General features: G+C 33.0%; 1 protein-coding gene across 1 annotated transcript; it reads left to right on the forward strand.

The window, feature by feature from the left end:
- Nucleotides 1-9,740: 9,740 nt before the first annotated feature.
- LOC140444900 (uncharacterized) lies at nt 9,741-104,932 on the forward strand. The gene is made up of 2 exons (XM_072536583.1): nt 9,741-10,451; nt 91,414-104,932. Exons 1-2 carry the CDS (start codon nt 10,332-10,334, stop codon nt 92,272-92,274), a joined length of 981 nt encoding a protein of 326 aa, XP_072392684.1. The 5' UTR covers nt 9,741-10,331; the 3' UTR covers nt 92,275-104,932.
- The last annotated feature ends 39,247 nt before the right edge of the window (nt 104,933-144,179 follow it).

The following is a 144,179-nucleotide window of genomic DNA, read 5'->3' on the forward strand; positions in this document are numbered from 1 at the left end:
GGAGGTAAAAGCAGCCTGGGTAAAAGTAAAGAATAACAGTGCCAAGCAGTGGCGGCTCGTGACTACTAAAGGAGGCGGTGCACAAATAAATAAATTTACCGGGTACTGGATGAAAAAGAATTTTATTTTCGTTTTTTTGGGTACACTTTCTTTAAAATTAATATTTATGTAAAATAAATGACCGCATGGATAAAGAATTATAAAAATAACGATATTATGTCATAACAAACCGACGACAGGAAGAAGACTAACAAAATAATAAAAATTTTAAGTGTACTGTGCGCACTTTTAAATCATAAACAATAATAAAAACTTACCAGAATTCACATCAAGCAGTAATTTATTGTGCCTCAAAAGTTTTTTTAAAATGAAAATTTACACTGTTTAAAGATATTTGAAATCTTGTCTTCGTTCTGTTTTACTAGCAAAACGGTTACTAACACGTTTATTAAAATCTTCAATGTTATTGTGAAACAATTTATCAGCTGATAACATTCCCAATGCACTTAGTCTTTCTTCTTTCATCGAGTTGCGTAAAAAAGTTTAATGTCTTCTTTAACATAGGAAAGCATCTTTCTTCGGATGTTGACATAGGCGTAGTCACTAAAACTACCAGCAGCTTAACAGTTACTTGGAAAATAGATATCATTTGAAAGTAATGATAAAAGAGAAACGGCTTCAGAAATGGTTTGCAGTTCTTCTCTTTCATATAGTACTTGTAGTTCTGTTTTCAAACGTTTTTTTTTAGAAATATATATACGTAAACAGTACCAAAGAGCCATTTGTCTATTTTCTATTTTTTTACTCACTGAAACAAATATATCGGAATGAGGACAACTTCGCCTTTTCTGAGGAATAGTTCCATCTGTTTCTACTAGCTCCGAATCTAATTGGTCAATAACTATATACATTGCATCGGTAATTTTTTGCATTCAAATGTTTATAGAGTCCACGAGCTATCGTAGAAGCAAAAGATCCAGGGGTGAAGCAATTCCTGATCGTAAGCATGAGCATCCGGGTCGAAGGACCATGTATAAAATTGTGAAAAATCATGCTTAGAAATAGGAATAGCTTCACCTTTCTAAATTAATATATCTTAATAATGAAATAATCAATCAAATATTAAATAAATACCAAATGTATACAGATTTTAGCTGTAACTGTGTACAGATACATTACAGATCCTTATGGCACAGGTGCGGCTTTTATTGTTCCACTGCAAATACAACGCACATTTAAATTGAGTAAGAAAACGTCCGTTTTTACAGCAGAAGCTTTTGCCATTATGAAAGCTATAGATTTTATAATAGAGAATAATACTAAATACTCCATAATTCTTACTGATTCCCTTCCATCCTTACATAGCAAAAATAAAAACGATGCTCTCGCAAATTGAAGAAACAAAAACTGATTTTTTTGTTTGGGTAAAAGACCCAGGCATCACATACAATGAACAAGTTGACAAAGCACCTAAAGAAAGCATACAGTTTGGAGAAGTAGTTTATACTCTTATTAACATTGGACGAGAATAAATATAGCCAAGGATAATTTATATCAAAAATGATCTAAACAATACAGGTATTTCTACAAAGCACGCTGGATATTTCCACTTCATGGTTTGTTCCAGTTTCACTTTTAACAGGTATTTCTGTTTGACAAAATGCACAAGATACACATCGCTAGAACACGAGGAAAAACTACTGGTTTGCAAATTGCAACTATCCGAGAAGTTCCATAACAACCATATCCCGGATGAAGTTCGGACATGCTTTCTATCCGGCCCATTTACACAAAATAAAAATAATTGACAACAATATTTTTGTTAACCACATATTTTTTAATTGTTGCAAGTATACACATCAGTCCGGCGGGCGAACTTTCGACACCAAATTGTCTTTGTACCTGGGGTAATCGAAGGGTCAAATTTTATTATAGGAAATTTCGACACCGCGGCGTAAAGCAGGTAGGTAGGTAATTAGCGGCGATGGACATTTGCACCCAAGCAGGACAAGCGGGTTTTCCCAATATTTATTGTCACGGCGGGGGGCGTGGCACTTGTGTACTTGTGACTAAATTATTTCAGTTGTAATTTATTTCTTGTTTGACGTTGACTTGTGCACGTATACGGATATTTAAAAAATGAGTTTGATAAAAAGTTCTTGTGGTCGAGATTTATTAGTGGTGGAGCATCATTCGTTCTCGAAACAGAAAGTGTTAAAAAGCGGCGAGATATTTTGGCGCTGCATCCAAAAAAACACTAAGTGTTCCGCAAAAGTGTTTACAATAGGCTGGGAGGACCTCACCATCACAAGAAGTGATTTGGTACATAATCATGAAGCCGATCCAAAAAAGCTTGAAGTAAAGATGGTAACCAATGCATGTAAAAGAAAAGCCCAAGAGGACATATCGGAAAAGCCTGCCAAAATTACAAGAACTGCTGTTGCTGAGTGCGATGCCAATTTGCTGACGGTTCCTGACATAGCTAACATAAGAAAGAACATTTACAACTGTCGTCGTAAACTGTTACCAGTTCCGTTACCAAGAAGCATATATCAGAAGTCCATAACGCGGTTAGTAATTACTCTCCTAAAACCAGTCGCAATGAAAGTTTTTTGTTTTTAAATCACCCTGAATTAAATGTAATTGTATTTTCATGCGAGACAAATATTCGTTTGTTGTGTAAATTAAAAACTTTGTATATGAATGGTACATTTTCATACAGTACCAAATATTTTCTACAATTATTTACTATACATGGCTTGGAAAATGGACATTATGTTCCTTTGCATACTGTTTGTTAAAGGACAAATTGTCAATGACATACAAAAATTTATTTTCTTTATTAAGGTCTAAGATTTTTGAAACATTTCAATTATCATTAGAGCCAACTGAAATATTTGTGGACTTTGAAAAAGCAATTCACTGTGCTTTATTGTATATGTGGCCCAATGCAAAAATTAGTGGATGCCGTTTTCACTTACACCAAAACTGTTTTAAAAAAATTCAATCTTTGGGTTTGGTACAAGAATATAAGGATACAAATTCAGAAATTGGAAAATGGTCAAGGCATACGTTTGGTTTAACTTATTTAAATCCAGCAGAAGTTGAAGAATGCTTTCTTTATGATTTAATGTCATATAAACCTATAAACGCAACACTTGATATATATGCAGATTATTTACTGGAAAATTACATTTTCGATAGCGCTCTATTTCCACCACACATATGGTCTAATCAGAATCCGTCTATTGCCAGGACCACAAATGCCTGTGAATCCTTTCATTCGAGATTTAATTCTTCTTTTTATTCAACACATCCTTCTATTTTTATTTTTATTGAAAAGTTAAAAGAATTTCAAGTAGACACTTATGTCAAAATAAATAGTTTACATATACCAGCAAAAATCAAAGATACTACTGTTAAGGCTAAATTGGCATTTTTGGAGAAAATGATGGATAAACTACGATCCCAACAAATACGTAGGTTAGATTTTATAAAAGCTGTATCTTATCATTCCTATAATAGCAAATAAATCATTGTATACAAGTATATTAACGGTAAAATGTACAAAAATTAGGTACTAGTTGTATTATATTTAGATATTATTACAGTTATAAAGAAATAAAATGCACATTACTTTTATTAAAATAAATAAATTAATTAATTATGGTATTTTATTTATGTCGCAGCTATATTTATTTGGTGTCGAATATACCTGTAAGATAAAAACGGGAATTGGGGCTGGTGTCGAAACTTGCCATTAAATTTTAGTCGCTACCTGCTTAGTGTCGAAATTTCCTACGCCCCATCAGTCTGACATCTTTAGAAAAAATCTAAAAAGTTTAAACATTTACGGTCCCTACAATGTCATGAATCTTTTGGCACTAAATGATAATCGTGTTTTAGATTTTATTTTATTATTCATATTTCAGTCTAAAATTAAATTGTAGAATAACTAGTTTAGGCTTGTAACCTCAAATGTCTTTCCTTTTGTTTACATACCTACCTTACCGTGATCTACCCAGTATTTATTTAAAAAATACTCAGACCGACCTCTGGGCTAGAAAAGTGTGACCCTTGTCCTAAAATTTTGTTGGAAAAATAATGTTTGTTTTAATCATAACAAATTGGTCTGTCAGGCTGAGATAACCTAATAGGCTAGACTTAATACTTATTGAGTTTCTGGCTGCATAAATTAATCCTAAAAATAAAAATATCCCGATAAAATGTTTTAAAATACATTAAGTAGTAAAAATATCTCTACGTCTATGTATTAAATAACACATAATATGATGTGTAACCACAATAAATGATAAAAATATAAGGTAACCTTTGTATGTCCTTGATATAAAAGCTCTTATCACCGCAAAAATAATATTCCTACTTGATAAATATGCGATATGATGAATGCAGGTCCACAGCAGCAAGGCCCCAGAGGGAACAAAATTGTTAATTATGCAATGAAATAAACACCAACAATTATCTACACATATTTTTCATTTCGGAATAGCTGTCTAGTATGATAAGTGACCTGGAAAAAGCTAAAATCATTTATATAGTAGAAATCAGGGAACGATTACGTGAAGGTTAAAAAAAATAATATTTATGAAAATTTGAAGTCAATATGTTGATAATTAGTATGTTGAATAAAATATCAATCAATCAATTTGATTTTTGACGGCCTTATCAGTTTATTCAACATCAGCCTTCCAGGTGCACAGGCATGTTGTAAAAATAATGTTTTTCTTTAAACTTATTGATAAAACCTTTCACGTAATGTTATATTTGAGTTGATTTATTACACAAAACACAAAAAATATTATCAGAATCCCAAATATAATAAAAATAAATCTATCAATAATACACAGCCTTAACGTAACTATATACAGCGATAAGAGTTAAAAATAAACAAAAACAAACCAGCGTATCGCGAATGACTTATTATATTGATCCAAAGAGAAATAAAAGAAGCAGAGCAGAGTTAAATGTGAAATATAGTGGTATCAAAAGTCTGCAATAGATAACATTATTTTAGAGAAATATAAAAAAAAGAAATAATATGTGCTTTTTAAAGATGCTACGAAATACAGTGCGTATCTAAAATTCTACCCCCAAATATTTTCTGGACTATAAAACTTAAATTGACGCGTGCATTTGCATAACTCATTTCCATGTATATTTCTTACTAGTGATTTTGCCCCTCACCATGCGAAGAGGGATCCAATCAATTGCATCTACAATCACTCCGCTTAATTATTTTTCTGTTTTTCTTCTATTTAAAGCTAGCACGACAACAGAATAATATTTTAATCTGTTTAAACTTTTTGCGTAAATTCGTCTTATGAAATCGACCTACGTATAAAACCAGCGTAATTCCAGTTTGGCAATTTATTTGTTGGGAAAGCTCGAGTTTTGTATTATATTTTTTACCGATCAGCAAATTCGCTGACAATTTTTTAGGATCAACAAAATTTTCAACAGAATTAAAAATTAAATTTTTAAAATAATGAACTTCTTGCATGAAAGGGCCGGGGTCTTTTCACCTCCAGACAAAAATTGTTCTATCTGACAGTAGTTATCTGAAGGATAGACATTTATTTATAAAATAAAATGTACTCGTCTTTTCAGGTCAAATTATGTTGCGGTTACTTGTCTGTAAGATAAATGTCAAATTTATTTCGTAACACACCAATATTTAATTGTCAAAGAAATGACAATAATGTTTTAATATCTCTTTTGATTATACAATTTGTGGTGACAGGAATAAATTAAATTATGTAAAGAAAAATTTAATAACGAATAAAAAAATAATATATGTTTAATGATTCTTCTCAGGTTTTTCCATAACACTAAAATATTATATAAGGTTAGCAAACATCTTCAATTTCAAAAACTTCAGTAATGTCTTCATTTGGCAATTCATCTTCAAAGTTGTCGTAATTTTGATCTCCGCTAAATTGGATTGTTTAGTGGACTTCTTAAAAATGGCTTTATTATGGCTGATTCTCAAAGATATCTTCTTTTTTGTGTATGGTGCAAAGTATTCCAATATTTCAATCATTGGGGAAGGATTTCCGTGTCTATATTTGTTTTATAAGCTGCTGTAATGCCGTAATGGTATTATGGCCACCTTCTTTATATAGTTCAGCTGGAAGATTATCTATTCCGGGTGATTTGTTTCTGGCTAGTTTTTAGCTGCATCTTTAACCTCAAGAATCGTTGGTGGTTTTTTTTCATCATTCTCTACCTCATCTCTTTCGTCTTCCAGGTTTTTTTCTTTTTTCCTCCACATTAAGTGCCTGGTTAAAGTATTCCACTCAATACATCTTTTCTTGTTATTAACAGGTCGCCATTGTGACTTCTGCATTGTCTTGTGCTTGGCTTGAATCTTTTTTTGTTGATGTCAACTTTCTTATAGAAGGCTCTGAATTCTTTCTCTCTGTTAAGGTTTTCTTAATATTTAAGTTCCGGTTTAAGTATTTGGGTGGTTTCGTTTTTTTCTTTTGTGTGTCCTATTTTCTTCTCTTCTTCTTGTCTGGTAATTGTCTACAGTTGTTCTAGTTCGTCGGGTAAGCATTTTTTTGTAAGCTTCATTTTTTTCTTTTGTTGCGTTCTTGCATTTCTGTTACTATTTTATCTTTCGCTGCTGCTTCAATGTCTTCCTTTATTCTGGTCCACTAGGAGTCTATATCTGTCTGGCCTTCTTCATTTACATTTTGATTCCTTAGCCTTTTGGTGATGTTTTCCGAGTACCGTTCTGCAATTATCGCATCTATCAGCTTTAGCACATTCCATTTTTTTGTATCCATTTTATTTTCTTTACTGATGTTTGAAATTCTAACCCTCAATGTTGAGATCAGTAGGCAATAATCTGAGTCTATGTTTGCGCCTCTATAACTTCTGCAGTTTATTACGTCTGTTCCATACCTTGAATCTATTAAGATGTGATCAATCTGACTCGTTACTCTTTCATTAGGAGAGGTTACCTTGTGTATGTTCTTGTGTTCAAAATAGGTGCTAGCGACTGTCATATTGAGCGCTGCTGCTAATTTTCCAAGGCACACCTTCTCCCAAAGCCCTCAGTCCATAAACACATGATTCCATTTCCTGTGATGGAATCGTGAATTCCTAAAGTACACACTGCAAGCTGTTGTGAATTGTACATTTCGGAGTGGGTTAATTGGGGAATGTACAGTTACTGTTGCATATCGAAGGAATCTTAGATTCGCAGATAAATCTAACGAAAGCAATAACCTTGGGTTTCCTAGCTATATTTGTGGATTCGTCCACTTGAAGCGCAAAAAAATCAGCTGTTTTTTTTGAGTTTTCCATTTACTTGGGATTTAACATCCTTAGACATGTCCTCGATACGCCTTTTAATAGTATTATTAAATAATGGTATTTTTTAACCTTTTTTTCACATTCTACACCAAACATAATTTTAACAATTTCACAGCATGCTGGCAAAATAGTCGTCTCGGCAGTTGTATGGGATTTCAATTTTTTTGCAATCAACTCAGCCACAGCGTAACTGGCTTCTTGTACTTTACTCGACACAGATGAAATGACACAGATGATTAGGCTCTAAAGTTAGTGCCTAATCTTCTAAATTTAAAACATAAACCTTCGATTTTGAATTTTGGCAACAAATATCAGGCATTTGGAATATGCCGAAAAACGAATAATTTAAAATCCACAAGGAATCCAAGTTCCTGTAGTTGGCTGTATACCAAATATAACAAAAATTTTTTTTTCAAAAAAAAATTTGTATAATTTAAACCTTTACATTACAAACGATTGCACGTCACGGAAGATGCTTCCACGAAGACGGTATTAGGTGGAATTTGTAGTTCAAATTGTTTAATTTCAAAAGACGTACTTGTCTAATTGAAAATAGGCAGTTTTAAAGGTTTTACATCGTTTGTATTGATTAGATTTATATTTACAAAAAGGAAAAGACAGTTGAGATTTTATTTCACGTACAGGGAGCTTGCGCATCCGTTTATACGTATTTCGACCTAATAGGCCTCATCAGAACGGCTTTCGCAAACGCTCTGAACGTGAAATAAACCTTTTGTGTCTTAGGAAGCAACTCTAACATGGCTTCGTATAGACGCAATGTAGCGACATCTGATAATAAAATCGTAGACTAATTTTCGAAACCAAATTCAAGAATTCCGCTTTAATCTGTGCCTTCTAAAAATTGCAAGGCAAAACAGACGTTGATAAAGATGTTGAATTTGGTTTCGAAAATTAGTCTACGATTTATATTTAGATTACTTTTATAACAGAAACCACATTATATAATTCCTTCAAACACTACGAAGACGATATTATCAATGAACCAAGCAGAACATTTGGTAATATATTAGAATATTGTCATTCCGGATCACATAAAAATTGATTCTAATCTAAAACCTTTTTCCTTGTTATCAAATTCCTATCTCTATTCGTTCTCTAACTACCCCTCATCAATTTATCAAAGACATTTAAAACTAGTTAAATCATGGCCGTCACAAATTACGCCGAAATTAACCTAAAATACATCAATTTCCCAGTAAAAAAACTCGTAAACCATCAATTTTTTTCCATTCCATGCAAGTTGCGAGCTGAACACAGCTGCAACATTATTTATTATCTATTTAAATAATGAAATAAAAACATCAGCACAGCGTTTTAGAGACCTCAGATGCACCGATCACTGGTTCGGTCAAGTCAACAATTTGATCGACTTTTATACAAAAGGTAACGCAAATATCAGCTAACTACGTAGGCTGCTTGTTAATCATAACGTTTAAGCATCCTCAAATTTAATTGATTGGCAACTAAAATTATCTCTTTGTTATTGTAGTAGAGTCTATAAAAAATATATTTTTACCAATAATACTGTCAATGTTAGCACACTCATGTCAGTAGATGATGATAGAGTGTTGATCTGTCATTGCTATCTAACCTGTATACCCAAAGGCGAATATCCCTGAGTCTGCTGTATGTATGAATAATTAGTTTCTGAATAATAATTAAGAAGAAGAAGAGAAGAATAATTAACTTACCCTATCTCTACGTAACATGAGGTAATTAATTACAGTGGCGCACCCAGGGGGGGGGGGTTTGGGGGTTAACCCCCCCCCCCCCGCCAGGACCCTATTCCGACACTGTTACTCACACGTTTTAAGGACTCCAAATGGAGGTAGCATCATAAAAAAAATTTCGGTGACCAACCAAAACCCCCTCCCCCACAGAGGCAAATTCTAGGTGCGCTACTGATTAATTATCCATATCTATGCATCCATATCCATATATAGCAAATATCTTTTGTATACCCATATGGTTTAATATTATGTGCTTTGACTTTTGATCCCAATTCTCAGTAATTTTGTGTTTACTCTAATCTCATCAAACGTTTTGCTATACTTGACACTGCATTGGCATTGATTAGAACTTGGAAACAAATTAAAGTGTATTCCGACCTGCAAAAATATTATCGTATATGAAAGACTATTCTATTTTTCTAGATGAACCGTATTCTAATCTAGTATTCTAAGTAGGTATAGAATAAATTCTAGTATTATAAATAAAATTTTTCCCTAAATGCGTCACCTTTCCTATTCTAGTAACTTGATTCAGTCCCTGGCGAGCAACACCGTCAGCTGGCGCCGCTAACGGCAAAACGCCGAACCCTTGTTATCGAAGTGGAGGGGAGTCTCCAACAATTCTACTCTCACTCATTCGTTGCTGAACTGTGAAATGTGCGGAGTTTACATTTAGTTGTGATCCGTGTTGCTTGATTTGTTTACATACTCCCGCGGAGTGACATTTGACCATTAAAAGATTTTTGTAAAATCATTTAAATTAGTATTTTCTATGTGAAAATGCCTAATAAATCATATAGGTACTCTTTAAAGATTATATTTTTCTAGGTATATTTGAAATATTCGATATTTTAAAAATCTGTCTTTGCTGTGTAAAACTATTTCGAGTATTTGTCGGGGTGGTACGACCTGGGGTAGTTATTTAAAAAAATAACGCATTATACAAGTGTCAGATTCGTATACCTATCATCAGCTGTCCGGGGTTCGGAATCGACGATATAGCGCATGCGCCGACCCCACTTAGGGTCGTAGAGGGGACAACAGCTGAGTTCAGATACAAACTCAAAACATACAGTTCGTGTTTTCAGTATAAATCCTACATTCGAGGAGGAGAGTGTAATATGCTAAGCTAGCCGGGTGCAAGGCACTTGAGGACTTAGACAAATTTTTCTCCTGATTATAAGTGACTTTCTTTAGTGGGTGTTGTGCGATTTTTTTTATTTGAAATTTATTTTGGATATGTTGCCGCAAACCATGGATGCCTCGCGATCCGAGACACCCTCCCTTAGTGGTCAACCCATCTTTGGTTCTCAGTTGGTTGATAAAAATTCGTCGACTCCCTACTCTGATGCAACTCAGGTAGGTTGAAATTTTTTTGTTAATTTTCGAAAAGAAAAATATTTGTGCAGTGTTTAATTGTGATCAATTTGGATAACGTTTTTTTCTCTTTGAAATTTCTGAACAGGTATGAAATTGTAGTAAACTTTGACACAAATCTTCCACAAAAATAAATAATGTGTTTTATTGCTCAACAGTAATTACTTAAAGTATGTTTAATGCACATGTAATTATTATATTATATACTTAGTGTTGAGTTTTAATGGTAAATGATTTTGAATTGCTTGATTTTCTATACCTATATTTTTTATAAGCATACGTTAAATAGAGTTAAAAAGAAATCTGAATTTATGTCCAAAAAAATTGGAAGAGAGTATTGATCAACAGTGTACCTATACATAACTATCTTCATAATCAGTTTAGCAATTTATAAATATTTATTTTATTATAATGTGCAATAACTTAAATTCGTATTTATGTTTTGAAATCATTCTTCGTCCAGACAAATATTTTGATATTTCTGAATAAAAATTTCAGTAAAAAGGGAAAGTGAAAATATATTATTATGTAGTATTGTTAAATAATTATAAATGAAATATAGACTGGCAATTTCATAGTGAATAGTTGTCCATAAAAACAATTTGAGGTTCATACCACTGTTTCGGATATATTAAGTTTTCTATAGAACTAAATTTAAGTGCTCTTCATGCTATAATTATTATAGTTTTGAATATATTATTTGCAAGAGGGTAAACATTCTCTACATATTCATGTTTTAATTTTAAATTGGATTTCGTGACATCAGGAAAAATACTAAATTTAGTTATTTTTGTTTATATGATTGCTTGCTTTTAGTATGTATCTAAAGTTATAAAGTTACCAAAACAGTATGAAAGTTGTCACAAAAAGTGTTATTTGTAATTTTCCGAAGACATTTGGGAGAAATCCATAGATTGCTTTCTCACTACAGAGTAAACTTCACACATAATTTTGCATTGTAAAAAGGATAAGTATTAAAATTTTACACTTAATTTGATTATTTTTGTCTGTAGACAGTATTATCTATAATCCGAAACGTACCAACCATTCATCTGAAATTCTTTTTAACCATAGTGGTTAATTTTTATATTATCAAATGACCAAAAAGTCTATAAATTTTATTATATTTGAAATTTATTGTAACTACTATCTCTTTTTTCTTTTATCAGGCCAACTATCAGTTTGTACTGATTTATTATCCTAAAGGCATATACTTAAGTACCTATTTGTAGATGTTTGTCATCTTTTCTGGTTTTTAATATAAGTAAGTAACATGGACAAATCCTATGAATGTTTTTTACCTCTTCTATGCCTATTGACCTATTCTATTATCTAATTGATTTGGATGATGAACTAATCCAATCTCTGGTGATGCAATAATTTTTTTTCAATGTTTCCTAAATTCCCATTCATGAAATTTACTACGTATGATCAGTCTCATCTAAAAACTCAAAATATCACAATTACCAACATTTGAAGCAACGAAGTTTACATGTAATAATTATTTTTAAAGTATTTGTTTCCTGGTAAATTTAATTATTTACTTTTAAGGCAATAAAAAAAAACAGTGAATAGCTGCATTCCTACACCAGTTTTAGCACTATTTGTTTTGATAATGTCTGATAACATCTGATATTATTGTAAAAATCAGACAAACTTAAATTATTCCATTTCAAATTTTATTCAAAAGTCACACAAAAATACAAATTTCGTGAAACTCTACGATCTGCTGTCCTGAAGTTTGACAGGACAATGATCTTATTATTTCTCCATACTTTTTACAATTCTGAATTTTTTGGAGCTTCTACTGTAGAAATAACTGAACTCAAATGTTAATCTCAATGAATATTAATATTTTCATTTGAGAAGTTCTCTAGTGCATAAAATTACAAAATTGAGTTGATACCAAAAGGAAGATGTTGGGATACTACAAAAATTGCTTAAATACGCCGTAAATCTTCTTCGTGGTTTTTTTTATAAATATATTAATTATGAGTAATTTATACCAACTTTGGTAAATTGTAAGTAGTAAGTACATACTTCCAACGACCATTAAATACTGCATTAACTTGCACATATTATTATCAACTATATTGTAAATGAAAGACTTGAAAGTATTTGTTGATTTAGTTTTGTCTATTTTGAGATGCACTTCTTTTCTAACCATCTTTAATGTTGAATCACCTTACACCATCATGTGGTAGAAAGGTTTTTGACAACATATATCAGCTGCGCCTGCAAGTCTAGTAGCTTTCTCATTTTTTTTTATTACTTTTCACATTCTCTGTTGAATTCTGCCTAATATCTACATTATTCATGTCGACTTCTTATATATTCCTGTAATATAAACTATTTATTATTTACTTTTAAATGTTAGGCTTAATTGAACAAGTTCCAGTGTCATTATGATTTTTGTATAGTGTAGAAACTATATTTCTAATTTTCAGTAATTTAATACTTAGTTATTATATTATTGCGATATTTTTCAAATGCAACATTATCGAAATAATTGACTTTTTATCTGTTTTACTTATATTACTAAGATAATGAGATACTTACTTAATTAACGTTCAAATTATTTGGTTCTCCATATTTCAAAACTTTACTTCATAATTAATTATCAGTAAGCTTTTTCTTAATAAGAAAATATTCATGAAATGAATCTATATTCAGATTCGATCTATAAATAGCACACTGGGCGTTAGGGTTATCATATTTGCGAGTTATGAATTAGTTAAAACAGTTATGGGAATTAAAATTTTTATTTACATCTAATAAAAACAAGTTATTTTTTATAATACTGTATAATTGTACACAATGTTACAGTATATTTTACACAATATGTTAGTAGTCTGGCTTTACAATTTTCTCCATGACATCGTCTTTGCTTTTCACGTTTTTCTTTCCTTTTCCATCTAGTCCTACGTCCATAAAAGCTTTTGATGATGATGTAGGTACTCGGTCTTCCTACTTATACTTCTTGTACTAAGTGTCAATTTTAAGAAGCAAAAGTGTCATATCATTCTGTCGCGTGAATATTGTCCAATATCACTTCTTAGCTCTGATTTTGGTGACATATTTTCCAGAAAAACAGTAGTGTTAATTCACGCCTCCCATGTAGATATTATAATGTTTTAACACTTGTTGAGAAATTAAACTTTTCTTTCGGCCTTGCGATCCCATCTACTAGCTTGTACAATAAGTTATATATTATCGGAGTTAGATGCTATAGTAACACACTTATTATCTTTACAAAGAGTTTTGTATCTTGTATAGCACATACTTAGTACACTTCCATAATCTAATATCCTGCAAGGTTCCTTTTGCTCAGTATACACATTTTTTGTGAATTAATTAATAAATATCTACTGGTAAATAAATTATTAAAAAATACCCAGTAAATTGCAAGTTCATGAAGTGCAAGTGCAATGTAACATATCAAGTACGTACTACTACATACATCATTTACTTGGACTAAATCATCATCAGATTCATCTTCATCTGCTAAAGAATCAGATTTCTGCGGTAGCACTATTACATCGATCTCTTAAGCATCCATCAAATTAGGATCATTTATTATATCGTCTAATTCTTATGAAGGTAATGTTTTTCGACAGATCTGGTAAGAACAATGTATGTAATGTAGGGTGCTGACCAAAAATAGTAAAAATATTTTATTTGTTTTATTTATTATCCAAAATAATATTCGTTAAAATATTAGTTACCTACCGTGAAATCATTTCCCAAATATGATTAAATACAAAACTTTTTATGCAAATAGCAATATGTACAATTAAAAAAGTTCCAAAGATTTCTGCACATAGAACTCAATACTGAAATATAGCATATTTTGATATCGCTAAGTACCAGTGACCTATTTATAGGATAATAAAATGAATTTTATTCTGACGACTCAACAATTTATCTTTCCTATATTTATTTATGAATATTGGTTATAATAAACATTACTCCACAATAATAATCCATTTGAAAAATTAAAAAGTTACGAAATCAAATGTTTAAATTTAAACAAAATCACTAAATTTGTCCAAAATTTATAATTAAGTAGTTTATTGAATGAGTATTGGTAGTATAATCAAACTAAAATTACAATTCAATTTAATATTGCCTAAAATATATACGATCAATTTTTTTTTAATTTAAATAAACTTTAATGGTTGTAAAAAAAATTAAATTTTTAATGATCTATAAACACGACGGTGGCCTATAATAAAATACTTAAGAAATGACTGAAGTAATATGTTTAAAAAACATATTTTTACGGAACAAAATTGCAGTCTTTTTTTTTAGGAAAGGTAATGAAAAATCGTGTTCAAACCTAAAAATATGAAATCTATAAAATAATTATTTAAGTAGGTATTTAATATTTTTATTATGGATGGACATAAAAATCAGAGTCTCCTTAAAAATGAACGCATTAGTGAACATTTTTTAGTGATAAAATATTACATTCTGAACAAGGTTAGAAATTTTAACCTGAGGAACCAAGAGTAGATCAAATTTTTATTTTAACCGAGTAACACACTGTACTTTCTCCCATTCAATCTGAACAAAACAAGATATTTATTGGAACAATTATGTTGCATTGAATTATTGTTTATATTTATCGTGTTTGAACATTTTCGTAAATTAAAAAACAGGATTACCAACGAAATAATTCCAGTAATTGAAAAAACTAATTTACTTACTTAGATAATAGATCTATTCTATTTTGCAAATAATTTTTTTTATCTGTAATTACCAACGTAGTTACTGATATAAGTCACACTTGTTGTTGTAATTAATAAACAAATCAGAAGGAACAGCATTTCTTTATAATATTATAAAATCTTCCGTAATTGTAAAATCCTGGATGTTAAGTTTTGTATCAGGAATTACAATTGGTATTTCTGGTCCCAAATATTCAATTTTAGAAATTTTAATGTTTTAAAGCTCATTTTTGCTGCATTCTTGTAAAACTCTCAAAATAACAATGACAAGAATATCCCAAAAAGAAAAACATGTTCTTAAAATTGCTAATTACCTTTGTGGTTAAATATATCTGGAGTATTTCCTAAGAATTGCATTGTGTCAAAGATTTTAATTTTTATGCCTTGAAATATCGATACCGTTTTCACATTGTTGCTTTTAAAATTAAATATTTTTCAAAATCAATACTTTCAATTTTTTTAAGGCCAAAATCGTAAAAAACTATAAACATGCACTGTGTCAAAAAATCCAACTCTACACTATTTCTTTGGCCAAATCTTTCAAGGTTACATGCCCGAGAAACTTGATTTCTAGCCCATTTCAAGTGTAATCCCCATTAGTCTGAGGTTTTATAGTTTTTTTAGTGTCGTTCTTCTTTCAGCTGCCTGCTAAAGCTTTGATTAAATTAGCAGCCATCCTCGGTAGGCCTATCTGAATAGTCAATAAAATGTACCTATCTAATTTGTTAAAGTAGCTGTAAACCTATATATTTAATTTGATTAAAATACCCTCTTGGTGATAGAAGAGGGTGAAGTTGTAGCTGAAATATACACGATTTCGGTAGTATGATTGTTTGAAAAAGTTTTAGTTATAAGTATGTGTTCACACCAAAAGCCTCGAGAGTGTTTATTTCATTTCGGTAATTGAAAAAATGTTAATTGATTTACTTAGTTTATTGATGATATATATTTATATTGATATAATTTCATAATTATTCTTTTCACCTAAAAACTGTCAATTTTTGGATTGCGGTGCTTTAATAATTATTAAGAACACTACGTCGTCTATGACTGACATAGTTTTTTCAGCAAATACCGAGCGTTCGGAACTTATTTTAAAATATTTGATTTTTTAGACTATTATATTTTATTTTCTATAAGGTTTACAACTTTTTTTGAAGTATTACTCACTACATCAAGAAATATCCGAAAAACTTGGAGAGTCAGACAAGGATGTACAGTGTCACCTCTATTATTTACCACGCGTACTCTGGGGACATAATACTGGAAGCTAGTGAATCAAGGACAGCAGGTATAAACCCTCCTTGAAAACCCGGCGTTTAGGTAGGATTTTTTCCGCTCAGAACTTTCGTAAATTCCAAAATTTATGCCTTCTGTCTGGCACTTTCCTTTTGGTCGACGTGGACTATAACTTTAGTAGTACTAATACACTATACATAAAAAATTACTCAAATCTCTCGCAAAAGTCCTGCTCGTAACAAATTAATGATTCCTTTAAAAGAGGTGTATTTCTAGAGTGTCTAAAGACAGCCATTATTATTCCTCTTCATAGGGGTGGTGAAAAATCGAATGTCTCTGCAACCATAGACCAATGGTCTTACTACCGGTGCTATGTTTTCTGTACTACATAAGGTTTACCAAGCACTAAACAACAATTTTTACACTGCCACTGTTTTTTGAGACTATGCCAAAGCTTTTGATTGAGTACCACAATGAGTTTTTATTGAATACGATTGACTAGTAATATAAAGTGTCTGTGAAGACTATGGAATCAAAGAGTGGCCGCTTAATCGATAAGTGATAAAAATACTTAATTCCTTTGAGATGTGGACATGTCGAACGATTCTGAAGATCTCATGTGTGGATAATGTAACGAACATTGAAGTGTTAAGAAGAGGGAATCATAATAAAGAACATAATATACATAATCACAATACAGAGCAGGAGTTTCGGCAGAAGATGAATATCTTGACTGAAGAATCTAATCAAATGGTATGGTTGGAGCTCAAAACAACTCTTTAGAGCAGTTGGTTCGAGCTCTAGAATGGCTATAATGATTACCAACCTCCGTAATGAAGGTATCACTTTTAAGAAGAAAAAGTTTTTAATGACTGTGGTGCACATCTGATATTTCACTGTCTTTTGGTTTTCTCAACAAATTATTCTTGGCCGCTAACAGTTATTTTCCAATAATATTACTCATTTTCAATTATACAATTTTCAGAACATTTTCCAATTGATTATATTATTTATATTCCACACAATTACTTGGAATAATTATTAACTAAGCCATTAACTAAGAAAACATAGCTATGAGAGAATAATTTTATTTAGAATAATTTATGAAGTTGTGTTATCTTTTAAAAACATGTCCAATAGCCTTGTGATTCGTAGGTACCTACTCATTATGTGAAATTATCTATTTAAGCTCCCAAGGTATGTTAAGGGGTAGTAATTCATTTGGTGTCCAGTTATGTACACTGTATAACATTATTATAGTCTCGCAATCAGGGAGGTAGTAGCGTTCTCTCGTCACAGTTAATGAATATGACACGTGCGAATCAAAAACGTACCGAAAATACCATAAAAATTTAATTGTTTACAAGATATAGGATAAAAGAATATCCAAATAATTCAGTTGCGGACCACCGGGTTCTATTCCCGCACATATTCTCAATTTACATTTTTATCGAGAGCTTACTCAAAATAAAATTGTTATGCAAAACGTCAAACAAAACAAAAATGTTTTTGCTATTTCCTAATCGCTCGCTATCTACTTACAGCAAATATTTTTTACTTTTACCTTGACCTTCGTTATTCCTACCAAATTGATCATGTAAACGATTCCGGGTCGAAATAGATGTTCTATCAGTACTGTAATTATTACTAACATTGTAAAAATAGATTTAGAAGTAAATCTGAATAAGATTGATGGTGCTGTGTAATGGGAATAATGTTAACAAGAGCGCACTTAAATGGTAAACACACCAACGTACTGGATCTATTCAATGTCAAATACTTTTTGTTAAAAAAAAAGCTTTTGCAAGACGATTTGTATTAAAATTTGGATTGTGGTACAATTTTGGGATTTTTTACAAACAAAATAGATCTCGCCTGTTAACCGAACTTTGCCTTCTGTTTTTATCCTTGCTCAGTATATTTACCATTAAGCATAAATTAATAATAGTACATAGAAAATAAATCCTGTGTCTTGATCTAAAGAGCAGAAATTATCAAAAGTTCCTTTTTTCTTTACCTGAATGAAGGTACATGTTAAATGCAGGCTTTAAATTCAGGATCAATTGAGCGGAGCACACTAGTTCGCTTCTAAGGTCAAAAAACCCTTTTAATTATATACTATAATATATAGTTCGCTGTGATAGTTAAGCGGATTAAGTATTGAAATTGATATCAGCAAAATGGGTACTGTGACTTTTCTATTTTATATAGAAATTATATAAAATATTGGTTGTTAGATATTTTTATACGAGACAGTGGAATATTCACTTCATTTTTGTCACCATTTTGAAAAATGTTAACGATTGATTTAGAAATTTTGATCTGGTTTAGGAATTTTGTTAGCTATTTTGATATTACTTCGAAAATATATGAGATAAAGCAATAAAATTGTATGTTATGTAATATTCTAACCTATGAAAAATAGGGTAATTGTTTGCCATAAAACAAAAAATGAATGAAGTTATCTGAGCAACGTCAAAAATGACATTTTAAAAGTACTAAAGACCAACTTCGATGTATTATTCGTAGGCAAAAACAATGTGGGTAAGACATAATTGAAGCACGCCTGATTTTTGAAAAAAATAGTAATTAACTACACCTACAGTAATTTAAATGGTATTATACTATTACGTATAATAGAGTTATATTGTAAGCGATAACGAAATAAACTACAAACCTCGTATTATCGAAAATTTTAGTAAACGACACAAATCTGGCTGCTTGGAAACACGTTTCTTATTAATTAATCTGACAAATTATGCGGATATGATAATTTTTCGAAAACAAAAACATTATTGGTATTTGATAAGAATCCAAAACATTCAACTGTTATCACTATATACATTTTTATTAAAACATATTAATATTTACGGAAACCGATACACCACCAACTTCCTTAACATCGTAACTTTCGAAAATAATGTGACATAATCATTTTAAAATAGACAGCTGGGTACATACTTGCTATCAAAATATCCAATTTGTCATGCTGGATTGTTTCAAAACTTTGGCTCAGAGGTGAAGTTAGAGATAAGTGTTGAACGAGTTTTGGCAGGAACAGTTTTGACTATTTTTACGTTTTTTCGATCTTGGCAGATGTCCCGAACGGCCATATGGGCAGTTCGGCTTGCGACAATTACAAGGATTGGTCAGGAGAAAAACCCGAATTACCAGAAACGTATCTTGTTTACTTTTCAACAATTAAATTCCACTTAAGAATTCACTACAGTCACCTTTTTTCTTAATAATAGTTTGAAATTTATAGGCCACAACAAATTCTACAGGAAGAGCGAAATATATACACTAGATAAAAACTATGGTAATATTATATCCCTTGCATTTTCTTTATTCGTTTTAAGTCTCAATATTTCGTCACGATTTTGTGACTTCTTCAGGAGAAAACTGCAAATTTATTAGAATTAATAAATATATCATTACTTACAACTATAGCAATACATATACTACAGGTCAATCGGTCCCTATATAGGTACATTCTTAATTAATAATATGTTTTCCAACAACAGTAATTCTATTAACACTTATGAAAGATATCGTTTTCTCCTCTTAATTCTGTTCCTCAATACAATATTTTTAAATCCAAAAATTGATCCCCTACCACCATGGCGGGATCCAGAAATAATCTGATAATCAATGACAGAAAAGAAGCATTAGCAATTTATAAACAGTCACCACGCATTGATAATCGTCTAAAATGTCAGAAAACGACTGCTAAAATAATCAGTTCCTGTTAAAACCTTTTTTCATAAACTAAATTAGACTTTGTCCTTAAAAACCGCTTTAATACTTCTCCTGGAATTGATCACGAAAAATACAAATATCCCATGCTAACCAACTTACCAGATGTTGCTAAAAATATTATTCTAAATGTCTTCAATATCATCCATATCATTCAAAATAACATAGTTATCGACTCATTCAAAAACATCTTAGTGATTCCTATCCTTAAACCCGGAAAAGACCCAAACACTGTGAGTTCATATTAAAATTAATCGAAGAATTCGAAGATGAATTACCGACAATGACGCCAATTCTAACTTTCGTGCTTTCGCAAACTTTCACCTTGGATAGATACTGAATTAGAAGCCTAGACCATCACAGAAAATAAAAAACAATAGCTGGAAAACAAATTATCTCGCCTGGAAATTGTCAGTGAATTAAGCATAATGGAGATAGCAGTTAAAAAACTCGCCTCCAGACTCTACCTCATAGTTGGCCGGGAAAAAGGTCGATAATAAACTAATAATATCATAAGAATGTTAACAATATAATAAATTATATGAGTTCAAAAATTTATAATAAAAAATTAAGCCTAATGGTTCGTTTTTGCAGTGAAAATTATTCGTTGAAAACCCTCTATAAAATTGCTCTGATGTCTTTTTATTGTAAAATTACCAGAAAAAGAGTGTTCAAAAATTTTTAGTTATTTTTAATACAAATAAATTTGTAGAAAATTTAATTTGCTACAAATAATCTTTTATAAAATTTTCTGTGGGGTTGATAATTACGAGATACAGCGCGAAAACCCTTTGCCCCACTTTTTCCCAGATACCAACCGGGCGACAAGAGTGGTGACACTTGTGACCCCACAAACTTCAACTTAAGCTTTTATTAACCACCCCCAAACATCAAAAAAGTAAAATTGCGTCTTCTCAAAAGTGTTATCTTAATGTAACTTTTCAATGGACATCTACACAAAAAGACATTTGTACTCCTAGTACTTAAAAAAAAACGGCATTAACACTTTGGCTACTGGCTATAAATTTGAAGTTTTTTGTCAGAAACTGAAACTATATTTTGGTAAAATTCACAATATTTAATACTAAAAACATGTAAATATCAACATTTAGGTATTTTTTTGAAAAAAAAATCATGTGTAAGGGCCGTGTCAAAAAATGGTACACACAGTTTGTGGCAGAAATAAATGCGTAATTATCTTCTTAGAAACTATGTGTACCATTTTTGGACACAATGTTCATTTTTTTGCTTGACAGTAATGAGTGTCAAAAAAGCAGTTGGTACACAAAAACTTATCACTGCATGCTAGACAAGATGTTTTAACACGTTTTGTTTCTTTTATAGCAAAGTTACGTCCATTTCTAGCACTATTATTTTTATAACATCTTGTACAACGACCTCTCTGTTCCACTTCGGAAAGTTTGTGATTTCTTTCTTGGTTAACACGACGATCATCCAAATTTTTCATCTGAATATTTCGACTACGAAAAATTTCTGAGGCGATTTCTTCTCTAAATTTAGTGATACTTATCTTTTTGTTTGTTATAGCCTCGTATGCAGTATGTGCATTTATAATAGATGTGTTAACCAAAAGTTCAATTGAAACTTTCCTATACCACTTAATACCCCTACGCACTGCTGATGAATATGATGCTTTTTGATCAGAGACGTCTATAAATGATTTCACATTATTATACTGCACAATTGTGGAAGGCTTTCTCGCGACACCCCTTTTTGTTGGCACGTCCACTATTTCAGGCACAGACTCCGTAGTGAGAAACATGACATCTCTTTTGTCTTTCCATTTTCCAATTATGATTTTACTGTTACTCTGTCTCATGACTAATTCACCCCTTTTTAATTTAGCCTCACTTACTACTTTTGGATTATGCTTCCTGTATTTTCTCAGTGTGCCTATTAAATGTGTATCTTTGTACAGAAGTTCGTGTGCTAAATTCACGCTAGTGTAATAATTATCTGTGCACAAAACGCGACCTGAATGTAAAAGTGGTTCCATAAGCTGTAGCACCACTTTTGTACCAATTGGCTTTTCATTAGGTGTTTGCTCTTTTCCTGTATAAATTTTAAAATTGTATGTGTAACCTTTTACTCCACATAGTTTAAATAATTTCACACCGTATTTGTGACGCTTCCCCGGTATATATTGGCGAAAGCTCAGTCGTCCTCGAAAAGGAATCATCGTCTCATCTATACACACATTCTTGTCAGGAGTATATGCTGATTGAAACTTCTTGATTAACAAATTTTGCAAGGGAAGGCATTTTTTGAGCCTATCATCTGAGGCAATTTCGTTGTTTGAGAAGTGCAAATTGGACAAAAGAAGCTCAAACCTTATCCTGGACATGTGAACAAATTTTCCAATTTCATTTTTGTACAGCATATTGGTGCTAAAATAATCTTTCAAAGTGGGTTTACGATTCAAACCCATCCATATTAGAAGACCTAAGAAAACAAAAATTTCGGATTGATTTGTGTTTCTCCATTGTCCCAATAATGCTGTTTTTGTTAATGTTTCATTTGTAATTCCTGATACTATTTTCTGTTCAGCATATCTGTTGGTTTCCTCGACAATAAGTGATAAGATATCGTTGTCAATAAATAATTTATAAAAATGAATTGGATGATCTCCTTCCCTTTGTGCAAAAAAACTTTGGGAGAATCCTGAATCTTCCGTGAAAGTAAATGTGTTCAAATTACCTACAAAATTATAAACTCAAAACTATAAAAGTGAATACTAATTTATATATTACCTGCACAATTATTCCAAATGATATTAGGATTAGGATTATTTAAAAAAATATCAGGTTCAAAATCGTTGTTGAGAAATTCTAGATCAGATTCGAATTCTAACTCTTGCCCATCACTGTTAATTTCTAAATTAGAGGAAGAAGAACACGAATCTTGATCATTTGGATCATCTATATCCATAGCATCATCATCATCATCTTCACTAATAAACTCATACTCCATTTCACTCATATTCTCGGCTATTTTACGTAGTTCAGCATCACTTAATTTTTTATTTGACATTTTAAGTACTAATTTTAGAACCGTAAACACACAAGACTAATATTGCACAAACAACAAGTTTCTGCAAGTCAGAAAATGGCCATAATATGCCATCTGCTGAAAGAGTCTCAAACTGCTCCGACATAATTTTAAAAAATCGGTCATAGTACAGCCATCTGTTGATTAAGTCCCAAACTGCTTCGCCAGAATTTAGCAGTAAACTGTAGGAACCTAGATACGCATTTAAAACCATCAGAACTGTGTTCACCAAATGTACACACAGCTTGAAACATTACCATTTCATGTGACCAAATTTGGTACACGCAGTTTCTGGTAAACATCAACTGTGTACCAGAAATGGTACACACAGTAGCCAAAGTGTTAATAAAGTGGATAATTAGTAATTTCTCTTGGTGTGATCGTTCAAAAATAACAAAAACACAAGACGAAACCCGTCTTTTATGACGCTTAACTCACAACGCATAAAAACATACATTTCACAAATTTATTATTGATATTTTTATAGCGGCAAAGGTCTCCGAAATATCATAATTCTGTATTATTTATTTAAATTTAGATTTTATCATTTTTGCCTAATTTTAGATGAGATCACTTTTATTTTGAATGTTATTTACAATAAAAGGAACCACAGGTCGTTGACATTGCGATTTTGATAAATTTGCGTCGAGTGGGTAAGTAACCTTTTTGGTATATTTTGAATGGAAGTTTAAATGTAACCGGTGCGATTATTTGTTATTCGATGTTCTATTTAATTCATCTCGTCAAGAACATAATATGAGTGACAAATGATCAATACATGTCTACTTTATGAGACCAACTATTGTCATTATTTACTTTGCTATATTGCTCATATTTTACTACATTGTAAAAGATTTTATCATGATAACTGCTTTCTTTTTGATTCGTTCTTCATTCCTCTGGAGGTGGCATCAATTTTTTAATTAAGTAACGTATTTCTCTTCGTCAGATATAGCTATTGTAACATGTCCATGTCACTTTAACTGTTGTTATAATGATTTTTCAACTCTTGGTAGACACAAAAGTAGTCTTCTTTTTTGTAGATTTCTGAAATTTTTAGTTTTTCTGTTATTGAATGTAATCATTTAAATTCATTCCACATTTTTGTGTCTTATTTATGTCTTGGATATATTGCATTTGATTATAAATATTTATTTCAATCCTTGTTTTACGTAATATTTAATTTATCTCTTGGTACTTTTCAGTTACTCCAGCGTAACAGAAATAATTAGTTCAGAAACTATGTTCTGTCACATTTTCTTTAAACATGTCATCATGTACCATCATCTGCTATTATGCCAACCATAAAAATCTACTAAATTCTCTGTCAGTTAGGAATCTCACATAAAAGCTCGTTTTTAATGCTGTGATTAGTTACGGTAGACATTTTTTACCATTCCATTTTGAACAATAGAATATTTCACACCGATTTAGGTACTTGTCATCCGGTTTTCGGTAATTCGTTAAAAAAGGTCAAACTCTGTGACAATTTCGCACCGTTAAGTTGAAAAATTGGTACATCTGTGAAGAAAACTGTTTGAACGTTGCCATCTATGAAATTGTTTAACGTCATTTCGGGTACGACCAACATCACTATAGTTTATTTTTATGAACGAGAGAGTAATTAGCATAATTTTAACTGGTAGCTCCGACCACTCCATGGGCGTGCTCAAGATTAATTGAAAAATTACTTTGAATAATTGTAAAAAATAAATGAATTATTTCAGTGTTATAAAGTGATCTCTTTTATCACACACTATATTAGAACTGACTGGCCTACATTAAAAAGGGTTTTAAAAAATTCACATTTTTTTTAATTTTTAAAAATTACAAAAGAGAAAAAGAGTTTTTAAAACCGTCTAAGGTATGTTAAATAGATGAATAAAAATATTAATATAAAACTTACAGCTACTTGTTACAAATCCAAATCAGATTCAGAAGATGAACTTTCAGAACCAAGATTTATAATAACTGGCTCGATCATTTTATCAGTAATATTGTCCAGCTTCCACATGTTTTCCTCTTCTTTAATAGTGTGATTTACTGCCTTTTCCCAGTTTTCAGGTTTTACATTATTTACGGCCTCCAAAAAAAACAACTGTTTAACATCATGAATTTTAAAAGTGGTATTTTTTCTTGAAACTTCACTCTTTATCTGTGCCCATACCAGTTCAATCGGGTTTAATTCACAATGATATGGTGGGGATCTAAGTACTGTCATTCCACGATTTTTGGCAATTTCATCAATTTCGTATTTTTTAAATTTTTCTTTATGAAGGGAACACAACGAATAAAGTTCCTTTCTTATAGATCCGGGATGGTACGTAATATTTTTTGAACTCAGCCAATTCTGCAAGTCTTTTTTTAACCACTTGGTTGTGGGCAGTTCTTCTATAAGTCTGGAGTGATAACTTGCATTATCCATTACTATTACACAGTTCTTAGGAAAAAGATCTATCATTTGTTCGAACCATTCTTGAAAGACATCAGCGTTCATGTCTTCATGGTAGTCACCGGTACGAGTTGATTCAAAAGTTAATAAACCACCTTCAACAAAACCGTCTGAACTGCCAATGTGTACTATTATCAGCCTGCGTCCCTTTCACGATGGTGGGTTTAAACCAGTAGATAAGTTATTTACAAAAGCGTGCCTTTGACTTGTAACAGTTTCATCCTGCCAAAATTTATTTGGTGTATGACCCTCGTTGATCCATGTTTCATCAAGATAAAATATTTTTCTTTTTTGGTTTCTCATTTCCTTTATGGTTCTTAGAAAATGTCCTTTCCATATGACAATATCGCTTCTTTCTAATAAAATAGACTTTCTGGGATTCTTTTTCCAGCGGAAGCCTATTTCTTTTAAAAGTTTCCATAACGTACTTCGACTCATTTCTGGGTAATCCTTATCATCTGGAACTGAGACAAGAACTTTATCCAATGTTGGAAATTCTTGTCTAAAGAAGAATTCATGCACTTTCCGTCGAAGTCCTTCTTTAAAATGATATTCTATTTGAAATTTTGGTTTCCCTGGAGCATTACGTGGCATTTGAAAACTACCACATTTCTCTTCTTTAATAACTCTGTAAATCGTAGATTTCCCAACACCAAGTGTACTGCTAACTAACTCAACGGTCTCATCAACACTTTCACATAAACGTTTGTCTGTAAATGATTTAAAATAAATATTAATGTTTTTTCATTAACTGTTAGAGGACCAATTTTTCGGCGTTTACACGGCACTTCCAAATTTTCCATAACACTAGTATACACAATAAACTGCACCTTGCAACTGAAGTACCTACTTTTAGTGAACTGTTAAGAATTTTGAATACGCCACTTGGACCCTCCTATATACAAAATGGAAAAACCCACTATCACATTTTCTGTGGAATAAGTTTAGAAGGTAATTATCTAGTCAATTACTGTCGTAGATTCCTGGAATTAAAGAATTAAATGTTTGATTGTTGAAACCCTTACTTCGTGGAATGCACTCATTTCAGATAAAATAAAACGTTTTATTTTATCTAAAGAATTAAACTTTATTTTGCAAATAGATAAAATAAAACGTTTTATTTTATCTAAAGAATTAAACTTCATTTTGCAAATAGGTAGGTACTTATTAAACTTTTATTGGTTATATATAACCAATAAAATAAACATCTTACATTTCTTGCAAATTCATTAGTACCTACCTGTTAACCTCCATCACTCCGACACTGGCAACCTTATTTAGGGATTAGTAACCCTCACAACTATTGTATTCTATTCTGCTCCAACCTTTATACCTGGTGGTCATACTCAATTTAAAATTGTTTTCCTATATACTTCTGTAAACTTGTTGACAAATATCTGTTTTTCATTGAGTCACCCGTATCAACAGTTTAGGGATTTGCATACATAATTTATTGTTTTATTACTCTCTCATACATAAAAATACACTATAACTATAAACTACAGACACACTAATCTGTAAGTATGAGTATATCGATTTGGTGAAAATCTAAGTGTGTTTATGAATAATATCCTTATAAAAAAAGTCTTTCTCCACCTTTGCGTGTCCCATCAACAGTGTATTCTCTGTTGAATTGGCTTACAGTTTCGAAGGTAACTTCGGAGGTGATTGACCGCAGAATTAGCACCAACAAAAAATAAGATAAACGTGAAATAAACCGATAATTATGAAATTTTAATGGTCGTCGTTAATCGGCGCCTTTAAACCAACATCTATCAAATTATCAGTTCCAGACTAAATAATTATCCATGGCCTCACACAAAAAACTGAAAAACATAATGCAATAACAATGTTTACCAAATTTTATGGTCTTTTTTAAGAGAGGTTGATAGCTAATGGTATCGAAATTATTTTTCATTAATATAAGGATCAAATTTTCGAATCAAAGAAAAACTCACCAGTGTATCATTGAGAATAGCTATAAAATAGCAACAAGCAAACTGATTATGACTTGGAAAAATGGGAAAGATTAAATGGAATATTTTAGGGGAAGATTCTAAGATAAACATTCATACAGCCTTATTTTTAAAGATATACGATAGGAAAAACTAATAAAGAAAGATCCTAGCTGTGATGGACTAACTGTTTAAAACACTTTACACAAAAAACAGTTTTAAACAGTAAAAATTTACATATTTTAATTCAGGATGAAGGACAAGAAAATGTTTGTGTTTGGCAAAGACACCTAAAAATACATAAATCATGTCAAACCTATTCCTAGATGTTTCACTTCTAGTGAAAATCTAGTTTTTCCGAACCTCAATTTTTTCTTTACCTTCTATATACATAGTTTGTCATCTTTTACATCTACTAAAAGTATTTTGCTAAACCAAGTTATTAATTCAAACTTCTCAATAATCATTGTGTAACAGCTCATTGAAATTAAACACATTTTTTGTAATAATTGTCAATGATAGACCCTGGTGTTCTATACCCACGTGATTAGGATTTTTTAATAACTTACATAATTCATTTAAAAATTCAACCTTGGCATTAACAAAATGGGTAACGATGTTCGACAAAATGTAATAAAGCTTCACATAAAATTGGCTAATTAATATTTGGCCTTGATCGAAATTATTTTTTAAGTTAATAAAAAGTTAGTTTTTTTCTTTTATTCGTGATGTAGTCTAGTTCCTGGGACACTTGTTAAAAATGTTAGTCTGAAAGAACTGTAACTGTTTGATTTTATATTGTTTGATCATATTTCCAAGTCATATAGTAAAATGAAAAATATGTGTAACAGCCAGTGTTTCCACTAGTTGACTATAGTTTTGTGAATTACTTCTTTCAGCTGACCATGTAGTTAAAGGAAGATCAATTCTCAACGTACGTCAAAATAACCGAACGTCAAAATTCTTATTGTGTAAAAGGAGCGTTATTTACACATAGGTATTTGAAAATAATGCCATTACAGTAATTCATTGGTTAGTGATCAGTGCAGTCTAATATTAATTCTTGTAATAGTATAAATCTATAGGGAGAAAAGCCTAGATGTGGCTACCCCTACAGTTAGGTGGCATAACCACATTCACTAAAAACCGAGGATGTCCTATTACCCAGGGCATCTTAAGTAAATTTCAGATCATAAGCCTCCTCACGTAAGTCACACGATGAGGAGGGGTGGTGGAAAAGCCTGGGGGTCAGATAGGTACCACTTCGACTAGCGAGGTGTGACCGGTTTGATCTTTGGACATGTGGATCCCATTCTTACATTGGTATACACATGTTCCTAGGGGCAGGGTTGATCACTGCTTGTGTGTCTGTGTGTGTAGTATAAATCTTGGCTCTAGGTTTAAATATATATACTGGATTTAATTTTGAATAATAGTTTACATCGTGGTCTACACATCCTACCTACATTATCCGCCATTTGCCGATTCGCAATTTCATATTGAAAATATTCCTACTTATCAGTTTTACCGCTTAATATTGCATATTACAGTCATAATTTTGCATTATTACACCAATAAATTAAAACGTGTAGAATGTTGAGTTTCACAAAGTTTTCTTATAAATATTAATGTAATGAGTAACCTTGTTAGACTCCTTGCGTATAAAAAATCACCTGATTCTAGTAATTCGATTAAAAGAATCGTTCACGACAAGACCGCTAAAAATAACGTCTGTGCTTCGGTAAGTGGGAAACGATGTAAAACTTAGATATTATCCATTTTTGTCATCTAAATTTATATAGTGATATATATAGAAATATTTCAGTTTTATAATTGACTGAAAGAGTAACCGAAGACAGGTCTGGATAGTAAGGCGAGTAATATTAGATTTTTTACGTTTGCAATTTCTAACTATTTACAACAGGCATAAATGCTATCGGATTTATTTTAGATGGTCATTGGACATAAAACTTGAAAGTTCTATACAAAATACTGCGATACACTTTTATCTAATTTTGTTTTGTTTTGTTTGTAGATCTTTTAAGTAAGTATAGTCAAAATTTCTGGTATCCTGCGTTCGTCCGTATATCAAACCAACTTTTGTTTTCAAAAATGTTCATGATGCTTTGTATTGTTATGTCACAATGCTTTAATTGTCGCCCTGGCGTAACAGTAATATTAGAAGCCAAATTAACCACTTTGTCATCAAAGTTCGAGACCTTCTTTTTCGGTATTTTTCTGGAAATTCGTGTTAAAGTGCTGATTCGGCATCCGTGCCTTCAGTGGCTATTTATAGATCAGATGTTCATGTTATATAAACTGCTGCGGCATGTTTTGGGCAGACAGTAATTAGACAAGTGTTGTAAACGATACCTATATTATTATAGGCCATTTATAATTAATAAGGTAGTCATTATTGTTCTTGTATTTTTTTTCGTTGAATACCGTGCCCAGATTTAGAAAAATTGCCTAGATCTTGTGCGGCATATAACAATAATTCAAATGCTGATAAACCAGTCCCAGCATAATGATACCAATGTTCAAGAAAGAAGATAAAGAAGACCTCAACAATTATAGAGGTATAAATCTACTGAACACCGCACTTATGCTTGCTACAAAAGTCCTAACCAACAAAATCAATATAGTAACAACTTTATCAGATGAACAAGGATTCAGATCTGGAAGATCCTGCGTAGAGCCGTATTTGTACGAAGACAAACCACAGAAAAGGCCATCGAGTACAATAAACCAGCATATCTATGTTTTATAGACCTGACAAAGGCATTCGATCGCATCCAAGTCCAAGACGTCTTACACCTACTGTATAAAAGAAACATACCAATCAATATTATACAAACCATCGAAAAGATCTACTTACATAATCGAATACAGGCAAAGATAAATGGAAAACTAACACAGTGTATACCAGTTCAAAGCTAAGTCAGACAGGTTTACTCGTTAAGCCCACTTCTCTTTACGCCGCATTAATCGCCGGGACAGAAGACGAGCTCCAAAGATTTAAAGAATTACACATCTTCAATACAGGATACAGGCTAATATTGAAGAAGAAACAGGCTTTAAAGCCTACATACAAGAAGAAAGAAGAAGAAGAAGAAGATAAACCAGTCCATTGACGAAGGTTTCGGAGCTATAAATATTTCTTCGTACCAATGTCTTTTTTTTCCTCGATCTTTCCGTTGTGTATTAACTGCAGTATCTAGTATCTGCTACTTCTTATTATTATATGCTTCAAATGTTTAAGTTTTCTCTTTTTATCATTATCGTTAAGTTACTTTCGCCTTGACCTATTTCGTTTAATCTTTCATTGTTTGAAATGCGTTGAACACATGATATTTTGAGTACTCTACGATAAGGCTACTTCTCGAAGGCTTCTAAGTTACATTAGCTTTCACCACACAACCCTGCCTGACTCCTCTTTTAATGACAATTTTGTCGGCCATCGTCTATCATGTTAGCGACTTTTTGTTTCCAATGGAAATTTTGAACAAGCTTTAGCTATCATCCAATCACATCATCTCTACATATTCAAACAGCCTATCGGATCGAACCCCATTAAACGCCTTTCGAAAACCTATAAAGCTTCCCTTGTTTCCAGTAGCTGTTTCCAGTAGCAGTAACGCATTGATTAGTGATCGGTGTAGTAGTATTTGGGGGCTCGGGAGACTGAGACCTCGAAAGCCCTGAAGAAGACATCAAAGAGGATGTCGAAAGCCCGTTGAGTGTAATATTAATTGTTGCAATAGTTATTAATCTTAATTAATATATATATATATATATATATATATATATATATATATATTTTCTTCGCTGGATTGTCCATTCAACGCTTTTTTTTATTTCTAAAGTATGGGGAAAATAATATTGTTTATTTGAAAGACTAAATTTCGCAATAAAATTGTTTTGGCACGTCCACGATAAAAGTTTTACGATTTTTTTACTCGAAGTTGATAAACAAACATATATAATATACGTATCAGAAGGTGGATATCCTGTATTTGTCAATATTTATGATAAGCGTGGCTCATTCACAGCAGAAAATAAAAAAGATGATAGTTGTAAATATGTTGTTGAGTTAAAAACACGTGTTTGGATATTTTAAGATAGCCACAAAACTTGCTAATTTGGTAGCAAATCAAATAATATGACGAGTTTATTGACTAAAACAAAACGCAAAATTCTAAACTACGGAATTATTATAATCAATAAAGTATATGTGTACATTTAATAATGAACATTATTTCGTCAGCCAACATTATATTTTTATAAAAATATCCTAATAGTATTTTAATTATCTGATTATTTGGAAATACTCTGAATTAACTGGAATAAATGGAATGATATTCTATAGTTGGACTCTCCTACTGAAAGTAATGTAAACACTGGACTGTTTAGTACGAGATCGCATACATCTTATGGAAAATGTAATGTCACTCCAAATGCAATAAAATTTACATGAATAGATTCGTCTCGAAATTACAATCATTTCATATCATTATTATTGCGCCAACTCTGAATTTTGATTAATAACGGCTTAAATTGTAATCAAAGTTTATGGAAATCACATTTTTGAAGTCCATAAAACTGTCATTCATATAATATTAGTCTAGTCGCTATTGAAAACAACTTACCCAGTATGAGCTAAGCCGATTAGAGGCACTATGTACTTTGGTAATAGTACTTTGCCGTAATTGTAGAAAGACTTATGAACTGACGATTGTCTCTTTCTTTACTCTAACTCAGGTACATATCCATTTGATTTCAGATTTATTTATATCAATTTACGTCGTTATTAATCAAAATTCAGGATTTGCAGATTAAATGATTGTAATTTCAAGACGAATCTATTCATGTAAATTTTATTACATTTAAGTGACATTACATTTTTCATAAGATGTGTGCAGACTGCCTCAGTGTCATTATCTATGCAACATGTTAGAGAAGCATAATTAATTATTAAACTTTAGGCTGTACTGCATGCCTAAGGGAGCGAGAACTGCTTTACAGTATTTTTCTACTGTTCATTCTAAAACGGTAGAATTCTTATAGTACTTCTACTTATGTATAGTATAAAGACTATCGCGGCGGTTGCTTTGTAATGGTACAATGTATTCGGGGTTTATAGGCTGTGCTCGTGCACTGGGATTGTTTCTTCTTGACTTTATCAAAGGCGATGCACGAACCGACGTAGGTTTAAGCTCCTGTCGGTGTGTCCAATCAGTTACGGGTATTACAGGAGTCCTAAGTATCTGGACAGTATGGCTAGAAGAATAAATGTAGTAATACATACATGTGGAGGTATTAATTATGTAATTACTTCTGGTGTGATATTTCTTCTGCGTGTCTCTAATAATTATATTAGTGTTTTAAGTTTCTTTGCTTTGTGTTGAACAGTTGCATACAATTCATTTGAATTAAAAGTTTTACGAAAATCTTATCAAAACCAAAACCATCTACACAATCGTGTCAATTTTATCAAAAATTATAGTATCCTCGTTTTTTTTTGTATTAGTGAGCTTATTCCCTGTCATAAACAATATCAAATCAGTTATCCATTTTGTGCCTGCAGTGTAGATATTGAAAATTCCCATATTTTTGCCAATATCAGGCAAAACAGCTAAAAGTGGCAATATCAAAGAAGAAGAGTTATTAAAAACACTCGAGAAATTTAAATTTACTTTCCCATGCCAGTATTAAAGTTTTTTCCGCATTTCCTTTATCCTTAAGACCGCTCGGTCGCGTATTTTTTAGAAGAGAAAAACTTTGTAAGCAGTGGCGGCACATGCTCGTCTATCCTTAATGTAAAAATAGTTGTGGATCATTTGGAAATATGTTGCTGAACTGAAATCATTTTGGGCCAAACTTATTAAGGTAATTAAGATCTTTGTACAGTCATAAACAGAACTTATCTGGGAAGAAATATTAATGATAAATCGATGTAAATAACATGTAGAATGAAAAAGCCAGAAATTCCTTCATAGGGATGCAGAAATAATTCAAGAGTAGAAACTTTACCTCAATAGCAAAATATGGTTACTTTGATATTTTTTGTTTTTCATACTTCTATACGTAGTAAAAGCATGGACACTGACAAGTATCAAGAAACTTCAGGCATTTGAAATGTCGGTGTATATACGTATATATTTAGAATGGGGAAGTAGTTCGTAGAATGAATACACAACCTGAAATATTAAATACTGGAAGACCTGGAAATTACAGTAGCTACTTACTTGAGACATATGCGAAAAAACAGAGTGTTACAACTAACCTTGCAAGGAAAAGTAAAAGGAAAGAGAGTTGCGATCGCAGACGCAAAAACTGGCTTAAAAATTTACGCAGAGACAGTTTGCTATGTCGGACATGCAATATCCTAAACAAATAGGTACCAAAAGAAAAAAAAACACAACTTAGGAGGATCATACAAGAATATGATTTACTAACTTAGGGCTCACACTATATATGTAAAATATTTTGCTTAAACTTCCATCAGTTAAAGTTCTGGTAATTTCGTTGTCGACATATCGCGCTTGTGTCATATTAATAAAGTGTATGGGAAAGTATGGAGTCGGTGAAAGAAATGAGAAAAGAGATACATTCTTTAAGAAAAAAATCGAACAGAAAATAGACTTGGGTAGCACCAAATGGAACCATAAGAACGAAATTGACTTCATTCTAGCCAACAAGATTGCTACAATAAAAGATGTGAGTGTAATACTTAAATCAATTTCAAACAGGCAGCGACCTTAGACTAATCAGAGCAAAATTTTTTCTAGATCTGAAACTACAAAGAATAAAATTAATCACAAAACCAACAGTAACTGGTATGAATATTAACAATCTCAAAGAAAACTCAGATCATTACCAAAGGACAATGGGTGAAAAATTACATGACCAAATCAATAGCTACCAATTAATGGAAATCATCTTTGATAGTGCCAAAGAAATCGGAGGCCCGCAACAACAAAATGAACATAGTAAGCTGTCTGATAAAAAAACGAAGAAGATACTGAAAACTGTGCTGATTCATCAGCAGCAGTAAATCTAAATTAAATTAAGAGAGTTACTGAAGGAAGAGAATTACGTCCTCCAAAACGTTTACATTGCAGATGAAACTGGGCTCAATTGGAAAGTTTTGCCATGAAAAACTCTTACGACACGCCGTGAATTAGCAGCACCTGGACTTCAAATAAGCAAGGGTCGTATCATTGCCTTAGTTTGTGCTAATGCGACTGGCAGCCACTGATTATCCATGCTTGTCATTGACAAAAGGAAGAAGCCACGTTGTTTTAAACAGATTAATATGTATGCGATCCCTATCATTGACACTTCGCAAAACAATGCTTGGATGGATAGTACATTTTTCATGGAATGGTTTATAGACTTTTATATCTTCTGTCAAGGTAATTCAATTAAAAAATGGCAAAATAGAGAAAACATCATAGCTTTTTAATAACGCCCCAACTTATCGATGTTGGAATAAAAAAGACATGTTCTTTAAAACCTACGTGACCTAGCCGCTCGTAAACGGCAGACGAGAACTGAAGATTTTTTTAAGTGTTAGTAATTAGCGCTTAAAAAATATGGCTTTAATTCGCTCGAGGATAAATTCGCCCCTTAATTTGTTCGGATAATCAACGCTCTACTGTACTACCAATCGTGACATACGGCTGAGAAATTTGGACACTGCAGAAAGAGATAATAGACGAAAAGTCTATTATCTCTTACTCCAGTGGTCATCGCTCCAAAGGTCAATGGAGTGATGTTTGTTAGGTATAACAAAGAGAGATCAAAAAAGAATAGAATGGATCGGACAGAAAACCAAAGTCACTGATGTAATCCACATAATAAAATCTTTAAAATGGCAGTGGACGGGACATTTAGCGAGAAGAACTGACAATAGATAGTCCACTAGAATGTGGTACCCAAGAGGCGTAAAGAGACCAAGAGGACGACCAAATTTAAGATGGGACTGTGACATAAGGAAACAAGCCGGTACAACATGGTACAAAAAAAGCGAATTTTAGACAATCGTGGGCAGAAATGAAGAATGACTATGTAAGAAAGGCTGCACCATAATCGGTAGTATACGATGAGAATGATGGTGGTGATAGCATAACATACTATATTTTTTGACGATTTAGTATTCTAAAATTTAATAAAAGTGAACCAATTCTTGTATGACCTCTTCTTGTAGGTTTTATTAGCTTGTTATATTTTTGTTTATTCATAATATAGACAATGCTTACGAAAAGTATGTTTCGCTCATAATATCTCATGTCATAAAATAAAGACATTCATTTTATAAATTTGTTAAATAAAAATCTGAATACGTCTTTGTATTTAGTTAGGATTGCGCCGTTGGATCGACGCTCCCAATTTTTCGCACGTGTGATTTTTCGAGTAAGGGAACTTCGCGACTCTGTGTTGCTATTTCCCCTTTTTTTTTGAGAGTGAAATTTAATGTCTATCAGACGTGCTGTAAATAGAAATATTTCCGAAAATATGATCGAGTCGGTTTTGATGAAAACGTTACGCACGAAAAATTTTGATATTGGCATGTCTTGCGAGATGTACGATGTCGTTTGCGAATAGAAAAATTATTTTTTATGCCAGGTAGAGGTAGAAAACCGGGTCACGTATAAAATTGAGAAAATCCCTGCCGTCGAAAGTGTATCTCGCCTTTAAAAAATGTTGAAAGTTTTATTTTTATTGAACCGAGGATGAGTTTTTTATTTGTAAAGTGACGTAAAAAAACAATATTCGCAAAATACGGGTTTATATTATTGCATCAGCATTATTAACTCTTTATAGACAAACTACGCTTTAATTCATATCGTTAGTAGTTGTACTATATGTATAGCGTTAGTAGATATATATATATATATATATATATATATATATATATATATATATATATATATATATATATATATGCCGATTTTTTTGATTCCATCTTAAAAAAAAATTTCCTTCGAACATATTTTCACTTTGAAAAAACCAATATGTTTTCTAATTTATATATATTTTCTTTGCCCTTACATTAAATGACACAAACATTATAGTTAAATTAATCGCAGAGCCAGCTATTATTATTTAATCTAACATTGAACGCAATAACAATAGTCACGCTGTCTAGATGTGTTTCTGTTTTTATCTATACTGCTTTGTAGATAAGTTTAGAAGTTACTACCTGTAATTTTAGCAAATATTTGAACACCCGACTATATTATTTAGTTTGTACCTACAATTCTAGACATTATTAAACATAAACAAGTTATTATTTAGAGAACTTTTTAGAAATAAATATACAAGGTTCTAATAAAGTTTTTTTTTATTTACACAAATAATATAACCGCATCAACCACTAAGGAATGTTAGCGGGGGATATGTCTTTTGACCAGCGAATATAAAACCCATGTTTTGAGACCAGTGATCCTAGTAGAGTGCCGTTTTGAAGTACATACTCCCGTCTCGAAGATATAAATCCATTGGTTCTGATTCGAAAAGTTCGTGTTGCTAGAAAGTTTTTAATAAAAGACAACATATATCCTTGAACATTCCAATCTTGAAGTGTTTATAACTTAAGATGTCTTCATGAAGTGTCAAAAGCTTTTCTTATGTCAAAAAATACAGCAATAAGTTTTTGATTCTGCAGAAAAAATTTATGTATAGCTGACTCAAGTGTTATTAGATTGTTTTATATTATAGGTTATTGTTTTCGAGATGTCTTTTAAGACCATAAGGATTTTTTTAACAAAATAAGGTCTTTTCTATATTTTTATATACATACATTGACAATGCGTTGTGCCCTTGAGATATAGACTGCTATTAGCTATTTTTAATATATGCCTATACACACTGATTTCTCTCTGTCTCCCTCCCTTTCTCTCTTTACTTCTGTTTCATTTAGATTTTCCTTAATATCTAACTTCACCCAACTTTTACTCATCTTATTTACCCACAACACCCTTCTCTGAAGTGAACTCTGCTGTTTGTAATAACCCTAAGATATTATGCCAAAAGCTATCACAACCAACTTTCATATTGCCATTTAGCTATTTCCCAATTATTACGATTCTGTCTTTCCGTGTACCCCCAAAATTTCTATAATTAGTCTGACAATGAAAACCACTTCCATTGTCAATTTACCCTTTATAAATCCAAACACCCTTATGAAAGTTGTGTCTGTCGTTTCACCCTCTTTTACACGAATTTACATTTCTAATTACTCATAAAAATTTAACGATTTCAACGTTTTGTTTATATATTTTTATCAAGTAGTAAAAATGTTTGTTTGTTGTAAAAATGTTGTGCGAAATACTAAGTTTCGCCTTAGTCTTGATTTAAAAATCGAGTTTGAGTCATTGTTAGATTTCCCGATGTTAGACGGTGATTTTACAAAATGTGTAGGTTGAAAAACATGAATTACCATATCCTACTGATAACTGTTTTTTATCCAAGAGACCATAAAAGTAAAAGGTGTATAAGAAACCATAAAAAGTCTATGGCTTCCTGTTTAAACTAATAAAATTTAAATAATTCAAATTTATCAACAAACTCACTTGCTTTTTCGCGATTATTTAAATTTCAAAGACTAGCGATTGTGTTTTTAGACAACCGGGTGAACGCCTCCATTAAATTGATTAAAAGAAGATTGAATTTGTAATGCATGTGTAAGAAATATCTTTTATAACAAATTTTTTATTTATACGTAGACATTGATAATGTTTTTATTCATTAATCCCTCGAATTAGAAGTAAAATGGTTAGGTCTGTCACCTACCTCGACCTGTTTCCTATGCAAGTTTCCACGACTAACAAGGGTTTGGTGATAATAGCATCTTTGTCTCAATCCCTCCACTGCTTAACACTTAATGAATGTTACTAAAACCGCTTCTTAAATTCGTTATGAGACCAATGGTCTATAATATCTTTGGTAATGCTATTGAACAACGTCTCATATATGAGCTGGATCAAAAAATCCCTCAGGAACTAACTATTCATGTCTGGTTTTACATTATATAAATTACAAACAGGTAAAGGTTTTTATTCAGATATTTGACATAAACTTAAATACCCCTTTGGTAGCGAACATGTTATGGAATATAATGACCAATATGTCCTGTTTAGTGTTGCTCAGTTTTCCTCTGTCAAGTATCCACTGCTTTTATTTTCCAATTTTTTATGCACGCCGTGGATTTATAAACTTCTGAACACAAGGAACTAAAATATTTATTGAACCAACTATTTAATGAACAAATTGTCTTAATTACAATGTTAGTTGTTTTGTAATGATCGGAATGAGATCATTCTTTAAAAATATACATGTGTACAGATAAGATAATGAAAAGAAAATAAAAAAAGTGGAAACCTTATTATTTGCCAAGCTGTGCATTACTAATAATTTAAATCAGAATAAAAAAGTAAGCGGTTTAGCTGTCAAGGTTAGCATCATAGTTCCGCGGTTAGAAAACTTGATATACTAGTATATGTAGAGGTGGGACATTATCAACAACTGGCTAAACGTTATTAAGAAACGGGAAGTGAGTGATTTAATAAAGATAAGATCGTCAAACAGAGAAGGTATAGACCTTACAGATAACAAACAAATAACAGACATATAATAAAACAAAAATATTATAATTAAACAGACTAGGCTGGTAAGAAGAGCAATGGTTCTGAAAATATCCTGGCTTATTTATCACTGATATTTTTTGCATAGGGTTAAACGGTTACGGTGAATCCTAATGGTTAGGTTAATTGTATCAAGACGAAAAGTCTCAGTTCAAGAATAATATGAAAGGAAACCACAAAACTGATTTGAATTAAAAAAGAACAGTATTAACATTATTATCTTTACAATTTTTTACCCCTTTGAGGATAATAATATGAATACCCTTCTTTAAGAGATAAATGATGCATTTCTGAACATTTCAAAAAGATAAATCAAAGTGTTTATGTTATTGTTTTCACATATTTTTAAACATTTCTTTTATTTAAATCAATAGCGAAGATAAAGTGATATAAAAGCTATGTTTGTATTGAATTTTATTTAAATGAAATATTTCATATTTTTTTTAGAAATAATAAAGTTAAATTTAGTAACGCGCATTTGCTCCAGTCACATCACGACAATAAATTATTTTGCTCTTATGTTTAAATATGTGGACTAATCTTTGTAGACTATCTTTATTTTGGGCTGTCAATATTACGTCGTCTGTGTAACAGAGTATTCTTACTTCTTTCCCATTCTGTATCCTCCTCATTTGTAGACATTTTTAATGATTGCATCCATGGGCTCAATGAGTTATCGCATTTCACTATTTGTGTCTATAGGTTCTATAAGTTGTCCATCTATTCTGACTTTCATTTTGTTATCGTTGTTTTGGTAGATGTTTTCAATAGTTTTTATGATATCTAGAGGAATCTCTTATAGTCAATTATACTGTACTGATTTTTCAGTAATTTGATCTATAACGAATATTCCATATGTACACGATTTTCCACTATCATAACCTTGTTGTTCATCTGCTAAACTGATCCTCTGATTAATTCATTCTTGTAAAATTTTAGGGTACTATTTAACAAGTTTATGCCTCTGTAGTTTTCTGGCTGTTTTTATCTCATTTTTTGAATACTAGAATTAGTTCACTAGTTTTCTATTTTTCCGGCATTTTATTGTATTTTGTTAATTAATGTTCCTGATGTTAATTGATTTTTTTTTCTTTTGGCCATCATAACCCTGGGTGGGTCTTTGCCTGTCTGGCTATGTCCTTCCATTCAAATCTCTCGTGGGCCTTTTCTCCTCCATTGTCTTATATTTATGGTTTTCAGGTCGTCTTCCACATCATCCAACCATCTTGTCCTTTTTTCCGCCTTCCTACCGGCTTCCACTGTAACATCTTCTTTGTCGTTTTCGTGTCTTCTTGTCGTTGAACATGTCCCAGCCATGACAGTCTTTGACTTTTCACAAATCTTACAATGTCATACCCTTCATTCAGTTCATTAACCTCGTCGTTTCTCCTGATTCTCCAGGTGCCGTCTTCCTCTTGCACCGGGCCATATACTTTTCTCAGTATCTTTCTCTCGAATGTCCTGATTTGGCTTCCTCTTTTTTCGTCATTCCCCAGGTTTCACAACCATAGGTTACTACGGGTCTAATCAAAGTTCTGTAGATAGTCATTTTGGTTCTTTTGTCTAATAATTTTGACGTCATCAATCTTTTATTACCATAGATGTACGATTTTCACTGGAAATACGTGCATTAATTCGCTACTTACGGAATTCTGATTGATTTTTGTGCCCAGATATATGAAGGCATCCACACGTTCAATAGTAAAGACTAAGATATTAGACTTAATTTTTGCCTATCGATAGATAGGCAAAAGAAAGGCCCAGATATATCGTCCCACAAAATAATATAGCCGCATGCAAAATTTGTTGAAATCTTTTTGCACGGAAAAAGAAACCCCTCGTCATCTCTTCTATAAAAAGATATAAGTACTACGATCTGAAAGGTATGAAAATGGGGACTCACTTGTAAAAAGTAGATTATTCCAATTTTTAACATTTCAATTTGCATATTCTTTTCGGAATCTTGCTAGCTACACGATGTTCCCTGGAATTACTCTAATTCCAGCATACCCTAAAACATTTCTCTCGGTTTGTGATATTATCATATGGCGTAGAGGGCTGGACACTCAAAACGAGGGATATAAACAGATTAGAAGCTTTCGAAATGTGGCTCTATCGCCGTATCCTAAAAATACCATGGACAGCGAAAATCACAAATATAGATGTCCTTAAAAGAATAAACCAAGAACGCCAACTTTTCGAAACCATCAAGAAAAGGAAAACGGCGTATCTAGGTCACATCATGCGAAATGAAAAATACCAGTTCCTCCAACTTATAATCGAGGGTAAAATTGAAGGCAAGAGAGGAATGGGACGCAAGAAAATGTCCTGGCTCCGAAACATAAGGCAATGGACAGGGATTAACGACATACAATCTCTGATACATATTGCAAGAAATAGAGAATTAATGGAAAATGTGATCGCTAACATCCATTAATGGATTTGCATCTGAAGAAGAAGAAGAGTGATATTATCATGATGTTCAGAGACTCAGGCCATGTTTTGTTGAAGCTGCATTGCTGTTACATGTCTTCTACGAAAAGCCTGAAGAATCAAAAATATATTATCTGCAAACCTGTACTTGTCTTCTATGATATTCTTTGGTCTCTAGATACCTCTCTATTATTGGGGATAAGTCGAGTGATTAACATCCTTTAAATGGCCAATGTACCTCTGATTTCTCTTGTATTCGATATAATCAGTTCTATCAATTTGATCATCGATCATTTTTACAGTGGTACTTTTTTGACCGAGTGTATATCAGAAATAGACCACCTCATGCCTGCGTGTACTTTTTAAATTTACCAATAACCGGTAAAATGATCTCGTCCAAAAGTACCCGTTACAAGTTTATTCCCATCTCTAAGGCACAGTAGTTTACACTTATAAGATGGATTATTACACAGTGTGACTCAGTGAATTGGCCTTGGAAAAGCCATGCACCCAAAACAGCTGATTGCCTGTCGACAGCACACCACACATACATACACAACGAGGCAACGTTGACATGTGTGTATGAAATAAATGAGCGGAACTCTAAAAAAAAACTTGGTGATTATAAGATAGTTAATGGCAGAAAACGAAAATGCCCTTTTAATGCTTTGTTAGATACATGTCGTGTGTAGTATAAAAGATAGGTGCAGTTCATTATAACGCTATTTTCTATTTTAGTAATATGTATTTAGAATCTCACTGCATTTAATAGGGCTTTTAGAAAGATTTCTCGGAAGTGTACAGGTAGTCATTATTTTACATTTTTTGTACTATTGTATGTAGGTTAATTTGTGTTTTAGTTTACAATTAAATTCATGTTTATTTATAAATGACTAAACTAGCCATACGGGAAGTTGGTATCAGATAATTTGTTTCAGATTTCCCCAAAACATTATTGGTTTATGCTAAATATTAAACTAAATATTTTGGTTTATAGGTATCAACACTTTTATTCGAATTTCCTCCCAAATAAAATTTCACCTTTCAAAGTTTGTTTTAAAATTTTAGTTGTTGGTAATCAATGAGGAAATGCCTTATTACCATGGTCTACAAATGACATTTGGAGTCATTGGGTTCAATCCGGCTCAATAAAATTTAGATAAAATTAGAATAGAATAGAAGAGAAATATGCTTTATTGCCACTGAAAATTGTACGATTTTATGAACAAAACTTACAAAAAGTCAAATAAATAACAATAACAATTTAAATTTACTAAAATTACATAAATGGTCAAATCACAAAATAAAGCCCATATAAAAAATCACTGAAATTATAGTCCACGTCCACAGAGGAAATTTTGGAATTTACGAAAGTTCTGATCGGAAAAAATCCTACCGAAACGTTGGGTTTTCGAGGATTGTTTGTTAACACTGTTATACTTGGTATATACTGCTTTTTGGTCAGAGGGTGAGAAATCTGAGACAATATGATCAATTATGGTAGATGTTGTTTTAGTAATTATTGTAAGAGAATTAATGTGCATTGTAAAACCATACGATTCGAATATATTGACCAAGGATAATTGGCTGAAAATGTTAAATTTTTGTTTACAAAACAAACAAAAATGTTTTCAATAATTTATATATATTTTTTTTGTTTCTTAAATACCCTGTAACAAAAACAAACGAGGAGTGATATAACAAAACAAATAAATTAAAGCTGGCTAGCTGAATGTGCCGGAGAGTGACTACTTAACACTCAAAAGAGGATTCGGCAAATTTGCATGCCCTACAGAGACCGTAGAATAAGAAAACGAATGACAAGGTAATAAACAATCTATAGGTATATAACTAAGGTAAATAAAAATGATTATAGAAGTTGCTCCAAAATGTGAGTGGGCGCCAGGAAAGTATTAACATAAACTTTCCAAGGTATCTTGTAAAGCTATTTGCTGAAATACAAAAAAAGGATACAGGTACGAATTGAAATATTTAGTTTTCACCAAAAATTTAATCCCTATCCAATATATACAATCTAAATTTACCCTAAAATACCCACCACCAATTATGTACAGTCAACTTAGTTAATTATATACAAAAAAAAATAAATGCCCTGGTTAGACGCAACTGATCCTTGATGATCTAAATTTACCAATAATAAGATATAGGAAAAATTGTAATGATTGACCCAAAAAGGTAATTTACTTGCCTCAGAGATGCAACTCTGTACTTTGGCTTTCAATTGAAGGTTGTAATAAAGTAATGAGGACAATATCCTGAAGGGATAAATGTCCAAAGGTTTGAAAATATAATAATAATAAAATCTTAATAAATAACTCTCTGATTAGATGTGTACACATAAAATCTCACAAACTGAGTTAAATGGGAGGATTTAAAACCTCGACCTGGACGTGACAATTTTAATGCTTATATATTTTATAATTATTTAGAAAAAATGACGGGTCTTTATTATTAAATGAAACAGTATGATTTAAGATTGGAAACAAAATATTATAAACAAAATTATTAACAATTAATGAATAAAAAAAAAATATAAAAAAATGAACAATGTTCCACACTCTAAATAAGGGAGGTCTTTCGGGCTGGTATCCTGAAGTGGTCCGAGAGTAGTCTGAGAGAGCTCTGGACCTCTGATGGAACAGACGGGCAAATGGGCAAATTCAAAAACGTAAATTCTTTTTCTTTTCCTCCTTGTAAACAAAAATCTCCAAAAATAAATGAAAAAAAAATCCTCAATCCTGGATTTAACTTCTTGGGGTAGGCTAAAAAGAACAATTGTGTTACAGTTCTTCCTTACGCTTAATAAAAAGAAGGGAAAAACACAAGGTTTATTAACAAATGAAATAACTTGAAAAATATTACAAAAAGTTGCTGGGAAGCTTGTATGGCAGCCATATCAAATGTTGCTGGAAAGAAAAAAAGCTGTAATGATTTTGCAGATAATGTGACCTTCGCATGGTCTGACAATATTTGATGTAAAATAAATTGATCAAATAGATAATTTTTAACGAAAACTTGCTACGGATATATTTTTGAATGTAAAAGAACGATATGAGGCAGAATATTTTTACAGATAGTCTTAATAAATAATAGATAGTTTTAAAAATGGATAATTATATGTTTTTAAGGCCGGGAAGTATAATAGAAAATTGATATGATTTTATAACATTACTATATCTAAACCCAGAATGTTTCTTAATGAGATAATGTGATAAATGACAGATAGATATATCACTAACGAAGGGGAAAATGACGATATTATAGAAGTTAAAATGGCTGATGGTTTTTACACTTTTATTTATAATTGAATCAACTTACCGACTAGAAGTGGCTTATAAATCAACGGGTATACACTACGAAACAACTAAAAACTGTATATATTCTTCCTTCCCAACGAAATTAATATTCTTTAAAACAAATTTAGCCTTCTTCTGTCGCCTACCCTTTTTTTTGTTAAACGATGTTGTCTACCAAAAGGTTAAAACCAGAATGAGCGCTAATTGCTAGCCGGATGATCATGTTGCCCTACATCATTGTAGGTGTCGCTGTTTAAGCCAACTTAGAAATTCAAAATTCAGAAAAGCATTAAGAGGATTGGGATTTTAAAATTGTGTTTAAAAATGTTTACGGATTATTAAAGTAACGGAATCGTTACAACCCGTTACTTAGTAGTAATTATATTGGTTGTAAAAAACCCTGTAGATGCTTATTCAAAAAGATCGAGACCCAAATCTAGTACATGTTTTTAATAAAGCTTTAGCAAGAAAAAATATGAAAAAATAAAGAATCTAATGGAACTTTACAAAAAATTAAAACGCTTTTCGAACACTCCAATTGAAATTCTGTTTGATAAAAAACCTTAATAAAACTTCCAATAAAATGCTAAACAAGTTTTTTGTATATCCGATTGAAAATTTTCTTTTGAAACCTCAATAAACGCCTACTCGTTATAAGAAACATCCGAATTGTAAGAGCATGACGCAGAAATCCCCGACTATGGTGTCTGACCCATATCAAATTTTAGGTTAACCACCTATCTACCTGGCTCTGTGGGAACGGTAGTAATTTGGATCTTTTTTTTTTTCGAAGATTTTTAATTATGAACTGAAACGATTCAAAGCATTTCGCCACAATAATTATAATTATGACTGAATTAAATTTAATAAATAAGGGAATCATTGAGCATAAGCAATAAGACTCATCTATAAAACCTGATCTAATACAATTGATACAAAGTTCTTAAATAAAGTTATACCTATCTATAAAATATTTCTTTTGATTTATTCGTAGATTCTCCAATTAATTTAACATAATACTAAAGTACAATATTCTGACAATATCCCTGATTCATACATTTTCTAACAACTCCTACATCGTGTGTTTTTGCGGAATAAAACGCCTCGTCCCAAGTATATAACAAACCAGCGCATCTATCTTTCTTATTACGAAAATATGGTTACACAGGGTTTCATAATTTGTTTTACTACTCATAAATATTTGTACCAATGTTAAAACCGTTGTATATCTTCACCCGCGGTTTTATATCCTCAATTTGTCATCTTGCTATTCTCAATTCTCCTCGGAGATTAGTAATATGTTTGGATTGTTGCGAAACTCAGACAAGTCCAAACTAGTAAGTAGTCGTTTGCACGAAGCAGAGAAAACGGTGCAATTTTTTAAGGTTATTGTATTGCTCTGGTATTGTATTTATCTATTTATTTTTTGTTGATTATGTGGAACAATTAACAAAAAACACTATTTAGAATAAAAAAATAATTAGGTTTATTAGATTTAGAACGTTTTACGACGTTTTCCGATTCCTAATCGCCACTGCTTTGTATCCATCAATCATATTGCAGTAGTCCAGGAAATGAAGCATTTCACCTCGCAATTTTTTCGTCCTGCGTGGATTGACTTGAAATTTTAACAGAAGGTAGGTAATAGCCTAAGGATCAAAATCTATATCAAACCAAAGTGTGCCAAAGCCTTGGGGGTGGTTGCCACCCCATCTCGGGGGTGAAAAATTGTTTTTACGTTTTAACCACAGGTTTCGATTAAAAAAGTGATTCTAAACAAAAAATGTTCTATACATTTTTGTTGTAAAACTGATATTTTTCAAGTTATTCGCGATTGAAAGTAACAACTTTTAGACGAAAAAATCGACGTTTTTAATCGATTTTTCGCGAATAACTCGAAAAAACGGTGCATTTTATCAAAAAAATTGTAGAGAACAAATTTGTAGCTTTTAAAAAGACAAATACAATTCATTTTTTAAAATGTTTTTGCGATATAATAGGAACCGAAATACGGCCTATCAATGTTCAGCGGTTTTCTTCAAATGCCAAATTTGAAAGATTCAAAGTCAAATATCGGGAAAATGATGCATTTTTGGAAGAAAACTTATAGAACCTATTTTAAAGAGCATAAATAGACCTATCATAAAAAAAGACTGTAGCTCAAAAATTGGGTGAGTTATTATGAAAATAATGTCAATACCTCATTTTTTTACGAAAAAATCGATGAAAACAACCCTCTAACTACCCCCATAATTAAAATCGATATTCACCCTTCTGCAATTCTCTTTGTACATGTATTGTTAATACGTCCAAGAAGTTTGACCCATTTAAAATGCTTAGTTTTAGAAAAAGTACAGCTTAAAGCGAGAAACGATTTACAATTTCATATTTTTTACCCTTCTTTTTTTAAATATCCCCGAAAATACTGAATATATGAAAAAAATAAAAATGTACTAAATTGTAGCTTTTTTAACGACTGAAATTGTCCTTTATTTCGATTTGTTTTACAGTGAATATTTGGCGAGATATAGCCGTTTAAAGCATTGATTTACGATCAAGCACCATCTTTTTCGAGCCCTTTAAACTCACCCCATTTAAAAACCAAGGGTTCCAAAAAGATTTAATTCACAGATCCTTGTAGCTCTTAAAAACCTCTACAAAATCGTTTTTGAAGAAACACTCTATCGTTAAAAATGAAGGAAATACGTTAAAAAAACCAATTAATTTTTTTCGGTGTAAAAACTGTGCGGTTAAGATATCATCCCTTCTGCCCACTGTTCAGACCTTAGATGAGCATTAAAAAAGATGCTATTACCAAATTCAACAGTGGCTTGGCAATGAAAATATCAGAGCAACAGATTGGGGATGGTATTCCAAAGATGGTTTGTTATTACCCGTACGCATGAACAAACAACCTGCACCCGATGAACTTTTGAAAATTATTTTTTGCCAATGCAAAAAAAGGATGCGGCGTTTCATGTGGGTGCAGAAAAGTTGGTTTATATTGTAACTCTACTTGATCTGGGTGCTCAGGTGAAGGGTGCAATAATAGTCCACCAATAATTGAAGAAGATGAGGATGACGATGAAGATGTAATTGATGACTAAGTATAAAAAAATCACTATTTAACTAATCCAAACCAAAGTTCACTCATCTTAAGATTTGTAATGTTATTTTACGATTTTTGAAAATTAGGGGTAGTTTTCACCCCTAAGAACAATCAGGGTTCATCGGCATGACATAAACTATAAAGCAGAGGGTGAGTTGAGCTTAATTCCAAATTTTTATGCAAATCGTTCCAAGGCGAAATCATTTTCTTAGCATTACTATTTTTTTTTACATTAATCTCTAACAAGGGTCGCTTTTTAAGGGTTGAAATATGATGGAACTTTATTCAAAAGCACGAAACTATCATTATTTAATTAATTCAAACCAAATCTTACCCATATTCAGGTTTAATATGTTATTTTATAATTTTTGACAATTAGGGGTAGTTTTCACCCCTAAGAACAATCAGGGTTCGTCGACATGACATAAACTATAAAGCAGCGGGTGAATTGAGCTTAAATCCAAATTTTTATCCAAATCAATCCAAGGCGAAATCATTTTTTTAGAATTAGTAATTTTTTTACATTAATCTCTAACAAGGGTTGCTTTTTAAGGGTTGAAATATGATGGAACTCTATTCAAAAGTATAAAATAATCATTATTTAACTAATTCAAACCAAATCTTATCCATATTCAGGTTTAATATGTTATTTTATAATTTTTGACAATTAGGGGTAGTTTTCACCACTAAAACCCTTTAGCGCACTTCGGTTCGATATAGATTTTGATCCTTGGGCTATCACCTACCTTCTGTTAAAATTTCAACTCAATCCATGCAGGACGAAAAAATTGCGAGGTTTTAACTTTTTTCGAGCTTCATTTCCTGAACTACAGGTCTCTCTTCGCCTTTTAATTTTCTATACAATCCCTCTACCTTGTTTTTGGTCATCTCTGCTCTTATTCCCCTGATGTCCGTTGCAGTATTTATTGTAATAGTCTGTCGTTTGCATTCTTTAGACCTGACCATAACATATCCATCTATTGTTTTATCTAACATATTTTTTTATATGCGTGTATGTATAGGTATAATGTGTTGTGTGTTTTTATGGATGACGTTTTTTTGTTGCACCTTTGGCCTCTGTACCACTGATGCATCTGATACTTGGTTAGTAGGTGCTCCCTTTGTAGTAGTATGCAGAATATTAAAGACATCGCTATAATTCTTTCCTTTCTACTGTTTAGGGACTTTCACAACTGTCTATCCAAAGTCTTGGTAGACTTACTGTAAAAAGTGTGAACCTACTTGAACTGTACTTAAAATACAATGTAAAGCTATTTAAGACAATATTTCACAATATCTCTCAACTTTTATCGTGCGTTTTGTGAAGGTTTATGATCTCGTAGATCAGGAATAAAAATTAACTTAATCTCCTTCACTTAATTGGCAATTAATCGATAATTTCTTTTTTATTGCAATTTTACGATAATCATGACTAACGTTATTCACTATCGATAAATGTATATTATTTTTATTAGTTATTTATACCAGCTAATTATATTGATTGAAAAATGAACCTAATAAAATAAGCAAATTGTTTCGTATTTCATAAATAGTAGCAGAAGAAATGGATAAAATATCTGACGTTTTATGTATGTTTCCGGTAACCTTCGTGTGGTCCTAGTAACAGTAAAGTCTTCGATACATTTGTACGTATTATCAATACCAGCTGCTAAGGCGTAGATGGTGTTATACCTGGTATTATTGCAGCACCCGATACTTATAAATCTTTTCCGTAACTATATTGACTACTGAAAAATTTCTATTTCCTCTGTTTCTATTTAAATAAAATTATTTTTTTTTACCTCGAATCATATTTTAAAAAAGCAGTTTGCAGCATCAGAAAACACAGAAATATCCTCTGCATCATCATAACAATACCAAATTTCGTAGAAAGAAAACATCAGGCGAGATGATTCCAAATTTCAGCATTTTAATTTTCCCCGAATTAAAATCGCCCGACGTATCAAAATATTCCACATATTTTTTTACTTCAGTGAATTTATTCTGGGATGTTAGTTTGTTGAATTTAAAATAACACAGTTTTATCAAATAAAAAACATGAGTTTAGTTGTAAAGAGGTTATATTTTTATACACAGAAGCGTTATCATACACATCTTTTAATAGGAATTTCCGAACATTCACAGTTGGTAGAGACCATATTAGTGAAGCCTATATTTGTTAAATTAACCAAAATTTATTTAGTCTGTTGCAAATTATAAAATTGTTTTATCAAAAAACGTTCCATACGCCATGCCATAATCTTCCTACCGAGAGGACTCTTCGCAATGTAGTGGATAAACTTAGAGTCCACTGGTTCAACAAGCAATCGACCAGCACCCGAACGTCGACGCCAGATCTGCCGAAAACATCACCGCTGTCCATGAGAGTGTGCAAGAGCTTTTCACAGACCACAACTTAGTAAATTTTCCGTGTTGGTTTGGACCCGCCCTCATCTAAAATTGAACTTACCACCCAGAAGCTGAAGATAAATGTGTCCACCATAGATAATGACGTGTGTTTGCTGAATGGGCTCGAAAAATCATTTTTTTTGTGAAAGTGTACGTGAAAAAACAGAATTGTAGAATTTCGGACAATGCCAATGGAGATGAGATCCAAAAGCGTCCAATGCATCCAGAAAAAGTAGTCATTGTTTGGTGTGGATTTTGAGCTGGCGGCGTCATTGTCGGCCAGCTTCTTTTGGCCTGAATTACATGATATGAACCCCAACGTCATATGGTTTCAAGAGGACAGCGCTACGTCGCTACGATGTTACATTGGAATTTCTGCACGAGCGATTTGAAGGCATTGTTATCTTACTTGAAGGTAATGTCAACTGGCCACCGAAATCGTGCGATTTGACACCGTTAGACTTTTTCTTGTGGTTCGCAGGTCTATGCGAACAAACTACAGCGATCCTCAAACCCACCCATGCCATTGATTAAACTTGGTCGGCTTATGCACCAGATTCATGGGAAGTTGGACATTCCAGATGGGCGGACATTTGAACCATATAATAATAATGGTCTCCCTTTATGTCGCTATTGCGGCTTTTGGATTATAGCAGGGTAGTCGTTTTCGTATAGCCCAGAGGACAGAAAACGATATTATTAAATCATGTTCGTTCATGGCCACCAAAGTAGGTGGCATCTCTGTACGCTAACCACTGCAATGGTCAAGGTTTAGGAGACATTCGTTGGACTTTCCGAGTTTTAATGTGTATCAGCCCGAGTGTTTGATGAAGCAGGGATGCTGAAATGAGTCATAAACTGTATTGATTTATGATAATACACATCGTATATGTATATTTCGAGAAATAGTCTATTTTATAGTGGTTTTCTATATTTAGATCTTGACATCAGATAAATTAAATATGTGGCCTGTTGTGTTGGAATAGTGTGCTACTGCACAAAGATTTTTCCATGTTTTGCAGTCACTTTTATGATGCGTTATTCTTTATTTTAACCACTGCGTTGTTTGCCCTATATACTGCAAATCATATTCGAGACAAGAAAGTTGGTAAATGAGATGACTTTGTTGAACATATATTGTATAATGTTTTTAAATTCTTTTGTATCAAAATATCATTAATAATGTGCAACAATCTGTTCTTCATCGCAACAACAGAGTTATTATTTTGGCTTTTTGAGTGTTGAGGGAAATCGTTTAAAAGTCTTCAGGAGTCAGTTGGTTTTTGATACCAATCCAAAATAATCCCATTCTCTGATATTCTTATTAACTTATTGCATAAAAACTCTGCTATTATATAATCAAGAATAGCCGTTGTATACTTTTCATTTATCACCAGTAATTTTTTTAGGTCGACTCAGCCTGAATAAAAATGAGTACCTTGGGTAAAACCAGGGGTAATAATAGACGGTTGAAGCGTAGCACTGGCCATGTTACCTTCCTTGTATACCGTAGGCCCTAGATATAGCAGACTACCCTGCTATACTCCCAAAGCCGCGACAGCGGTATAAAACGGGAGACTATTATATTATAATTTTTTTATTTCTTTATAATTTGAAATCGGTTACAAAGTTAAGGTTATTTTCTATAAAAAAGATTATTATGAGTAAAATCATTGCGTTTAAAAAATTTTTGCTTAAAAAAGATCAAGATAAATATCAACATCTTCGTCACATTCTACGGTGGAAATTTATAACACATAATAATCATTTCTTTGATTATAACTTCTACTTAATTGAATCAATGTCTGTCAAAACTTTTTAAATTTACTTCCAGTCTAATGTAAATGTTAGTTTACAAATAGCCACTTGCTATTGGATTTACGGTTCCCACTAAAATTTTAATCTTAGTTCTTGACAGAGCCTATAAATTGTAATATCTCCAAACAACCAGATTGAAATGTAGATTATCCGCAGAAATGAGGATGAAGTCAGTCCACGTGTTGAAATAGACATGATGAAATTTTATGTATATGGGTCACTCTTTCTCAAATGATTACTATTTATTTGTTCTCAAGGTTTATCAACAGTTAGGATATTATAGCAATGATTACAAATTTAACAAATGTTCTCGTATAGTATTCTACACCTTTGTATATAATAGAGTAGCTTTAAATGTGTAATAATAAATAATAAGTTTTAAGTCTAAATAATTTACTACCTGTTACCAAATTTATTAATTCTACGTGTGTCCTGAAACTATTAATTTTCGCGTTACAATGAAAAATCGATGCAAAGTTAAACACGGTTATATTATTACCTTTCCACAATAATTTAAAAATCGACTTCCCAACATGACATCCTTTCAATCCATTATTTCAATGAAAACTTTGGTTGACAGGTTTTGATGGATGATCAAACATTTGGAATCGTTAAAAAAGCCCCAGCCTCCGAATTAGATTAACCCAGATACTCCTACTGTCCGTTAAAACATACGCTTTACAAATTCCTGTATTATTCGACTTTTACTATTATTCACTAGATGTGACAACGTAGCCTGCTTTTTAAATATGCATCAGTAGTGGTTTGCATTTATCTGCAGTCGACCTTTAGCTTAGTAGGGTGTCGAAAATTTGCAATAAATATTAGCGCACGTGATATATACAAAATGGATAAAAGGAAGTAAGTATTTTGAGGATACTATGGCATTATTTTTCAAAAAGATTTAGCATTTACTTTCGTTTTGGATTATATTTTACTATAGTTATTACTGTTATTAATATTTATTCTTTTTTCTGGGGAAAATAATGCTCAAAAACGACTGTATGTTATAACATACGGTAGGATAACAGGCTACTCAGTCATAACATTTTGTAACTTTTTAGTTATTGGACGAAACCATTGACTCTCAATGAGTTATTAGATGAGATTGAACACCTAGATGATTCATCTTCATTACCTGTAGTATTATTGTCTTCCCTTCATCCGAAAAATATGATACCGACGAAGATTCCGGGGATGAAAACCACATTGATATAAATAACCTTCCAGGTAGTCAATTAGAAGTACAAGCTGAAGTTGTTTTTGATAGTGCACTGTTGGAGGATGAAGGGCAGAATGAAATTATTATTTCGGGTCCAGAAGATACTACAATGGAAGATTCTGATAGTGAAGATAACCTCCCGTTGTCTGTGTGTGTGTTTCGCTTTGGTGTAAGTGCTCCACAACCTAAACCGAAGAAAAAAAAGAGGGTATTTCTGGAAAAAACAAAATATTGATCCCAATTTTTTCGACTGGAAGCCAGTAAGTGCACCAAAAAATATTCTCACGCCTTTACAGTTATTTTCCCTTTTCATTGATGATGAAGTTGTGGACCTAATTACACATTTTAGTAATCTATATGCATCTCAACACAATCGCTCTGGAGATATCAATCAAAATTAAATTAGGTGTTTTGTTGGGATATTACTTCTAAGTGGATATTTCTCATTTCCTCGAAGGTCTATGCACTGGGAAAACAACGATGACGCAGGGTGTAAGTTGGTGTATTCGGCTATATCGCGAGATAAATTAAATCTTTTTATGCAAAATATACATGTTTCTGATAATATCGAATTACAAAAAGGCGATAAATTTGCTAAAATGCGTCCGCTATTTGACATAATCAATAAAAATTTTCATATGTTTTGTCCATTTGAAGAAAATCACAGTGTTGATGAAGCGATGGTCCCTTACTATGGGCAGCATGGATCAAAACAGTTTATCTGAGGAAAACCCATTAGATGGGGCTATAAACTATGGGTCGGAACCACAAAACAGGGATATGTCTAGTGGTTTGAACCTTATCAAGGTGCCACAACTCCACTTTCTGATACATAAAAGGAATTAGGATTAGGAGCCAGTGTCGTATTGTCATTTGCCGATAAATTGCAATCTGATAATCCAGGTGCGCCGTTTCACTTTTGATAATTTTTTACCTCACTTCCATTACTACGTGAGCTAACAGTAATAAATTTAAAATGCACTGGAAAAATTCGAGAAAATCGAGTTCCGGGTTGTCCTCTAAAAAATTTCAAGCATTTCAAAAAGATTAGAGGGGTGTATTTGAATACTCACTACTATGTAAATGGAACGACAATAATAACGACATTATTGCATCAAATGCTACTTCACCACTGCCAACCCTACAGGTGAAAAGATATTCGCAGAAAGAAAAGAAAAGTATACTCATCCCACAGCCATTTATGATAAAAAAATGTAATGAAAATATAGCAGGAGTAGACCGCGCAGACCAAAACATGAACTTATACAGAATAGGTATTAGAAGCAAGAAATGGTACTTTAGTTTATTTTCGCATTGTCTTGATATGGCAGAGCACAATGCCTGGCAATTGCATAAAAGTAATGGTGGGAATATGGATCACCTAGCATTCAGAAGACGCATAGCGTCAGGATGACTGAAAATGTATAAGAAAACAACTAAACGCGGACCGTCAAAAAAAAGTCAACTTACACATTTTGAGTCAAGGTATGATAGATTAGACCATATCGTCATTTATCAAGAAAAACAAACAAGGTGTGGTGTAAGTCATAAGAGGCAGCGTTCAGATGTAACAAGTGCGATGTTGCACTTCACCCTAAATGATGTTTTTTTAGTTACCATAATAAAGAATAACGTTAATTTTTATACTTAGTTTCATTTATTGTATAATGAAATCATTGATCCGTAAGGTACCTCGAATTCCTACTGTTGGTTATAACATACACCTGATAACTCAAAAACGGTGAACCTAAATAAAAAATTTTATTTGTAAAACTCGTATATAATTGAAGTAGAAAGCCATTCATAGCAGAATTTAATAAAAATTTTGAGATAAAAAGTTTTAGGAGTATCTGGGTTAAATGTGTCGTTTCATCCAATTACACAGTTATGGAAATGAATTTTATCAATTTCGCACCGAACAAAATCAACATTTTATTTAGAACTAAAATATTAAAGGACTTTTTATAAAATGTGATTTGTTAAAAACTGTCAATACAATATTTGAATCCGACGTTGATTTGAAGTAATGATGATGAGACGTAATTTTAACGATATTTACATGATACTGTTGTAGGAGTCTTCTTGGTCGGTGAAGTGGTTCTCTAGTACAACATAGTTATATTTTTTGTCAATCAAATACACTGCTCAAAATGATCAAATCTTACTAACAATCGTATCAGTTTTTTTAGGAACCAGCTGTACCATTGATTGGGTTATGTCTGGTTGCAGCTATTTTGTAAATCGTAATAGATTGTCAGCTATCTATTTTCAAAATTTATTTTGTTTGGTCTTTAACCTGATATGGATTGTCTAAACGTTTTCTGAAATCAAGTCCAATAATTCTGAAAAGTTCGTTCCCCTAAACATGATATTTTACGAAGTGTTTTAATTCTTCTGCAAATGGTTTCAGATATTAATCAAACACAGCCAAATAAATTTATTTCACGCTTCTGCATCGTATATCAGCCTTTTATCTGTATTAAATATCTTAAACAAAGCAGATAGACGAGATTCTTTGTTAACGCTATCCTGTGAATATATTCTAACGACATAATACGCAAAGATATCTATTAGTGGTCTCAACGTTGCAACATCAAACAAAGATGCATTTACAACTTTCATTGTCGACAGTTGCTAATTAGTTCCAGTTAAGGAAATAAATTGTGTAAGTCTCTAAAGGAAGATTAGTTTGTATTTACCAACGTTATCGTCCGATGTTAATTGAAACAATAATTGATGACAGTTGAAGCACTTTATATGGATTAAAGCCGTAACAGAAATACAATAGATATATATTTATCAAGTAATGTTTTTATACATCTTTATTTTTGAACGTCTATCCCAACAATTTTCTCACCTCTGTTGACCTATTTCTTATTTGTAATAATTATTTTGTTTATTTTTTTTTAGTCCATTTGAAAGTTACATTGCGGTTGCATTTCTAAGAGGAAGTAATTTTATTTTTCTGATTTCTTGGGGAAAGGAGGGTTAAGAAAAACCTTAAGTTCAAGGTTCCCCGGTCGCCATCTATTACTTTTTATCGTAAAATGGAAAATAAAAAAGTTATAAATAAAAACAACAAATTTTTTTAGGCTTATAACTTTTTTTAACAATTAGGGTTAGTTTTCTGTTATATTATTGTTATTATTAGTTTATTGTCGACCTATGAGGTAGAGTCTGAATTTTTTTAAGTGTATAAGGCATAATTCACAGCAATTTCCAGGCTAGATAATATTGAGCTTAATTATATACTTAGGTATTTAAAAAGTTGTTGTTTTTTTTTGATGATCCAGGCTGTGGGCCAGCTCGAAAACTTTTTCACCCTTTTTTCCAAGATGGCAGTTGGGGGATAATGGGGTTGCGATCCCACAAACGTAAACTTAAACAAATAAAATTGCGTCCCCTATTAAATGCACAAGACCTAAAAATATAACGTTTTAATGGACTACATATTTCGCTTGTCAATTTGTTTAAATATCGTATTGGCAGCTTCGTATTTTGCAACTTTTTTTTCTTATTGATATTAACTTTCTTCCGTTTTATCGCCGGTGTGTTAGCAATACTTTAAAAAATTATCTTAACTAACAGAAAAAACTAAACAAATTACAATTAAATTTTGAGAGCTATCTTCCTTTCATCTTTTTCTTGGAACGGCCTACTGGTTCTCTACCGTCTGGTGTCTTAAAAAACACTGTCTTTAGCTCTCTGATTTATATTACTATCTGATCCAAACATTATTTATTTAATAGTTTTTAATTAATGTCGGGCATGTGTGCGTCTTGAGCTTTTATTTCGCCATTCGCTACCAACACATATAATTAACGAACTAATCTACCACATTTAGCAGTAACTCACTCGTCGGTACAAGAATATCTCATTTCAGACTGTATTAGCAACGAAAACACACAGATTAATAGTGCATCGCATAAGTTCTGAGTTATAAGTTGTATGAAAACATGCGCGAACAAATTTCCTCCCGCGGCAGTAATATCGTTACAGGAAAACGTTGAAAGTTTTCAGTTTTCTTCAGTCGAAACAGCAGCGCAAACTTCCAACCTGTCATAAGATATTCATTCTACAATTTACAAATTTAAATTGCCAAGTTTATTCTACAAAGTTGCGTGATGTAGTTACGATAGAGGTTGGCACTGAGTAACAGGTTTTTGCAAACTGATATGATCAGTTAATATGTCCATTTTTGCATACCAAGATTCAATCGAATGGAAAATGACACTTTATCGTTAAAATAAACAATTTATGGATGTGTAGATCGATATTTTAATCGCGAGTACTATGTCGACCATAAATATTTCATCTCAAATTCTTAATATCATAAATAATAATGTTATGTATTTAAAAACACATTGGTTGAAACATTCGTTATAAAAACAACCTGTAATAATTATTTTTTTAAATAAATCTGCTGTGTATTTTTTTCAAAAATGTTTGAAGTGTGTGTCTCATTAAAGCTTATTGTTCTGTGATCTGCGCAGGTGGTTGCACTTGACTTTTTGGGTATTGCTACAAAGGACGATTGCTGTGCATTTGATATTTCATAGTTACTGACTACGATATATATTTTGTTTTGTTTGCGAAGGAGAGATCTCTCAAATCATTAGATTTCTTAATTCCAATTGTAGGGACGTTCACGAAATTAATAGCAAGATTTTAAAAGAAACTTACCAAATAGTTTTAACACCTTTCACTCATCTTATTAACTTAATTCATCAATTGGAGTATTTTCGGAAGTACTAAAATATCAAAAGTAGACATCACAGACCCATAAGCATTGTTTCTACTTCTGGGAAGGTGATTGAAAAAGTTATCAAGCAACAAATATATATTTTAGTCCAAAAATTATTTTAGCAACTCACAATATGGATTAAGAAGTGCTCGTTCTACTACGAACGCGGTATATAATGTTGTGAGCGAGGTGAATGAGTAGCTTGAACGCGGCAATATCATAGCAATGTCAAAGGCTTTTTACTGCCTTTGCAACCAAAACATATGCAATTATCTTCGAACGAAAGATTGTATTAGTGTTCTTGACAAAACATGCGAAATAGGCATCTGGAGAAAGTGATATAACTGTGAGATCTGTAAAAAAATTGAAGATCGCAGGGATGTAATATCCTTTATAAAAATGTTTAAATGGAAACTTTCCCCGACCAATCTTATTATACAATGCGTTTGGAAAATAGCAGTAATAGCAGCTAAGACTGACTTTGATCCCCAGTGTAGGTCGCGAGGCTCTAAACATTGGCTACATTTGCAAATGGTACTACTGTTGTAGATAATGTATCAAACTAATGATTGCTTCTAATATGTTAATACATATCTATTTTTAGTGTCTTCACTAAATAGACGAAATTTATCGCCCAAATAATATATTTAATGTATATAATTCGTATTATAGCAATTAAGTAATTCGAATTATATTATAAATATGTTGTATTATGTTTATATTTTAATATTATATTGTTTCCTTAATGATTATCTTAAATTTACCTGTTCATTGAAAAGTAACGATTTATTATCACCTCTAAACTACATTGTTTCAGAGGAAATGAAAATGCGACTGGAATCAATACCCTCTAAACAGACATTCGTTAGAGTTCCCTCCACGTCGCTTGTCGAACTACGTCAGTTTTACAAAATTGATACTGGCTTTAGTTAACCAACCTTGCTTCGACTTGGTTTTATTATCAGCTGATGTAAAGGATTTCACGTGATCTCAATTTGATTCATCGAAAACATAATGCGTATTTCAATTTTTCAATAAAAAATTAGTACAACTGAATTTGCAAGAATAAAAATGCTTTACAATTCTGAAGCAAGCTCCGTCTGACCAACCTAGTTCTTCGTAATATCTATCTGAACATATGTTACGAGCAATATTCGAAATTGGACAATCCTAGCATTTTACGGAAAATCTTGTCCACTTCTAGCATTGTACCCCTTTACTGTACAATCTCCGAAATAGACATAATCGTCGGACTTTGTATAAAAGAGTTGTTGTTCAATGTTCGAATATCAATAAGTCTGATATCGATTCATATCGATTTTTACGATTATTCACCATTTGTTATATTATTTTAAATTATCCAATATGAAAAAAAATATAAAAATATCAAATAATTAACAAGAACTGTTCGAATTTCCGTACAATATTAGCACTGTCCAATTTCAGGCTTTGCTCTTAACATTTATGTTGATTTCCCCATTCTCCATCCCATTCTATTATTTGCAAAATATAAATGACAATAATTACACAATAAGAAAATTCCACAAAACACCAAATCGAACAGAAAAAGTCACCAATAACGAAAATACAAAAAATTATTATCTCTATACATATATGTATAAACAACGACAAACGCTAGCAACTTCAAAAACAACAATAAACTTTTTAATGGGCTATAAAATAATGAATATAATAAACAGGCCATCAACCTGGCCCAATCATCCTTAGCGAAACAGGTTGGTTCTTGAAATGTTAACAAAAGAGAGCGAGGCAGGTGGTGTGTGCCTTTTGTAAGTTGACCAGATGGGTAATTTGCCAAAATTATGGTATTTCCTTTTTCACGTTGAACCGGCCGTAACGAAACGGCCCTTCTATTATGTTTACGACAATATTATTCAATAACATTCATTATTCATAACAAAAGTTCTCTTATTGTTTTTAAGACGAATTTATTTGTAGTTCAAACAATATATCATTAACGTAGAAATATTATTTACCTTACTCATGGTTAAAACTTCTTAATGAAATTCTGTGATCTCCAGTTTGAATCATGGTGCCTTTTATTTATATTATTTTAATGTTTTAATAAATTATGGTTGCTGTCAATGGTCAACAACGTTGTTTATTGATCTTGCTCTTGCTCGTTGTTCACTGTCGTTAAAAAGAATGGCTTAGACCAAAAAGGTCATGGAGACGTTGGATTCGTAATTCTCACACAAATGTCACAAATAATTTCAAGAATGTCTATTAATTGAAAAATGTATACGCATTATCACGAAAACAAGTTTACGTGTGTGCATTTGCATTAGTTTCAGTATAAGATTATAGTTTTAAGGATCATGTTTTTTTTATTTATTTTGCTTCGACCATTTGAACGTTATTAGCATAACAAAATATAAAAGGTGATACGGAAAATGCTGTCACTTTAAGGCCAGATGTTCCAGGGAAGATTTTATTTCTAACAATTTAGTGTTGTTTCTATTCCATTGGTTTTGCCAAATATCGTGCAATTTTGCTTTTGAGTAAGGTTTTAATCTAATTGCACCGTTAGATTTTCCACTGATACGGCTGTACTGGTTACTGCAGACCTATTATAGCTAGACTATCTGCCCTTTCGTTACCATCTATTCCAACGTGTGACGGATTGTGACGGAGTGTGACGGTTGCAAGTCAAAACCTGGTGGTTTTTGTGTGATGCAGGGTAAGCTGCTATTTTGTTGTTCCATTCATTCTCGTGTCCAAGTGGTCGTTAAGTTGAACTCATTTTCCACAGCAGTCTGTGCTGTTTTTATTGACGATCGTCTGGAGCGTAGACTGTTGCCCGTAGCAGCATCTATATATTGATGGATTGGCAGGATCTCGTCACTAAGTATCTTTCTGTACTCACTAGTGGGGTGTATGCGCCGTAGTTTGAGTGTGGAATGTGGTTCAGTACTGGGAATCATTGCGTAGGGGTGCCAGTAATAATTCTCATTGTATTGTTCAATTGGGCATATATTTTGTGTATATGTGGGCTGTTAAGCCAGGCGCAATATTCTGCGGTTGAAAAGACAAAGCCCAGGGCAGATATCGCAAGGTGGAAGCCGATGCTCCCTATGTTGTGCCGCACAGCTTCTGGATGATCTTGTTTCTGGATTTAAGTTTTTCCGCTGTTTTTGACAGATGTTTCGTATAAGATAGGGTTCTGTCAACAGTCATCCCATGGTATTTTATTGTAGGCGAGTGTGGTGTTTTCGAATTGGATGTTGAGTGTTCTTCCTGTAAGCTTGTTCTTTAGGTGGAAACTGGAAACCGCTGTTTTGGTAACGTTTGGTTGGAGCCTCCAGTGACGGAAATACTTTCCCACTGTGTATAAGTCCGCCGTGAGGACTTATTTTGTTTCTTCAAATGACTTACACATTGTTGCAAGAACCCAGTCATCGGCGTAACCAAACTTCCTTGATCTGGTTTCTGGTATATTAGCGATGTACAGGCTAAAGAGAAGAGGAGCTATTACAGATCCCTCAGGCAATCCATTCTTCAGTTTTGTTGGGGCGCTGATGTTGGTTTCCATGACTACTTGAATCGTTCGGTCGGCTAACATGCTATTGATTATTCGAGCGGTGGATTTACAGGAGATTGTACGGAGGAGCTTGTATATTATGCCTTCTCTCCAGACTGTATCGTAGGCCGCTGTTAGGTCTATGAATGCGGCTGCAGTTTTAAGTTTTCTCTCGAACCCTGCCTCAAGAAATGTGGTAAGTAAAAGAACCTGGTCTGTACAGCTTCTTTTTGGTCGGAAACCTGCTTGATCAACCGGTATTGATTCAAGTAGCTTTGGACTAATTCTGTTGTAGATAAGTCGTTCTAGTAGCTTAAACCTGACAAATCTGAGAAATTGATGTCAAGACAGCTAATTGAATCAGATATTATAAGAGATTTGGAAAGTTTTTTTTTCTAGAAAAACGTTGGAACCTTAATTATGACAAATAGTTCTGCTGTAAAAATATAGATGGAATATAGATGGAATGTTCATGTGATATAAAAACATGCTCCTACTCCATTTATGGTCTTAGAGGCGTTCGTGTATATATGATAATTTTTGTACTGTGTGAGAACATGGAGAAAGTGAGTTTTAAAAAAATTGGGGATCACGATACTTTTGTTATATGCTGTAAGTTTAAGGTTGCAAAGCGGAGAGGGAATAACCCAAGGAAAACATGAATTTATTCCACAGGTAGGATAAATAGGAGGTAGTTCAATATTAAAATCTAGTAAGTATGCTCGTTCATAGAAAGGTACAGAACCGCTATTTCTTTTTTGATATACTTCCTGGAATCTGTTAAGGTGGGTACACATATGCGAGCCGAACTGTTTGCGAACTGCTCGTGAGCTCTTCGCGAAGAGTTCGTTGAAAATATGTTTATGTTCAGGCTATCCAATACCCTAAGTATCTACTAACAAACCGAGAATTAATTTACTTCGTTATTCTAAACATTTCGGTATTTTGTTTAGATTATCTGTTATTAATTTCTCTCGTTACTTTTGTATAAGCCGCGCTCGTTCAGCAATTTTGTTTAACCGAATGATCTCATCGCACACTTAGCAGAAACAATTTATAGACACAATTTATAGTTCTGCGAACATTCTTTGTGTTCGTCCCAAAAACCGACAGGCTGTGGTTCCTGACGAGCAACGAACGAACAGCTCGCAAGCGGTTCGTCCCGTCGTACAAATTAACGAATATAGCGTTCACAAACGGTTCGCGAACAGTTCTGCTCGCATATGTGTACCCGCCTTTAGCAAAAGCATGATGTAGAGGTGGATTTTTAAGTTAGATTTTATAATCGAGACATACGATAGAGTCAGTTATTTTCTTATTAGGTTTAAGCTACTAGCTCTCCAGCTTCACAGAGTAAAGTTTCCAGGACTGGTGCAATATGCTTCAAGAGCAAGTCTAACGGCTGAACTCTGATGAGTATCCAAAGTTTTGAGCAATGTTTGCAGTTTGCTGAGTTCCGTAGTATAGTTTTGATCTTATTAAACTTCTATATAAATTTATGAGAGTTAAAAGATCTGCTCCCCATTTTTTTATGTGATACAGATTTCACAATGTCTAGTCCAGCTTGGCACGATAGTCCTAGCGAGTGAATGTGACTTGTTTAACTTATTTTTGAGTCCAGTTGCATCCCTAGAAATTAAATTTCTTTTGTATATTCTATAGAAGAATTATATAAAAATAGGTTTGGGAGCTTTTGTGGATTTGGTTTTCTTGAAAAATGTATAGTTTTTGTTTTTGTGGCGGAAAACTAGAATCCGATATTGTTAAACCACGATTCTATCGTTTTAAGAGCTGCTTTAATACGATTATGACCAGATAATATGTTTTTATTTCTTGCTACAATTACCTGATCATCAGCGTACAAAAATGTTTTAATTGTGCAATTGCAGTGCGACACAACATTGCTCATTGCAATTATTAAAAATTGCGCTACGCTTAGATTCAAAGGATCATGTTGAAGTGTTATCTTTAACCTTTTTCTAAAACTAGAAGCATAAATTCCGTCCATTACCAAAAGGAGACGAAAGAAAAGTGTTACAATAACAGGAAAATATTCGTAAAATCGTTATGATGATGTAATAACCGCCTATACCGACGAAATTGATGAAAAGTGAAATTTGTGTGGGAAAACACAATACATTCCCGCCGTCATCCGTAACATCTCTATTATTTTGAACCAAGCGACATTTTAATGCTACAAAGCTTTCAATTTTTGAGGGAGCAAAGTCTGAGATAAAGTTTTCTTTTAGTATTATTGCGTTTTCTGGTAATATTTTGATAACCCACTTAGGCGAAATGTTATTATTAGAATAAGCATAAAAGTAGAAATAGGGGAGAATGAAATTCAGGGCCCTAGTTTGTGTATTTTTGTTTTGGAATGCATTAGCCAGGGAATGAGCGGTTGGAAGTAAAAAGTTAGTTCTAGAGCCGTTTGCTTTTATCTAAAAATGTCGTAATTGAAAAAGTAAATACCACTTTTGGGTTAATGCGAGGTTTCTGTAAATATTTACTGTCGGATTCAGACCTTTGAACGTTTTGTCTGTGGTTGCGGTTTTATTTATACATTATCAACTTTTGGAAAATCAATTTTGCTTTAAAAACTTTTTATTAACTATGTAAGTACCTGACGGTTTCTAAAAAGTTTAATATATGTACATATTAATGATGTCGAAATACTATTAACTGAATTTTGAGTGTAATTTACGTTTAATTATCAACATTAATTAAATACAATATTGAAACCATAAAAAAAGCAATTTGATCGAATTAAAATTTTTCCCATAAAGAAAACAACACCTGACACAACGTCCTTAAACCATTCCAAGAAGGAATTTCCCAGTCATCATTTTAAAGAGAAATATTTTCAAGATTATCATTAATTAAACTATTCTATTACCCCTGATCATTACCACAAACACCATCTAATAACTCTTTTCCTGGCTTACCCATAATAGTCAAGCGATAATTACTGCACCAATCCTTATAAGCCGATTCCCGCTTTAAGGCTAATCCATACGCTATCTCCCATATGGGAGATATCAGCGCCTACCTGATAAGGTAAAATAATAGTCCGTCCGTTGTGAGGTCAATCAGAAGGTCACAATATACAAAAATACAAATAAAATACAAGGTTTATCAGCAAGCCTGACCTTCTTTGGATGATACAGCCTATCGTTTCCTGTAATGAATAAGAAATAATGCGTAATATTGTGCAGTTTTGTTTGCGTCCGTCCAGTGGCGGGTTGCAAAAAGAAACTTTTCCAAAATTAATTTTTAATCATTTAGGTGTTGGTTCAAATGGTCATTGGCGTAGTACAATTTATTTTTACAGTTTATTTAGTACATTGAAGTCTCACCATGCAATATAAAGGACACTTCAGTAAAATATGGCGAACACTGAACACAATATTATCACATACGCAGTCAGCACTGTGGTTTTAATTCACTCTCCGGCAGTCCTATTCTCAGACGAGATAAGATGGTTTGATGTAAACGTTTATTTATTTGGGGTTGATTTCGAATGCAATATCGAATGTTTTACTTCTCGTAGTTTGGTTCTCAAGCATTGATTACTAAGTTCTTGATTATAGGTTTTATATCTAGGTGTGGAATGCGTCTGGTTTCTACAGCTTCCTACACTGCTAGTTTTGCGAAGGAATCTTTTTTCTATTCCGATATGTGAAGTAATTCAATCAAAGTTGACATTTATGTTCATAGTTTGTAGTTGGTTTATTGCTGATTTAATAAACAGAAGACTTTGATGGCTAGGATATAAGTTTTTTAAGGCAGTTACAGAACTTAGGGAATCCGTAATAATGACAGGGTTTTTGATAATATTTTCTACCACAAAATCTATTGCATTGAGGATAGCGGTTAACTCTGCTGTGTAAATGGATGTCAATTTGAGGAGTTTAATTTTTGTTTTGTTTTAAGTTTTGTTTTATTAAATATAAATGCTGCTCCCAATCCTATGGTTACTGTATGTCTTGAGTTCTTGGAGAACATATTGAAATAATGCCTTGGGATGGTTATCTGCTTTTTTATGTATGGAGAGTTTGGTGTTGATAGTTGTGATGGAAACAATCCAAGGAGGAAGAGTGTTGACATTTGGTAAACAATAATAGGTATCTGGAAATTTGAATTTAAGTTCATTGAGGTAAAAATATTCCTAAAACGGTCTGAATTTGCATAGTGGTTTACAGAATTCATAGGATTTACCTGTATTGATGCCGCTTATGTTAGTGACAGTTGTTTTCTTTGAAATTCCAGGGGGACTTCTTCAGCTTCACAGTATCAACTTTCAGTAGAGCTAGTATAAAAGGCATCTACTATGGTTCGCAGAGCACGATTTTGTATTCGATCGAGTTATTTTATCAAATATGGTTTTGCTGAACCGTAAATAATACAATCGTAATAGAGTTTGGACCTGATCAATGAATTGCACATAAAAACTCCCCACGTGTTGTGTGCAATAGTTTTTTTAATGTTAAATTCAGATTGACAGGTACTTTTTAGATCACGAATGTGTTAATTCCAGGATAATCTGTCGTCAAATGTCATGCCTAAACATTTAATTTTCTTAACATATTTTATTTCTTTACTAAATAGTTGTAATTCTGGAGTGATATAACTTAGTGATCATAGACAAAGATGAACCAGTAAGTATAACTCTCTACACAATTCTGCTCTCGCTTAATTGTCTGTAATCGCCGATTACATAAAGCAATAAATGAAAAGTAGCTTAGAAGATAAAAAATCTCGAAACTTCTTAATTCAAAAAATTTAATTGAGGCAGTATGCCAATAGCTATATCAAAAATTGAATATTAAAGATTTGAAAACCATTAGATATGATTCGTACGTAGATAGTATGACAGTATAAAAGAGTATGCCAAAAATTTTACCACTTACTCCCAGCTTCTCCCTAAAACGCCCCTCGTAGAGGGTGGGGGGACGGAAAAAATCACGGACGAAACCAATAAAAAATGTAGCTGAGATAATTTTGAACAAAAATGTTTATTAGCAATTTTTGTGTAAAATGAACCGTTCTGTCAAAAACAACGCTTGAAGCAACCGTCGAATTAGTATTAACTCAACGGTAAAAATTCGATAATCTTTTTACCAGAGTGTCCTATCGACAAAAATCAAATTACGTTTTAAGGGCATAGGCGCAAAATATCACCTGTCAAAATGTTTAATGCATTTTAAATGTATTCATTTTTTTTTTCGAATCCTGAGAAAACAATAAGTATTTTTGAAAAATTTAAACGCAGAATGAAGGATTGCATATAAGACCGAAAGTCCTTTAGAATAACCAAAATGTTTCTTTTGAATGAGATATTTGAAATTAAAAGCCACACTAAATTTTCTCTTTCCGCACAAAAACAATTCCGCATAAGAATTTAATACCCTATTTGATTCTAACTTCACTTGATCCGTTTATGGTATTTTTTAGTAAAAATAATAAGTGTTTATTATTCGTCATATCTTTGTAGAGTTTCTTTATTATTTAACCACACGCCACTGCCGATGCAAGTTGCGTGACCTCTAGTTAATTTATACAAAGTAGTCTTTGTTATATTTTTATGTTTTTTGATAAAAAAGTCATTTGATTTCGTCATTGGATGTTGTCACTCTTCCTTCTGATCACTGACACCAAAAAAAATTGTTTTATATTATTATTAAATTAAAAATTGTGTATTTTCGATGGTCATTGATTAATTTACTTTCAATTTGATCAGTTTTGTAGGACAGAAAACTGGATATAGATAGAAATTGACTGATAGTTATTATAATACTCCAAAAATATTTACGGAAATAACATCTAAATCAAATCAATGATAGCAAATCATGCGTTGGCACTAAACAAAGTGATACATTTTTCTGTTAGGTTTTTTTCTTTCAATTTTGCAATATTTCACTATTTTACTATTGCACATTTGTGTTTATGTCGGAAGTTTCTCGTAAACAAAATATCTAGGTTGTTTTATCGGTAGTTAATTATATTACCAGCTTGCTCACTTTTCATTTAAACCACTGATGGTTACAAATGTAAAAAGCAGAAAAGAATTCTAGCTATGTATAAAAATACACAGTCTTTTTTACAAAGCAAAATTTTTATGAAATCGCACCTTCAATAAAACATTATTATAGGTATTTGCGTTGATTACTGCCAACTATAAACAAGAAACCAAACCAAAAGGATACCGCTCCATCTCGTTCGAAAGGCACCAACAACGCCAGAAAAAGATAGAAAGAAGTGAAGGTTACCGGTACAAGAATAAAGTCTTTCATTTTTACCACGATCTAGTAGTCCATGAACCGCATGACCTGGTGCGATCTCTCTGCTGGTCGTTCGTTTGTTTCTCCAAAGAGCTACGGGCGCTCCGGTCCAAACCGGTTTTTGCAGGCTACAACTACAAGATAAAGATAGGATTGAGAGTATACAAGGAGATTCGAACGGCTTATTAAATCCAGTGGTGATGTTTTTGTATTTTTGGGTGGAAGACAAAACTTATTTTTATTCAGTAAAATAATATGGGTTTAATGTGAACAAATATTTTACGCAATAAATAGTTTCGTGTTATAAGTAGAGAAAACAGTAGAACTAGTAGAAAACAGAGCAAACATGCGCGTATATATGCACAAAATTGGCGGAAATATGTAAACATTTTTAAATATGCCTAATATAATATGCAAATATGCAGACGTTAATTATTATTGTCTTTTGCATAAATTGTGCATTAAGAGAAGGTAAGAAGGTGTCTTTGGAAGCTGATTGACTAAAAATTTTATATTATCACGGAAAGGAAAGGAAGGGCCGGGAATTCTACGGCCACTCATCCATTCCCACTTCTCCACACTCTCATTTTGGAGAGTCTGTGGTTGAAAAGAAATGTAATAGTAAACATATTTATAAACAAGAATATAAATATTACATTTGCGAAGAAAAGGTTCATAAAAGTTTATAAAAGCAAATCCCTAAGTATTTCAGTTCCGGGAAAGTAAAACCCATAAAAAGTCTGTAATTGTTTATACACCGGAAATAAAGGTTTGTTAATGTTTATACACAAGAGACAACACAGCACAGCAGCTTCCGGTGGTCATCTTCTTTTTTTGCAGGTACCGTCTTTGGTCGAAGTACCCTCGACTTCATTATTCTCTAGGCCTTCAAGAACCTACAATCATTTGCCAGCCGTTTTTTTTAGTAGGGTGTATACCTGCGCCTACGTTGCGTTGGTACCACATGCAGTAGGGCAGGGAGTGACTCCGCGGTTACTATGGGTGCCTAAGTAGCTTCTGTGACTGCTGTAGAGTGGGAGCCTGGGTATATTGGGCACCTTATCATCAAGAGGGAAAGAAGGGTCTGGAATACTACGGCCGTTTATCCATTCCCAGGTTGCCTTACAGAGATATTTCGACCAACCAATTTGAAATACCGTCTGCGTGAAATGCGTCTTCTATCTTTGGTGGATTATCATTAATTCTTATATCAAATGAAATAAAACACATTTTAAAGGTGAAAAGGGTCCAGCCAAGAGTCTAGGTTCGTAGAACAGGAGCAAAGCCACGGCAAAAGACTCCCAGCTTATAGGCAACCCTGGTTGGCTAGTCGGTAGAGCTTTGGTAGTATTCGTAGTAAGTATTCGTGAAATGAACCGTACTTTATAAATCGGGAGAGACAAAATCCTGTTTCTGGAACTTTGGTGCTGGGATATTCGTATCAAACATTATCCTTCCATTATTCTCCACCAAGAACTCCTGTGCTCATGATTAAAGCCAGTAACTTTCGTACAGGGATCTTAAGGATGCTTGTTTTACCTCACCCCATATCACTATGCAAATCACATTCACAAAGGACATATAACGCCATGTTTTATTTATTCTATCTATGTATTAAAGCTGTATCACCATTTCTTTAAAAAAATATGTTGAATTTGTTGATGTTATTGCATCTTGTATTGCCCTTTGAACGGTACTCATAATCTTGAGATTCATCCTGTAAACACGAAGCCAGTTTGATTATTAGATATTTTATATTCCTCTTTTGTTGCACGTAAACATGATTGCTGTGATAAATGGTAAGAGGTTAGGTTGCAGAGGTTTTGTCCAATTTTCAATTATATCTTTTTTATGATCGATACCGTTAGCAAGACAAAACAGAGTGGGCTTTATAAAGAGCATAGTTGAGTCCATATCGAGCATGATATAAAATGGATTAGTTAATATTTTAACGGAAATGAATCGAGAAACACGAAATTTATAAGTCTTCAAACAATAATTTACTTTTGTGAGGTAATATTACATGTTAAAATGTTTATGTGTCAATTATGACAATTTGGTGAAATATCAATCATTACTTTGGAAATGATCTCGCAAGTAGTGGTCCAGAAATGGTACTCAAATTTATTTCAAAGAATCAATATTTGGATAAAACACGTTGTTCTGCAACGATTTAATCATGCTTTTTATTTATTTAATAGAATATGTTATCTTTTAATTATTTATCTCTTCTTTACTCCTCTTGTCGCGATCGTCCATAATATGTCAAAACTTTTGAATTTTCTGATGAATGGTTCCCATGATTTGGAAATGTAGATCCCATGAATCGCTGTTTACTGCTCGCAATTATTTATAGCGTGTGCTCTATTGGGAAATTTAATATGTAGCAAGCACTTGGTTTTCAGGTTATATAATGATCGTTGGCGTTACTGGTACAGGGTTAATAGCTGTGCAGCGAGGTTTAACACCGACTGTATATTAATAATTCCATGGAGCTCGAATATGTAGATGGTTCGGGCCTTCATATTTATTCAACATTTATGTATTTTGTATTTGAATATTGAATACTGAGTGAATGCAAAATAAAAGCCAATGTGCATTTATTATGGCTGGATTTAGTATAATTAGTCTTTATATCACCATATAGATAGTTTTATGGTGAGAACACTGTTCTAGATTCCAGTTTCTATATGTGACATGCAAATCTACGCTTTTATTATACATTCAATACATCTGTGCTAATTACAAACGCATTAAAATTTACTACATCGTTTATAAAAATGACGCACCTACTTATTTGAACCGTTGCAGTTGATATTTCCTGTAGATATAATAAAAGATGGTATGGAACTTGATGTTAGTATGGTATAATATTCACGGTAATAAATGTGAAAAAAGGTGAAAGCGAATATCAACATTTATCATATTTATTATCGGTAGATTCTAATAAATATGGAGAAGAGGAAGACTGAGAGTATTATTATCATAACCATCAACCTGTATGCGTCCACTGCTGGACATAGGTCTACCTCAGCTCTTTCCATCTGTCTCTGTCTTGTGCGGCTTGCATCCAGAGAGTATCAGATTATAAGTATTAGTATTACAGCATTGTTTTTCATCGACATATTTCTGAAGGACATTTTGAAGAACTTCCAAGGTGTTTTAGTTGCTCTTACGGACAGATTGAGGAAAATATTGATAACAAATTACCTAGAAGTGCCGTTGTTCCTCCAGAAAATTTGTCTTAGACGAATGCCATTCTGCCGTCAGGTAAGTTTTCGGCAGTATATTAAATAAGATTCTACTCTGTTTGTACTACCGATGATTACTTGCTAAATTTAAAAATATATTAATATGTTCATAGACGACTTTTATAATAGCCTTTCATTTTCTAAGGTTCTTCTTTGTCGAAAACCCATACAACTGGTATCTTACGAGAAGATCGTAAAAGAAATCCTGCTGCAATCGTAAAAGCCAAGTTAAAGAAAGGTTTCAAGTATACGTTTCAAAATGAAAAGATAAAATATCATTCCAAATTGATGTGTTATAAAAGTAAAACCTGACGAAGTAGACAATTACAAGTTTATGTGTGGCGTAGACTGCAGTGACCAGTTGATTAGTTACCATTAGTTACTCTTTGGAATGCATTTTAAATAAAAACAACACGTAGACACTCAGTTGTCGTTCTTTCAGTTTGGCGAAGAAACTGTAAAAGAATATTTGGGAATTGATAAAGATCAGCATCATGGAAAGAACTTTTTGAAGACTGGACCATTACATGGTGGCAAAAGGCGACGACCGGATCAACAAATAGCAAACAGGAATACTCATTCTGAAATGCACTTTCTCGATAAAATACCAAACCCAAGAGATCCAAATCAATCCTTTCATTTGAAATACAAACATTGTGCATTAAAACGTGCCCCAGCAGGCCAGCTCTTGTGTGAAACCTTGCTTCGAAGATTATCATAGACAATAAAGTTGTAGTTTTTAATCAATTCGTCCGTTCCCCATTCATTTTTCGTGTGACGGGAAACGCCGTCGTGTATGCAGCTCACGAAAATATACTTTGCTAGAGAGAAGACGGTATTTGCCGCTTCCCATGATTTAGCTTTAAGTTTATTTTCGATAAATTGATGTTCTTAAAAGATATGCATTTCTGAGAACACTTCGTTATGCCATACTGCCCGCGAACGTGTTAATTTGAGCAAATCGCCTTTTGAAACATTAGAAGGTAAGAATAGATACCGTATTACAAAACTGTACTTTCGGCATTAACATAAAAATGGAGTTTATTAACAAAATACGAATATTTTAATCTCAAGTAATTAATAATTTAAGTCCTGGAAACATAGAAACATATTCATTCTTAGAAATGAAACATTCACTTATAAAAAAGATAAATACAAGCCTTATAGGAACAGGTGTATAAGAGACGTTATTTATTAAATGAAAACCATTTGCCTATTAAATCCAGATAAAGAAAACGTTGTTTAGATTACACCTATATGCAGTATGTTAATCTCCGCTCTATAATTATGAAAATAATGAATAAAACTTTCTTTATTTGCAGTATCTTTAGTATAAAGTTACATATTATTACCAGTAGATGCAGAAAGCATTAAAATTGATAAACTCAGTGTTCTAACTGGTGAAATTATTCCAATAAGATTCTAATAGGAAAGGAGAATACAAAAAAAGGATATCTCTCTTACGAAATAAAGACAGTTTTTTGTATGTGATGTCCATTGTTCTATTATCAAAGTAATTATGATTGTCATAGCAAACTAATCAAACATCTGTTACTTTTTTAAAAGAAATATTTACCGGATAACAAATCCCTGTCTATTCCCGCTGTAATGACCGTCGGAAAATCGATACACAATTTACTATCTAGATTATAGTCAGCAGTAACGGCGAGGCCCTCTGGCGGTCTCTGAGAGGCATTACGGCAGTATTAATTACTCCAACGACTGGACTAACGGCTTTTCTCTTAATCCGAATTATCCGTACAAAATGAAGTGTTATCTACTTCGGTGCAGGCTCTTTGAATATTTACCTTAATACGTGGACCCCAACGCATTCGAAGGGAGGAGAGAGGTCATTTTTGCCATAATGGTTGCCGATTTGCATCGCTACATTGCAGAATTTAAATTGATGGAAGGGTTAACTGGTAATGGGAGTGCTGCAACGAGCGGATTCGGTTGTCCTTTACCAAAATTTACAATTTGGTAATAAAGGGGAGAGATATATTTACAGAAAAAGAAACAAGGGGAGCTTGGACTTTATATTTGGTTACACGTTGCTGTTTTACACGATGTTCTTATGAATAACGGACATATTTTGGAGATTATTAAGCTTGATGCAGGTTGCAACATTTCGACACTTTTATTAATCATATAAGTTATTTGAATTATCCAAACCTTATTAATTATTCATCGGAGCAATAGATCATAATCTCAAGAATTGTTCATCTCACTGTTCATATACGAACCCCTTCCCCTATCAGTTGGCCCACCTATGGAATTTGCAGTTTAAGTCGATTACCATCAACAAATTATACTCTGCATGCTTTTATAAGTTTCCATATTAATTAATATGGCGTTTTTATTAATATTTATTAAAAACATTACCCTTCCCAAATATTTGAATATTTTAGAAGAATCTCTTTTACCGATTATGGAACAGGGAAAGATTTTGTCTTCCAACAGGACGGCGTAAGTTGTTATACCTCAAAAAAGAGTTTAAAAGGATTGTAGACCATGGCATACCACTTCTGGAATAGGTTTATAACAGTCCCGACTTGTTTTCGATGGAGACTTTTTGTTGCGAAATAAAAAAAGTTTTGAGAAAACATTCTGCTAGGTCGTCAACGAATTAAAGGAAAAAATTGCAACAAATATGGCATTCGATTACATTAGAATTTTGTCATAACTTGGTAAAAACTATGCCTCGTTGGATGTCATTAAAAATAAAGGAGATATAACTCAGTGGTAAACTTTCACTGCCCTTTAATTTTTGTTATCTAAAATTTACTTTTTTTTATGAATCTAACGTGGGGCCAACTGATATGGAAAGGGGCTCGTATCTATTTTACAATTCCAAGTTCAAGAAACTTATATTTTTAATTCCTCATTGTAATAGTTTAGTTCATTTCCCATTTTTTCTTTGTACCTTACATTTCAATATTTTTTTTTTCGACATATTATTAAACTTGTTCCCTCTTCTTACCTATCTGGTATTAAGAATGCCGTAAAATTGAAATACAATACCTTCAAACAAATGATTTAAAAATAATATCTAAATGTTTATAGGTTTTTTTTTGTTAATGTCACCTACAAAGTATCCGTTGATAACGAAAGCGTAGCGACCACCTTGACCAAAATTATTTGTCGTATTTAAATCGTCTATTTAATTACAGAAAAGCAGGAACGATAATTTTGTAATAATTATACCTTTACAATGAATTCAACGGCGTAAAATGCGGGAAGAGATTAATATCTCGGGCAGGTGCGGGCTATAACCATTCAAACGGTTTGCTTTGCATCGGTGATGATAACTAAAAAATTGGGGTAAGGTAAAATACTATAATCAAGTTACAAAGAGTGAGAAGCTGTCGATAAAAGTTAAGAAATAGGCCTTGGGTAATGTCTTATTATATTGAGAAGGTGATGAAACTGAAGGTACTTAAAGCGAGCTGTTGATGAAAAAAACTTTCAAGATATTTAAGAAGAACCAGTTAGTGACTGTCCCATTATATAGATAATAGATTTTTTAGTGTAAAATTGTTAAATCTTTCTATTAAGTGATTTATGAATGCAAATAAACTAGTTAGTAGTGCTGTTGTTTTGTGAGAGTGAGAGTTTCTGCTCCGTATGTCACAATAGGAAGAACGCATTGATCAAATATCTTCCGTTTCATAGCTATCGGGATGTGGCTCTTAAAGATGTCTCTTAGTGAATGATTCTTGCTTATTCTGATTTCATGACCTAGATATATGTACTTTTCTGTCAATTCTACCACTTGATTTTGGATGATTAAGTGTTTGCTGGGAACTAAATTTGTCATAAATTTATTCTTACTGATGTTTATTTTTCGAACTTTTGTTGAAGATACGTTTTCTAATTCTTGTAGCATTTGTTGTGCTTCACGCAGATCTTCAGTAATAAGTACTATAACGTTGGCAAAACGCAGATGATTGAGCATTTCCCCGTCTATTTTTATTCCTCTATTTTCTTACTTTAGCATTTTAAAGGCTTATTTGAGGACCGTTATAAATAATATAGGCGAGAGAGTGTCTCCCTTTCTCACACCTCGCTTTATATGAATTTCTCTGTAGTTTTACACGCATTGTGGCGTGTTGGTACAATGTTTGTACTAACTTTGTAATCCGGTAGTCTATTCTACTATAGAAGTCAAAATAAGCTTTTTATGGTTGTACTTTTCATCGTACATACTGAGGTATTTGATATGTTTAGCATATTCTTAATATTTAGCAAACTACTTCTTTATATCGAATCACTGTGTTCTATACGGAAAATACGCATGTTAAGGTAGTGACTGGCAATAATATAATCTTTTTAAAGGTCAATTTTGACAAGCCAGAGATTTATGAAGCGAAAGTGCGCCTTTATGATGCGTAGGTTTGTTATTATTGGTTTCGCAATTACATCGTATAATACACACGTTATTATAAATGCAAATTGAAGTCTTATTCAAAATTAGCAATGGCTTCGAATGAGTTGCTCACTATACGATTAATAATCCATAACAAATTCGAATCACTTTTAATTTATATCATGTCGGAAATCTCCATAATCTATTTTTTTAATTTAACAATTATCTTAGCCTTGGAATAAAAATCCTCACGTGGCAATTATTGTGTGAAATATAGAACTATATTGGACACGTTTTTAAAAGACTTGATTAAATTTTCAAACGATTAAAGTTGTGCTTTACGGCACTATGTTCCGAATTGGTGACTACTTCGCATCAGTTACTTATGGAGTAGTCTTCTAGTCCTAGTCTATAATCTGATTTTAATTCATGTGTCAAGCATGCGTTTTCGAAACAGTGACCTGTTTTTATTTAGTACAAAACCCTCAGATGTTTGTAGTTCATTTTAGAACTTAATAGATTTATGAATTCATAAATCCTATTTATATTCCCGTTGTATGATTAAGGAACTGTTCGGTACAACTACAAAGTTTTTCCTTCAACAATGTATAAATATCTAGTGTCTCTAATACATTACTAACTATCTCTATATACGCCAATATAGATAAAATACTTTGCAAATGATTTTAGAATTATCTAGACTAGCAGTCGTGGGAAAGAAATAAGTACTTTAAAATATAAAATTTAGTAATTTTGATAATTCGGAAAGATAAATTAATGAAAAACAAACACTTAACAAATGTTATGCCTATTGATATATCCATTAACGGCTTTAATATTCGATTAGAATATCTATTTATCGACTATAATTATCGACAACTTAATCTGTTCAGATATATTTGATCTATATACCTAAGCTAAAGGAAATATAGTCAAAAAATATGTCTACGCTAAAAATAACTCTTGTGCATAATTAGTAGTAAATAATGATTCTATTTAGATATTTTTATATGATATATACCTCTTCAATGAGTCAAATTTATCTAACCCATCCATTAGATAGTAGTCTTCCATTGTATTTTTGCGATTATTAAAAGCATTATAAGTTATTAAAACATTGGTATATTTCCAGAGTGCCTAAAGACATCCATTATTATTCCTCTTCATAAGGGTGGGGAAAAATCTAATGTCTGCAACTATAGACCCATTGCCTTACTACCGATCCTATCCAAAATTATTGAGAGACTTATAAAAGCTCGACTTATGTCCTTTCTCGTTGAAAACTCAGCTTTCAGCTTTTTATCTAATAAATGTACCAGCGATGCTATGTTTTCTATACTACATGAGGTCTATCAAGCACTAAACAATAATCATACTGCCTCTGTTTTTTGTGACTATGAAAAAGCTTTTGATTGTATAAGCACAACATTTTGATAAAAAAAAACTAAATTTTTACGGAATTCGAGGAATTTCTTTGAATTGGATCCAATCTTACTTGAGGAATAGAAAACAACTAGTTAGAACAAATGACTCTAGTCATAAAAGCATTGCATGTGAAGTACCACAAGGTTGAGTACTGGGTCCTCTACTTTTCCTTATCTTTATAAATGACATCACTAACTTAAAAATCGATGGAAAATTTTTTCTGTTTGCTGATGATACCAGTATTAACTGGAGGAACTCTAATATTGCTACTCTTCATGCAAATTATAACTTCTGATCTACTTAAAATAAAAACCTGGCCCGACTCTTATTTACTCTTTTTTAACGTGAATAAGACAGTAGCATTATCCTATAAAGGAGCTCTGCAACCCTTGCTTCTTAATACCAGACATATCAGTATCGTTGATTCTGTAAAATTTCTTGGTATTTTTATAGACAGCAACCTCAAATGGTCCTTTCATATCGATTTGTTAAGTAAGAAACTAGCCTCAGCCTGCTATGCAATAAGATTGTTTCGAAGGAAATCAATTTAGCATCTTCCAAAATAACATATATTTCTTTGTTTGAATCTCATCTTCGATATGGCCTTCCTTTTTAGGGTTCTAGTACAGCTGCTCAATCTGATGTTATTTTTAAATTACAAAAAAGAGCAATATCTTTTTGGCCTCAGTAGAATAACACATTGCTGAAACTACTTAAAAAATTGAGGAATTTTAACTCTTCCCTCTTTATTATTTTTTTGACTTTTTGTAAGCTTTGTCCATAAAATTGTACAATTTTCAGTGACAATAAAGCATATTCTATTCTATTCTATAAAAATCTGGCTGTTGACACTTAGCCTTGATATTGTAGGCAATACAGTGACGTAGCGGGGGACAAGGGGGGTTTCCACGGGGTTCCGGACATCTCCCGAAATGTTATCAAATCTTGTTGATTTTAAAATTTAATTATAAATTTGACAATTTTATTTTAAATTTAACAAATATATTGATTTTTCTGAAAGTTATTGTAAACGAATAATGTGTTTTATTTACAAAACCTTTTATTAAGAAGTATCTTCATCATCATCTAGCCTCAACAGTCCACTGCTGAACATAGGCCTCTTTCTCGTATTTCAATCCCCGTCTACCTTGCGCCACTCTTTGCCCATCGCCCATTCGTCATTCTAGCTGTGTCCTGCCCAGCTCCAGCCTAGTCTGGCTATCATTTGATGACGTCAGTGACCTTGGTTCTTCTATTTAAACTATTTTAAATAGTTTAAATTTAATAGAATTTGGGTAGATGGATGCTATCGGAGGGCATACTCTAAAAAGAAAGATGTGGCCTACTGGAAAGTATGCTTTATATTTTATAATGAAGCTTTTGGAGCAGGCAAAGGTAATCACGAAAACTGTGAGCTGTTTTAAACGATGGAAATGCGTAATCGAAAAATTAGATAAAATTGTAAAATTTTCAGTGACAGTAAAGCATATTTCTGTTCTATTGGACAAATTATCGTTTTAACACTTCGATATTGACATGGAGATATTGTATATTGGATATTGTTGTAATATTGAAGGAAACATCCATTATTGACAAAATGTATCCTTACTTTAACGATCTCTTGCACTAGACAAAACGATCTGTATAATATCGTAAAAAGAATATCCTAAAAACGTTTATTTGGTACGTTTTCTTCTTCTAAATTATTCGTAACTTTTATTTAACACAAACTTATTGAATAATTCAGTATCAAGGCCAAATGTATTTGCTATGTGTACCGATTTTTCATCGTGTAAGTTTTATATGACCTGCTGTTAACACTCGATGAAAGGAAGAAGTTAAATAAAATAGCGAATCAATATCAAGCGGAAAAGATGCCGTGCATCGAACAGTTTCCGTAAATGTGCAATTTGGAACGAAACTTTCAAAACAAAATGAAATTCGCTCGCTATATCTCTTTTATCTACAAATTAGAAAGAATTAAGTCATCTTTGAATGACTGATTTATGGCTGTTTTCCAAGTAAAAAGAGAATTTTAAGACGGATTTGAGTCTACTGGTACAAAAAATCGATTTAAGTTATGTAAAAATTGATGTTACTTTACTTTACTTGACGGAAAAATATAGTTCTGATTTTCAAATATCGATATAATAGATAGATCTAACAAACACCTAAGAAAAGACACAAAAACAAAGAATCTATAAATCTATAGACACATCTAAAACGATAAGACTACTAGAAACAACAGAGATGAAAATACTCAGACGAATATCAGGGAAAAGTCTGTTGGATAGGGAGAGAATCGAAAACACAAGAAGATCATGCAATAAAGAAGACATAGATGGATGGTGGACAAAAAGAAGTAGTGGCAGGCCAAGAAAAAGATGGTGCGATAATTTAAACAATTTAGGAGGCTAATATTGAAGAAGAAACAGGCTTTAAAGCCTACATACAAGAAGGAAGAAGAAGTTATGAATGATGTACCTACTCAAGTACATGATAAGTTAAATAAACCAAGGGAAGCAAAGATAATAAAGACTGATGATCTCTAAAAAATAAAAGAGTTAGAGATAAAATGAAAAAGCCCGCCTTAGGGCGCTCTATATTTGTGAAAAAGGAAGATGAAAAGAAAATACAACACCAGAGAATTGGAAGTGTTGAATACTTTTCATAAAGACGTAACTTGAATTGACACAAAAATCTTAACGATTGGAAATTTTTAAATGCACATTTAATTTTATAAAGAATTACGAACATCTATTTAATGAATATTTGGCATAAACTAATAAAAAATGTATTCGTGAATCGCTTTGTAAGTGCGTAATTGAATTCGCCAAGAAAAATCCGTTTTGCAGCTGTGCCTAGTGAGCACCAACCAATGAATAATTCTGTATATGATAAGGAAACGTATGTATGTATAAATCAGGTACAGAGCAAGGTCAACGGTATAAACAATACTTCCTAAGTAAGGCTGGGTGTCCTTTCACGATCTCTCGCCAGGCGCAAGCCCGGAAATGTTGCAAAACTCTTGTGTCCTCACGTTCTCTTTTTGTCAAGGATCGGGTAACGCTGCCGGTACGTGATATTCTTACTACATCCATGTTTAATATGAGATAACTATAGATGTTTGTTGTTTGGACGATTACCGAATTTTTAAATAAGCTTGATGTAAAATAGGGAAAATACTTCGATCACGTACCGCGTGTCCTTATACTTGATTGTTCACAGCACAGGGATGAACTCGGACGAAATATATAAGAATGTAAGTTTAGTATTACATCCTCGTGACGAGAAAACTAACAGATTATACATTTCTATGCACATCACTAGACGTTAATATTTACCTTTTGTGTTAATATTTTAGAAAAAACTAAGTACAAACCTCAGTATTTTGCGCATTTTTAGAAAAGTTATTAATAATTTAAAAAAATCTTTTCAAGCCATTTTTGCAATAATTAAGCAAACAATTCACAAAAAATAACTTAAGAAAATTTCATTTTAAAGGGTTTTCTTAGGTTTTTCAGCAAAAAAGTATTATATTTGATGCACACTTAAAATCAAACGGAGATTTTAAGGTAAGATGGGGCAAGTGCGAACGAAAAAAATTCATAGTTAATATTCATTTAACTACAAAAATTGCCTCTTTCAAATTAAGATTTTTTTAAAGTTCTGTCGTATAATTGTGATTATTAACCGACCAATTAAAACTATTTAGATAACAAAAATACATTACCTTTGCCTATACATTTTTTTTTCGCAAGTACATGTTACGCACTTGCCCCACTGATCCGGGGTAAGAGCAGAATGTGCCATTATTTTTGCTAATAATAATAAGTGTTCCATACGGGGCTAGTGCAGAAATCCTACATATATGTAATTTTTATTCTTTATGCTTAACTTTAATAAAATATTAAGAAAAAAATGCTACGAAATATTTTTTAGGAGAGAGTCAAAACAATTTCAGATATTTCGACTAAAAAATATTTATTTAAAATAAAAACATAAACTAAACGTACCAGAATGAATAAATCCTGTTAACAGTAACAAAAAATAATAATAATTGGAAAAAATACTTATGCTATGCTTCAAACACTTCAGGTGCAGTCTCAAAAATATACTTTTCGTAATCAGCAGTTATTGATATTTTTGGAACAGGTAGTTTTGTTTCTATGTCCGACAGTAGAATAGTGCAGACATCGTTGGGTTTTAAAATAAAATGGCACTTATTTGTGAGCCTTTTCAAGCCTGTTACTTCGGCTTCATCACCATTGATCAGTTGTTTCACCAAACAAACATATTTGAACATTTTCTTTTTTCCAGGAAAATTTACTAATACAAAATCCCCAATTTGTATTTTGGTAAATGTAAGTTTGTCAGTAGGGTTTTTTTCATCAAACTCTTCAAAAATCACTTTTGCTTAGCTCGTCAAATTCAACAATTCTGTTTTCGCTTGAATCACTGTACCAAGAACTATTATCATTTTCGGAACTGCTTTCAGCAATTTTTTTTTTGTAAATCTTTTTAATTTTTTTTTCCGGTTTATATTTTTTTGTTGTATTTGAACTTAAAATTTTTTCAACATCGGCTCTTGTTATCACCTCTGCACCCAAGCACACGCGTTTTGTTTTCTTCGAATTAGAATTGTTTTCACGTTTGGTTGACCTCAATAACAACTCTTCGAATGAAACATCCAGAATCTTCTCAGTTTCGTGAAATGTTTGTATATCTGTCGAGCTGGAAGTTGACTGTGCTTCGACTGTGATTGGATTTTCATTATTTTTTGCTGATGTACTAGGCAAAGTTAAGTCAGGACCATCAAACCTAGCCACGTTACGGGTTTTTTGCCAACGTTGGAGAGCCACTGGGTCAAATAAATCTTGCTGAATAATATTCCTATTCAGCGGAACTATTCCTGCTTTAATGAAACCACTCACTAATATTTCGGGCCTGGTTTCCTGCCATATTTCTCCTATCATCTTGGAAAACATACTTTTTGTTACAGCGGCCCCCACATTTCTTCTCTGCCATTCAACAAGTTTAGCATCCCAACGGGTCTTCAGTGATTTAAATACACACAAATCTAAGGGCTGGAGTACATGACTGGTGTGAAGAGGGAGCTTAAGTATCGTAATATGGTTTTCAATAGCTATATTTATGACATCTGCTCCAAGATGACTCGCGTGTCCGTCGTAAATTACTAATACCGGTCGTTCTGAACCAATAAACTTTAAAAAACTGTTTTCAAAATAGTTTCTAAATACAGTTGTCTCCATCCACCCTTTAGAAGTGGCAGCGTAGGTAGTATCTAAAAACTCCGTGCCACGCGGAGCAGTCCACTGGTCCCAAACATGTTTACCTTTGAAGACAATAAGCGGAGGTGCTTTTTTGCCACTTGCGCTGCAGCACATAAGAACAGTTGTATTTTGTTTGCCAGGCCCACTAATAGTTCTTGTGGATGGAGCTCCCCTTTGTCCGACAATTTTTGTTTTTGACGGATCTGTGCAAAAACTGCTTTCATCCAAGTTCCAAATTTGCGACGGGCGTTCTTGTAAACCAAGTTCTTCTATAACGTTTTTAAGTAAATAAAAATAGTTGTAGATCAGGAATGGGTCAAGGTTTTTTTTTTCTAGCAAATTCAACACTCTGGGGTTTTTTAATAGAGGTTATGTCTACGCTTGAAATTAAGAAACCAATCTTCTCCTGGTTTACCATCTTTAAACTGTGTCTTAATGTTATTCTCTTTGACGAAGTCAGCTACAACCTGCAACACTTTTTTTCTAGAAAGGCCAAAACCCTATTTTTCCATAGTACGAAGGCCATTTGCTAGTTTTTCTTCTTCCTGTTGAGGAATGTCCTGAGTTCTTCCATAGCTGGAACTTTTTTGTCCTCTCCTACCTTTAAGGTGATCATGGAGAGTACTTCTTGGAATTGTGTACACTTTAGTAGCTCGGTATAAAGTCATTTGCCCAGATTTAATTGCCGACAGTGCAATTTTTAAACTCTCTTTCGTATATCCTTTGCCCCAGCTACTTCTGCGAATGTAATTTCTCACCATGGTGGAACTAAAAGCATAAAGAAAAACTGTGTGAGATTTGGGGCAAGTGCGTAATATGTGCCGCTCTTACCCCACAATTTTATCCGCACTAGCCCCGACTTTAAAAATACGTGGGGCAAGAGCGGTACAACAATAAAAACTGTCAAAAAGTAAATATTTAAAAAATATATTATGTTTATCATAAACTATTGTGCCTAAGATACTTACCTACCAAAAATAATATAAAGATGTTCACAGATTCGGTAGATATAAATGGATTAATTTTTATCAGTGACCTTGCTCGAGAAGTTGCAAAACACAAGTGACACTACCGTACCTATAACATCAGTGAAACGTAATAAAGCAGCTCGCTGTTGTTAAAGACTGTTGTCACGGGTATTAAAGATACCAAATAATAGATGGCAGCCCATATTTCAAAAGTGATAGGTTTTTATGATAATGTTCTGCACTTGCCCCGATAATGCACTTGCCCCATCTTACCTTACATTGTTTATAAGTAAAAAAAGATTGTTTTTACATATGTCAAAATGTTTATGACATATTGCTATCATCAAATTTGTCAAAAGCAGTTATTAGATATCTGTATCAATGAGTATTGTGGGAAAATTGTTGTTCTCTGGTTTATATTATCTGTGCAATATAAAAGAATGTCTAGGTGTCCGTATATATCTCAGAATTTTTTTTTCTCCTTACTTTGCTTTTTTTATCTACTGACGTCGTGTATTATGATGTCGTTTATTATATTGATATACTGACTATAATTATTAATAATCTTTATTCCCTCATTGTGGGTTTAGCGAACCGGTACCTTAAAACAAACGATACGATTGCACAAAACAACAACGAACTCATTAACTCTGAATTCGAATTCAAAAACTTGATTAACGGTCTCTAATATCTCACGATTTAGATTTTTTAACAGGAAACTAGATCTCAGCGCAACATAATTGATGATTTACATCCATTTAGGAAAAAATGAGGCCAGATCGTATTCCATTACGAGCTATTATGAACGAAATCTATCAAAATAAATTATCCTTTTAAACGAATTACCGTACGATTTCTTATAGATGGGAAACAGCTCGTTGCAAAACACCATGAGAGGCAGCGTAACCCTTGATAACATTGCTGTTAGATAATCCCGGTGTTATATAACGGTCAAATTGAGCTGTTGGAGCTACGGAATGCTTGAATATCAAGTAAAAAATAATGCACCGAATTAACTATTTAAATGGCAGTCGTGACTGTGATATAGAATGATAGAAGTTGTTTTTTAATTAAATTTAGAGGCCAATAAGTAAATTGGCTGGTTTGTTACATAAAATAATGGCCATTATGTGGCACAAGAGTTTATTGTTTATTTAGACTATTAAGACGAAAGATTTACGACTCCGATTAGACAACAGGAACTCTAAAGAAATAAATTCTTTATGTAGAATATAAATGTAGATATTGTCACTTATATACAGCGCTACCTTGTTGATCGTACATTCATTCGTACATAAGAGAATGCGAAAATAAATGTATAAAATGTGGAAGTAATTAAAATGATAATTTTATGTTTAATTTTCTTTTTAACCGACTTCTACATTGAAAATTCAAAACGTAAAAACGAAAATAACACTAACGAAATTATACTCCAGTTGTCAGAGACGACGAAAATGCCAATAATCCTATAAAAATCACACTAACACGCTAAATTTAGCTGAGAATGTCAATTTTGACACCCCAAAAAGATGCAAAACAGTTTAGCACCTTTACCACCCTAAATCCCCTCTTGTTTTTTTCATTGATGTCGCATTCAAGGTCCAAGATTCAAATTCCATAAAACAAAGTCGAAAAAACATAGCACCTCGCCAACCTAAGTCTTAGTTCCAATTTTAAATCCCTTGTACATAGCACTCTTCTCATTTTGTTGAAATTTGCTCTAGCCTTTTCTATTCTGATTTTGATCTCTTGGATGTAATCATTTGTGGAGTTAATCGTTATTCCCAGATATGCATATTTGTCCACTTGTTCGACGTTGGTTCCGTTTATTAGAAGATTCTCATTCTTTCTTTTAGTTTTCGATATTCTCATAAATTTCATCTTCTTGATGTTTATTGTTAGACCGTACTATTTTCCATACTCTGCTATTCTGGTCACCAGTCTCTGGAGATCTTCAATATTTTCGGCTAAGATCACAGTGTCGTCCGTATTTCTAATGTTGTTAATGGGAACTCCATATTTACCTTTATTACAGCTGTTTCGCCCTCAAGAGGTTTGTTCAGGATCTCTTCGGAGTAGGCATTAAAAAGAATTGGCGACAATACGCATCCCTGTCTCACTCCACATCTAATTTTAATTTCTTCTGTTCATTAATACAGCTGTTCGTTAACACGTACTTTTGCTCGCTGTTTATAGTATAAATTTGATATGATCCTGAGGTCGTTGTAGTTAATCTTCTTTGATTTCAGGACACTCATTAATTGGTCATGTCGTATTTTATCGAATACTTTATTATAGTCAATAAAACATGCGTATATATCTGGATTGACGTCCAGGCATCTTTGTATCAGTATATTAAGTAAAAAAGAGCTTCAAGCGTTCCTAGGCCTTTGCGAAAACCAAATTGTGTATCATTAACGTCTATGTCCAGTTTGTCTAGTCCGCGAATGTGTTATTAAACGGTATTGCCTTTTTCTTCTTCTTCTTCCTATGCCGTCACCATTAACGGAGGTTGGTGACCACAGTTCTAAAAGTTTCTCTCTTTTGCAACATGGAATAATTCGTCTACAGTCATGTTTGTCCTTGTCATTGCCTTTTTAATATCTTAGATTCTTTCGGTTTGATAGTTTCCTGTTACAGAAGATTTTCCAATAGTTCCTAAATATCGAGTAGTGTTTTCTTTGGCTTTTTTCAATTAATACTTTGTTCCAAAATCCTTAACATATATTCAAAAATATTAGTAGATAATCAAAACGAAATATTTTAACGATCCCTAGAACGAAAATCTTGAACATAAATGGTTGTTGTGGCACACATAAACACCGATATCAATAGTAGAGTAATCAAACCAGTTTAATAGAGATAACACATCTCTTTGCAAGAGGGGTAGACAGATAAAAGAATGATAAATTACGTGTTTGTGCGTGTGAATATATAAGATATTAGGTTCAGTTTACCGTTTTAATCTTTTGGAATTTACCCTCGCGTAACTGACAATTTTGAATTATTGCTCTCGCTTATTGAGTTGGCTTTCTGTTTATTTTGCCGCACGTGTACAGGATGATTCGACGACTTCATACAATACACCTTTTATGTTGACTGAGAGAGGCAGATATATTTACATTATATAAAACAATACCTACTGTTTTCCTAAATTTTCATTAAAAAAAGCGATACAATAGGCGGTACTGTAATGTAATAGTTACTGTAATAATAGTAGTTGTAAAAACATTTAGCAGTCAAAACCATAAAAACGCTGTCTTGACGCATCATAAATCGATTTAAGAATGAATGAAGAATTGATCTAAGTTGGCCATTTAGAATTATTTTAGTAATTAGATTTTAATTAATTTATTGACTTGTCTTTGAGTCTAATAAAGGTATTGCATAATTGAGTATAATTGAACGAATACTTATTTTCTAAAATGTAAAATCTGTTTATGGAGTTTTTCGTTCTGCGAAAGATTTGACATTTATATTTTCTTACTTATTGGGCAATACCCTTTAAGTACTTAAATAGTAATCTAATAGAGTGCCCTGTATATTAATTTTAAATAAAGGATTTATATTTGTAGGATCATTTCTTGTATTAGACGCTAGTGTGTATATTATTTGTTTATTCGTTGCAAAGCTAAATATTTACATATTCTGATATAACTTGGTATCAACTTGAGATCGGTGAAACAGATGGTTTAGAACACTCGACGAATAGATTAATTGGTCAATAATGTGCAATGTTTATTATTTGTTTGACTAGCTTTTCTAATTTTAGTTTATATATTGAAATAGCATAACATCAGACGTTTCAGCGTCCAACATCGTTAGTTCTTGATTATAGTAACGACAAAAATGTATAGTATTATATCAAAGAATCCATCTTGTGTTTATAAATGAAACAAAAATTGTTTTATTTGAAAAAATAATATTTAGCAGGTAGATTGTAGTTTGTACAGTAAAGACCTTCGCACATTGTGCCCTATACCTTGTTTGTGCCTTTCGAATACACTTTAACAACCACTGCCATCCACTTTTAATTTAATAGGTACTTAAACATTTTCCTTGCTGTTGTTCGGACCTTTCTGAGACTTTTTGCAGTTATTCTAACCGGTTTTCAGTACGTAGTTCTTTTTAACCTTCGGCAGTAGAGCCTGTAAGTGGATCCAATTCCACAATTTCCAGTTGACTGAATCTTGGTTCTTCCTCGTCCTTACTTGTTGATGAAACCTAGTTGTTACCTGGTATCCAGAGTTCTGTCGTCATTAACATCCACTCAGTCGTGCCCACCTAACAGAATTCTCGACCACAACTCAGCATAACAAGCCGCTCCATCACGATAAGGTTTCATGGTTCTCGGAATACTTAAGCAAGCTTGCAAGAAACTCTTCTTGACGGTTAAAACGAAAAACGGACTATTTATCTCTAAAATAAATGTTATAAAATAAAAATTAAACATCATATTGGTTATACTCACCGATTTCATTGAATATTTTAATATCCACGTCTTTAACCTACACTAAACAACAATATTTAGGTTATATTTTTGATTTCGCGATAACCTACAACATAATAAAGAACTACAATAGACACAATTTATTTTTCAGATAACTTTTTATTCAGTACTTTGTTTGGCAAATAAATATTTGATATTTTATCGACATTATTCTTCAGATACACAGGAAAGTTCATTAACCAAACACATTCTATAGCCTATAAAATATCCAGCTAATTATCCTACAATTTAAGTTTAAAACTTATGTGCTAAAAATATTGCCAAGTATAAATGCAACGATTTAACAAGCATGGATCTGGTTCGAATGCATACAGCCGTAAACAAGCAGTGGGTGAGCGCGGTAGGGGAGGTGGATAAAAAACAAAATTCAAAAATTGAGGATTCTGATTGAGGAAAAGCGACAATAACATGCAAACTCATTGAATTGTGCGTGTGACAAATGCCAATCGACTGGGTCGTGACAGAAGGCGCCTCACGTGAGCAGAATACTGGGATCGATTATTGTTTTAAACATGGCTCGATAATTCTTTTGAAATTATCAGATGCGCCAATTGATTGGACGGTGCCGGTATTGTTTCGGTCTTTTTTAACGGAATGATAAATCAACGACACAGTCGGGGTATGATTGGGTCTCTAATATTGGAAGTTTATATTATCATCAAGGCCTTTTTAATAATATTTATGATTCGTCTAAATCATTATCCTGTTTTCTTTATTTCTTCTTGGCACTATGTTCCCGTTAAATTTGTGACCAATGCTGAAATTTATTATATATAAAAAACAAATACTTATTTCTACCATTAAAATATAAAAATACTTTAAAGTTATATGTAGGAAAAAAATTATACTATAGTTTTGGCTGAGTTGTTTTTATCACAATAATTATAAATAAATAAAGCTTTAAACGAATTAGGTAATTGTTTACGGTATATTGAACGAGAAACTGAAATTGTTAATAAAATCATAATCTTTTTATTACATACAGGAAGGTGTAATCTCTAAAGCACATCATATAAACTAAACGCTGATTAATTTTCTGCATTTTCTAGCACCTAATAATCAACAAATCCAAGGTCGTCGTAATCAAAATTAATATAACACTCTAACGAGCCTTTGAAACATAAGGTGTGTAATCTTCACTTTCGGTTTTAATTTAATTAGGCGGCGTATCCTTTTAGGCAATTTGCCAGAGGCGTCTCGAAAGAAAGACGAAAATTCACTAAGGGAAACTTTTGAAAAGGAAAAAAGTATAATATTCTTTATGCGTTGTTGGAAGTTAAAAATTGTAGAACACATTGTAGTATTAAACTTTCTATAGAATTTTTCGTATAAAAAAGAGTACACGTCATTAAAGATTTACGACTTCAGAACCCCACAGCGTTACCAAAACTTCAGAATAGTTAATAAGTGAGGAATTTTCAAAATGTCAGAATCTACATGGTACTCTGTTCACTTTGCCCGTTTTACAGAAGATATCTGACTATAATAAAAATTGTTTCGTGTAAAAACCTGCGATGGTAAAACCAAAGGCTTGATTAACACTTTTGTTTTGCGTTTGGCTTAATATATTTTCTCAGTAGTCCTCCTCAGGCGACATCTTCCACAATTATTGATATGCCGCATATTTGTTTTCTTAATATTATCAATATCTTTTCCAGCAATTCCTGTATGCTCCGTTACCCATAAGAAAATTGCGTTGTTGTGCTTGGTAGGTTACCTAAAAATAGATTAATTCATAAAGTTCATAAGCTTGATTGAATGTCGTGTCTAATAAATTTGCGGAAGCAAAAATTAGAGTCTAAGGGTTCGTCTTACTTCAACTTCAATAATGTCTTCATTTTGATCTCTGGCTAGGTTCTGGAATGTTGCTGTAAATTAGAACGGTTGAATCTTTTTAACTGTACAGCCACATCTACATTTAAACGTCTTATCAAGAATACATAATTATTTATACCTACCTGGTAGCTATCACGAAATTGTCAGAATTTAAAATAAATATTTCATATATTCTATAGAAGATTTATTGTAAATTTTTGAGAATTTCTTTCTACACTCTGGATATTTTGTATACTTACTCTGAATCTTTTTTTATAATTTAATGTATTTTATAATCATTAAAAGAATCTGACAACCTAGGTATTATGTGCTTTGGAATCCTACAGTGCTATTATTTAATAAATAGTACCAATATCTCTTGGAAAACGTTAATTAATCAATTTTTTAAATATCAAGATTATGAAACCACAATATTGAACATAAATAATTACCCAATTGAACACAATATAGATTAGGTTAGGTTAGGTTATGTTAGATTAGTCACCTCGTCTTGATGCTTTTGTTTCTTGCACCAGTCATAGGTCGCTGATTTTTTCCTTGGAGAACAAGTTTTATCCTTGAGGAAATCCACTTTTCTATACTTTTTTGAAGAACCACCCAGAAATCTGGGACAAATGAAAGTTTCGCAAATAACATTTTATTAAGTCTATTTAAACAATTACAACTACGTATTTTGGACGCCGATAACTTTAGCAAGAGCTGATTTACGAAATTTAGTCGTTTTGAATGTATGTGCAAAAAAAAACCTAGAGAACTTGTCGCTGATGCGATTGACACGCGACTGAACTTTTTGAAGTGCAGCTAGCGCGAACAGGAGCTTCGAGCTCACCCAATGCTCGATTCAAATTCGATTAGGTATATAATTATTTTGTTTCTTAAAATATTGTATGTATGTCGATATACTCGATTGTTTTTATCTTTTTCGTTTGTTTCATAAAGCTTTAATTTGTTTTCCGTTTAATTGACTATCCCCCCGTAAGTCCGCTTATGGTAAATTTTAAGTTCTATTAAAGATTTTCTTAATTACACAGCGCAAACAACAATCTATTTTTCATAATTTTTGCTGTTTGATGCACTCGACCGTTGAAAATCGGCACAATTATCAAAGTCGGCCAAGGCGGCGGCGACTTGAGAAACACCATTTTAATTTGAATTTGAACGATTTTGAAATCGACATCAACCTTTTTGAAGATCCTTTCGATATCTTGTACAGAAATTGATAAAAAAATCACCTTCAATTATTAAAATTAATAGAATTTATTTAGTAGATCATGATTTGATATATTTATTAGTGATTTTTAATATTTTCGACATGCTGGAAACTACTATAAAAAGTATAACCAAAATAATAAAATTTTTGAAATATTGTTTCATCTATATTGTGTTTTTTTTGTGTTATACTGTACTGTACTCGTATCTGATATTTTATGTAATTATTAGTGTTTTTCATAACCACGTTTGGTTGATTAACAAATATAAAACTAGTCAAAAACGTTATTCATGCATTATGATAATTATATCGTTATTTGAATTCGACAGTATAATAATTTTGTTTTCTTTTGTTACAGACAAAAAAGAACAATCCGAATCACATTAAGAGACCAATGAATGCTTTCATGGTATGGTCTCAGATAGAGCGCAGAAAAATCTGTGAAGTAAGTCCAGATATGCACAACGCCGAGATCTCCAAAAAGCTGGGCCGGAGATGGAAGCAACTTAACGATGAAGAACGTCAGCCGTTTATCGAAGAAGCCGAACGCCTACGTCAATTACATCAGAAAGAGTACCCTGACTACAAATACCGTCCCAGAAAGAAAAGTACCAAGCCAACTCCCAAACCCAGTTCTTCAAAAAAGAACAAGAAATCATCCAAGTTGCATAAAAATGATACAAATAATAATAGCTCCATAGTCAATGAAAAGATTTACGCCAGACGTAGCACAGTGCCTGAATCGGTGGCATCGAAATTGAAATTTAGGTTGACCAATGTTGCAGAGCAAAGGCAGCTCAATAGGATAGTCGAAACAGAAGAGCATATAAGACAGAGCATGCCCTTGCCTCCGATGAGCTTCCTGGCTAAAGTACCGTCGAGTCCTTCATGTGATACTCCAGATTCACCAGAAAGTGCTACTATTTATGACGATACCTGGGTCAGCCAGTTCACCACAGTAAAAGAAGAGCCTGAAGATAGGTTGTCCCATCCACAGATTACTCCAGCCTCGTTAGACGATTTAGACAGGATCGACGACCTATTACCAATGGATGGGATCAATCTTGAAGAATTAGCGGATATCGATACCAACTTCGATACTGCTTCAAATAGTTCCGGATCACACCTAGATTTCTCATGTCCCAAGGATATCCCCATGTTCTCTAACATCGAAAACGAAACATGGGCTGAAATGCAAACCGAGGCGTTTCTAATGTGAGGAAGAGACTAAGACTGTTTTTGAGATTTTACTGTGTGTGGAGGCACAATTATACTGTTAATATTTTGGGGTTGGTCCTCATTATATAGAACGATGGCCACATCGACAGTTTTTATATTGTTATAAATATTCTTAACCCCAAACATTGATCTCATTTTGCGTTTATTATTTTTGTATTTATCATTACGATGTATTACCAGAATCTAACAGTTTTACGTAAGACAGTCATTTTAGATCGAGAATGCTACTATATTTAAACTGCCACTGAAAATCGCATTCCCAAGGGATCTGTATATATAAATATTTTTATGTAAACGTGTTTGTGACGAAATAAATGGTTCTGGTAGTCAGATTTGCCGAAATTTTTAAATGCAACTGGATGTATATCTTACTTATTTATTTACTCATTTGTTTCTTATTTCATTGAGTACTTCCATATTTTTTAGCTTACCTAGCATTTTGTTACGCTCAAGGCTATATTCTTATTCAGTAAAATTGGGATTGTAGATACATTTATTTATTTACAAAGCTCAACAGGCCTTGAAGGTCTAGGGCTAAAATACATAATACAATTAATATATTACTTATATACTACAAAACTTGTATCAACTGGGGTGGCTTCCTGTCCTAGCCTACTAAATTGGCGTACTATTCTCGTCGAATAATCCCTGTTTGTTGCTCTTTCTTTCCAACCATCAATTCCTTCTTTTTTCCTGTACGATATCAAGCCATCTTTGTCTGAATAATCTTTTCCGACTTTTCGTGATTGGGCCCCGTTTTAGAATCATCTTTGGCATCCTCTTCCTTTCTATTCTTATCAAGTGTGCCACTTATCTCACTCAGTGCTTTTATGAAGCGACTGATGCTAGGTTCGTTGATACAGTTCCTCTAGCTCCCTGTTTGTTTGCCGCACACAACGTTTCACCGTGTTTTTCCTTCATATATAACCCATTTTCCAATTTCTACGTATTTGCTTTTTTCATTGCCCATACTTCACTACCATACGTCACTATTGGCCTTCATTAGTCGTCTTCCCTGGCATTTTATCTTTTTATTTCTATTTGCCAGTCTGGCATTCCCCAGATGTATTGATTCCCTCTAAACTTTCCCTGTTTGGCCTCTTTTGTACAAGTGTTTGGTCAGTTGCCTTCCTTTCCTCGATATTTATCTAGTTTAGCAAGTATCAAATATGAATATTTCGCCTAATTTTGTAATGTTATTAATAAAAGTAGCTAACTTGTAATTAAATTTTGCTAATCTTCATTTAGTGGGAAGTAAATTTTCTATTTATTCATATAATTTATTAATTAAAATACATATACATATGTTAATATTACTTAACTTAGAATTAGTGACTAAAGATATACATCCATTTTGTTGTTTTGTCACTTATGACCAGACCTAGTACCTTCGGTTGTGGTTTTTTGGTGATCACAGCTTCTCTCTAAAGTGACTGAACACTAATAGTGCCTAGCTCAGTACGTTTGTCGGCCCGGCTAGCCCGGTATTAGTTTTCGACTTTTTAATGACTGTTACCTCATAAAAAACGGTAACAGAACACAAAAACAGGCTGTGATTCATCTGTTTGATGACCAATATTTAGTTGTCAAAAGTCCGTGTAGTCATTTTAAAGGTTCTGCTGCCGCTTGACCTTGTTTCAATTCAGTGGCGTATGTTGATGTTAAAAAGTTTTTCGCCAAAAGGTACGTTTATTGATAGGGAATTTAAAGACGAGTTTTCAAGTCGATGGAACACTTAGCAACGAAGTTTGTAGAATAAAACACGTAACCGTCCAATAATATTTATTCTTAAGGAATATCAAAAAGACAAGAACACGAAAATAATTCTAACGTTAAAAAAATCCAATTTATGAGTATAAAGTAGTAGTAAGATATATGGCCATATTGTCGACCAAAACATCGTATGAATTAACAAAAATCAAATAAGCCAGAAAAACCTGAGTTACCGAAAAAAAAAAACAAATAAAATCTTTACTTACCTATGAGGCATGATGAGATAAAAAATAGTTAACCCTTTCGTTCACGAATTAAATTTCTTTAAGCTAAAAATCTGAGATGCATGTATATAGCAACATACCGAGAATGAATTTTTTGCGAATTTTTACATTTTTAAAATGCATAGTTTGGGCACTTCAAGATGTCCTCATTTGAGGACATCTTATACAGAGATGAACATTGCATTTGTCGCATGCCATTAGTTTATTGTGCATGGGCCAATGATGAAATACATCTAGCCGTACTTCTTTGATAGGGATGTTCCAACCATGCTACACTTCTGGCTTTTCGGAGTTAATGGTCCTGGCTGTTATTCCGGGGCCTCTTTTTCTTGTAGGCATTTTCATGCATTTTAACAGAACTTTTGAAACATATGCTCTGAAGTTTAGTAAATCTAGACTCTTTTTCTTCTCAACCCCTAAAGCAACAGCCTTTTTTATGATCTAGCCAAACGTTGGCACATGATAAATCAATTGTATGGGTAAATATTTTTATAGTCCCTTTCCTTATTCTAATAGAAATTCTGTACAGCTTTATAAGGTAATCTAACTTATCTACGCCCCCCATGTGTGTATTGAAGTTTTTGATAACCTCAGGTCGTTGTACTTGAACATATTCTTTGTGGATTTTGTCCCACCGTGTGCACTCATCTTTTTTGCCAATGCCCATATGTCATATACCCGTATACCATTGTAACGGGTGTATTGTCAAACTATTTTATTATAATGACCTCTCCATCACCACTAATTAATTCTTGGCATGATCCTCTACCTTTCTTCTTCATTTCGCTATCTGACAAAAATGGTCGCTTCTGGAACTGATCAACTATACCAGGAACGTAAATGTTACTTTCTCTCAAATATTGCAATACATTATAATTATAAAAATTGTTGTCATAGTACAGCTGAAAATTGGGTGCGGTTATTCTTTTTGATAGAGCCGTAACCACAGAGACCGTAACCCAAATATAAGCGATTCTGTTTTATCCAATTTAGTAGTTGCTACTTGATATATTATCGATATTAGAACAACTTAAAGTAAAGCATAGATTGTTTAAACAAATACAACAGAGATATTTGCAGTATTTTGGACACATTGCTAGAAGAACAGGTACGATGGAAAAGCTGATAGTCGAGGGTAGAGTTGAAGGAAAGAGACCTAGGGGAAGATCTCCAAGCTTGAGTAGATCAAACAAAAATACTGATTAACCAAGGGTTACATAAAGCCGAACAACTAGCCTAGGACAGAGAAGGATCTAGAGAAATCATGCAAAAACTGTAAATTCTTGATGGTGTCACCACATCCCAAAAGGGATTAGGGCTGAGGAGGAGGAGGACTTGATATATTATCAAATCATACAACAGCTTAGTGCTTCCGCAAAACGCGAAGATTTAAATACTCAAATGTTTCGGTTTATTTTTAACATAATGTTTTATGTTTATAATCTGTTCCTTGAATGGCGTCATCTGTTTATTTATGCAGAGTTTCATTTCTAGAGGCGAGGAAAGGCACTTTTTTCTTATATAATTATATAAGTCGCCTCACTTTCCACAGTCTGTCCAGTCAGCAGGATTGTGTTCCAATGTTCAAAAAATGTAAATTTTGGCGAAGTTTACAGAATATGTTGACAGGTATACTATCAGCAATCAGGAATTTGTAGTTTAGATAGATAGTAGCATCTAAAATATGAATGCCAACAAACGTTTTCCTTTCCTCAGCTGAAATTTTATTCTCTTCATTTTACTTTGTTTTGAAACTCTAGTCTGCGGTTCTTCTTCAACTTCTTCTACTTCATGAACAAGCTCTATTGCCTCAGATGCTTCAGCCTCCTGCTCTCGAACATAATCTTGCAATTCAAGTTCTGTGAACTGCTCCTCAACATTACTACGTCATATGCTTGTTCTTCAAAACCACCATCTTCGTCACTCATATATTTAATATCAGATCTCTGATTGATCTTCGATCAACCGCAATAGCTACTCGTCGGTTAAGGGCCTTCTTGAACTCATTTTTCTAGTCCTATGCTAAATATTTCAATTTTTTACACAATACAACAAAAAATAAAGTTATATTTAACTAAAAATTAATGTTTCCGTTGACTCACAACGTCCACACACGAGTACACGCTTTTCAGAAAATCCGTGGTAACTAATTTTGAGCAAAACTGCTATTAACACTAGTTTTTTAACAAATTCTAGTATTTATCAACACCATGCGACACATTCAATACCAATTGTTTACATTTATAACGAAATAAACTTAAAATGAATTGGCGCTGTATACACCAGCCATAAGTAGCTATAGAAATAGAAACCAATATTTCAACAAATTAAATATTTTGTTCAAAAGCCGTTAGATGGCTGCAGAAGTACCCATTGGACGGAATAGGATGTCTATAATGGAGGGCAATGTGTCACTAATGTAAAAACACATGGATCTACATAAAAACAATTATAGAATAATAGGTTGTTCTCAATTGAGGACACGGTGAACGAAAGGGTTAAGATATGCTGATAAGGAATGGCATCTTCATGCAAAAATTAACTAAAAGATGATTATGACGTTTATTGAACGTTATTCAATCAAAAATTCTTTTACAAGTCGTATACAACTGTTATAATCTATAAAATTTTTTAGAAAACTTCGAATTTTTATGTAGAAAATGTAATATCATCAATAAATAAAAACTCTACATTGAATTCGTTTTTAAATTCCACTGTCAGTTTCGTATAATAAACCACAATAATACCTTTTGATGTACAGGGTATATTTTTGTAAATAGCATTGGAACTGCTGCGTTCTTTTTGGCGTATACTAAGTTCGATATCGGGTGTATTTTAGCCATTTCGATCTGGTATTTTTTTCGTTACTACCGGTAGATGTACATTCTAGTGTTATCGATTTTACAAAATAATTTTGTCGGATGAACTGAGCGTGCGTGCTTTCTTATTCGAAAAACATCCATGTTACGCTGTCAATTGTCAATTGCTTTCGATGTCAACTGTTTAAATTTAATAATAATATAATCTGAAAGACTTGTAATATAATTTTATATTTATCAAAATGCGACTTTGTTTTCCAAAGTGAGGAGACTCTTGTACGATTTCTAAAATTTTAAAATTATAACAATCAAAAGAATTTTACTGTAACAAGGTTTTTTCCAAAACAATACAGTAATTTGTAATATATTTAGATCCATGTGTCTGTGACATCTAGTTAATCTTTTGCTTTCTGCTTTTCTCTTCCAGTTATGGATATTTTTCACTTTTAGTCTTTTTCTACAGCTTCGCTCAAACGTTTTTTAAGTTTACTCAGTTGTCTCAGTAATCTTTAGATACCTTATCTATTAGCCCATTCTTTAAGCACTTCTTCTACTTCATTGCAGTCTTCTGTGTTTAATAAACCTGTAATATTTTGCGTTTTGTCGCCCAAATAATATGTTGGCTTTATCACAAAAAGTATTTTATTGATATAGAAATAAGAAGCTCCCAATAAACCCATTTATTTTTACACATCAAAACGATTGAGACTCTAGACGTGTCTATCGTATCTACGTATCAGGACTTATAATTTTTTGCCTCTTTCCTTTAACTTACAAAAATTTTTTCAAAACACTTAAATTCCTATAAATTGTGAAGACAATACTTTTAATAAAAACATTCCCGCAGACTGCATTCTAAATTACCAATGAAGTGAAACTGTAGCCAATTTTGTGTAGAAGAAATCGTGCAATAGCACTTACTTACCCACAAATTATTTCGTCCAGATTTGTACTTAAAGTTCCCATTGTAAAGCTGTAAAAAAAATCTTAAATCGAGCACTCGGGTGGTAGTAGTAGTAGAAATCGACATTCGATATAACAATCGATATTACAAGTAGGGTAGAAACGTTTGTGCAGCTGTCAAATTGAATTTGTTTAGTCGGTTTCCGAATGGGAAGGTTTCAAAATTGATTAAAACTAAACAAAATCCTGACGATTTGTCGTACTTAACATAACTTGGTTTAAAACTATCAACTAACTAACATACTAACTTGAAGTGCGTGTAAGACTCACTCCAATCGTTATATTTTGGGTAGTTTTACTCACTGACCGGTTTTCTTAGTTTTTTTTTTCGTCGATAACTTACTGAAACAAACTTACGTTTAATACTTAAAACGTTTTTGCTTTTTAATATTACATTTTTTGTGTAGGTATGGCAAGGTTTTATTTTAGAGCAAAATTTTCATCACGTCTCCAGATTTCCATTAATGTGAATAAAAATTGATACAGGTATCTAATAACTGCGTTAGATAAATTTGGCGATAACAATATGTACTTAACAAAATTTGCAACAGAATAAACTTCATTTTTTACTTATAAATAATACATAAACAATGTAAGGGGCACAATTTTGCTGAAAGAGCATAGAGAATCATTTAAAATGAGTGTTTGTAAAATCGAACTTCGTTGATTAGAAACGGAGATATTGCGACTTTTATAAATTTTAATTTATGAATTCAGTTTTTAAAATAGTACAATCGAGAAATAAAAAAGGGCTAACTGGGGCTCTAAGGGTTGTAGGATATTGTATGTTTTTTAATTCGTGTAAAAATGCCAACATTTCGAACATTGGTAACTTTCTTAAGCTTAGTACGTAAGTGGTGATATTAGAGTTGTAACAGTTTTTATGGTCTGAGGAATAGAACTCGCAGATGAAATATGTAAATTTAAAGCTGCAGCTACACGCTAAAACAAGAATCTAATATAAACATCTACGAACCCCTTCCCATATCAATTGGCCCAACGTTAGATTGATAAGAAATTTAAATTTTAGAGAACAAAAATAAAAGCGCAGCCTAAATTTACCACTGAGTTACATCCCCTTTATTTCTAATGACATCCACAATTCTTCGAGACATAGTTTTTACCAAGTTCTGACAAAATCCTAATGTAAACGAATCCCATATTTCTTGCAATTTTTACTTCAATTCGTTGACGGAGCTGGCAGGATGTTTTCTCAAAGATTTTTCATTTCGCGCCACAAAGTCTCTATCGGGAAATAGTCGGGACTGTTAGAAATCCATTCCAGAAGTGGTATGCCATGGTCTTCAATCCATTTTAAACTCTTTTCTGAGGGATGACAACCTGCGCCGTCCTGTTGGAAGACAAAATCTTCCGCTGATGTTATATAATCGCTAAAAGAGATTCTTCTAAAAATATTCAAATATTTGTCCGTGTTTACAATCCCATCAATAAAATGTAACTTTTCAACACCTTTAGAGGTCATGCTGCCCCAGATCATGACAGATGCAGAAAATATGACTTTTCTCTTCAGATAGGGGATGGAAAGCTTCATTTGTTCTGCGACTGACGCGACTCCTACTGTCTGAAACACACACTTCAAAGCTGGACTCATCACTCCATTGTATTAAATCCGATTGCGGCCGAATCCAGTCTTTATGCTCTTTTGGCCATATTAGTCTATTTTTCTTTTGTTCTAATGTTAAAAGTGGCTTTTCCTTAGGCTAAAATAAAATGAAATTTATTAAAAACTATAAAACTTACTTTGTAAGTACAAAATCCTAATTTGTGGGCCTCTTGGTGACATGTTGATCTAGAAACGTGTCTTCCAATAACGTCACGCCATAAAACGCTTAACTCCATATAATTTGCTCGTTGATTTTTCACTATAGTTTTGTATCTTCTGACTATATTTCTTGCACTATAACGTAACAATTGCAACATATTCGCGATTTGCGGATTGGATTTTCCAGAATTAAAAAATCTAATAATGATTGAACAAATTTTCTTCACGATACCTTTACCTCGACCCATTTTACAATCCACAAACGGCAAAAAGCTTTACAATACTACAAAATACATTTGACATTAACTGACAATATTATTGTTTTGATGTCATTTTTCCATAGCTACCTCTGGATTTGACGTAATTATGAAAAAAATCAACGCATGTTGAGGGTTTAGTGAAATTTTTTTTATTGTTAAAAATAAAATAAAAAACCATAAGGGTAATGTTTTTAATAAATATTAATAAAAATGCCATACTAATTAATATGGGAACTTATAAAAACCAGCTAAAGACCAGCTAAACATAAAGAAAAGACTAAGAACACAAATATCAGAACAAATAATAAGCTATTTTGGACATGTGCTTCGAAGAAATGGTCTTGAAAAACTTACCATCCAGGGAAAAGTTGAAGGCAAAAGAAATAGAGGTAGATATCCCACACGATACACGGACCATATTGTTGCTACCATTGGTGCTCCATTGTCAGAATGTGCTAGAATGGCAGAAGATAGAAAAACGTGGAGGAACATTGGGAAATTTAGCTAATAGCTTCATGATATCACGATACCTGCATCAGGTTAACGACTAAGAAGAAGAAGAAGATAAAAATATGCAGAGTATAATTTGTTTATGGTAATCGACTTTAACTGCAAATTCCATAGGTGGGCCAACTGATATGGAAAGGGGCTCGTACACTGTACCAACTTTAATTGTGTATAAGTAAAAAATGACATATTTTGTCTATTACATATTATTATCACTAAATTTAAGCAATTTTAGATACGTGTGTCAATGAATGTCACGAAAAAGGCTCTTTATTTGTTAATTTTTCTGAACTATTATACATATTCTTTAAATCACTATAAACTATCACTATAAAGTATTTAGGAACTATCTGTAATTTAATTGTTATACTTTTTCTTATAAATCTGGATTATTCTGATTTTATTACTGATTCCTTTTATTGCTAAATTTGTATTTCGTTTTAAATTGAATCACTTTCAACCCATTGTAAAACAGAGCTTAATATCAGCGAATGTGAGAACCTTCTCTAAAAGATCTTATTATTATATTAAGAAAAATTCCTCATACATTTATCTATGCAAATTATTCATATAAATAATTTTTTTTAAGTTTTGTTATTAAAAGCAAAAAATAATGTAACATTGATGAAAGACGTCTCACGACATAGATGATGTAGGATGTATTTCTTCATCGCCACTTCATTTACTGTTAAACGAAATATTTTGTTTCTAGTAAGTTATCGTCATAGTGATTTCGCAAAATCCCAGCGATCCTGTCGGTACAATCATTTGCGTCATCACAATACCAAACCAGTAATCATTTGTATAAGCTCACGGTCCATTTTTAGAGATTTTTCAAAAAAGTCAACGCACAAACTTGTAATAGACAATTAATTAATAGCTGTAATGAAACATTTTTAAAAATTTCAATATAATTGTAGAGAGCAACATCGATATTCTTATAATGAAGAAATATATTTGACGACGTCCTAAAGACGTTACTGTGTGCTTTCAGTGTACTAGCATTACTATTTAATAGATTTGGACTGTCCCTATATATAATATAATATATATAAGAGTTTTGAAATTTTGAAATTTTAAAAGGCCTGCCTGTAAGTATGAATAAAGTAGAGAACAGTAGACTTGTCAAAGAGGAAGATTAATTATTTAGTTGGAGGTTATTCGAAGCGTTTTAAGGCAAAAGAGATAGTTTTTTGATTCGTTCACTCATCTTTTATCCTCTGGTGCAATATGAAAAAACATATAATAAATTTGATTTCCTGTAACTAAATATAGGAGTGTTAAAATTATAATAAAATAAGTCCTGTATTCATCAAAATTTGTATTAAACACAAAACGACCAAAAATAATTTTCGTACCGATCAGGTACGAAAATGTTTTAAGTTTTGAGTAGAAAATAAATTTGCAAGATCTGCCCTTTATAGGAATCTCTCTTTACAAAATACTCAGTCATTGTTTAAGCCGAACTCACGATGTGTGACGACATGGTAATATAACACTCCTGTTACTATTTTACATATATATACATACATACAGTTGAGTCCATGGCTGTTTACCCGTGCGTCATTTAAAGCATATGAAATAAGTCGAACATTACCAGGATTGGAAACAAAATAGCAAACTGACGTCTGAAATAAAACCTTCGTCTGAACTAAAATAATTTTTTCATCATACGCACCTGGTTTACGTATACTTCTGTTGTCATCCTGCCACGACATCATTTTATTTTCCCCAGAAAAAAAACCACGTTTCGTCTAAAAATACAACTTCTTGTAGACTTGTACTATCTCTGTTTTCCATTGTTTACGTAAGAAACACGCTCGTTGTGCTGGGATATGAGTTCTTTCAATCAAATCTTTTAATATTCTACTCAAGGATTTTTACTTGTAGAAACAATTTTTTTAGCGTGCAGCTCATTGATTAACGCTTCACGTGTTACTTGTTTTATATTACTTGCAATATTATATATTGCGTTTTCGAATTGCCATTTTATTGCCCTCAGATAAATCAGTAGTTAGTGTATTATATACTGTTTTTCTCGTCAATTTAAGTGCAGCTGCTTCCCTCTAAAACAAAGTCAAAATATTATCAATATTTTTAATTGAAATTGAAAAAAAAACAAATATATCTGCTTGTCATCATTAAAGCTTTATAATAATGCGCATTTTGAAAATTGTAAGTTTTGGTAATTTGTGCTTTTGGGGTAAGAGTGTTTCCAGGCATAATCTAAAAAAAAAAATCGATAAAATATTTTCTTTTTGTCATTTCTTTCACTTTTGCGGAAACTTAAACAAAACCATTCCTTAACTGTGTGAATGAGGTTAACTTTGTACTTAAACTAATGGCAAAATAAAATACACTTACCATAAAATTTCAAACCCCAATATAAAATTAGTTGTGAAAACAATTGTTTGTGTAATATAAATACTTTCTAAATGCAAAAGCAGGACAAAAAACAGCAAAAAATCGAACAAGCTGACAACCACAAGTAAACAAACCAGAAACGTCACAAATTGTACTTAAAATCTGAGAAGCGTTCATAAAAATAACATGTGTCTTTACTTTATAACCGGCGGTAGCTGGTTTGTCTTTAGTTTCATGCTTGGAAGACAATGATGCTAGATAAAAAGTATGTGTCAGGTATTAATGACGCCCTGATAAAGAACCTTGGACTCAACTGTATAAGTGAGAACCAATCATCATTCTGAAGAAGTTAAAAGTATCTCTTTTGCTTAAGCAGTTTTTAAACAACGCCAGTGAATAGAGAAGAGGTACAACAACCTCTGACTTACCAGTCTGTGACAATATGTAGCTTTTTTTCCAGTGGTAGGACGATTATAAGTTTAAATTTTGCGCCAGTAAACCAAAACAGGCAAACCACTCATACTCCAGTCATCAGAGACGAAAATACAACTGAAGCTCTAAAAATCATACGAACAAGCTGAATTTTGCGGAAAATGTCAATTTTAGGACGCTAAAAAAGATGCAAAAAAGTTTATCTCTTTTAACCCCGGGCTTTCCTCTAAAATCCCCCACGTAGAGGGAGAAAACGAAAAATATCAATTTACGCCATAGAAAATTTTGAATGTCAGTTAAGTGCGCGAAATCAATGCTCCATAAAATTTGTACCAGTTCGACGGTAAAAATTCGATAGCTTTTGATCTGAGTATCCTATCGACAAAAATCAAGATCTGTTTTAAAGGTAATGAGTGCAGCTTTCGTATGCAATTTTTGTATTTTGCTGCAAATGAAATCAGTTTTTGTAAAGGTGTTAAAAAATAAGCGTGGCGCGATTTTTGCCCTTTTTTATGCTTAAAAAGAGGTTCCCTTTTTCTTTCTTTTTTGGGTTCCAAAATATATATTCCCTGCAAAATTCAGCTTGTTTGTATGATTTTTAGGGGCCAAATCTATGACGACTGGACTATCAAAACTCAAAATAATAAGTCAACTACAATCCCTTTTGTTGTGACTTGCCTTTTTCGGGTTTAACTGCTACTTTGACAAGTCTATATCGGTGTATTTTTGTACCCAATAACAATTGTTTTAAGCGGGTCGGTTGCTGTCTTTTTTCCAGGCGTACTGTTGACTGATTTAGATGTAGGGTACTGTGCTTTTCGTTTTATTTTTTGTTATGCGGACGTTGTTTTTGACTCCATGTCGTTTTGGAAGCAAGCTCCACAATCGATCTCGCATTTGTAAATATCCTGTAAAAATTGCTCATGTAAAAATTGTTTTTGTTAATATGTACTGTTTATCAAGAAAGAAACGAGAGATCACTGCAAGTTTTGAACACACACATCTACCTTTTCATTGGCATATATAGACCAAACACCAAAGGTGTTATTAAAAGAAGTTACGAACATCTTGGTGAGGAGAAAAAGTAAATCTATCGTCTAAAGTAGGTTGTACTACTATTGTTATAGCGACAACTGAAAGACAAAAACTTAGCACTGATTTCTTGTTTCTTAACGAGTTTATGCAATCATTTGCAATAATTATTAGCCAATGTGGAAAAAGTTTTGACTGTGATTGCTCATTTGGATACTTTTAGGTCGGTCAAGTCAAATCTTTTATCATATTTTTGTAAAAAAGATGAGTTAGGTTGTCGCGTTGTTGACTTTTACTTCTGGTGGACGACAAAAAAGATTCAAAGTTAGCAATATTTTTGCATATTACTACCTTGGTGTAAATTTCATGCATTTTAAGTCCCCATGTATTATATTCATATTACTCTATTAAAGTTATTATATAGTGTGTAAATTTTGTATTGTAGTTGCTGTTAAATACATATTATTATATGGCAAATAAATTGTAGTTTTAATTTCCTTGTTCCAACAGACGTTCAACTACCAGATGGTGCAGTTAAAATAAACACACCAATTAAAAATTATGTGTTACGTGTTAATTCCGCATTACAAAAAACTGGAGGAATATATTGTATGTTTTGATACATTTTCAAGTTAAATGATAAAAGTTATGTGAAATGAATTATTAATGTCAGACATTTTATCTTATACATAACAAGTAAAACATGCAAAAAACCGTTACGATTTAAGATTCTATGAAAAGTAAGAAAAACAACGTCGAAATAAAGTTATTAGCATTATTTTTGTTTTTATATTTTTTATAATAACTGAACAGGGCCGGACTGGCTAAAAAAAGGCGCCAACCTTAATTCTAAACGGACTGCCCTTTCCTATAAGCTTTTTAAATCGAAACTTTTTTGATATCCATCGTTTTGGTGAGCTTCCTACTGATAGTTTTTACTACTGAATTTTGGTGCAAGAGAATTATGAACGAAAATTCATTATCTTTGGACAGACATTCACATATTTTGATCGTAAGGTAATTTTCTCATTAGTTTTACGAGACTCGAGCTCAGTATGAAATTCCTTTAAACGAAGTTGCTGCATAGGTGTGTTGTCATCAATAATATAATGAGTTTCAGTAGAGCAAAACGTTTCAGTAGATTTGTCTTCAAAAAGTTTATTTTTGTTACGAAGAATTTGTCGAGTGTGAGTGTGTAAAAAATGTAGGAACTTATAGCGAAAAACTTCAACTGCTACCCAAACAAATGCCTTTTCTCTTTTGAATTAAGAAACAATAACGTTTTAGAGTTTACTCAACGGTGTTTCTTATTTCATCTTCTTTTTATGTAGACATGACTCTGTCTGATTTTCAATGTGCCTCCAGTAAGTTATCGTTCCATCGTTTTCCGTGTCGTGGTCTTCCTACTGATCGTCTTCCTATTGGGAAACCGTCTCTTACCGTCTTTACTACTTATTTGTTGTCATTCGGCTTATATGATTATTCCATTCTACTCTTCTATTTTTTATCAGTCCTTGATGTTCTCCACCTTGCATCTACGTCGTATATCGGTACTTCTAGCTCTGTCTCATAGTGTTTTACCATCAATTTTTCTTTGTGTTCGATGTGTTTTGATCTCTGCTCTTTTTAACATCCTTTTTGTCCTGTCTGTCAGGTCTCTGATGACTGTTTTGTAAATTTTACCTTTCATTTTTTGCTCGATATTTTTATTTCCCCATATTGGTTCATTCAGGCAACCTGCGTCTCTATTTGCTCTATTCACTTGATCTTCCACTTCCGTTTCGAGCTTTCCGCAGCTAGATAATGTGATGCCTAGATATTTAAACTCAATCACTTCTTCTATTATCTGACCTTCCAGCTCCAATTTAAATCTTATTAAATTTGCTGTTGGGGTAATTAACATGTTAGATTAACCATTTTGGACACTGAAAGTGATTCATCCACTTGTTAACTCTACATTTTTTTATCCAAGCAATATATAATAAATTATGTATAATAAAACTTTGCAGTGGAATCCAAACTTGTTTCCTTCCTTCAATTCATATTTTAAAAACAGAGATAATGCAAATCACTCAGGTGGAGTTGCAATTCATGTAAGGAACAAATAAGATCCAAAGATATTCCATTAACACATCTCGAAGCTGTAACTGTAGAAATTGGTACTACACAAAAAGTGAACATAAGTAATATATCTCTCTATACAAAAGGCTTTTATGACAAGTCACACCGTTTCTCCAGCAAGGTAACGACGCCACCTAGGAAAGAAATCTGAACTACCAACATTTGACAATTTTACTACTTCATAGTAATTAATTTTTTCGCGAATCCTAAATAGCAAATGAAAGGAAAGGATATAACGAATATATTTAGATAGAAAAACAAACAAGGCTACTTTAAAAGGTATCTTCATTATTCTACACAGTATCTTCATTATTAATGAATGTAGAGCGACAGACAAGATACCATAGGACACTATGGATAAAAATAGATTTACCATAAGACAAATTTTGATTTATTGACTTACAGACGGCCTCAGGCTGAGTATGCAGATACAAAAAAAACAAACAAAGAGAATACCAAAAGTGACACATCGTCTTCGTTATTAATGAACGTATAGCGACATACGACATATCACATGACACTATGAATGATAATAGACATTAGGTTAATTAGGTTCCCAATCTGAAATTCATGATGGGAGATGGGTGAACTAAGTTCCTTTAAAACTACATCTACTGGAAAAATATTGAAAATATCGTGAACATATTAAACCTTGCAATAATAAATGATGGTAGTATCTCACACTTAAATCATTTATAGGGACAATTTCTTCTATAGACTCACTTTCTATGCCAAGTCTTCAATTAAATCAGCTTCCTTTGGAGCATCGGACGTGATTTAACTAACCTGCTTTTTTCCTTTCTGTGACAGAACCATTGAGGCATTATCATGGACCGCAGAAACTCTTGTCTCATCGTAGTTAAACATCTTTTAGGGAGTAAACTTAATATTTGGTAGCAGTGATTCAATATTTGTTAAAGAACAGGTCCACTTGTGGTTTGTTAAAACTGAAAACTCATTGAATACTTGTTGACTGTGCTTTTCGCAACGAAAGTTGGGGATAGCGCCTCAAAAATTTATAATAAAATTTGTCTCTGGCATTATTTTTTCTTTATTAAATTGTTGCGGAACTTTCAAGTGCTCAGCTAACTCAAAAGCAAATCTTAAAAATTATTTTTTGTTCATAAGCATCATCTTGTTGTCTAAATCTATTAAACGCTCAACAAATTTGGTTTCTAGCTCTTTAGAAAATGTATTCTTAATATGACCCATAAGGCTTCATATCCACGTCCCCACCTCCTCTTAGCTGTTTGATTTTGTCTGCTAGGGTGCTCTTTGGGACAGAAAAATTAAAAGAATCTTGTTGTTAATAACTGTCCAGTGGAAAACGGAATCTTGAATTCTTTCAGGTTACTTGTTGGTTTAAATGTTATTAGGTATCATTCCCGTGGATTTAGTAAAGAACTCAAAACCATAAATGAAACTGCTTAATATTTCTATGTAAAATACAAAAACTTAATTGTTTACAATAATAAAATAAAAATGAATGTTACAAATATTACATGTTGTTTGTTCGAAGTTTTGGAGCAGAATGTCTTTGCCGACAAGCAGGTTGATTTCAGTCAGATATCAAAGAACCACCTTTTCAGACCGTTTCGTTATCTTCACGACAAGCTGTAGCAGGGATCAAGTTTGGAAGACGACAATGGCGTCGTCAGGTCATTTAGCTTGTAACACTTGTCTAATAGTCATTTTGTTTTTCCAGTACTTGCTTGATTGTCATGTTTATCGAGTCTTCTAACCAAACACCCTTTGTATCTTTCGCCATCGTGCTCAATGTACCTGGAGAGAAAAAAAAAGGAATTAGTAAGCTAGCACACAATATTTAGTGTCCGGTACTGAACAATTCATGAATGTTCGATACTGAGAAAACGTTGTCGAGAAATGCTTTAATGTTTCCCTTACAAACTAATGTTTATAATTAAATATCAATTACTTCCATGCATTGGCTATGTAAGTAGCATTAACACAAACTATAAGAAAATAAAATCTACTTATCAGGCATCACAGTTTGGAAGCTTAAAACTTAGGTCTGTTAGTCGTCAACGCGACAAAAATACATTCCTCAGTCATTGTTACTATAAGAATGACACGAATTGACAGTGTGGTATAGAGCTTTTATCGGTAGAGGGTAGAGTGCATACACCTGCTATCGGGATCACATTCTGTACGGCCCTGGGCAGTGTCCGTTACTGGCAAGTTTACCCTAAAGATGAATCAAAGCAATAGCCAAAGAGAAGAAATAATTCCGGCACAAGAAAATGAGAGGAATACAAACAAAAAATAAGAAGTCACTTTTTTCTGCAAAGAAAAGAAACGGCTATACGCAAAAGTCATTTTTGACGATTTTCGTAGGCTGTTAGCGATTTGACATAGAAAACTAACCCTGCGTTAGTGTGCCTAGATAAATTAGCATGAGAGGTGTTCCGGGGTATGTCATACCCCAAACTAAACTAACGCACGAAGTTAAAATTTTTAAATCTAATAATTTGAAATGGTTAATCTTGGTTTTTTACTTATTTGTAATTCAAATAAATTAAATATGGTACTGTATAAGTCTTATATTTAAATGGTAAACATCATTTATCCAACATATTGCAATTATACTAGTCAAAAAACACGAGTGAACAATAATACACTTAGATATTATGAAAAATTTTATTGATCACACAATTCTAAAAAAACTTATAGCCTAAGATTCTACAAACTAAAGAAAAAAATGTTCGCCAAAATACATTAAAAAATAAAAAAGTTACGACTCCTCAAAATTGTCGCAATTTGAACACGTCATTATTGCGTGTTCCAAACAAATTGGAGTATCACATCGTATACATAATTATGTAAAAAGTCTTCCTATCTTTATTTCTTGGACAAACAGAACATCTACTGCTTGTCCTACGTCGCTTAGGTCCCAACTGATGTACCTCTGGTTACTGATTATCACGTCGTGGTCGAAGCAAGTAAGGGTTATGTCTTTGTTGGTTTCGAAACTCAGAAATCAGCTGCACACCCAGTTCTTTCAAAAAAATTCGTCTTTTTAATTTATCATTTTTTGTATTTGTTTTATATACAGCTGTATTCAAAAACAAAAAAAAAAATAGTGTCAAAATCCAACGACGACTATTTCTTGGTACGCTTTAATTAGCAGATGCTCATCCAATGTGTCTACACCGCCTTTGGTTGAATTGAAGTCGATAATTTCAGGTAATTTCTTTTCACCAGTTTCTTCAATTTTAGTATTATCATGATGCAATGTAGAAGAGAGAATTACATTTTTTGACTTTTTTGGCACATATGAGACAGCCGTTATATCTTCTTTGAAGGCAAATTTTGAACTGTGAATTTCTCTTTCTCGTGTGTTCAGAAGTGCTGTTGGAATTTGCCTTTTGTTCTTCCTAATTGTCCCAACCGATGTAAGATTATGAGTTTGAAGTAGATTGATCATGAGCGGATAACTGGTAAACCAGTTATCGAAAGTAATATTACGTTTAGTACCAGAAACTGGCCCAATCACTTTCTTCTTCAGATTCCACGTCTTCAGAATTCTCCATTTTGTGTGCTGTCCCTCCTTGAGCCCTTTCTTCCAATATGATTGTCTCTTGACTTTCTAATGCGGTTTGTTCTTCCTCAGATTCACTATCAATGAACGATTTATCATCGTCAGAAATACTGCCAAACTTCGCCCATAAACGTTTTAACCTTTCCTGCTCTTGTTCGTAAGACATAATTATTCTATAATTCAGTATCGCTGAAAGCAAAATAAAAATCATAGTACATCTCGAAAAAATATCAATAATATGTAAATTTATCTCTAGAACACAAAACAAATAAAAGTTAACAGTAGTGTACCGTGGTATCACACACCCCAATCGTCTTTGAGCAACTCCTAATTCAAACTGAAATTGTATGTACATCTGGTAACAAGGTCATCGTGAGAAGACATGTATAAACTACAGCTACTAGGCGCTAGAAGACGCTATTTCATCTACTCTCGATTTTATAGAAATAAAAGGAGTACCTGGGGTATGGTATACCACAGAACACTAACCGAGAGCTAAGCAGATTTATTATATGTAATGACTTTTTTAATAAATTATATTAATAAAAACCATTTTTTAAATTCTACCAACTTGTCTCCTGCTTGTTAATCTGTTGTTTCAAACTTTTCCGAATTACCGATTTATAAGTTTTGCAGCTTATTCCAAGTTGTCTGTCGCACTATCTTCGCCACGTAATTACTTTATTGGGGAGATACGCTGCTGAATCGTACGTGGCGGAAGTAAGTGCTTTCAGAAACTAACTTCTCTATTACTTTATTTATTTAAGGCTATATCATCTCAGTTATTTACTAATAGTTTACTGGAAGTTTTAAGAGTTTTACGCAAATATTTAAAGTTTACAAAGAACTTTAGGGTCCTCATTTATTCATCGTTGATGATTATGTCTTGTTTAAGCAGCACTTTGAAATTTTTAAACATATATAATAGGATTTGCATAGCTAACTCTTATAAACTTAGTATAGCGTTATTTTTAATATTTAGTTTTACTTTGATAAACTTCTAAACAAAATTGTATATACCGTTTGAATAAGACGAGATTATGTACGAAAAACTTAACAATTCAGATTCAGTCTAGTACTAATGCAAAAGAAGAAGAAAGGGATGCAAATTAAATGAAAAAACTTTTTACTTGTAGTGCAGCTTTATTCTTCTGTCATTCTCGGCAAACTCGTTGATAACAGACTTACAAAAACCAAGATTTTCAGTTATTTCTTACTGGATATACAAAATATCTTGGATTACACCTTGACAAGAGGCTAACATGGAGGACACACATCTGGATAAAGAGGAAGCAATTAGGAATAAAATTCAAAAACACTACTGGGTACTCGGCCGTAAATACACTTTATCATTATCTATAGCTGCAGTGGGGAATTGCGGCAGATAGCATATAGCAATACTAGAGCGATTTTAATCTAAGATTCTTCGTGCCATCACTGATGCGCCATGGTTCACTCCAAATGCAGATTTTTTACAGGGACTTGAAGATCGAAACAGTGAAACAAATTATTGTTAAAAGCAGTGATAAATATTTTAAATGGCTGGAAAAACACGACAACGAGTTAACAGTAAAACTGGACAACTCCACACAACTAAATAGATTGAACATTAGAACTCCTCTTGATTTACCATTTAGAAAATAGGTATCTAGATTTAGTTTAGTTATTATAAATAAACTTACTAGGAGTTAATAGTCATTGGTATATAACTCTTGTTTACATATTATGATTCGTCAACGAAAATGCTTAGTGCTACTTTTTGTATGTAACAGATTATATTTTAAAATAAATAAAAAAAAATTTATAAAGGTTCTTGAACTCCTAAGTAGAGCATAGAGCTTCAGTGAAAACCCGCCATCGGGTTTTATTTTGTGCTAAGGCCCTCACCTCATTCCAAGACTTTCCTTGACCTCTTATCTCGTCCATGATGGATCTTCTCCAAGTTTGTACTGGGCGACCTCTTTTTCTTCTTCCTTGAGGATTCAACTCTAGAGCAATCTTTGCAATACTGGAATTATTTTTTCTGAGTGTATGACCAATCCAACCCCACACTCTGGACTTTATTTGATGTTCTACCCTTTTTTGTTCGGTCAGGTGTAGTAGATCTTCGTTTCTGATAATGTTAGCCCAGAAAATACGAACAATTCGTCGTAGACATTTATTAATAAAGACCTTCAGTTTATCTGCAAGCGTTTTTGTCACTTTCCCGGTTTCACATCCGTAGAGTAGAACAGACATGACATTTAATGGAATAAGCAGATCTTTGTCCTTGTAGTATCCTCGCCAGACCCCCAAAAAAGGTTGAGCATACTGAATGCTTATTGAGCTTTTCGTATCCTCATACGAATATCGTCTTCTGTACCTCCGTTTTCTGTTATGACACTTCCAAGATACGTAAAGTTTTCTACATTTTCAATATGCATGTTGTTGATAGTAAATAGCGTGTTGTTTTTTGCTTTTACTCTCATGGATTTGGTTTTACTAATATTGATTTTCAAACCTTCTTTATTGGCTTCAGTGGAAAGTGATTCCAATTGATCAGCCACATCCTAACAGACAGATATCGACGGCGTATTCCAGATCGCTTAGGCTTGTGGTTAACGTCCATTGTATCCCTTTTGTGTCGGAGTCTAGTTTCTAGAGAACATAGTCTACTGCTATGTTAAAAAGAAACGGAGAAAGCACGCATTCCTGTCTGACTCCAGTAAGTATGTCAAATTCGTCGCTGTTGATTCCATTGTGAGTCTTTATAATGGAAATTATATTATGCGGGATGTTTATTAGCTAAAATTGTCCATAAAACAGCATGAGATAAGCCGTCAAAGGCATTCTTGAAGTCAACAAAAACCATGCATAGGGGTGTGTTCCATTCAACCGATTGTTCCATTATTACCCTCAGAGTATTAGTGTGGTCTATTCAGGAGGATTCTGGTCTAAAGCCTGCTTTACCAGCTCGAAATACAATCATGTTTATTAATCTTTTAAGTATGATGGTCGTGAAGATTTTATTTATTGCGGTAAGCAAGGTTATTCCTCTCCAATTTTTGCAGTGTGGGGTTGCCCTTTTTTGAAAGCTCAATATTGTTACCCCTTTTCCAGCCCGCTGGAATGCGGTTTGTTTCCCACACCTCTCAGATTATAGGGAGCAAAAGTTCAGCAGTTAGATGCGGACCAGTTTTAAGTATTTCGGCAGCAATGTTATCGATTCCCGGAGACTTGTTATTTCTCAGAGATTTAATAGCTGTTATTATATCCGTTTTATAAGGTGCCTCGCAAGATATACGCAAGTCTACATTCTGCGGGTTTTCGACAATTTCATCTGCGTTTTCCATAAGCGTGCCTAGCATCTCCTGAAATTGCTCTTTCAATATCTCTACTTGATTATGTGTTGTATTAAGTAAATCGCCTGTCTTGGATCTTACAATGTTTGAACAGTTGGGCCCATTTTTGTTAGTCGTAAAAAAATTTTTAGATGGATCATTTTTATCAGCAAGAAAATAAGTAAGACATAATAAAAAATATATTACCGGAACTGAATTAGAACGAGTGGTAAATATAACGTACTTAGAATCTAATTTGAATGAAACTTGAGAAGTAAAAGTGCAAATGGAGAAAGCAAGACATAATATATCCTACAAAATGCAAAAGCTGTTGTAAACTAAATATACATTTATGAACTCGAGTACTCAGGGGCCTATGTATTTTATATAGTGATGTACGGTGTTGAGGCGTGGACGATGACAGAACCGTCAGCCAGAACAAAATAGTGGTAGATAAGATAAATGAAATAATTTAGTTGCCAACATTTTAAAATATAATAAATTTTTCGAAATGTTTAAATTTAGTATAGTTCAACCACAATTGTCTGTGGTAAGTCTAAATTTAGATAATAACAAAAATAAAAAATAAATTATTTTTTTAACCTCCTTAATGTATTGCAGCTTTATATGATATTTTTCATTCTTATATAACTATTAAATTTATACATTTTTGGATTTTTTTTTTAAGTAATTTAGGAGTTTTTAAGTAAATTCTTAGAATGAATTAAAATTGGGAAGCAAGGGATAGTGATGTGCAATTTATAGCCTCTCCTACCCAAATCTCAACCTTACCTACCCGTGTGATGATTTGGATCCTGATCATTCGGTGCTTCCTGCTAGATAACAAACTAGACTCTGATGTCCGAGTGATTGCCGGTATAAGCAATCCCCTACTTAAATAAACGCCAATCCGCTGTAAGGGTGTTTCACGATGAGTAAAAACCAACAACAGTGATCCGTTTTCGAAGTGTGTCAAAGAAAATGGTCTCAACTTTTGTGTCAAAATCTGGTCATGTGGCAATGCTTTAGAAAATCGAAGAACGATTACGTCTGATTAGTATATAACCTTTCGTTTACCAGAAGCTATCGCGAAACTCCGACAAAGCAACACACAACGGCGAATCATTCTACATCAGGACAATGCAAGTGCTTACACTGCCCAAAAGATAATAGCGTTTTTAGAGCCTCAAAACATCGAATTGTTAAACCATCCACCGTAAAAACTCCCAGCGACTTCTTCACGTTCCTAAAGATCAAGAATTCAATGCGTGAGCAGCGATTCCAGTCGCCAGAAGAAGCGATTTTGCGGGTGTCAAGTGAAGATTGGAATAACTGATTTACCAATAAATTATTTTAAGGTCTTCATTTGTGGTAATTTCTGGTGTTTCCGGTTCAAGCTTCGTTTGTTCTTCCTCTACATATAGCTTTTTTAGGTAGTCAATTCACGTATTTTTTTCTATGTGTTTTGGTTCTATTAGTTCCTTTACCTTCTTTCTTTTACCTTTTATGAAGCGCCCGCCATATTTACTTTTGCAGACCGTAAACATCATGTTCCATTTCTTTCGAAAAGCGTTTACAGTGATCATTTTTGATTTTTCTTACAAGTGCATGTGATTTGTTTCTAATTATCTTGTAATTATGGTATGCCTCTTGTATTTTGGTTGACATGTATTTCAGGTAAGCTTGTTTCTTTTCTTTACATTTCTCCTTCACTTCTGTACAAAACCATGGAGTTCTGTACAAAACCCAGAAGAAGACGGCCAATTGGTTTGAACGTATGCAAAAGTGTACCGATCTTGGTGGGACATATATTTCGAAAAGCAATAAAGTATCTAGTTTAAGTCTTTATATTTTTTGTTTTTATAACTATATGCCAAACTAGAAAGACAATCATAAAACTTATCCTGAAAGGAAAAAAATACGCAATCACTCACAAGGAAAGATTGAGGGCAAGAGGGGAGTAAGTCGCAAACAAATGTCGTAGCTACAGAATATAAAGAACTGGACAGGCATAAATAACATGGGCGAGCTTTTGCACGTCGCAAAAGACAGATGTCTGGCTTTAAGATTACTCACACTATAGATGCACTTCTCTCACTAAAAAAATTTATTTCAAGAATATTTATTTCTATAAGTCGCGGCTATTTGCATCCGTCTAAGTGTTAATTTGCACAGAGTTGTATCTGACAAAAATTTTCGAGAAATAAGCACGGTATTATAGCACCTTGCTGCAAGTAAACTATGATTTATTCCTCCGAGCATTCCTCCACTCTGAAAAGTATACGATATAAAGAGTAATAATTCATCTCTATTTCGTGTTTACTTTACAATATTCAGTAAACAGGATATTACCTAAATTCGTAACAGTTTCCAAAGAGGAAACTTGTCTGAAAATTGCCAGAATTAAACAAAAACAACCGAAGGCAAACTTCTGCTCTGGCTGGTAAACCTTTCCTGTGAAAGTTAAAACGAAGTTAGATCTATTGTTTGTTCTGTAGGGCCGTATTCAAACAAAATACTAATTATCCAAATTGGTAACGCCCACCCCTAACATGAACAAAGTTCTCGGGTATGGGGAAAAGCAGACAAGACCAACTTTGGCCTTCTTTTCATTTATTGATATTAAGTTATGTAATTTTTTTGGTAATTAACGATGCCCGCCAGTAGTTCGCAGTATACAAAATAGTTTTCTATCTAAAACTTTTTATTAACAGTGTATTTACTAGAGACAATAAATAATATAGATACAATTGGTAGTGTAATTTTAATCTTCGTTTTTAATTTTTCAGAAGAATAGTTGTATTTGCTTTAACTAGAAATATTCTACCATATTTGTTGCCTGTTGATTTTTAATTAATTTGATAATTCTGTCTTTCTACAAAGTGTGGTGAAGCACTTCCGAGGTCAAGAAATCCATTTAATTATATATTAGTTCGCTCACATGTTTAAGCGGATTGGTTATTTATCTAATAGGTTCTAGCAAAATTAATATCGAAAATTGGTACTGTGACTTTTGTATGACATGTATGATTTCTTAAAATCATACATGCCAGAATTTACAAGAAATGCGAAGAAAATGTCGGTGAAATGCAATTTGGATTCCGCAATTCCATGGGTACACGTGAAGCACTTTTCACCTTACAAGTCCTACTTAAGAGAATGCGCGATGTCAGTTGATGTATATACTTATTTTATTGACTACGCCAAGGCATTTGACCGTTGTTAGTACCAGAAGATGTTCGCCGCCCTACAAAGAGTATGATTGGATGAGAAGGACATTCGGATCATCATGAATTTATACTGGAACCACCGTGCTCAAGTCAAGGTCGAAGACCAGCTGACGACTAAGTGAAGATCATGCGAGGAGTAAGGCAAGGCTGTGTGCTCTCGCCGACTCTTTTCAATTTATACTCTGAGGAAATTTTTACTGAAGCCCTCACAAACCTAGAGATGGGAATTCGAGTGAACGGTGAATACATCAATAACAGCCGCTACGCCGATGACACTGTGTTACTAACAACGAGGCCTAAATGATCTACAAGCCTTACTAGACCGAGTGAGAACTGTGAGCGTAACATACGGACTAGACCTTAATACTAAGAAAACTAAATTCATGGATGTCAGCCGTGCAAAACTAGATCCCGGGGCATTAATGGCAGGTAGCGAAGAGATCCAGAGAGTCGACGGATTCACTTACCTCGGAACTACCCTCAACGCACAATGGGATTACGCTCAAGAGATTAGATCAAGAATTGAAATGGCACGGTCTACGTTTATCAAGTTGAGATCCTTGCTGTGCTGCAGTGATCTCAGTTTGGGATAGTGAGGTGCTAAATTCTTCCAGTGTTACTATATGGATTTGAAGCCTGGACACTGACGCAAGCCACAGAAAAGCGGATTAAATCCTTCGAGATGTGGATCTACAGGAGGATATTAAAAATATCGTATGTAGACCATGTCACCAACGTTGAGGTCCGACAGCACACGAGAAAAGAAAAAGAAGTGCTTAATTTAGTGAAACAACGTAAGCTTGAGTATTCTTCAACTCGTTATGCAGGGTAAAGTATTTGGCAGGAGAGGACCGGGGCGCCGTCGTATCTCGTGGTTAAAAAACATTCGACAATGGTTTGGGATGACCTCCGCGGAGCTGTTTCGCAGAGCAATCAACAAAACCTTAATAGCCTTGATGATCGCCAACATTTGGTCCAGAATATTGGTTGTTACATATTTACATACGAGACAGTAGAATTAGATTATTTAGATTATATTCTTGCTAACTTATCTGAAACCAAAAAGAATGCCTACGGCACATAGTGTCCATTTTCGGGTCTGTGAACTGTAAATAGTTGAGTAAAAAAATTGTGCAGTATCATTGTCCATCAACATAAATTGCTTTTACTTAAAAAGTTCGATACACAAGAAAAAGTAACAAATTTTTGTACATGATCATTTTTTATTAAAAATTGTTCTTTTTGATTGGTTGTCACTTCCATGGACTTCCTGCACGCACTTATTATTTATGGAGAAGCGCAGTGTAACAGTAATTTAGCTGTCCAAATTTATGTCGGGAATTTATGTATATTGGAATGTCGAAAAACATTGTTCAAAGAACATTTAGAGAACTTCTACATCCATACCACTATCAAAGAGTACAAGATTTACAACAAGGTGATCTTCCTCTAGAATTAACATTTTGTGGTTCCAAGATACACTCGCCAGAGAACCTGGATCCATCTAAAGTCTCATGTAAGGATGAAGCATTGTTCACGAGAAACGGTGTGTATAATTTTCATAATTGCCACATATTGCGTGACGAGAACCATTATTTATCACTTAGGACAAATTTTCAATCAAAATTTATCATAAATTTAAGGGCTGGAATAAATAACAAACGGTTGATAATACCCAAGAAACTAGCTGCGGTAACACAAATGTGTGTAAGTAAGTCTTTTGCACAAGTTAGACTAGGGGGGAAAACATCAAATGCTTTCTGCGTAAATTCTCGACTGAAACAGGGAGATCCGTTGTCCCCGTTGTTGTTTAACCTGGCCTTAGAATAATGTCATGCGAAAAATATATCCAAAAAGCAAACCAGAAATAACTGCTCGAGGAGCAAAAATCATACTCGCTTTTGCCGATGACGTAGACGCAGTAGCACAATCAACATTAAAAATTAAGGATATTTTCGCGAGCTTTGAAGAAGCTGCATTAAACATCGGTCTAAAAATAAATAAAGACAAAACAAAATACATGGTCGTCTCAAAACAAGAACGACGGCGAATAAGGCAAAACATTACTATAAATGATTACAACTTCGAAGTGGTTAAAGAATTTAAATATCTAGGAGCAACAATCACAAATGACAACCAAATTAGAGCGAGAAGTTGAAACGAGAATAATGGCAGGAAACAGATCTTTCTTTGCAATGCAACATCTAATGAAGTCAAAACTTCTTTCACGAGATACAAAAATCCGGATATATAAGATCATAACACGACCAGCAGTCGCATATGGAAGCGAAACATGGACGCTAACAAAAAGAGAAATAAATGAATTGCTGGTGTGGCAACGTAAAATTCTTCGAATGATATATGGCCCTTTCAGAGACAGCGTAACAAACGAATGGAGGGGCAGATACAATACCGAGCTAGAGTCTTTATACCGATAAAAAAAAACTTATTAGATATATAAAAGCCAATAGACTCAGATGGACAGGGCATGTGATACGCAGTAACGACAATCGCCTTATAACTAATGTGTTCTGTGAAAGGCCAGAGGGAAAAATGTCTCTGGGGCGGCTTAGAAAAAGTTGGAAAGATACAGTCAAAGAAGATCTAGAGAAAATGGTAGTGCGACAATGGGAATTACTGGTACAGGACCGACAAACATGGAAGCCAATAGTAAACGCGACAAAGACTCACGAAGAGTTGTAGCGCCATTGGTAATGATGATGATGATGGTTGATAGGACCAGATGAATTACCCAGAACACTAAATAAAAAGGTCTATTATAATTTCTTATAAAATGTTTTGCTGGTACTTCTTGAAGACGTGTCTTTGCAAACACACCGTGAAATTTAGTTTCTTTACGACGGAGCCCTAGCACATTTTACCTGAGCTGTTAAAAATCTTCTTGAAACCACTTATCCTCATCGTTGGATTGGTAGAAATGGACCCATTCTGTAGCCACCGCGAAGTCTCGAATGCAATGTACTGAATTTTTATTTTTTGGGACATCTGAAATCGATAGTCTATGATAACCGAGATGAATTCGAAACAGAATCTGAATTACGGGAACGAATTTTTGATGTTTTGATTGGATTCGTCGTATCAATTCAAGGTGGAGTTTACTTTAAACATTTATTTTAATAACTATTCTCAAGTAAGTACAAGTATCTAATTTAATTTTGGTTCACAACTAAACTAATTACTGACAGTCCGATCATAGTCTAAAAAAATAAATTAGAATTATTAAACGTTGTCTCTTGTATTTTCACTGTAAACTATGTAATTCAGTTAAAGCCCTCGGCATTCCACACCTTTAAAGCCCTAACCCTAGTTCAGTTAAAAGATAAAGTGTTTTTTATTGTAAATAATTGACATTTTAACAATTTTAACAATTTTAACAAAAACACTGGAATTAATTTTTCTCTTAGGTACATTAATTTCTTTAAAGGAATTAAACCATAGTACTTACTTAAGTAAAAATAATAATTTATTTAAACTTCAAACTTTAATCCAAAACTTTAATAAGTAATTCAGATAACAGTAAACGCCACATTATTAAAGCAAGAAATAATTTTTTTTTTAGTTTTTTTTTCAAAAAGCCGCATTAACCATAAAAGGTTATTAGCGGAAGTTTATTACAATATATAATGGTAGTGTACATATTATAAGGTTGTATTGGTTAAGTTACAGTTAAATATATTTTTAAGTTGACCTGGTTCTTCAGAAATGCTGTTGTTGCTTCGTTCATATGAGTAAAGTTGACAGTCTGTAAGTATGTGTTGGACTGTTTTTTGGCATCTACAGTATGAGCATTCTGGTGGTAGCTGCTTCGTTAATAAGTGTTGATGGGTTAATGTTGTATGACTGATTCTTAGGCGATTTATAACCACCTGTTCTCTTCTTTTTTCTGGAAGTTGGAGCCGGACACCGATAGAGGGTTTAATTACTTTAAAATTTGAGTTATTTGAATCCCAGCATCGCTGCCAAACTTTTGTACAGTATTGTTTGATATTAAGGTAGATATCTGTGAATGGAATTTGTTTGATAATATCGATGCTTTCATTTAAGGTTGCTTTAACCGCTAAGGCGTCAACCTTTTCATTACCTGAAATACCTATATGTGATGGTATCCAGAGGAAGTGAATGTTTACATTTTTGTTTTGTAAGTAATGAAGCATAGATTTTATGTTTTGGATGATTTTATGTGTTGGATAGACTTGTTTGATGCTTTGGAGTAGAGATAATGAATCTGAGATAAACAGAAGATTAGTATCTGTATTTTTTTGACAAAATTCAAGTGCTTTTAAAATTGCAATAGCTTCACCAGTAAATACGCTGCAAAAAGTAGGTATTCGTGTAGCATATTCGATATCATCTGTTAAAAAGGCTGCGGCACCATAATTTTGGTTTTTGATGCGTCGGTGAAAATCTTAACATAATTGTCATATTTTGATAGAATTTCTTTATATAATGTACGAACGAGGCTAAGATTTGTGGTATTCTTTGTGTAAGCTACTAGAGATGTATTAATAGTAGGAGTATTAATTGTCCAGGGGGGTTCAGTTGGGTATGTAGATAGCGAGTATGTCAACAAATTGGTATTATATCCACAATTCATTACAAGTTCCTTAAAGGTTAAATATCTTGATTGTCTGTTACTTTTGTGAGTGGTGTTATTTGTATGTAGGAGTAGGTAGTTAGGGTTGTTAATATTGCTATATAGTTTAGCAGCTTATCTTAGTGTGGTATATTGTCTTCTTATAAACAAAGGTGGTTCATTTAGTGCAGCTTGAAGACTTGCCACCGGACTAGTACGGAAGGCATCCAGCACAAGTCTCAAAGATGCACTTTGGATAACGTCTAAGACTTTCAGAATTTTTTTACTAGCAGTAGACAAAAAATAATTATTTTGCAGATATTACTTACATTTCCTCAGCTGCCAACAACCTTGAATGGTAATTAAACAAGGGTTGGTATGTTAAATATCCTAAGTCACAAACGAGTTTTTATTCAGAAGCGTTTTCACTGCGTATGACGTTGCTAGATTATTTCATTTTCTGAAAATAAAAATTTACGTATATTATGGAAATCAATGTATTTTTGTTTTGGAAACGGTTAAGTTTAGGAAAAAGTGTTAGAGGACTTTTTTCTTCCAAATTATGCATTATATCCATACCTTAAAGGACGCATTATTTTCGGGGACACCCTGTACTGAACAAAAGCATCAAGACCTTCATTATCGAAATTACTGCGCACTCTACAGCTAAAATTTTATTGTTAAGGTGTTTTTGGATTATTTATCGCTTGGCAGGATATTTATTTTTGGGACGAAACTGGTATTTTAAACTAAAGTACATGTAACTTATATGTAATAGATGTAATACACGTGTCACCATAACCAAAAATAAAATAATTAATGAACTGTTCTGACGGCTATTCGGAAAAATAATAGTTAATCTTGAAAAATTCCAATTTGCTCAAATCGTACAAATTCAATTTTCCAGGCGGTAAATTCGCATGTAGTGTTTATTTTATCTGTAATTTAGCTAAGGTTATTTTAATATTTAAGTAATTTCCTGTCCTATATTAAGACGGTCTATTCAGCATGAAATATTTTGACTGGGTTGCTTCTGCATTTGTTGTGATAAACTTCACTGTTTTATATCACTAAAAATATTATATATGATTTGAAGAAAATTGATAATAGGATTTCTTTGATGTTCAACACATATTGCTGAGAGATTAACATGTTGAAATGAAACATATAAAAGATTAGATAGACAGTATAGATTTTTGCACATACAGTTTTTAACAAAAACCGACAAACCTTTTAACAATGGCGTAGTATGTTCTTTTTGGTTATCTTCTTCTTGTAGTTCCTTCTCCTATCGGAGGTTGGCTATCATCACAGCTATCCGTACCTTATTGGCGACTGCTCTGAAAAGATCTACTGAGCTGCAACTATATCACTCTCTTAGGTTTCTTAGCCACACAATTCTTTGTCTTGCTATGGATCTTTTTTCCTTGATTTTATCTTGCATTATGAACCTTAATATCTTATATTTTGCACCTCTGGTAGTGTGGCCTAAATATTTCAGCTTTCTTGTTTTGACGTGCTTTATGACCTCGCAGTCCTTTTGTAGCCTCCTTAGCACCATATCTCAGATGATTCCAACTTCTTTATATTATTCACTTTTAGTGTTCAGCTTTCCATTCCATACAACAAAGTCGAGAACACGTAGCATCTTAAGGCTCTTATCCTCAGCTCCAGAGGAAGGTCTCGATTAACAAACATTGTTTTCAGTTTTATAAATGATTGTCTTGCAATTTCAATGTGTGTCCTTATTTCTCTACCTTGGTCATTGTTTTCATTTACTCAGGTTCCCAGATAGTTGTAGTTATTTACTCTTTCTACTTGTTTTCCCTCGATATCTAGCCTTCCTACTGTATGTTGCTTAGAAATAATCATGCACTTGGTTTTTTTAACGTTCATTTGTAGTCCATATTTTATACTGACTTGATGTAATCTATTTACTAAGCGTTGTAGTGCTTCTAGACTCTCTGCAAAAACAGCGGTGTCGTCTGCGAATCTTATGTTGTTCAAGATTTTCCGTTTATTGATATACCCTGTTGTTCCTCTGATATTGCTTCCTCCTTAAAAATAGCTTCGCTGTACAGATTTAATAACAATGGAAACAGCGTGCAACCCTGTCCAATATCTCTTTTGATACCTATAGCTTTTTATCGACATTTTCAATTCTAACCTTTGTTTTTTTATTCCAGTACAGATTGACAATAACTCCTATATCTCGACTATCCACATTCTTTTCTTTCAAAAGTTTTACGAGTTTCTGATGTCGTACTCTATCAAAAACCTTTTGATAATCTATAAAGCAGACATACAGATCCTGGTTCATTCTAGTCATCTTTGCGCGAGAACGTTAAAAGCGAACGAAGACTCTCTCGTTCCTAGTCCTCCTCTGAATCCAAACTGGGTGTCATATATCTTCTTCTATATTTTTGTATAGTCTTCCATGTATTATTTTAAGAAATCTGTTAAGTGTGGCATTCTGTGGCATGTACTCACTTTGGTAATGTTACAAACGTGGACAGCAACCAATCTTCGGGTATTACTCCTGTTGTATATACTTTGTTGAACAGATCTAAAAGTATATGCAGTGTTTCTTCGTCAATGCATTTAATTAGCTCGGTGGGTATCTGATCTCTCCTACTGATTTTACGGTCTTTGCATTTCTAATTGCCTGTTCTAATTTGCACATTACAATTTTCGGTCCTGTTTGTTCCTGTGGTTCTTCTTGTATCATTCTATCATCGTTGAATAGTTTCATTATGTATTCTTGCCAAAATCTTAGTTTATCTTTGATGTCTGCAATGAGTTTACCATTATCATCTTTGAGTATCCCATAAAGTGCTCGCTTTTTGGTATTTGTTAGTTCTTTTATTTTTTATGCATATTAAAGCTGTCGTATTTTCTATCATACTCTTCTATTTCTATGCATTGAAACCACTTTTCCTTAGTCTGTTTTATCTCAACTTTAATTCTACTTTGTAGTTCTTGATATTTTGGCACATTTCTCCCTTTGGCTTTTCTCCTCTCTTCCAGTAATGCTAGAATTTCTAAAGTCATCCACTTCTGTTTTTTATTTGTCTATTCAGGCTTTAAATTTTCTTCTGACGCCTCTAGTAATGCCTTCTGAATATTGCTCCACTTTTCATTAACATCTTCTGTTAGATTTTTTTGTTATCATTTCTTCTCCTAGTTCTGTGTTAGATTTGAGTTGATCACTTTTTGATATATTTCTCTTTTTCTTATTTGTGTATAATCAAACGTGGGTTTGTTTGTAGGTATTACAATCTTTTTGAGTTTCACGTGCATTCTAGCTATCAGCGTGTTATAGTCTGAGTTGACATCTGCTCCAGGCCTCCAGGGTATGCTTTTACTGCTTTAATTGAGTTTTTGTATCTATTTTTGACTAATATATAGTCTATTTGATTTCTGACTATGCGGTCTTTGTCTGCAGGAGATCCCCAAGTGTATAATCTTCTGTCGGGTAGTTGGAACATTGTGTTCATTTTGACAAAAATTCACAAGTCTATCCCCTCTTTCGTTTTTGTCACCTAGCCCACATTCAACAACATATTCGTCAAATTTTCCTCTCCCGACTTTAGCATTAAAGTCCCTCATTACTATTGTAATGTCTTCTTTTTTAATACATCTTAAAATTATTTCTAACTCCATGTAAAAATCTTCTATCTCCTCTTCATCCTTATCCGCTGTTGATGCGTATACTTGAATTAAGTTAACTTGTAAAGCTTTTTGGTTATAAGCTATGGTTGATAACCAGAACACTCAATTCTTTTCCAAAATAAGAAACTATATAAAGTGATTTTTTTTACATTTGTTGACGAGGTAGATATTTCCAAAACTCCCCTGGTAAGATATGTCCAGTGGACAGTGCTGGATCCAACCTGAATAGGATATCGTGTTTATTCACCGTACACAAACAACTAATTTAGTTGTCTACTACACCCTCTTCCCAAGTTCAAGCAAAATGGGACCGATTTTAGAAACGTATCATCAATAGACTAAAAGCTGGATAGGACATGTGATACGCAGTAATCACAAATATCTTATAAACAATGTATTTTGGGAAACACCAGATGGGAGACGATCTATAAGAAGGCCTAGAAAAGGGTGGAGGGATGCTGTCAGAGAGGATCTAAAGGAAATGGGAGTGGGACAATGGAAAATAGGATTTTAACAGGACCAACAAGAATAGAAGGCAATATAGCATAATGGATTATCTGTAACTCATATAGCTACGCTCTATTTTTTATTTTTTTAGAGGCAATCTCGTTGCTCCTATTTAGTCCACATACACGCATTAAAATAATCTAGGAGACTCCTATAATAATAGCTTTAAACCAATATTAGCTACAAATACAAAAATAAATTTATGTTTTTAATCTTTTTTGTTGTTTTGTCGATTATTGTACCAACTTGGACGGTAATGCTGGTAAAAATCGCTATAAAATATTTAACAAAACTTCTATATGCGTTTTTTGTCTATAAAATAAGAAGTAATATTTCTTTATTGGTACAGAACAGAAGTGTCATTAATCGTTTGTGGTTAAGGTGTCAAGAAACCAGTGATCTTGCTGAACGTCATACAGACCGTAAAAGGATAATCAACCAGATTGAAGACCGTATTAGGCTACAAGCTTTGCGATATCGCGCTGTAACTGCATCACAATCACAAATGACGTGTAAGAGTTCCTTCAGGTGTTTGTAAGTTGCCAAACCATTATAAGTAAACTGCATGAAGTAGGGTTAAATGCTCGAAGGCCTGTGAGAGTGCCTGTGTTATCCACAGGAAATCGCGCTCATCGACGTGAGTGAGCACAAGAACACGCAAATTGAGTGAGTGGGCGTTTACTTTGTTCACAGATGAGTTCCGATTTGGATTTGCACCAGATATTGGAGACGATCTTATTCTCGAACCTAATGTTGTACCCTTTGCACAACAAGCTGGCCCCCCAATTTCAATTAATGCATGATCATACGCGTCGTCCGTATACTGCCAGGGTAGTGCGAACATTCCTCAACAATGATGAAATTGAGGTTTTACCATGGCCTGCACAATCGCTAGATTTAAACCCAATTGAGCATGTGTGGGACATATTGGGCAGACGCATTTTACAACAAAATATTGCGATTAATACAAGACAGCAACTGTTTGAGAACCTTTCAATTGAGTGGAACAGAATACCAGACGTTAATCATTTGATCATGAGTTTTCCTTACAGATGTATGACAGTATTCAACAACCGTGGAGGTCATATGTTATACTAACTTAGCCTAAATACTACTTTGTTGGGAGTTAAGGGTCAAAAAAATAGTTTTTTATTTTTTCTTGTTACCATTTTTTGACTTATGAAGTTCTCTTTTAATTTTCTTAAGATCTATTGCGGTAATTCTAAAAAAAATATTTAAATTATATTCGGGGCACTTGTTTATAACTTTTTATTAAAAATATTTGAAATAATTTATTTGAAATTGTTCTGTAATCTCACATTTTGTTTTTGTCCCCTAGATTATTTTTGACTGGTCCACAATAGGCTTTTATCTAGAATCATTTGACTTAAATATAAGGTTCTGGTTTTGACAAATTTGTATTTTTCTTTAATATGTTCTTAGTACATATATTGTTATCGAAGTTAGTAAATGATCCTTAGTATTTCTTATCGTCCAAATATTATTACAATTTTTATTACTTATTTACTTTTAATTACATAACTATCGTCATTATTGTGAGTATAAATCCATCCTTGATTACGAAAACAGTCGCCTGCGGGAGAGAAAATAGGTCTGCTAGTTCCCTATCCCTATATAAATACCTCCTACCCTATTATTAGAGCAGTAAAACGCACCTTTGACGTATTACCCAAGTAATCAACAAAATTATTATTCATAACGCACAAACGACCAATCTACTCTCCATCTAGCTTTGTTTTTTCACTTTCTACTTGCTGCTGATGTATTTTAGGCCAGGCTTTTATTCTGCTTAAAGAACTGTATAAAAAAATAGTCTTTACAATATTTTAAAAAAAATGTTAATGGTTTCACAAAAATATAAATACATTGATGAGAATTTCTCTCAGAGATCGAATAAGGAATAAGGCATATTAAGTAAAACTAGAATCTAGGAGTTGGTGAGATGGATACGACGACGCAATCACGTTGACAGACTGAACCCAGAAAAAATCGCCAAATGGGCAAAAACATATAAACCCACGCCCATCGAGAGGACGGTAGAGCTGGTAGATTTTACCAAGGCTCGTTGTCGATTAAAGGCGTAAGGTTTCCCGTAAAATTAGAAATACATGGTCTTCCATTGTTGAAGACTATAAATAAGTTGCCAGCAATTATGTAGTAAATCTAGAATTTCTATCAAGACAAGGAAATTGGTGCAAGAAGCCTGCGAGATTTTTTGGTGATTTGCATGGGCTTAGTAGTGAAGAGACTGATAATATTGAGCCAGAGGCAATATTTCGCTGTAAGATATTTAATATTCTCGTAGATTCTAATTACGCAAGTTAACCAGAAGATGAAATTCATTAGCTAATTAATATTTTATGGACATGGACATTCCGAGCTGAACATGACGACAATATTAAGAAAAAAATTGACGTATTGCGCGAGTTTTATAATGAAGTCATCAATGGAAAGTTGATAGAGGAAATTTTTCATTTGAAAGAAATATACAACGATAATATTGCTGAATCTCAACTTTCTTCAATAGATTTACTACATAAAACTAAACATCTCAAATTGGAAACATTATTTCCTAACGTTGTCTTTATTGCATGAAAAATGCTATGAGATATGCAATGAAGTGGGATCGGTTAACTGACCTAACAAATTTGTGCATTGAACATGCAATTTTTTGAAAATTTAGATACCTTTTCCAATCAGAAAACTCGAAAAGAACCTTTATAGTAAATATTTTTACTATTATAAACATAATCCTAATTCAATAATTTTATATTCCAAATGTTAATTCTTATTTATTATTATTAATTTTATTTCGAGGCTACTATTTATTTTCTTGGCCTACGCAACACTAAGTACTGCCAACTGACATCTGACATTTGCACTGGAAAGTTTGACATCTTTAAGCATATGCCTACTCAGAACATTTTAACATGTGAACAATTTTTGGGTTGTTTACCGTGGCTTGAAAAATTTGTCTCAGCCAAAAAATGGAATTTTTTGGAATGGAAATAAACATTTTCGTGCGAAAATTTACCATACTTCTCGACGTAGACTATCAAGACAAGAGTGCGACGATGAACTTAATTCGTTATACAAGGATCAATCACCATTCTTCAGCACCGTAAAATATTGGTACAATGAATTCAGTCGTGGTCGATAGCATAAATTCCGTGAAGGTCTCCCAAAATCAGCTGTTATAACAGAAACCATCGATGCTGTACGTGATCTGATTTAGCAAGTGATGTTGTCATGTGATATACCATGAGATTGAGAAATCCTTAGGCATTATTATGACAGGCATCAATAAGATATTGCATGATCATTTGGGTGTAAAAAATATTTATTCACGTTGGATCCCACATTATCTGACACAAGGTCAAAACGAAGCTCGTAGCAATTGGTGCAAGAAAATGTTAACGAATTGGGAAGTGACGACACATATCCATGCATATGAGCACAAAACAAAACAGTAATCGACCGTATGGATGATCCAAGATAAACCAATTCAACCAAAATTATTCCTGGAAGAAACATGTCGAAACAAATGGTTGCTTATTTCTTTGTTATAAATGGTCATGCAGCTTCATGAAAATGGTATGCAACCATTTGTTTGTCAGAAGTTTTCAGTGAAATTCGGAAGAAGAATAAACATAGATGAATCATTCTTCGCCACGATAATGCAAGCTCACACACATCAGCACACATACCGGAGTTTTTGACCGGCCAAAACATTAAATTAACGGGTCATCCACCGAACGGTCCTGATTTGGCACTCAATGACTTCTTTTTATTTCAGCACATCAAAAATGAATGGCGAGGTCGAGGATTTTCGATACCTAAAGAAGAGGTTGAAGCGTTTAAAACCCTTGTTTTGGATGTATCTCAATCTAAGTAAAAAAAGGTGCTTCGAAAATTGGTTCCAAAGCATGTAAGTGTATTGATTTTCATGGAGAATATTTTTAAAAGCAATAAAGTGATTTCCGATAATAACTACTTGTTTTTTTATGCTCTGTTACTTATAATCTAAGAAAGAATTTAAAATCCAATTTCGTTTTTTTTTCATAAACTCAATATTTTATAAAAAAAAACCTACATGTGCAGCCGTTAATTAACGTCTTTTTTCTCTTCACTTTTTAACGTGGCCTGTTCATTCTTCTCGGCTGCTTTGCATAAACCTAGTAAAACAATAGGAAGTCCCCCGAAAATATAGTACATCAACATTACAAGAGTTGGGATGATAGATTTAACAGGTCCATGTCCTACAAGAAGGAGAAGAACATAAAAGGAAATTTTTTCCGCTGGTGGATTTTCCAATCGAGGAATACCAATTCTGTCGCAAATTATAGGCCAATATTATTTGATCCATCGCATCACAGGTGTTTGAGATGATAAATAATGTTCCTGTTTTACAGATTTAAAAAACAAAATACCGGTATTTAACAATTAACATTTTCTTTCTTTTATAAAACAATAGAACATTACACGTTTTTTTTTACAGTATTTATTTAATGATAAAATGTTTGTAATTTTATGACCAAGTCTTTTAGAATTTGCGAATACGTTTTATTGGTGTTGAATTTTAGGATCGGGACAATATTTGCTGACTTGTTATAAAATACCCAAACTCACTATTGCTTTTAGTGACTAATGTACGAATATCTTTCACTACCTTTAACAAAGATGACGTAATTCACCTATGGCTACCTAAAACGCATTACATATTAAATTACAAAATTTTATATTACTTTTAAAATACTTTTAATCAACGATTATCTTAAAGGCCTAATATATATAAAAAGGTAACAACTTAATTAAATATATTAAGAACAAGAGCCAAAAGAAAATTCACTTACACAGTGATGTGTACAAACTTACATGGCGAAACTTACATCGGTCAAACTATTAGAACCTTTAAAAAACGTATAGCAGAACACAAACGGGCTTTAAATAATAGAACAATAGAGTATAAGTATGCACTTCACCTTCTAGACCACAATCATTCTTGTAATAACCAATTTCAAATGCTTCACATTCAAAATAAAGGCTCATTTATTAAAATCTATCAAAATTAACAAATTAAAAAATTCCAGACACAATTCTGAATAGCCAATTTGAGACAAACACTTCTCCCTTCCTCAACTTATTTAACTAAAATCTATAAAGTGTAGACGCATAACAAAAATAGCTAACTTGAGGAAGGCACTCAGTCGAAACAGCTGTAGTGATAACAAATTATAATAAGTTTTGTAGAGGTGTTGACAACAAAAGTTTTCAGTATTTTATTGTTAGGTAAAATGAACTTTCATCCGAATCCATCACTTATTCTGAATTGTGATAATCGGTTATGGAATTAGATTAAAATTTTAGAAAAATAAACTCTTTTTTTCTTTTTTCTTGTGCAACTTCTTCGGAAGTTTAGAGACTGGGTTAATCATATACTGTCGCTAGTTACAAATATACTTAGAGCATGTTGTGTTGGTAACAACACGCGTGATGCCGTTACTCACGCATCTGGTGTGACACCGACCCATTATACTAAAAGTATCCTGTCTCATACATACATATAGGTTTTCGTTTCGTGTTCGAGCTCACTGCGGCGATGGTGATAATCACCGCTAATCAAATTGGTTGTTATTTCAGTGATATGTGCCATCAGCTTGACATAAAGTCGAAATTATCATTTTATAGTTATTTGAATTTGATCGACTTCTTGTGCATGGACTTTTATGACGTTTCCAGGCCAATCGATGACACGCAGGGATTAAATTTGAGTTTGTGCATACACGACTGTATAATAGCATATGACGAACATGTCGTTCCGAATAGAAACGCTTTTGTAATTCCATAATTATCTAACAATTAATTAGTTTTGTAGATAAGAACTGCTTTATGGCGTACAAATTCTTGGTAAATCGAGTTTTTTTCGTTTCCCCCGTCTACATGGAGGTGTTAGGGGAAAGCCGGGGAGTAAAAGTAATAAACTTTTTGCATTTTTTTTAGCGTCCTAAAATTGACATTTTCGGCAGAATTTAGCTTGTTCGTTAGATTTTTATAAGTTCAGTGACATTTTCGTCTGACAACTGGAGTACTAAAATAGATGTAATATTGATAATTTTTAATGCACGAAATTCACCTTCATATTCACGTGATATATCATTTAACCAAACTGGTCGTGTAGAGATTTTATTGTCGCTAAAAATTGCAACACCTCGATGTTCCCTTACTATGCGACAATAGAAAGTTGACAAAAAATACCCATCAAGCTTTAATGTTGTTAATTCGTTTTCTCTGAGCCAGTGCCACCCAGAAGTCAAGCACAAATTTTGGAATTTACGAAAGTTCTAAGCGGAAAAAATCCTACCTAAACATTGGGTTTTCGAGGATTCTTTGTTAAGAGTGTTAAACTTGGTATATACTGCTTCATGCTCAGAGAGTCCTGCATTACTAATTTTTCTGAAAAAATATTTCTGTGGAAGGATCAGGTGATCTATGAATACAAAGAATCTATGGATTAAGATTCTTGTTATAAACCAATAAAAACTCAATGAAAGAATATATTGTAATATGTTATTAAAGTGTGTGAAAGATTTCTTTTACTATATATTTCCCTTTCTTGTGTGAAAGATTTCTTTTACTATATAAGATTGTGCTCATATATTGCAGTCATAGTATCGATCGTTTTTATTTAACATGTTGATGAAACATTATTTATGAATAAATACACATTTATTTCTATTTAGCCACTTTTATCCTGGACAGTCTTTTATCGTATCCATCCTTTATATATTAAGAGACATATTCATATATCCTCTAGTCATCATGTAGGGTCACTCCAGCATATTTATTAAAATTCAACGTTTTGAAAAAGTTTAATGGCAAGCGGTTACGTTGCGGTCGTCCTCCACTTCGACGACCTCAAGAACTCGGAACAAGGTTTTGGGCAGGAGGGGGTGAAGTATAATCCCAGAGAGTTTCCCGTGTAATTAATGAGGGCCTCTTTAGAGGAGCTTATTCCACCATTAAAACAGAAGTTGAAATTGCGTTTACAGAAGTAACCCAGACATAAACAACTTATATCTCAGTAAGGCAGAGCCGGCTTTGGGGTGAGGGTGGCTATGGACTTAAAAGGGGTGCAACAGTTATATTAAGCGATTTTTAACATTTGACAATATATAAAAATCCATTAATAACCCTTTCATGGGCGTGAGCAAATTAAAAAGTTTTAAGCAATTATCTTCGACTAGTTATCAATTATCTAACTACCTCTAATGTTAATTAAAAAAAAAAGAACATTTCGAACTAATTTTACTTCATTTAAAACTCATAAAATGCACAATATTGTAACGAAATAGCCCATCTTCGATACGTCATAATTCTTAGAAAGATGAATCTAGAAAACGTAAGAATCGGCATGTCAATACCGCCCGTCTTCGATGGTTCTTTCGACGAGACAATTAGAGGTGGGACAACGCCAGAATATTCTCGAACCTAGTAACTGTAGTATATATACAAGTAACGATGATTAAAGTTTAGTTGATAAGAGAGTACCGAACTGTAAAGTTATAAATAAATATATGTATATAAATTCGAACCGCTCGTTTTATTTAATCACGCTACAATATGTGTGTATAAACTAGTAAATACATCTCATTGAACATGAAATTTCTTTAAACAGGGAATTATGCATAATGGAAGATTGCACTAGGTGCAGATATACCGAGTCCCTTTCTTATTTTGCTTAGTACTGTACATCTTACATCGTCTGTATTTGTTCTCCTTGTTTGGCATATGTCTACCAACTTCCGCTAATCTCACTTCATTTGGAACTAAGCGACTAAATAGTAGACAATTCTGAACCACCATTTGGCAGATCTTCGTCGAATGGAATATCTTTCGTGATTTTGGTCGAACTTATCGACATCGCCCATAAGCTGATTATGAACACGTACAGCTTTAGGGAACAACACATTTGTTTTTACAACTGACAAAATCTGTATCTCGTGGAGAGAAACAATTGCTCAAGATGGTTATTGTCCATCCACTTTATTGCAGCTATCTTTTGTTTTGTACTTAACATAAATTCTCCATGGCACATCTTTGTCTTACTTTTATACCTATCTGGTAATCCCTTTCTGTGTGATCTCACAGTACCAACAGCATAAATCTTATCAATCAATAACTTTTTCATAAGAGGAAGGGATGTAAGGGATGTAAGGAAAAAAGGCTATCAAATATCGCTTGTTTTTTAGACAGTTCGCAAGATTTATAACATTTTCACCTAGTGTTGTAAAAACAACCTGTATAATAGTGTAATCGTAGTATAGTTATTTTATCAAATTGTGCGCTCAGGTCGGCAGCTATCGTGTTAACGTGTGTGCGACTGATTTCCTAGATCAGGGACCCGTCCTCCCCTCGTTATGTAACTTAAGACAGAAAGTGCCAATTTGCCTCTCGGCAAGTAAAGGCCGGTTGTGTGTGATCCCGAAAAGTGCGTGGTGCGTAAGAGATAAATGCGCTTGTAAACCCGGTGTTTTGTGTTAAAACGTATATAGTTGGTCTCTCTCAATTGTATCATTTCATGTATATCTGTTACTGCCTCCCCGCACTCACTGTAAAGCTAATATTTGTATAACTCTTTATGTAACTATCAGAATTGCGATAATTGTCAATGTTTGAACCAACCCTTAAGTCTATTGTGTAAATAAATCGAAGGAAAATACCTCTTAATTGTTTTATTGCTTCAGTGGTCCTTTATAAATATTTTGAAGCAATTAGGTGTTCAAATACGCCTCTCTTAAATGTGGATAGTTTGGCAACAAAGTTTACCCTTTCCACCACCTAGGCTTTTTGCTTCGTCAACGCCTGCCGACTTTCAAGTTTAAATATGGAATTTGTAATTTAGTCTGTCAAACACCATACTTTCTAGCCTCGTTTGACAGGCTTCATGGGCATGTATTGTTTGAGTAATGATCTGCCCTTGAAAGCTATCATCGATTCATCAACAGCTAAGTAAGATGAGTGGTTATACATAGATTGGATTCTACTATTCCACAAGTGGGCTCACCTTGTCATATCATGACAGTTTGCAGATATGCAGTTTGCCATATCCAGTTTTTGTTTAGGTGTAAATTTTCTATTAGTTTTTTGTATCTCTTAGATCCAAATACTTGCGAAACAGCTGATACGCCTAAATATGAATCAGTTGACCAGCAATTGGAAAGCTGAGAAAGTGTATGTATATATAATCATTACTCCAATTAGGGCCTCTTCACTTAGATGCCTTTAGATTTGTATCTTGACAATTATTAGATGGACCGGGTTAATTTGTCTTAGTAGCCTTCTAGGTTAATTCTGTTTCGCATATAGATTAGTCTGATACACTACCGTATCAAAAATATCTAAATTAAAAATTTTCGTGAAATAATCGATTTCTTTCTTCAATATTAAAATCGTATGCAAAATTGGCATCTTTCTAAAAATCAAGTGCAAGGTTGTCAAAGAAATCTGTGTTTTGATCCCATTTTTCATCATTTTCTTCATCTTCAATAACTTCCGATACAGATTGTTGAAAATGTAACGGAGATGTAGGGAGATAAAAATTACCTGAATATTGAGCAAGTGTAGATTCCAAACAGGCTGTATTCACATCAGAGGAATCTGAACAGTTGTCTTCCAAATTTTCAAGTTCTTCGAAAGCATTTTCATCCGCTTCTTCTTCTGAATGTTCCTCATTGTCAGGTAAATAAAAATAAGTTTATGCAGCCTCCGCATCTTTGGGGTTATCTAGATCCCACATTTCTAAAATAAACTAATAAAAATGGGCGATGGGAAGCATATACACTTACAAATATAGATTTGTATCTGCTCACCTTAATTTTCATGTAAATATTTATTTATTCACAATTAGAACATATCAAGGGTAGAACAGCGCAACAGACGTTATAACAGACGTGGATAACAGACGAGATATTAACTCACGTATCGCGTAAATTTGTATTTCTGAATGTGTATAGTATGTGTTTACATATTTGGGTTCTCTCATAACAAACGATAATGACACATCTGAAGAAGTAAAACGGAGGGTACTGCTAGCAAACAAATGTTATTTTGGACTAAGCAAGCAGCTAAAAAACAGAAATTTAAGCCAGAAAACCAAACTAATAATATATAGAACACTCATCCTACCAGTGCTGACATATGGGTCAGAAACATGGACCATCTCCAAAACAGACGCAAATCTTCTGCTCGTCTTCGAAAGGAAGATACTAAGAAGAATAATGGGCGCATTCTGTGAGAATGGTATTTGGAAAAGGCGATATAATTTCGAATTGTACGAAAAGTATAAAAAAATAGTAAATGGTAGAGATGTAATATCCTTCATAAAAATAGGTAGGCTTAGATGGGCTGGACATGTGTCAAGAGCAAATGAAAATTACCCACCCAGACGAACTCTATTATCGGTCCCAGTAGGAAATAGGAGTAGAGGCAGACCACGACTGAGATGGAGGGACGGTGTGGACGAGGACGCAAGGAAAATCGGCGCGGCAAATTGGCAACGGTTGGCGATGAACAGAAACGACTGGCGAAATAGACTGGAGAAGGTCAAGGCTCAACTAGAGCTGTAGCACCACCGATGATGATGATGATGTATAGTATGTGTTAAGTTGATAATTTATTATTTAAACAGGTATTTGTGGCGCTTATATAGGTATTATGGAGAAAATAAATAAAACTTGGAATTATTCAGGGTTGATCAATTATTATTTATTAACTGCTATTCTATAACGATGACAAAAGTTTAGAGGTACATTCGTGTAGATACATGTATGTATTCAAAATGTGAATTAATCAATCTTTCGAAAGAACTGTATTATACCGGTTTGCTTCAAAGCACATTGCTACTGCTCAGACTGCTCAATAATTTTTTTTAAGAGAAAAAGTGCCTGAAATGCTTTTTCATCACTTTCGTTTTGTAGACCTTGCTTTCCTAACTGACAGCTCTGCCAAAGGTTCTGATGTATCGTACTTATCTTCATATTTACTGTTTTCATTCGTATCTATCACAGATAAAATTTCGCCATCGATTAGTGAACCTGAGACAGCAACATCTTCATCCACTTGAACAAAGTCAGAAAACTCACACCGCTGATGTCAACTAATGGTTCTATTGCTGATTCTTCATCGTCCATAAGTATTCTAAGATTTTCCTGATCTTCTTTTAAGAAACCGGATTTTTTAAATCAGTTGAGAATTGTTAGGGGTGTTACATATCTCCAAGCCTTTTCAATCTGTAAAATAGCTGTCAGAACCGTGATATTTGCAGTTAGTTGCTTGTCGAGAGATTCTAAAATAAGCTTAACAAATTCTTTGCGATAGAACGTCTTAAAATTATGGATGATCCCTTAGTCCAATGGTTGCAATTTGGATGTTGTATTTGGCGGAAAGAAGTAGAGTTCCACGTTGGACAATATAGGACGATTGTTATGAACAGTGCAATTGTCTAAAAAAATAACATTTTCCGCTTTTGCCGTTTCATGTCCCCATTAACTGTTAAAAGCCGATTGTTAAAAAGTTATGTCGCAATCAAAGCTTTTTTGTTAGCATGATAATCCGTAGGAAACGATTTTATACCTTTGAAACATCGCGGTTTCATTGCTTTTCCTATCACTAAGAGTCTAATTTTTTTCGATTTGTCCATATTTACTGCAAATAAAGCTGTCAACCTCTCTTTACTATGTTTTCCCCGTGACATTTTCATCTTTAAAAGTAAGCGTCTTGTCCCGTAAACATTTGAAAAATAGGCCAGTTTCATCAATATTAAAAATGTTTCGGGCATCATAGTGTTCAATCAAGGTCTTCAATTTACCGTGCCAATCTAAGCAAACTGCATCATCAACACTTACAATTTCCCCACAAACTTTTTTAAACACAACTCCATTTCTCTTTGTGAAATTTGTAAGCCACCCTTCACTTGACGCAAAGTTTTTGATGCTTAGAGTATATGCAAACTCGTTTGCTTTTTCCTTCAACAAGTTTCCGCTAATAGACACTTTTTGTCCTCTACACTGTCTTAGCCAAATGACCAGACTTTCTTCCAGACGGGGAAATTCTCCTTTAGTAGTTCTTTTCCGTACTCCAGCAGTTTGAGCAGCATTAATTTTCTCGTTGTGCTGTATTACGGTTGAGGAATCTTAAATTTTTTTTGCAATATCACTTTTTTTCCCACCTTCCTCTACTTTTTGGATTAACTTCTTCTTTTCAGCAATCGTCAAACATTTATACTTTCTAGGGCTCATGACTAACAAAATTTTAATCTGTATACCAACGAAAGAGTAACAAAGTAACAATAACTAATAACTAAACAAACCAATTCGTGAGAAGTGTGTAGTCAAATTAATCATAGCAAAAACAAAGGTAAAGCAAACTTACTACAATCTTTGCGCCTCTTTCTCTCTGCAACTTTGAATTGTCGAGTGTTGGACGCCGATGAGTTCAAATTAACGCGTCGTTTTGTTATATATTAGTTCAAAATATAAAAAGATTTTGTAGGGAACTCGTGATAACTTTGAATTATAGAGAGATTCGACTTATCGCAGGTTTGAATTAACGCGAATATTTTAATTTTAAAAATACGTTAAACAGATCTATACTACAGAACTGTATCAATAAAAAACAAATGGAAAATAATATAAACTTCCTGCACTGCACTGTTATATCATCAATGCACCCTATATTTACACTGTGCACCGTAAATCTTGCCCAAGGGTGTCGATACAAGCGAAGCCCATACTGCACTCGGGATTGTTGTATTTTGAGGTTACGATATAGAGATGTCAGATAAGGAAAGTTTCGTTACGATTATGAACAATTTCGCCATTTCTGTGTCAAATTTAATTTCCTCTGATGGTTGGTTGCGAAATTAAAATCGGCCCCTCTCGTAATGCCGAAATAATAACTTTGCTACACGTATATTATAAACTCTAATCTTAATAGCGCCCTTTATGCCTCCGTGCTACTTGTTTTAGGGCCAATCAGTGTGGTATTCTATCATCAGGGGCGCGCATTTTTTATTTCAATTATATAATAATTTTACCATGGAGAAGTAGAGGGCTAAATAGGGGCTGGAAATAAAATGTTTAATATGAGAGGATAAGAGAATAAGATAAGAGGATGAGAGAAATGTTTAGAATCGTTCGAATTAGGAAATTGTTCTCACAATACGATACTTTGAGAACGATTTCCGAAGTGGAAATTGAAACGTCAATAAACTTACTTTAACCTTCAATTGTGGCTTATTCCCATTAAAATAGTAATTACTATAAATATGTGGTGAGTATCAATGCCATATTCCAGTGTTTTTTATGATGATTTTCAATCTGATGAATTGTCGATTTACCACCTCTGAAACTAGCCTGCTATTTTCCTACTATCTGTTCGGCATACGTTACCATACGGTGACATAGTGTAACGATTATTTTGCCTACCCACATTGGGAACAAACCGAAACGTTTGCGAACGGCTACTCAGAGTTTGTTTGGAGAGCTGGGTCGTAGATAAGTGAATGACAAGGGGACTGAATGGGGTAACTACAAAAATGAAATAAAAAGGGGTACTTACATGGATCTCCTAGAAAAACACAACACAAGAAGGTCTTAAGCTATTTAAAGTAAGGACGCCGCTTAGAAAAATCTTCCTGCTGGGTGGAAGAAAAGGCTTTTCTTTCCTAAGAAATATAAAAAAATGAGTTAGAAACTTTTTAAAAGGAATTAAACAACTTGCATTAGGGAAAAAAATTAAATATTTATTGTTATCTCACAACAAACAGTTACAAATCTAAATAATAATATTAAAATACAAAATAACAAAAACACACTTACTATGTCACTATCGGTTTACAAACTCTAGAAGTTGGAGATACTCGAAGAACTTACAATTATCAATGGGCGATATTTTGTAACAGAAATAAATTATTACAAATGAAAAATATCTTTTTAAATGGAATTATGCATTAAGGTTAACCTTTTTTTAAAAAACAAAACAAAACGAGATTTCAATTTATGATTAGGTATGTGCCAATTGTCAAAAAAATAAATCTAGCTGCCATTTATGATTTCACTTATTACAATTTCTTATTCTTTGTAACGAGTCCGTTACTTTAATAATCCGTAAACATTTTTAAATACAATTTTAAAATCCCAATCCTCTTAATGCTTTTCTGAATTTTGAATTTCTAAGTTGGCTTAAACAGCGACACCTACGATGATGTAGGGCAACATGATCATCCGGCTAGCAATTAGCGCTCATTCTGGTTTTAACCTTTTGGTAGACAACATCGTTTAACAAAAAAAAGAGGGTAGGCGACAGAAGAAGGCTAAATTTGTTTTAAAGAATATTAATTTCGTTGGGAAGGAAGAATATATACAGTTTTAGTTGTTTCGCAGTGTATACCCGTTGATTTATAAGCCACTTCTAGTCGGTAAGTTGATTCAATTATAAATAACAGTGTAAAAACCATCAGCCATTTTAACTTCTATAATATCGTCATTTTTCCCTTCGTTAGGGATATATCTATCTGTCATTTATCACATTATTTCATTAAGAAACATTCTGGATTTAGATATAGTAATGTTATAAAATCATATCAATTTTCTATTTTACTTTCCGGCCTTAAAAACATATAATTAGGTATCCATTTTTAAAACTATCTATTATCTATTAAGTCTATCTGTAAAAATATTCTGCCTCATATCGTTCTTTTACATTCAAAAATATTTCCGTAGCAAGTTTTCGTTAAAAATGATCTATTTGATCAATTTATTTTACATCAAATATTGTCAGACCATGCGAAGGTCACATTATCTACAAAATCATTACAGCTTTTTTCTTTGATACAAGCTTCCCAGCAACTTTTTGTAATATTTTTCAAGTTATTTCATTTGTTAATAAACCTTGTATTTTTCCCTTCTTTTTATTAAGCGTAAGGAGGAATTGTAACACAACTGTTCTTTTTAGCCTACCCCAAGAAGTTAAATCCAGGATCGGGGATTTTTTTTTCTCATTTATTTTTGGGGATTTTTTTTACAAGGAGGAAAAGAATTTGCGTTTTTGAATTTGCCCATTTGTCCGTCTGTTCCATCAGAGGTCCAGAGCTCTCTCAGACTACTCTCGGACCACTTCAGGATACCAGCCAAAAAGACCTCCCTTATTTAGAGGGTGGAACATTGTTCATTTTTTTTTATATTTTTTTTTATTCATTAATTGTTAATAATTTTGTTTATAATATTTTGTTTCCAATCTTAAATCATACTGTTTCATTTAATAATAAAGACCCGTCATTTTTTCTAAATAATTGTAATATATATATATATATATATATATATATATATATATATATATATATATATATATATATATATATATATATATATATATATATATATATATATATATATATATATATATATATATATATATATATATATATATATATATATATATATATATATATATATGCAGTAAAATTGTCACGTCCAGGTCGAGGTTTTAAATCCTCCCATTTAACTCAATTTGTGCGATTTTATGTGTACACATCTAATCAGAGAGTTACTTATTAAGATTTTATTATTATTATATTTTCAAACCTTTGGACATTTATCCCTTCAGGATATTGTCCTCATTACTTTATTACAACCTTCGATTGAAAGCCAAATGACAGAGTTGCATCTCTGAGGCAAGTAATTACCTTTTTAGGTCAATCATTACAATTTTTTCTATATCTTATTATTGGTAAATTTAGATCATCAAGGATCAGTTGCGTACAACTAGTAGGGCATTTATTTTTTTGTAGATAATTAACTAAGTTGACTGTACATAATTGGTGGTGGGTATTTTAGGGTAAATTTAGATTGTATATATTGGATAGGGATTAAATTTTTGGTGAAAACTAAATATTTCAATTCATACCTGTATCCTTTTTTTTTTGTATTTCAGCAAATAGCTTTACAAGATACCTTGGAAAGTTTATGTTAATACTTTCCTGGCGCCCACTCACATTTTGGAGCAACTTCTATAATCATTTTTATTTACCTCAGTTATATACCTATAGATTGTTTATTACCTTGTCATTAATTTTTTTATTCTACGATCTCTGTAGGGCATGCAAATTTGCCGAATCCTCTTTTGAGTGTTAAGTAGTCACTCTCCGGCACATTCAGCTAGCCAGCTTTAATTTATTTGTTTTGTTACATCCTTCCTCATTTGTTTTTGTTACATTGTCATGAAAAAAAAATTATCTGAATTTCACTAAATGGTATTTTTTTCCTTTAAAAGTTCTGGGGTTGGAACTGGACTCAAATTTACTGCAACACAAACAAATGCATCGCACACTGATGACCTGGGACAAATAAAATGAGGGTGGAAGCTGGGCGCTGGGACGCAAACTTTGAAACTTGGCTTCTTAAAAACTCAAGCGCAATGGAACCATGTGAGTATTTTTTAAAGTTGTTGGAAACGCCGTTCTTCAACTCCCTTAGGTTAGAAACGACACGAAAACAAAACAGTGATTACTCTTGTAAAAACTGACACATTACATTCGAGTATAATTCACTTTTTTACAACAAATTTGCCGGTTCCTTTCGATTATCCACGCCGCGTGTTCTCTCTTCAAAAACTCTTCCAAACCTAACTTCATTAACTGCACTTAAACTCCACACTGCTACTATACTGCACATATCCTCATGACAAAAGGCTAAAAACGAAAAAACATTACGAATTAGACAAAAAATTCGGACTAACACCGAAACCAACTACCTTAGACAGCGGCCTCACTGAGAGTGAGAGTCTTTTAAAAATAGTTCACCCAACTCGGTATAAACAAAGCATAAACCAACATATTTCTGTTTATTTGACGCGCAAATTATTCTAAAGCGGCTTTACGATCAAAGAATACCGAAGAAATACGCAACTGTGATATATAAACAAACTTTAAAATGTGTTTATTTTCAACTCATCATCAACACTTTTTTCTAATTTGTTTGGTCTTCCGAGTGGTCTTTTGCCTGTGAGAATCTCCTCCCATACCAGTTTTACAAGTCTCTCGTTATGCAGTCTGTGCACGTGGCCTGTCCATCTTAGTCGCTGACGATGGATTTATAGATTTAGATCTTTGAACTTCTTGTAAGATTTTTTGATTTTATAAGCTTATCCAGTGCAAATAGACAGCGGTTTGCAGATTGGATTCTGTATTTTATTTATATTATATTTTCAACTCCAGCGATGCAAAAGGATTGAAAATACTTTTTCGGTGTTTTAACATATACAAGGTGATTTAAAATACTACAATAGTACTGTAGAAAATATTTTATATGCTGCATTTAGAAGCGTAATTCCTCTGTGGTTAGCGCGTTCAAAGATATCTCCTATTTTGTGTATGGTACAAAGTATTCCAATATTCCAATCATTGGAGAGGTTTTCTGTGTCCATATTTCTTTTATAAGCTACTGTAATGCCATTACGGTATCGTGGCCACCTTTTTTATATAGTTCAGCTGGGAGATTATTTATTTCGGGCTATTGTTTCTGGCTAGTTTTTGACGTGACAACGTCTTAAATTAGGTTGTGGCTCGGAGTCATTCATGAAAAAGTGTAACGCCCGCTCACGTCTGTTACGATGAGTCACCGAACGAGAGAGAGGCCCGCCGGACCGGCGAATGACTTGCGTCTCTCTCCCACTCAAACATGATCGGTCCGCTGCGCGCGCAGCACTAGAGAATTAGGCGCGTTGAATCGGTGCGTGCTTGTGTCTCTGTCTTTCTCGAGCGTTCTTGGCGTTCAAGACACATTACAGCAGAAACACTTCCTTTTATTTCATATTTCTCCTATCATCGTCCTATCCTCAACAAAATCACTCAAATAGAAATTAGTTAAGTTTAAGTTTACATGTACAATGTTTTAGTAAACAAAATATATTTCTATAGTTAAAATTTGTGCAATTCTTATTTTCATTCAATTCCTTGTTCCTATTGTCCAATTTAATAATATTCATATCAATAAATATTCTACCGAGAAAAAGACGTTGTCACGTAAAATCTTCGCCCGTAAAACCGACTTTACAGGCAACCGATTTTTTTTTAACTGCATCTTTAACTTCAAGAATCGTTGGTGGTTCCTCTTCTTTCTCGTCTGTTCCCCTTACTTCATCTCTTTCGTCTTCCAGGTTTTCTTCTTTTTCCTCTATATTAAGTGCCTGGTTAAAGTATTCCACCCATATATTCAATACCTCTATCCAGGTTGTTCATAGGTCGCCATTCTGATTTCTGCATTGTATTGTGGTTGCCTTGAATTCTTTTCCGTTGATGTTAACTTTTTTACAGAATGCTTCGAATTCTGATTGCAGTAGAAGATGGCCTGTGGTTGTTTTGTACAGCCTTTTAAATGTTACAGCAATAAATTCCTTTGTTATTTACAGTTGTAACATTCCAAAATTAAGAAAGACCCGACAAGAAGTTTTGACAAATATAGCATTTAGCCTTATGTACAACCAATAGAAGAATCGAAGCCAAAATTTCTATGTATCCAAGACAATAGGGATTCGATTCAAGGAGTTCTGGTATTTGGATGAAGATGTCATGCCAGTTCAAAGAACTCCGGAAGCAATTGGGGGTATGGTAACTGTGGATGGAAAAAGATTAGAAAAACAAACTATTT

This window comes from Diabrotica undecimpunctata, chromosome 7 (genome assembly GCF_040954645.1).
Source record: "Diabrotica undecimpunctata isolate CICGRU chromosome 7, icDiaUnde3, whole genome shotgun sequence".
NCBI lineage: Eukaryota > Metazoa > Arthropoda > Insecta > Coleoptera > Chrysomelidae > Diabrotica > Diabrotica undecimpunctata.

Coding starts and splice junctions, on each gene's coding strand:
- LOC140444900 (XM_072536583.1), top strand. CDS start 10,332: ATGTTGCCGCAAACCATGGATGCCTCGCGATCCGAGACACCCTCCCTT. Junction 10,452..91,413: donor CCTACTCTGATGCAACTCAG/GTAGGTTGAAAT, acceptor CTTTTGTTACAG/ACAAAAAAGAACAATCCGAA.